This window comes from Echiichthys vipera, assembly GCF_963691815.1.
Source record: "Echiichthys vipera genome assembly, chromosome: 21".
Lineage (NCBI taxonomy): Eukaryota > Metazoa > Chordata > Actinopteri > Perciformes > Trachinidae > Echiichthys > Echiichthys vipera.
Window position 1 is genome coordinate 21987104 of NC_139846.1, and position 144179 is coordinate 22131282.

Below are 144179 nucleotides of genomic sequence, written 5' to 3' on the forward strand. Positions count from 1 at the left end.
TATTTGCCTGGGAATGTATAAAAAACTATATCCCTACAAGAAAAGTAATTTTAAATGTACCGGAGTAGAAAATGACTGCGATGGCCGGGAATCGAACCCGGGTCAACTGCTTGGAAGGCAGCTATGCTCACCACTATACCACCATCGCCACATAAAATGAAAATTTCCTCCGTGTGTAGAATCAACAAGTCATGTCAGGAATGCGTGGAAGGGTAGGGCAAGGGAAAAGTAGAGGATGAATGTAGTTAGGAAGGGGGAGGTAAGACACCAAAACCACCTCCTGCCTTTGAGATTCAGAATCAGATACACTTCATCAGTAGTGTCCGTTACTAGAGAAGCATGCAAATATCTTTTGACTCCTACCGTTCAAAAGTGAGTATTGCTTCCAGGTCACTGTTGTATAAAAACAGTTTCAACAATACACCACAATGTAAAGGACTGTGAAGGACCAACAGGCTAAAGAACTCTTTACTCCCTTTCCCCCCGGGGGCCAGGCCCGTTTGTACTCACACTGCGTGGGTCTTACGCAAATGCTTCTTGCTGCCTATACGTCTTCATGCCGTTACACGTCATCACGCCGTTACACGTCACACGCATTGATTGACGTCATCGCGCTGCGTCCCTTTGTTTACAAATCTTTCCATAGACCTCTGAGTTTTTGTGCGTCTTGTCGACTGTTTTTGAATATTTTCATCGACCAAATCTGCAGTAACCACTCCACCTCCGCATCACACCAACGTGAACCTTTCACCGCCATTGTTTTAAATGTCTAAGCATGGTCCGTCCTCCAGTCTGTGGTCACCGGTGTCCTCTTCTTCACTGTGGTGTGCTGGGGGGCCAGCATATCCAAGAAGAACACCTCCAGACTGGATACACTGATCAGGCAGGCCGGCTCTGTGATCGGCATGAAACTGGACAAGCTGGTGACGTTGGCAGAGAGGAGGACACTGGACAAACTGCTGGAAGTTATGGACAATGTCAGCCACCCCCTCCACACCGTCATCAGCAGCCAGAGGAGGCTGTTCAGTGGAAGGCTGCTCCTGCCCAGGTGTAGGACCAACAGGCTCAAGGACCCCTATGTCCCTCAGGCCATCATCCTCTACAAGTCTTCACTCGGGGGGAGGAGGAAATAAAGAGGACAGAAGGGAAGGAGTGGGAGCCACTCACGTGCATGTTTAAACAGTCTGTAGTCACCAGTGTTCTCTTCTTCACCGTGGTGTGCTGGGGGGGGGGGCAGCATATCCAAGAAGGACACCTCCAGACTGGATAAACTGATCAGTAGGACGCTGGACAAACTTCTGGACATTATGGACAATGACGACGCCCCCCCCCCCTACACACCGTCATCAGCAACCAGTGGAAGGCTGCTCCTGCCCAGGTGTAGGACCAACAGGCTCTACAACTCCTCATTCGGGGGGAGGAGGAGGAAATAAAGAGGACAGAAGGGAAGGAGTGGGAGCCACTCACTGTGCAATTAATAATCTACTCCTACATCTCTTCTTTTCTTTGTGCAATAACTTTATCCACCACTTAAGTGCGATAATTTAATCTTGCTGTTTAATATATAGCCATACATATTTTATCTTATACGTTTCCTCTACATTTAACTTATCTGATTTTCCGTGATCTACGTGATTTTCTGATCTACCTCATATATATTTGACTAAGAGTTTATTGTTTACTGTTTATATACTTTCTGTATCTATTTAGCTAAGAGTTTATTGATTACCCTAAACTGTATTTTTTCATACCTCCCTCGTGTTTTTGTAAGCTCCTGGAAATTAAATTTCCTTGTGGGACTCATCCCAAAGGGATCAATAGAGGGAAGTCTTGGTCTGAGTCTAAGGGCGCACTCACACTGTCCTTCCGCACCGCGACCCAGGCTTTAGGGTACTTGTCCTCCCTCTCCCCCGGCGCCCCAGCCCCATTTGTACTCACACTGCCTGGGCCTTGGCCAATACTTCTTGCTGTCCATACGCCATCACGCCGTAACACGTCACATGCATTGATCGCGTGTGTGTGGCTTTGTTTACAAATCTTTCCACAGACCTCTGAGTTTTTGTGCGTCTTGTCGACTGTTTTTGAATATTTTCATCCGACCAAATCTGCAGTAAACACTCCACCTCCCCATCACACCAACGTGAACCTTTCACCGCCATTGTTGTTGTTGTTAAATGTCCGCGCATGGTCCGTCCTTCTATTTACATGTCCGAACAGGCGCACATAACGCTACTGCCGTAGGGCACGTGCTCCGTGCATGGGCATTACTGCGGCCAGCGGTATGCTCGCTGGCCGCAAAAAGCGCTGGCCGCAGTTATGCTCGGAACGGGTGCACTCACACTGCTTAAAGGTACTAGGCTTTAGCTGAAAAACCGGTTTCGGCCCCGGCCAAAAGGACAGTGTGAGTACGCCTTAAGTCTAATGGAGCACAAGCCTACAATTCACACTTAAACCCGGCCCACATGAGACACAAGGTTGTGATTGTTCCGTAAACTGTCAAGCTGATTAAGTGTATCTAACAGAGAAAGTGTAACGTCATTTCGGTAGATCTGTCTGGTTTCCAGGTTGCAAATGAGAACTTGTGAAGCTCAATATTTTACAGCAATCAGCCCATAAAGAACCGTTGTCGGCAGGATTCGAACCTGCGCGGGGAGACCCCAATGGATTTCTAGTCCATCGCCTTAACCACTCGGCCACGACAACTACATTCCTGTGTGCCAACCTTCAAAATTTTTCGAAGGTTCAAGCCCATGGCAGCCCAGAAGTCAGCGTCAAACTTTCTTGAATGGTTGATCGCAAATTCAATATTCAATATTCATTCATTCATTCATTCATTCATCTTCAACCGCTTATCCCGGGGTCGCGGGGGGTGCTGGAGCCGATCCCAGCTGACATCGGGCGTGAGGCGGGGTACACCCTGGACAGGACGCCAGTCTATCGCAGGGCAGCAAATTCAATATTATATTATAATATTATACTTCAGGACAAACTGAACAGGATGGGAGTGGACCCATACCTGGTGGATCTGGTCAGAGACTACCTCACTGACAGGCCACAGTATGTCAGGCTGAAGGACACCACGTCTGACACTGTGATCAGCAGCACTGGAGCCCCTTAAGGGACAGTACTGGCCCCTCTTCTCTTCACCTCAGACTTCTGCTACAGAGTTGTGTCTCATACAGAAGTACGTCGATGACACAGCCATCGTGGGATGTATCAGGGGTGACAGAGAGGAGGAGTATCGGAGTCTGGTGGGGTACTTTGCTCTCTGGTGCCACACTAAAGACCTACAGCTCAACACCTCCAAGACAAAGGAGCTGGTCATTGATTTTGGGAGGTCCGGACCAAGACCGCGACCAGTCCTGCTAGAGGTTGTACTTCAGAGTCATCCCAAAGGGATCAACAAAGAAAAGTCTAAGTCTAATGGAGCACAAGTTGAAGCCCACATTTCAAACTTAAACCCGGCCCACATGAGACACAAGGTTGTGATTGTTCCGTGAACTGTCAAGCTGTTTGGGGGAGGTGTATCTACCACAGAAAATGTGAAGTCAGTTCGGTAGATCTGTCTGGTTTCAAGGCTACAGCCTAGAACTTGCAAAACTCAATATTTTACAGCAATCAGACCATAAAGAATCGTTGTCGGCAGGATTCGAACCTGCGCGGGGAGACCCCAATGGATTTCTAGTCCATCGCCTTAACCACTCGGCCACGACAACTACATTCACATGCTCCAACCTTGAAATTTTCACGTAAGTTCAAGTCAAGTCAGCATCACACTTTCCTGAATGGTTGATTGCAACTGACAATGTGTTATATACAAACACAAAGCTTATGTACTCTCTTACCATAAAGAATTACTCAAGAGTTGCTTTAAGGAGCAGTACTCAACATTCAGGACATTAATATAGCAGCAGAGTAATACATCTCATAATAATCTTCTTTAGCTGACCTCCAGGCATGCACTCAGGGATATGCTGAGGACGTGTAAAGACGCCTACAGGACGAAGCTGGAGGCCAAACTCCAGCAGAACAATGTGAGGGATGTGTGGACTGGTATGAAGCAGATCACTCGGTGTAAGGTGAGCAGCAGACAATCATCAGGCAGCCTGGAGAGGGCAAACGAGCTGAGCAGATTCACCTCCAGACCCCCACACACACCCTCACTGCCCCCAAATGCTTCCTTCCCTCCCCCCTCAATCCCCTGCTGTGAGCTCTCCTGTGCAGCACCTCTCCTCCTCCTCTTCTGCCTCCACCTTGACCTCCTCCTCCTCCACCTCCTCGTCCTCCACTGAAGACACCAGCTGGCCCGCCTGCATGACTGTGACTGCAGGCCAGGTAGGGAGACAGCTGGAGAGACTCCACCAGCACAAGGCTGCAGGCCCTGACGGTATCAGCCCCAGGATCCTGAAGACATGTGCAAGCCAGCTGTCTCCTGTCCTACAAAACCTCTACAACCTGAGCCTTGGTCAGGAGAGAATACCAGTGCTTTGGAAGACTTCCTGCCTGGTTCCTTTTCCAAAGAAGTCGACACCATCAGACCTCAATGACTATCGACCAGTGGCCATCACATCATATGTCATGAAGGTGCTGGAGAGACTTGTTTTGGTCAACCTGAGGCCGCAGGTGAGAGCCCTGCTAGACCCTCTGCAATTTACTTACCAGCCCCACTTGGGAGTTGATGACGCTGTCATCTACCTGCTGGACGAGCCCATTCGCACCTGGATGGTGGAGGAGGTACTGTTAGAATCACATTCTTTGAGTTCTCTAGTGCTTTTAACACCATTCAGCCACTGCTACTGGGGGAGAAGCTGCGGGTGATGGGAGTAGACGACACAATGATATCCTGGATTACTGACTACCTGACAGGCAGGCCGCAGTTTTTCTGTATGGATGTTCTGTCTGATGTGGTGGTTAGTGATACAGGAGCTCCACAGGGAACTGTACTGTCTCCTTTCCTGTTCACCTTGTGCACCACTGACTTTCAGTACAACACCGGGTCGTGTCACCTGCAAAAGTTTTCGGACGACTCGGCTGTTGTTGGGTGTATAAGTGAGGGACAGGAGGAGGAGTACAGGGCACTGGTAGACGACTTTGTGAAGTGGACTGGACAGAATCATCTGCGGCTGAACATCAGCATGACCCGAGAGATGGTGATAGATTTCAGGAAGAAGGGGAACACGGCTTTCCAACCTCTGTGCATTCTGGGAAAGTCCAGACCAAGGCCGCGACCAGTCCTGCTAGAGGGAGCTGAGGTGGAGGCTGTGGCTGGACAATTAACTGTACTGGACAACAACTGTTCACAAATGTCCTCCTATGACTCCAACGACTGTCGTCAAGACTCAATAGAGCACTAACAAAGTCGAAACCTACTTCCCACCAACGACTGTCACTCTAACGACGATCATTGGCACTTGGAGCACAAAGTGACGTCATCGGCCTTGTGAGAGGTTAAATACCTGGATCTCCACACCAGTTAGTTGGACCAGTCCCGGCCTGGTCAGATGCGTACATGAACTGATGAAGCCTCTTGGATGAGAGGTGAAACGTCTTCCTAGACAAATCCTAGTCCGGTTGCTTTTGACTGAAATTGCTTTGAGGAAACCGATAACCTGGACAAATGAGAACATTGACAGGATTATAAAACTCAAAATTTTACAGCAATCAGACCATAAGGAACCGTTGTCGGCAGGATTCGAACCTGCGCGGGGAGACCCCAATGGATTTCTAGTCCATCGCCTTAACCACTCGGCCACGACAACTACACATATGGCCTTTAACCTTCAAATTTTTCGACGGTTCAAACCCATGGCAGCTCAGAAGTCATTATGTACTCTCTTATCATAAATTACTCAAGAGTTGCTTCAAGATTTTTTGGATACTAATGTATCTAAAAATAGCTTGAGCTTGAATTATAACTGAATTGTGTTCCCTCTAACATACTTATTGGTAACATAACCTGACCACAAGATGGCAGTGATTTACGTTCTTCTAAAAGTCACCTTGAGGTTACCAACCACCACTAATTACAAGCACTCAATATCAACAAGTAAAAGCCCGAAGTTGAATGTGTGGAGAAGTGTAACCGTTACCTTGCAAGGGTGTGAAATGATCTCAAACAAATCCAATGCCTCCTCCAGAAGTCTCCCACATGCTGCCGTTACCTGACCTTCCTTCACACATACACACAAAAGGCAAAGGGGAAAAAAGACGATTGTCAACCAAGTCAGTGACAAACTGTACTTTTGAAATGCTGAATTGTGAGCTTTTTTTTGATAATCACCCATCTCAGGGTTCCTACACGCTTTTCCAAGGTCAATTAGAAAGAATAATTGACTTTACGTTTTAAATAATTGGTAACTATACCTACACGCTGTTTTTATAATGGAGCCACCATGTTTTTTGAGTTGTTTGCATGCCGACTGATACACATGTATATAAGGAGAATACATATAAAACCATAGATCTAACTAGCATGCACAGCTTTATTGCATTAAAATGTCCAAATTAGCCTGCGAGACAGTTCCATGGCCACCTGAGCTTTTTTTTCTGCTATTATCGTTCACATATTTACAGTGAAAAATGACCTGGTTGCTGGTTAGGACCCAATAGAGCATTAACAAAGTCGAGACCTACTTCCCACAAACTACTGTCACTCTAACGACGCTAGTTGCCACTTGGAGCACAAAGGGTTCCACACCAGTTAGTTGGACCAGTACCAGCCTGGTTCTGGTCCAGTCCCAGCCTGGTCAGATGTGTACATGAACTGATGAAGCCTCTTGGATGAGAGGTGAAACATCTTCCTAGACAAGACAAATCCTAGTCCCGTTGCTTTTGACTGAAATTGCTTTGAGGAAACCGATGACCTGGACAAATGAGAACATTGACAGGCTTCTAAAACTCATAATTTTAAGGCAATCAGCCCATAAAGAATCGTTGTCGGCAGGATTCGAACCTGCGCGGGGAGACCCCAATGGATTTCTAGTCCGTCGCCTTAACCACTCGGCCACGACAACTACAATCGGGGCTTTTAACCTTCAAATTTTTCGACATTTCAAACCCATGGCAGCTGAGACGTCAGCACCACACTTTCTTGAATGGTTGCCCGCAACTGACAAGGTGTTATATACACACACAAACCTTATGTACTCCCTGAAAATTGACTTGGTTGCATTAATAGACAAATAAGAGAAGAAGAGGTAATTATGCAAAGGACTCCACAAGCAAATGGCTGTTTAGGGTGATCAACGTGAGAAATAACACTCGCCTTGTGTCTCTGTTTCTCCCTCTCGTAGTATGCACCAAACCCAAAGCTCTCAAGGGGTGGGTAGTTTTCTGCATTCAGTATGAAACACTTGATCTACAAAGTTCTTTCGGCCAACAACGCCAAATATCGGAATGACCCTAACTTCTTGTCATCAACATAAAGCCTGTTGGAGATGCCGGGGATTGAACCCGGGGCCTCATACATGCAAAGCATGCGCTCTACCACTGAGCTACATCCCCATGTGGTGTGTTTTTTTCACTGCAAAAAAAAAAAAAAAAAAGATTGCCTACCACAAAAACAATATAGTAATTCATATAATATACTTCAGGACAAACTGAACAGGTTGGGAGTGGACCCATACCTGGTGGATCTGGTCAGAGACTACCTCACTGACAGGCCACAGTATGTCAGGCTGAAGGACACCACGTCTGACACTGATCAGCAGCACTTGGGCCCCTTAAGGGACAGTACTGGCCCCTCTTCTCTTCACCTCAGACTTCTGCTACAGAGCTGTGTCACATACAAAGGTACGCCGATGACACAGCCATCGTGGGATGTATCAGGGGTGACAGAGAGGAGGAGTATTAGAGCCTACTCACACTGTCCTTTTGGCCGCGGCCAAAACCGGTTTTTCAGCTAAAGCCTAGTACCTTTAAGCAGTGTGAGTGCACCCACTCCGTGCACAACTGCGGCCGTCGGGCCGTCCACGGCCCGCTTGAAATAGGTGGGCTTTAGCGGAGCCGTTTGCACATGTATGAGCACGAGCTAGCACACGTGTACGAGCACGAGCCCTACGGCAGTATCGTTATGTCCGCCTGTTCGGACATGTAAATAGAAGGACGGACCATGCGCGGACATTTAACAACAACAACAATGCCGGTGAAAGGTTCACGTTGGTGTGATGCAGAGGTGGAGTGTTTACTGCAGATTTGGTCGGATGAAAATAGGTCTATGGAAAGATTTGTAAACAAAGCCACACACACGCGATCAATGCGTGTGACGTGTTACGGCGTGATGGCGTATGGACAGCAAGAAGCATTGGCCGGCTCTGGCAGTGTGAGTACAAACGGGGCTGGGGCGCGGGGGGGGAGAGGGAGGGGGGACAAGTACCCTAAAGTCCGGGTCTCTGTCCGGGAGGACAGTGTGAGTACGCTCTTAGAGTCTTAGAAGAAGAAGAAGAAGAAGAATTACTTTATTAATCCCGAAATTGGATTTTTTCACTCTTATTATTATACGTGTTACACACACAGACCCGAAATACACACATGCACAAACAGGGCCTATACATGCAATTAACGGAGAGATGTTAGAGCGAGGGGGCTGCCAGTGACCAGCGCCCCGAGCAGTAGGGAGTTCGGTGCCTTGCTCAACAGCACCTCGGAAGTGCCCAGGAGATGAACTGGCACCTCTCCAGCCACCAGTCCACGCTCCATACATGGTCCACTCTGTTGCCACACTAAAGACCTACAGCTCAACACCTCCAAGACAAAGGAGCTGGTCATTGATTTTGGGAGGTCCGGACCAAGACCGCGACCAGTCCTGCTAGAGGTTGTACTTCAGAGTCATCCCAAAGGGATCAACAAAGAAAAGTCTAAGTCTAATGGAGCACAAGTTGAAGCCCACAATTCAAACTTAAACCCGGCCCACATGAGACACAAGGTTGTGATGGTCCCGTAAACCGTCAAGCTGTTTGGGGGAGGTGTATCTAGATCTGTCTGGTTTCAAGGCTACAGCCTAGAATTTGCAAAACTCAATATTTTACAGCAATCAGACCATAAAGAATCGTTGTCGGCAGGATTCGAACCTGCGCGGGGAGACCCCAATGGATTTCTAGTCCATCGCCTTAACCACTCGGCCACGACAACTGCAATGTCGTGATTTGACCTTCAAATTATTCGAAAGGTCAAACCAATGGTAGCTGAGAAGTCAGCACTACACTTTCTTGAATGGTTGATCGCAACTGACAAGGTGTTATATACAAACACAAACCTTATGTACTCTCTTACCATAAAGAATTACTCAAGAGTTGCTTTTAGGAGCTGTACTCAACATTCAGGACATTAATATAGCAGCAGAGTAATACATCTCATAACAATCTTCTTTAGCTGACCTCCAGGCATGCATTTATTGGATATTAATGTATCTGAAAATAGCTGGAGCTTGAATTATAACTGAATTTTGTCCCTCTAACATACTTATTGGTCACATAACCTGACCACAAGATGGCAGTGACTCCTGTTCTAAAAGCCACCTTGAAGTTACTGTAGCGTCTTTAGCCCTAACTATGATATTTAAGGGATACTCACATCGCTCTAGATTCGGTAGGAGTTGCACCAGGAAGTGACTCACTATGAGGAGTGGGTGTTGGTATTTGTACAGGTGATATTTATTTTATCGGACAGTAGTTCAGACTAGCAAAAGGAAAAAAAACAACATACACAGAAAATGTATAGTTGTAAGTGACTTAATCTGGTTCTGTCTCAGTTTCTTATGAGATCTCATCTTCACACTACAAATATGTATGTTAGTACAGATGCAAAAATGCATTGTATTTCTGTTGTTGGAGTGAATGTTTGGAACGATTTGGCCGTAGATTTAAGACTGCAGAACATTAATTTACTTTAAAACTGTTCTCAAGAGGAACATTATTCAAACATGTGTTGATTGTGTTTGCTGACAGCAGCAATAAATTAATTATTAGACATTTTCTTTTGGACCTGTGTGTAGCTGCTACCTAAGTTTATGTATTTTAAGAGGGTAGGCGTTATAAGCTTTAGCTTCTGCCTATTCCCTTTTTTCAGACCGTATACATTTATTTTTTGTTTGTAATGAAATGTCTTTGTCTGAAATGTCTGAAAATAAAATAAACTGAACTGAACTGAATATAAAATGTATCACCAAAAACTGAGGAAGTAGATTAACAGTCAATAATGAATTATTAAGAATTAAAACCAGTAACTTTAACCATATGTGTAATCAATTATTCCTGAATTATCAAATCAACAGCAGTATTTTTAACATACACATAATTTACGTATTCTACTTAACCTATATTCATCTTATATCATCAGTTATTTACTATTTTAACTCACCTTTTTTAATATTTAACTCTAACACATCAAATTAATTACATTTATATACACAAACGTACAATTTCCTCATGAAAATGATATATACCACACCATGAACGGTGCTGTAACCCTTTGCAGTGGCTAAATAACACAAATGAGCCATTTAAATGGCATTAAATAATGAATAAACTGCATTTTCTTATTGCAAAGTGCAGCGTCACTTAGCTTTAGCTCAGTGGACAGCGATTAGCATGAGCTTAGCATAACAATAGACCAACTGGCATTCCGAGCTAGCGATTAGCATGTAACGGCTGCTATTAGCATTAATTAGCGACCGTTTTTTAAACAATAAACTCCGATATAAGTACAAAAAAAATCACAGAAAACCATTGAAAGGCATCATATGGCATATTGTAAGCATTATAGACCTCTTTAAACCAAGTTAATGTAACAATAAATGCATTTTTTCCGTCTGAGCGGCTAACGAACTGCAGGCTAGCTGTGTGCTAACTCACCGGAGGCTCGTGCATTTACTCTCACAAGGGGGTTATTTTCTCCTCGGCTCACGGCTTATCGGGTTGAACCTGGGTTCGCCTGTGACTTCCGGGCGTTTCTGTCTTTATCCGCGGGTATCTGCAACTCTTTGCTTCGTGTTTACTTGGTTTTTCGTCTTGCTACAGACTCTCTCGGTCCGGTCCGGTCCGGTTCGCTGCTGCTGCTGCTGCTGTCTGTCTCGTGTCTGGGAGAAAATGGCCTCCTCTCTCAGGTGCAGACCTCACGCGATACCTGACCTAAGTTCACGGGTAATAAACTCACCAACAGGTAGACACTGACATCTACTGGAGGTCTACTGGGACTGTCCAAATGACAGATACAGGTTTAGTAACCTGCTGTTTCATGCTGGTTACATTACCATCCACCACTATATTGCCAACTACACTATATTACACTATATTACATTACCAACCACCACTATAGGAGTTGCACCAGGAAGTGACTCACTACAAGGAGTGGGTGTTGGTATTTGAACAGGTGATATTTATTTCTCTGACAGTAGTTCACATACACGCACTCAATAGTAACACGTGAATGGTCACAGTGGGATGTGTGGGGTGTGGAATGATCTCAAACAAATCCAGAGCCAGAAATAAAAAAAATTGCCTACCTCAAAATCGATCTAGTAATTCATATGTACTGTACTGCAGGACAAACTGAACAGGATGGAAGTGGACCCATATCTGGTGGACCTGGTCAGAGACTACCTCACTGACAGGCCACAGTATGTCAGGCTGGAGGACACCACATCCGACACTGTGGCAGAGGCGGACTCAGACTGTTTGAAGGGCAGGGGTGAAAAAATTGCCCAACACTGGCCCCCAGCAGCGTGCAAAAAGCGCTGATGCATCATGTATGATCAAATAGTCCCCATGCTTGATTGCCAGAGAGTAACAACTGTGTCTGTATTCAGGATGTTAAGCCCCCTCTGAGACCTGCATATTGTCTAAAAACTAAAGAACGTAAATGAAGGGAATAGATCGTTTTTAACAATGGAAATTAGTATTTTATTGTACTTTATTGTGTCATCGTTGGCAACCAAGTGCGTTGTCGTTTACTAATCGTGTTTCAAACTTGGCATCTAAGGGCGCACTCACACTGTCCTTCTGCACCGGGCCAAAACTGTTTTTTCAGCTAAAGCCTAGTGCGTTTGACCAGTGTGAGTGCACCCGCTCCGCGCATAACTGCGGTCAGCAGTACAAACAGGCCTGGGGCGCCGGGGGAGAGGGAGGGGGGACAAGTACCCTAAAGCCCGGGGCGCGGTGCGGAAGGACAGTGTGAGTGCACCTAAATGCGCTTTTCCACTACGGGCCATGGTAGGGGCATACTCTTGTTATTCTCATTGCTTCGTTATCCAATGCAGATTTCAGGACCACTCGATGTTACAGTTCGTCATAGCGACACCCTGCCCCCCCCGAGACCGCCACTGCTTGCAAGGGTGTGATGATGATCTCGAACAAATCCAGAGCCATCCTCCAGAAGTCTCCCACATGCTGCCATTACCTGACCTTCCTTCACACATACACACAAAAGGCAAAGGGGAAAAAAGACAATTGTCAACCAAGTCAGTGACAAACTGTACTTTTGAAATGCTGACTTGTGAGCTTTTTTTTGATAATCACCCATCTCAGGGTTCCTACACGCGTTTCCAAGGTCAATTAAAAAGAATATTTGACGTTCCGTTTTAAATAATTGGTAACTATACCTACATGCTGTTTTCATACGGAGCCGGTTTGCATGCCCACTGACACACATGTATATAATGAGATTACATATAGAACCATAGATGTAACTAGCATGCACAGCTTTATTGCATTAAAGTGTCCAAATTAGCCTGTGAGACAGTTTCATGGCCACCTGAGCTTTTTTGTCTGCCATTATCTTTCAAATATTTACAGTGAAAAAGGACTTCATTGCATTAATAGACAAATAAAACGTATCTGTCAAATATATGACATATGATACTGAGTTTAACAACGTGCAGATTGCAGGGTGAGAATAGTGCAGGTTGGGTTTGGAGGGGGTCTTGGTTTTTCCCTCATGTAGTATGCACCAGCTGGGAGGAGGCCTCGGGGAAGACCCAGGACCAGGTGGAGAGATTAGAGCTCCACACTGGCCTGGGAACGCCTCAGGATCCCCCAGTTAGAGCTGGTTAATGTGGCCCGGGAAAGGGAAGTTTGGGCACCCCTGCTAAAGCTGCTGCCCCCGCGACCCGACCCCGGATAAGAGGTTGAAGATGAGTGAGGTAGTATGCACAACAACCGAAAGCTCCTAACGTGGGTAATGTTCTATATGACACTTTGTCTACAAAGTTTTTTCAGCCAATAACTGTAAATAATACTGACTGATCCCAGCTACTTGTCATCAACATAAAGCCAGTTGGAGATGCCGGGGATTGAACCCGGGGCCTCATACATGCAAAGCATGCGCTCTACCACTGAGCTACATCCCCTCTGCCTTTTCATCTGCACCGCAAAAATCTAAAACTCCGCCCACCACAGAAAAAAAGCGATCAACGATATAAACAGTTCATCAGGTGTTAAAGAGCATTATCTTCTGGGTTACCATAGCAACGGATAATATCTTTAAAGGTCAGAGAGCAGACAGAGTTAGCAGCATCAACATCACTCCAAAGCTTCTTAGATATATCACAATAAAGCAATAATAATCACCATACTGTAATCTGGCAAGAATTACACCTTCTAATTTCAATTTATGACACTATAAAAGGGCTGAAAACACCGTAGAAATGATCAGAACCTTTCATCTTGGCGTGCAATCAAGCTGCATTCTGCACACGCTTGTGTTCATACGCAGTAAAGTCCTATCTTAAAACACACTGTTCCATGTGCTCCACCCAGAGTGTTCATATGTAAACAAGCGTGTAACTTGGAGGCTGAGAACTGGTAAAAATCAGTGAGCTTGTTGTGGTGAGAACACACTCTGACTGCCAAACACCTGGACGGCAAGCAGCTGGCTGTGTTTTCACCGGGGGAGCGCTGATGGCCGAGGCCGCCGCAGGAACACTGTTTTTCTGTTGACAAAGGATGATCGTTTTCAGGATCCCTCCACCGTCCACTGAAGCTAGTTCCTCCGTGTTAAACAATCTGTCTCTCTACACAATGTTTCACCTCCAGTTTGTCATCTGAGCACAGATCCAGCTGTCGTTGAACCGCTGTGGTCTTTCCACTGAGGGATTTGACAGAATGTTTCCAGTATCTCAATAAAAGGGGTCAAGGGCCTGGGGAAGAGGCTACTCAACCCCCTGTAACTGACATCATCACGACCCACCCTCCTTTCTACAACATGTGGCCAGAAATCTGTGTTTTTATTTGGTTTTCATCATGGCTAAGCAACGCGACACAGAGTCTGATGCTGTGAAGTGAAGCTCTCGGAGAAGGCGGCTTTTATTTTAATTTGCTGGACACACTGAGCGCAAGAGCAAATGCGGAGTGAGGGCAACATCTGGCACAGATCAAATGAAGAAAAACGGAGGACGGAGTTGTTTCCATCTTCTGGGTTGGAAGTTTGCAAAACAACCCCGCTTGAAATGACATTAGAAAATGATTTGCCCTGAGAGTTTTTGGGAGAGTGGACTGAAAACATTACCTCACTCAGGGAAAGTACACCCAGATGAGCAACATGAAGGCTTGGCCATCTGAGAAACCTTATGTAACGCACTGTGTACCAACAGCAGCTGCCACATTCACAGGAACAGTGCGGGAGCTTCCAAGCCCTGCATAACCAGCTGGAACCTTCCCTTTGTATCTCCACCTGACTGATTATGTAAATGACCAAAGTGCACGCTGTATGTATGGCAATGGAGAGGGAAACCTCTGTCTTTAATTATTCATCTTGGCTAACAGAGGGCCGCAAAGAGGACGAGGCCTTCCAGCCATCCAGCAGGCTTCACGATGAATAATGGATGAACGAGAGGCACCTTAGTGTTTAGGGAGACGGACCGCTCAGGTGTGTCCCATCCAAACTCTAGAGAGTTACTTTTTTCAGAACCAGAGTCTTGACAAGCTCAAATCCGGTTTGTCTTCAGGTGTAGTTTCCATGCATGCATATCTCATCTCATCTCATCTCATCTCATCTTCAGCCTCTTATCCGGGGTCGGGTCGCGGGGGCAGCAGCTCTAGCAGGGGACCCCAAACTTCCCTTTCCCGGGCCACATTAACCAGCTCTAACTGGGGGATCCTGAGGCGTTCCCAGGCCAGTGTGGAGATCTAATCTCTCCACCTGGTCCTGGGTCTTCCCCGAGGCCTCCTCCCAGCTGGACGTGCCTGGAACACCTCCCTAGGGAGGCGCCCAGGGTTCATCCTTACTAGATGATCCTGAACCACCTCAACTGGCTCATTTCAACGCAAAGGAGCAGCGGCTCTACTCCGAGTTCCTCGTGGATGGCTGAACTTCTCACCCTATCTCTAAGGGAGACATATGCATGCATATGTCACTACTTTATGAATTTCCCATAAACAAAAATACTGTTGTTTACCCAACACTTTAATTCAAAGGTTTGTAAATTGGTGCTTCCCTTATTCAACAAGAGCCTAAGTCCTATGGCGACATCCTCCCATGAACTCACCAGAACTTGAGTTTGGAAAAAGTAAAGCTTGTCCCTGTCGGGGCCGCTGGGGTGCTGGAGCCGATCCCAGCTGACATCGGGCGTGAGGCGGGGTCCACCCTGGACAGGACGCCAGTCTATCACAGGACACATAGAGACGAACAGAGACAGACAACCATTCACACCTACGGGTGATTTAGAGTCATCAATGAACCGAACACCTGCACGTCTTTGGACTGTGGGAGGAAACCGGAGAACCCGGAGAAAACCCACGCAGACACGGGGAGAACATGCAAACTCCACACAGAAGGGCCCCAGCCGGGATTCGAACCAGGAACCCTTTCCCAAACACATTATACATGTTAGAAAAATGACGTCGACATTTGAAAATACTTTGTGTCATGTCATACTGAATTGTGAAGTTGAAACATTGAACAGTTTTTCCACGTTTTGGTTTTAGGATTCTTCAGATGGGCCTGAAATCACGTCTCTACTGGCTCCTGGAAACACCAGAACCTGCAGCACCCGCTCCAGCAGCCTGATCATGTTCAATGTTCCTCGACCCAACACTGTGTTTGGTGAAAGTGCTTTTAAATATTTAGCATCTTTATCTTGGAACAAACTCCAGGATCATTTCAAACTGGAATCCCTCGTCAGCACGGATAATTTCAAAAGCAGAATCAAGGACTTTTTTAAATACAACTTGCACATGTTCTGTCTCTGAGCTCCGATCTGCTTCTTTATTTTCAAGGCTGTTTTATTGTGTTGAGTTATCATGTTTAGTTGTGTGTTGTTTTGGTTTTAAATGTGAAACTTGTGTGTTTGTGCTGCTGTCTTGGCGGGGGGGAATATTCCTGGTTAAATAAAGGGGAATAAAAATGAAATGAAAAATGTCCGATGACGCACCGGAGCCACAGAGGGTGAGGGTGCCTCTTTGTCAGTTCTGTCTGCCAGCACACAACAGAAAAAAGGCATAAAAGCTGCTGTGTGGTGGGATGCAAAACCAAGAGGATGAAGAAACCCAGAACTACGGTTTTACAAGCTGCAGAGTCGAAAAACTGAGCCTTTATAGACTTGGACTTCTCTTTATTGATCCCTTTGTGATGACTCCCGCAAAGAAATTGAGTTGCTTACAAAAACACAAGGGAGGTATAAAAAAATACAGTATAGGATGACCAATAAACTCTTAGCTGAATAAATACAGAAAGCAATAAACCGTAAACAATAAACTCTATGAGGTAGATGTAAGAATACAGGTGAAATAAAATTCCAGGAAAATTAAATCAGATGAGTTAAATGTAAAGGAAACGTATAAGATGAAATATGTTTGACTGTATATGACAGAAATGAGCAGTAAGATTAAAAATGAATTTATAAAGTGAAAAATAATCTATCATAACTGCCACAACGAGGCTAATATTTAGCACTTTCATTCATTCATTCATTCATCTTCAACCGCTTGTCCCTGTCGGGGTCGCGGGGGGGCTGGAGTCGATCCCAGCTGACAGCGGGCGTGAGGCGGGGTCCACCCTGGACAGGACGCCAGTGTATCACAGGACACATAGAGACAAACAGAGACAGACAACCATTCACACCTACGGGTGATTTAGAGTCATCAATGAACCGAACACCTGCAGAATTACTGTTCTTTTGCATCATTGCCGTGTTTGCTGATTTACAATAGAAATGTAAATTAAAGAGTCTATGAGCTAAATGCTAACACACAATGGGAATAACTACTGAAGCGCTAATTAAAGCCCTATTAAGCGACGTGTGGTCAAAAATGCTTTAGTGTCACTTACAGAACTATGTTTAGCCTCAAGCTAAGGTGTCGGTTTGTTTTGCTGCAGCTAAATGAAGCATCCATGTTTCAGATCAGAAGGGAGAGCTGAGAGAGGCGATACCTCGGCTGTGATTGGCTGTCCGGTGGACACGCCCCCGCCTCTCAGAGAGCAGAGTACTGCACAGTTTTTTAGGAGTTTGAAACCTTATCTTTTTCACACTTGGCGACATTTCGATAAATTCATATTTGACTGGGTAGTTAATACATTCTCCTGTAGTGTGACAAACTAGATCCTACTTTTGTCATTGCTTTACACAGACTTGATCCATGGAGACCAAAAGTACTGAATAAATAAGACACAATTAAAAAATAAATCTGAAATCTGATCCATTCATCTTCAACCGCTTGTCCCTATCAGGGTCGCGGGGGGGCTGGAGTCGATCCCAGCTGACAGCGGGCGTGAGGCGGGGTACACCCTGGACAGGACGCCAGTCTATCATAGGACACATAGAGACGAACAGAGACAGTGTGAAGTAAGTTGATACAAATCTTCAACTCAGCTCATCCTTGTGAAATTATCAGCTGTGGAGCCATTTTTAAAATCCTGATTTAAGAAAAAAATTCCATATCTTTTTAGTTTTTATCTCACAACGTTTCTAAATTGAATACTGAGGCATTTGTGTGGTGGTTAGCACTGTCGCCTCACAGCAAGAGGGTTCCTAGTTCGATTCCCGGTTAAAGTTGTCCGTAGGTGTGAATGTGATAGACTGGTGTCCTGTCCAGGGTGTACCCTGCCTCATGCCTGATGTCAGCAGGGATTGGCTTGAGCCCCCCCACCACGTCCCCGACAGGGACAAGCGGTTGAAGATGAATGAATGAATCTTTATCTGCCAGTAACAATTACAAAGACAAACCTGACAGAGTCATTTCTTCGGCAATCCCAAAAAGTCCATGTTTGCAGTAATATTATTGTAAAGGAAGCAGGATGAAACACCGTGATATAATACTGAGCAGAGCTAAAATGTATGGAATGAATCCACAATTTAATGTTTTTCTCTGTATATATTTTAACGGGTTACTTATTAAACATTGCGCACTTTGGGACTCCTAATGAGCCCTGCGTCTTTACGCGGATCCATTCAGCATCAGGCTGCTTGATTCTCTGGCTGCTGAGAACGTTATTTAGGTTACACACTACAGCTCAGGGCCCACGCAGAGCTACAATCTGCTACATGGACACTGAATTCTTTCAGACGAACACATTTTTGTTCCTACAGTAAGTACAGTACGCACAGTGGGCTAGTGTTGATGCGTACCACGTGTCTGTGTGGGTTGTATGTGTTGTAAACTGAGCTGTACCGGCCGTGCTGTACCACAAGCAAATTCCACCAGTTGTGGCTGTGTGGTAATTCAACTTGGACTTGACTTGTTTCCACATAACTGGCCAATAAGTGGTCTGACAGTGTGAGCCCTCCTCAGGTCGATCATATGACTTGTTCCTGTCTGCTGCACTTTAGAAACAACTCACGTAAAGCACGCTTGAAGAACCTCCATTATGATCCTTTTTAACTGACTGAAGTTAGGTTAGGATGAGCAGATGTAAACCTGGAGATGAAGAATACCAAGAGTACCGTTTTCTCTTGCTGTATGTGTTCGTCTAAAAGCAACCGGCTGGTGGAGGAGTCGCGGTTGTCTGTGTCTGACCTCAGTAAGTTAAGTCGCAATTAAATACGAGCCAGAGAAACAGACCAGCCGCAAGTTTGTGAGTGATTCCCCAAATCCTGTGTTTTACTTTTGTGTGTTTTGGCTGTCCCATATAACAGTTGTAGCCTTTATTGTGGGGATTAAATGCCAAATTAAAAACAAAGTGCAAAAAAATACACCACTTCACATGTATTTCCTTTTTATTTACGCATTTACTTGTGTCGAAATTCAATGAAACAATTATGTGATTAGTTTTCATTTCTGCACTTTAAATCTTCCATATCTAATGACTGTAACAATGATGTGGTGGTTAGCACTGTCGCCTCACAGCAAGAGGGTTCCTGGTTTGAATCCCGGCTGGGGCCCTTCTGTGTGGAGTTTGCAGGTTGTCCCCGTGTCTGCGTGGGTTTTCTCCGGGTTCTCCGGTTTCCTCCCACAGTCCAAAGACGTGCAGGTGTTCGGTTCATTGATGACTCTAAATCACCCGTAGGTGTGAATGGTTGTCTGTCTCTGTTCGTCTCTATGTGTCCTGTGATAGTCTGGCGTCCTGTCCAGGGTTGACCCCGCCTCACGCCCGATGTCAGCTGGGATCGGCTCCAGCCCCCCAGTGACCCCGGTAGGGACAAGCGGTTAAAGATGGATGGATGTAACAATGATTACAAATGTGGTGTTAAGAGGGGGCAGCAGTTAGACGGCACTACAACTTCGACTGATCATTCTTATATTAACTCATGGACAGTTTCATGTGTCTAATGAGGGAAGTAGCATCTCATGCATACAGTATGTTTAACATTTCTTATACAGAGAGAAAACGTTATTTCTTCATGAAGAAGCAGCTTCGCACATTAGTGAAAAAGGGCAGTTCCTGGACTTACCATACACAGAACGAGGAGAGGATGGATGGAGGGGGAGGGAGCGATGTAGTGCTCCTAAATCTGAATAACCCCCTGACATCAAGGGCGGACAGGGCAGGATGATTACGGTGGTGCGGACCACCCTGGATCCGGCAACTCACCACACAGAAAGTCAGCAACCAGACAGGCCGAGCCACCGCAGTGTTGCTGAAGATCTGACAGTGACAGCAGCTGTGGAGCCAGAGTGGTTTGATTAGCGTGGACCGCTGTCTGTTTGACAAACACACACAGTCACACACACACACACACACACACACAGTCACAAACACACACAAACACACACACACACAGTCACAAACACACACACACACACACACACACAAGACATAAACTAGCGCACACAAACAGACCATAAGAGACACAAACAGTTGCGTGAAATGGATCCATATCCAATATTTACAGACTGAGAAAAGGAAACAGCTGATTATTTACACACGGAGCAAAATTAGTGTTCATCAGGAGTTGTGTTTCAGGCGATCTCATGATTATAACTCTGCGCGTACAGTCGCTATGTCGAGTGCATAGTGCGTTCACACTGACCAAGTATGGCAATGTGCAGTGCCCTGCGAATACCCAGATGGTGCACATCAACACAACAGTCAGAAAGTTGAGGGTGGAACGCTTCACACTTGTCACTGTCAACGGTTGCCATCTTTGCTACATGACCGCCAACGGGTGAAAATGGTGTTGCAATTAAAACAGTGTAAAAGTTGTGTTTTATTCCCTACAGAAGATATTATACTCCTTTATATAGTAAATCGTAGTCAGATAGTGAGAGGAAAGGCTATATTTCTGGTGGCGGACCATAATAGGTGGCTGTAATGCTCCGGTTGTTTGCAGTTCACCATGAAGGAGTGCATAGTGTACACACTGCTGTATTTGTTAGGAGTTTCCTTCGACAGTCATATTCTTACTGTAACCTTAACCCTCCCTACTACTGGCTGTTACTGTATATACAGTCTTTTTTGGTGGGGGACCATAATAGGTGGCTGTAATGCTCCGGTTGTTTGCAGTTCACCATGAAGGAGAAGACACTGAGACGTGCATGATGTGAAACAACCCTATCCAGTCAAAAAGTGTGTGCTATACTGCACAAGAGAGTGCATAGTGTACACACTGCTGTATGTGTTAGGAGTTTCCTTGGACAGTCATAGTCTTACCATAAACTTAACCCTCACTACTACTGCACATGCCCAACCTACATCTTTGTTTAGCAGAGAGAAGGCCTCACTTTTGATTATTTGTGTTATCTCAGGTTTAAGCTTCAGAAGACACACACACACACACTCACACACACAAACACAAACACACACACACACACGAGACATAAACTAGCTCACACAAACAGACCATCAGAGACACAAACAGTTGCGTAAAATGGATCCATTTCCAATATTTACAGACTGAGAAAAGGAAACAGCTGATTATTTACACACTGAGCGGACACGGAGCACACACACACACACACACACACACACACACACACACACACACACACACACACACACACACACACACACACACGCTGTTTTGATCATCGTTCAGCCATCTCTCACTTGTGTTTCCTCCCCTCTCTTCCTGTTCTCATGTAGTTATCCCCTCCATTCTTTCATGTTTTCTCTCGTTGTCTCTCTCTTGCGTGCAAAGCCTTCCAACAACACAGGTCGGACTTGTAAGCAACCAGCAGATTGTGTTCTGTGCTCTCTCTAATCTGCGGAGCCCGCTGAGCTGTTGCATTATTTATGTTTGTCATTATTCCTCCTTTGAGCCCGAGGCACATGCTTTCCCAAATATTCTTCATTTTCCATGTGACTTTGCTTTTGCGAGAGAGGAATAAGAGGCGTGGTGAGATAGATATTGATACACTATGGCGTGCCCGTGGGGTCACAGAGGCCCAAAAGGTTGAGTATGATGCAAAAATGCCGCAGTTAATTTATGCCATTTGCATTAGATCAGACCGAAACTATATCCAGCTGCATCACATTATTCTCAGAAAGCAGCTCACTGTGAACTTTGACAAAATTAATCATTATCATTTTCATCCAGACGTTGCGAACATGCCTGATATTATAGTTTTTAAAAAGTAGGAACTGTTGAAAGGTAACATTAGGGGTACTGTCATAATAACTGCTCAACAGTCTATGATTATCCACGAACTATGACCTTATTGAAAATGACTGTGCGTTGTGTCATGCGCACTGGCCCGTGTCCAAACCCTTTCATAATTTGTTATTTCACAATAACCATCTGCAGATGGGAATGTCTCATTGGTTGGCTTCATCACGGGTCTCGGTAATCTTAGAAAAACAGAGCCCCCCCCCCCCCCAAAAAAGATCTCTCTGACAAACAGTTTTGACTTAATTTAATGGCACACAACGTTTACACCTGTTTCTCATTTCTACTTCCACTAAAGGAGGACTGTCGGACCAAACCATGTCACAAGGTGACGTCACGTTGAGTTGTTCATGACATGATTGGGAAAATTTGAGTATTTCCAAAACCGCAACATGAACAGGATCTAAATGAAACAGTAGGCTTCAAATCAAAGCAGAGTATCATATATATATATATATATGCTATGTGTCCACATCTAAAAACACAAACACACTTATACCACATTATTTTAAACGTCCTACTATAAAACATTCATTCATTCATTCATTCGTTTATCTTCAACTGCTTGTCCCTGTCGGGGTCGCGGGGGGCTGGAGCCGATCCCAGCTGACATCGGGCGTGAGGGTGGGTCCAGCCTGGACAGGACGCCAGTCTATCACAGGACACATAGAGACGAACAGAGACAGACAACCATTCACACCTACGGGTGATTTAGAGTCATCAATGAACCGAACACCTGCACGTCTTTGGACTGTGGGAGGAAACCGGAGAACCCGGAGAAAACCCACACAGACACGGGGACAACATGCAAAGTCCACACAGAAGGGCCCAAGCCGGGATTCGAACCAGGAACCCTCTCGCTGTGAGGGTACTATAAAACATCCCAATTAAAAAGTGCAGTTTGGAGTTAGAACCATATAAATAAAATGGATATAAAGGACTTTCCCATTTGAAATTGGCGTGTATGAATGATCAGTGCCACGGCCATTTTTGTGTGTATCCTTGGCAATCAACAGAATAACTTTTTACTTGCCGTAAGTCGTAAAGGTGAGGCTTTGCAATAACATAAAAACAAGCAGGGGGCGGCCAGTGGCTCAGTGGTTAGAGGAGTCACCCCATGTAAAGAGGCTGAAGGTCCTCAAGGCAGAGGCCGCGGGTTAGACTCTGACCTGCGGCCCTTTGATGCATGTCTCCCCCCCTCTCTCTCACCCCATTTCCTATCCATCCTATATAATAAAGGATTGAAAAACTGCCAAAAAAAACAAAAAACAAGCAGTGGAGTTCTGAGAGCCAGCTGCTAAATGAGTCAAATTTAACAACTTAATGCTTTGCCACACAGGCCTTTCAGCAAAGACGACCGTTCATTTCTATCGCCAGATGGGTGATATCTTTTGTTCTGTTCGTTTTCTGCGATCGGTGTGGTGGGAGTGCATGGCAAAGTTAGCAAGCTAGCTAACAAGCCAGCCGTCTGCTGCTCTGCCGCTGCCTTACTGCTTACAGCATGTGCTTACCTGCTTTCATGCTGCATTGGTTACAGAAAATGAGCCAAACCACAGCTCGGTCTAACGGTTAGCCCACCCGCTGCTATTGAGATGAACTGTCCGCTGACCCACCGGTACTGGGTAGGGAGTATCACGCTGTGCTTGAATGACAAAGTTAACTTCAGTTCAGCTCCATCTCCAGCCAGGGCTGTTTCCAGAGGCCGCGGAAAGCATGCCCCTGTAATTAACCAGGATTTAATATGTAGAGGAAATTTATGGGGTCAGTCTGGAATTACATTGTACCAGGATCACATCCATCCTGGAATAGGTCATCCCACACGAACACACACACACACACACACACACACACACACACACACACACACACACACACACACACACACACACACACACACACACACACACACACACACACACACACACACACACACACACACACACACACACACACACACACACACACACACAGACACACACACACAAACTGTTGGCCTTTCTACTCTGCCTTTTACCCCAGTGAGCATTACAGCATGGGTATTGCCGTTCGAAACAAATACAGTAGATAGATGTATTTTCTTATTGAACATTAGATGAGAGGATCAATACCATATTCATATCTGAGCAGTATAGAGCTGGAGCTAGGAGGCGTTGGTTAAACTTAGCTTAGCATAAAGACTAAAAACGGGTTCTGAAAAACAACAATTTCTGGTTTTACTGAGAATTTTAGGTGTATTTTTTTAAGTTTGGAGTAGACCTGGCCAGCTGGCTGTCTAACTAAGATAGTCTTAGTTACCTCTTGTCACAACACCAGCCAACTATGGTCGTGGCATATTTCCCCACATTTTTGATACCATGAACACATATTTTTCAGCAACCTGTGCAGCAGAGTCCACTCTCACACAATGTACAAATTCAGCCAATAGGAATGACAGTCTTTAAATGATAAACCAAAGTTTGAGAGTTGCTTTTCAGCTTAGGCCTAGTCCACACGAACACGGGTATTTTTGAAACTGAACTTTTATGGCTCCCAGTTAAAGAAAACGTCTAGAGTGCTCCACAAGTCTCCACGGGTACAACTTACTCTTCACCCTCGCACAGTGTGTCGTCAAACAATGTCGACAAGAAATTGTGGTTTTCCTCGGTTTTCCTGTCCACACAAACCGGACTTTTCGATAATAGTTCATCCTTGACTCAAAACGGCATTTTCAGGAGCCCAAAGTGCGGTTACGTGTGGATGAAAGGCCAAACACGCAGTTTCAAAAATACCCGTGTTCGTATGGACGGCCCCTTAATCTCTGTTAAATGAAGTGTCTGACTCACAACCTCCAAGTATAACCCAACCCCCAGTGTTGTCACGGAGATATGACCTAAACATACAGACCATCATGCTGTGACAACGGCCTGTTTAACATGGGGGTCAATGAGAAATTGCTCTTCTGCGTAACCTACTCCTACTGGACACTCAGAGAACTGCAGTTTTGCCACTTCCTTATTGGATCAACCAGGAAGCCGCTGTTGTGGGGGCTTGATTGTATCATGCACGAGCGAGGAGGGGGGATCTTTGGCGTGTGCACGAACTGCGAACTGCGCTGAGTGGACAGGATAATACGGGCGTGGTGGAGTTTTGCAAAACACACAACAAGCTCTAGGTGCACGTAGAGGCGGCGGGATGATTTATGTTGTTCTATCGCAGCATAGTGTCGGTGGATATGATCAAAGAAATGTTGCAGACTTCGACTCTAAGTATGTTTTTTTTGTCATTACGCTGCACCCTTCAGTTCTGAATTCACCTACAGTTAGGTGCCTTAATAAAAAGCAGGGTGGTCCATTTAGAGTGAGCTTACCTCGAACACATGTTTTATGGTTTGAAACACACGAAACTGTCGACCTTCAAAGATCTAACTTTCACGCTATGAATCAAAGTGTGGCAAAGTTCACCTGGCTGAGTGTGTTTGTTCAGGTTCACACTACTCCGCTCACATCCAGCAGCTTCTCTCGGGGGGTGTACAAGCCCCTGGTGAGAGAATGGTATATTATTGCTGTGGGAAACTAAACTCTGGGAGCTCTCCTCCTCTTCTGAATCATACAGAACCCCAGCTGGCCTTCACCACAGCGACGGGGACAAAGTTCAAATCCAGGCGGCGCGCTGTACAATCAAAGCTTTTCCGACGTCCAAAATTATACCCCGTACCAGTACCTTATTTGCTTTGAAAACCATCTCTTTTAGCTATCTTGGGCATCCACTGTAATCAAAACACAAGATATAGATTATAGTGGGTGAGGATTCTCTCGCACTTCAATGGAGCACTGTCGACAAGTCTGCAATTTTCTGCAGGCGTGTTTTTCCTCTCAGGTCATTTCCTGCTCCGAGGCTGATGGAGTCCGTCATTAGGCATGTGGGTGATAAAGAAGATTCTTCTGTTTCGCTCACACGGCCGTTGCGAGCACTCGCTGGCACGCACGGCATGTTTTTCATCAACAGGGACAAAAGACGATGACGCTCAAATCAATACTGATCACGCAAAATGCAATTAAAATAATGGCTGGGAGGGATCTGAAATATCAGCTCTGCGGAAACAAACAAGGTTACAAGGTCCGGTCTGTCCAGAGATCTACACAACAATGGGATGAAAGACGGCTTGTTAGTGTATCCAGAGCTGCCACAGTCCGCTTCTAGATTGACCTCATTACTGGGGCTTCTACTGGTGGGCGACTGTGGCTCAGTAGAAGAGTGGGTCATTCTCTATTCGAGAGATTGGCAGTTCAATGCCCACCTCCCCCAGTCTACATGTCGAAGTGTCCTTGGGCAAGACACTGAACCCCAAATTGCTCCCTGTGCTGCGCATGGGTGTGTAAATGAGGTGTGAATGTTTAGATATGATTAGATGGTATGTAGATGTCCACTGCCATCAGTGTGAATGTCTGTGTGAATGGGTGAATGTGACAAACACTGTGAAAGCGCCTTGAGTAGTCAGAAGACTAGAAAGGCGCTATATAAGCACAAGTCCATTTTTTTTTTCTACTAGTCGCAGAGTTGACAAGGGGCGGAACGGCACAGTTAAATGACCTCAACAGACACGGCAACCCCATGCCAAGAATTCACACTCATTTGGCACGCAGCAATGAGACAGACCCACACGAACCCGAGTCCTCACAAACATCAGCATGTCCGTGAAATAAATCAAAATATTTCTCGGCTGTTGTAACTTTTTTATAAGAGTCTTGGATGTTGTGTAAAAGTTATGACAGACAGACGGTTTTGTGCAATGTCAAATGAGCTGGATATTAAAATGGCGTGCCAAGAGTGAGTGAGAGATGTTGGGGATACTTGATGGAAACTGAAACTGTAACCAAAAAGCGCACTGTGAACTTTTGAAATGTCAACCAAAAAGTCTGGATGTTGACTTGTTTCTTGGAGGACTTCAGTCCACCTTATGTAAGAACTGAATAAAACAGTTTATGTAACTGAAATAATCAAAAGTGAAGTTCTACTAGCTTATAACTGCATCTCTTGTTCTCCGTTCAGCAAAGGGCGCTGACTCAGGTGTCATCGGGTGACCAAAGTCTGGAACGTGGCGTGATAACAAGAGATCTGCTCCGCGCGCAGCTCGGTATTACGTCCATATTGGATGATTCTACACCTGTCATTTACATCCAACGTCAATGTTTGACTTTCATGCAGGAGGCTGGCCATCGACAGTCACCTTTTTGTCAATAACAACCAGTGTTGGGTAATGTTACATTCAAAAGTAACTGCAAAGATTACTGCAGTTAAAAAGTAACTTGTTACATCACAGCGTTACATACTTGTTAGAATACTTTACCTTTTGTCAGGACTCCGGTCTTGTCGGTCCCTTCCCTCTTCCTTTTGTATGAGTTTGTCTCCCTCGAAATGTTTTAAACGTTGGCAATGAAAGGGATCAGGGGTTTTTCAGAATAGGTCAATACCATATCATATCTAGTGACGTGGTTGGTATAGGGGGAGGGAGATGGTAACCCCTGTCTCTTTTCAAATATGGCGCTGGATATAAATGTCCTCCTTGGGGTTTCTCCGGGTGTCACCAGACTTCTGGTCAATGACCTTTGACTCGGATGCTGTGCGTGGTTTTGGTCTGGTGTTCACAGACAGCTGGTGTCTGTTTCTGCTCCCTACAGCTGTCACGTGATATCATACATCACTCCAGGCTTCCTCTCCAGGGAGATCCTGACTTTAGGGTGTACCAGCAGAGATCGTAAGTGCTGACTGTTGAAGGATTTTATAGGATTCTCATTATCAGCTACTCTAATGTTCTGAAGACATGGCGTTCTACCAGCTCATCCACGATGATGCTCCATGGTCCGTGGTGAGTTAACAGTGTACAACTCTGTCTTAAAACAGGGTGGGAGTCTTATCATCCATTTCTTGTAACCAATGAACTGTAGTAGGCCTACTCAGGTGCCATTACCATTCCCTGCCATATATACAGGTCTCAAAGCTCACAAATATACCTTGTTTATCAAATAAAATACGGTTTCCTTGAATGAAAAACAGACAAATATTGATCATTTGTCATTTGTAATGGTTTTTATAAAGTGTCAAATTATTATGGCTTTGATTTATTTCTCAGTGCTCAAGGCGCTTTACAGAGTCCAGGTTCCATTCATTCACACAGACACACATGGAGGTGGTAAACTACGTAGTAGTCACAGCTGCCCTGGGGCAGACTGACGGAAGCGTGGCAGCCAAACAGCGCCTACGGACCCTCCGACCACCTCCTCAACCATACAGCAGTCATACACATTCACACGAGGCAAGGTGGTCGAAGTGTCTTGCCCAAGGACACAACGACCATGACACAAGTAGGGCAGGGTGGGGGTCGAACCGCCAACTCTTCAGACATTGGCCAACTCGCTCTACCAACTGACCACAGTCACCCAAATGGATACAATCACAGCATCACAATTTAAAATTACAAGTCTCTTGGTGGAGCTCAGTTCTTGGACATGATGGATGGACCAGCAAAACTGTAATATAGGCTATTCTCCCCTGCTGGCTGTGGAGAACTTGATATTTTTATACCGGCTGTTGATAAGGCTCTAAGAATAGAAAAATCATTGTTCCCTGCATCCGTTTATAACCCCACATCCCACTGCAGGATGTAGTCAAATGGCAGCCTGTAGGGGCCAGTGGAGGGGCTTTAGACTTTCGATATCATGAAGTATTTACACTAAAATGGAAATCTTCAGTGGAGACATTACCATCCCAGAATGGCTCTATATTATTCTGCTTTGACACAACTGTGCACTTCATTGATGATGGTTTTCAGATGGCTTTCACTCAGCTTGTCTTGGTTTTACGGGATGTTTGGAAACCCTGTGGTTGCCCGAGCTGTTCAATACATGCCAAACCCATGTGTGCAACGTCACAGCCTCAAAGGCCTGCTGGTGCCACATGTGTTTCTCATGCATCCGGGGCCAAATGGAATTGCCATCAAACCGCTCGTGAAGTGCTGCAGAGCCTGGTCCTGTTTAGAGAGCAGAGCAGACTGTATATCAGTGAGACTAAAGGGGCTACAGTCAACAACACTGATCTAATGAAAGGCTTTCCCAGAGTCAGGAAAGTGAAATTAGTATTACTGGTGGCCTTCATGTCACTCCAAGAAAACATTGTGGGATATATGACCAGATATTGACCTTGGAGTCATGCGAGCATATAGTAAAGTGCACATACACGGATGTGATGGATTGAAATATAATACGTCACAGGGGGAAAGGAAAAGTTACTTTATCCTTGTATGACTTGCTGTGATAATATTTAGTCAAGACTTGTAAACCTGCTGGTTCGCTCTGTTAGTCAAGTACACATAGTTTCATTCATAGATAGTTTCAAATCATATGTACAGTATATTCAAAAATCCAATTTTTGCCTCAGCGAGGGAACCAATCACAGAACGGGAAAGGGACGGCGAGACAATGACCACTTCTATGCGACACACCACAGCTTGTACTGTAGCCACTCTACATACGTTGTCTGGTATAATTGATATGATCGGCTATGAGCTACGTACAGACGCAATCGGTAGCGCCCAAAAAACGGCTCTGGGCAAACTTAAACCACGCCTTTAAATACGAGAAAATGAACGGGTGGTTCCCAGACCAACTCTTCTTGAGTTTTGGTCGCGTTAGCCAGGCTGAGTACCTCCACCCGTGGCTTCAGAACTACCTTTTTCACAAGCCAATCAAAGTAGACTGGGTTTTCTCAGGTGGGGGGCTTAAAGAGACAACTGCTACAACAGAGCGTTTCAGAAAGAGAGTAAATACAGGTACATTCAGACACACAGGATGAGAAAAATAATGTGTTTTTAAACAGCATGTCAACAGCATGTTCAAGTAGAAACCCAAGATATTGTACAGTATGAATCTTAAAAATGTGAATATTATGTCTCCTTTAAATACAAACAAACCATTCATCTTATTTCACCTCGAGTTGAGAATCTCCAGTGGAGGAGTGGGTCCTCCATTCGAGATATCGGTGGTTCGATCCCCATTTCCCCTTGTCCACATGTTGAAGTGTCCTTGGGCAAGACACTGAACCTCGAATTGCTCCTCGTGCTGCGCATGGGTGTGTAAATGATTAGTTTAGTTGGTATGTAGGTGTCCACTGCCATCAGTGTGAACGTCTGTGTGAATGCGTGAATGTGACAAACACTGTGAAAGCGCCTTGAGTAGTCAGAAGACTAGAAAGGCGCTATATAAGTACAAGTCCATTCATAAGTACAAGTCCACCATATCTGCTTCTCGTTTCAAATATCACCAATGTCGAAATCCATCGACATAGCCTTTTTTTTTCTCATGCTCCAGTCTTCCTTAATACATCCACTTTAGTATGTTCACAGACAGAACTGTTCGTTTATACGTTAAGTGAGAAATCACCTGTAACAGCAGAAGGTCACTTGGGAGTCTGTGGTCGGCCCGTCTGCCTTCAGTGTGTCTGATTTACAACTATCATATCTTGGTTACTGGCATTTATGGAATGCACTGCTCAACACCGTTAACCGCCTTCCTTGCAGCATCGTGAAAGGTATTTGGTCGCAGCTCAGCAGCAACAAAAGCATTGTCTACGAGATTCCTCTTTTGGAAAGAAAGAGGCCTTCATTTTTTCATGGTTAAACACATGATTGAGATACCGAGATGGGATACATGTGCAACCACAACGCTGCATAACTTAGAACATCATCCCTTTGAAGAAGAGACGGACTGACACGTGTGTGCCTTGGTATCAACCTACAGGTCCAACCAATTAACTCCACCTCTGCGTTTTCCATATGGCTGCTGCTGCTGCGGAGTTTCATGTTGACTTCAGGCTCATCAACTATTCTGACTGCGGTCGGGGATCATTTGTTTGCCATAGGCCTGTTTCCCTTAGCAACATGTCTGGAAACTCGCCACTGCAGAGACTATTCAAAGGAGGCAACAAAGAGCAGGGGCGAGAAGTCAGTCAAACAAAGTCATATGGTTACCTTTCCACCTCAGCAACTCACATCTGATGGAAAACTGCCCTAAACCTTCAAATAACAGATCCTCTCTTTCAGCAGGGTTCGACAGCAAGACAGGGCGATCTATTCACCTCCAAGCATTTTGCATTTTACAAGCCTATTAAGTGCCCGAGTCACAGAGATAGGAGCAGCTCCAACCTTGTTTATAATGGACAGGATATGTGGACTGTTAAGTCGGCCATTAGAGCAGCAGACTGAGAATTGATTGTCCATTTCTCTGAGGCCGACCTCATGAGTCAGTGCAGGAAAAAGCACTTTAAACGTGTCTGTAGGCCTACGCGTGTCTCAGAGAGATGGCAACGGATGAGGAGACCACTACGCTGGAGAAAGCACTTTGAAATATACACCTGCAGTACATGTGGTTGATTTGTTATAAAGAGAGAAGTGAAGGTTCAGCAGAGACAGGCTGCTGACTCAGCATTGGCTGATCACAGGTGAAAACAATGCAGCTGAGCAGAAAGGATTAAAGCTCCTTTAAGGGGAGAAAGAGCTGAGTCAAGGTGGAATATTGAGATCGATGCTAATGGGATCTCCCCTTCAAAATCAAAGCCCGACATCAATCACTTCAGAAAAAAAGACAATCTTGTATGCAGAATGGGAAACATAGGGAGCTGTGTAGACGATTAATACTCACAAAGGACCAACAGTTATTTGCACAACAGATATTTTTCACTGTTTTGTCTGTTCTTTCTTTAAAAGTGTGTGTAGTTCAGCTTGGTCTTAAATGAAGTGCAGTTTTTATTGTTAGAATGGTAAAAGCAAAAGGCTTTACACATTTTCCATCACTGTCTGATATTGATTATGATGTGGCCGAGCAAGCACCACACCTATGTTTTCAGTTTTAATGATTAGATTTTAATAAATATTAAGACTGCAATGAATATTGATCAGTCAGTAGGGTACAATAAGATAAGATAATATAAGATCAGATGAGATGGGATCATCCTCTGGTAGATGTTAAGGGAACAATCGAAAGTAGGCCTGAAAAAGCCTAAAAAGATGAATGAAAAAAGAAAGAAAAGAAAAGTACGGCACTTCTTATCCATTTTTTAATCCTTAAATCCTAAGAAAACATTGTTTAAGTCGTCACTTCGGACACAATGTTCACTGTTCTCTAATCTTTCTCACTGTTTTTCCCCACAAAATAAAGTTTTTTGTTGAACTGCCTCGGTTATTTAAAAAAACACAAACATCAGTGGTATAGCCACAGCTTGTAATGTTCTGTTAGGTTGTATACTGTCTTGACCCGTGGCATCCTGTATGTATCTGCTGTTTGTTTTATGTTGTGTTAAATTGTGTTATGCTTCTTTAATGCCCATGTCTAAGAACAATTCCCACTGCTTTTTGCAGGGGACAACAAAGGTTTTCTGATTTTCTGATATTCTATCAAATTCTGAACAATAAATAAATAAGCCTGTGAATGTTCTCATTCGTCCAGGTCGTCGTTATCCTCAAAGCAGTTTCAGTCAAAAGCAACTGGACTTGGTTATTTGTCTAGGAAGACGTTTCGTGAGAGGTTAAATACCTGGATCTCACACCAGTTAGTTGGACCAGTCCCAGCCTGGTCCTGGTCCTGGTCCAGGTCCTGATCCTGGTCCTGATCCTGATCCGGGTCATGGTCCTGGTCCAGTCCCAGCCTGGTCCTGGTCCTGGTCCTGGTCCTGGTCCAGTCCCAGCCTGGTCAGATGCGTACATGAACTGATGAAGCCTCTTGGATGAGAGGTGAATTGCTTCCTAGACAAATAACCAAGTCCAGTTGCTTTTGACTGAAACTGCTTTGAGGATAATAAATAAATAAAAATACTCCAGAATAACTCGAGCATTTATCATTTGTTCTGTAATTTTGATCTCCAGTGAACGTCAGGGCCATGTGCTAAATCAACAGGCTTTTATTCTGAAACTCCGGTCAGGGACTGGTGGGGTTGTTTCCCGTTAACTTGACGGAAGAAGAAGAAGAAGAAGAAGTTTGGAGCAGGCGGATCTGAGTGGACCACAGTCGGCTGTGCGTGCGTGCGTCCGCGGGACACGAGCAGCGCTTAAGTGTTTGTTTGGCGGCGCCAGCACCCACCACAGAGAAGCTGTCCCCCTCAGGTGAGTGAAGGAGTGAAGGAGTGAAGGAGTGAAGGAGTGAATGTTCATGCGTGGACATATTGTTGTTTTGTCGCGTGGGGAAGGACTTTAACAATGTGTCACTTAGCGGGTCCTCGTCCAAAGGCAGAAACAGAGGAGAGGCGTTTAAAGTCTCTATAACCTGCAACATGTTGGGTTTGAAGCGGCGCGGTGGTGCTTTCACGGACCCGGTGTTGTGCCGTATTCTGCACCCCTGCCGTGAAACGCACCCCCTCGCATTATAGGTGATATTCTGCATCAGAAGGCTGTTGTTTCCACATATAGGAGTAGTTTATACACAGGTAACCACATTGAAAGCACACTTTTGAACCTATGCATTGCAAGAAAAGCTGGTTTTATGTTTAGGAAGTCAAGTCAAATACATTCAACTTGCTCAAAAGACCCATTTCATTCATTTAGTAATTATGGCTGCAGTTTATTTCCACATAACATACAAAAAGGTGTTGTTTTGTGTTCGCTATCATCCAAGTTTGTGACTTTAAAGTCTTTAAAATAGTTTCTTCCTCTCTTGCACATTAAAATAAACATAGCATATTGTAATATAGTGTTTATCTGCGATACTGTACTTTTATTTTATTGTTGTTCATATTTTATGTTATTTTTAATACTTTTGATTGTATGTTACTGCTGCTACAATGACCTCATTTCCCCTCGTGGATCTATCTATCTATCTATCTATCTATCTATCTATCTATCTATCTATCTATCTATCTATCTATCTATCTATCTATCTATCTATCTATCTATCTATCTAGTTTAAAGACTGTAAGTAACCAACGTCCTGACCGTTGTGGGTTACCTGAATACGGCACAACACCTGTTGGGTGTGGAGTTTTTAAAATACTCAGAAAAACAAAGTGTGCAGTGTCTCACGTGAAGGTTGAACTCCTCAGTCCCAGGGTTCACCCAGGTGAGCCCATCCTCCCGACAGGTGGACACCATTCATATTAGGCGACACCTTCCATGTCGGCTCCCGTCCCTCCACCCAGGAAAGAAGCTCAAAGGTGCAGTTATGGGTGTTCAGACGAGACCGATGCCCAGGACCACAACAGACTTTTTTATCAGATGCATATTAAGTTACTCTGTAGCTACATGACATCCAATACTGCAGCAGAGCGGCCAGGGCATCGGTCAATGCGAGCACAGGACGCGGCGCCAGACTGCGTTGAAAAATCCGGTACTTTAAAATTGCCCTGCTTGTCAGCGAAGACGCACAGGAAAATTAATCTAACTTCAGCTCTTACATGATTCGATACACTATTGTCTTTAGTTCGGCATGTGTCCAACACGCCATGCAGAGTTTATTTAAGTGACATTTTGATTTTTTTGAAGTTATCCTCCATGTTTTTTTGATAAAGACCTCAGGGATGGGCTGTCATCTGCACAACAAATGCTAAAAGTGACACAGTTCTCAAGTTTACTTTCTCTTGGAGGGTTATCTGACCGCCGACTTTGCTGTGGGTGGTCGGAGACTCTTTAAATGCAGATGGAAATTGGCTTTTAGCTAGAATCTGGTACAAATCATCTTATTGCACCATGTAACCAATGCATTTTGTACATGTTCCTTTAAACAAATACACTAAAGTCTGAAATCTACTGCTCGTAATGTACAAAATAACTGAAACATGTAGTTTTTTAAATGAAGTTTGGCACTGTTGCCTCACAGCGAGAGGGTTCCTGGTTCCAATCCCGGCTGGGGCCCTTCTGTGTGGAGTTTGCATGTTCTCCCCGTGTCTGCGTGGGTTTTCTCCGGGTTCTCCGGTTTCCTCCCACAGTCCAAAGACGTGCAGGTGTTCGGTTCATTGATGACTCTAAATCACCCGTAGGTGTGAATGGTTGTCTGTCTCTGTTCGTCTCTATGTGCCCTGTGATAGACTGGCGTCCTGTCCAGGGTGGACCCCGCCTCACGCCCGATGTCAGCTGGGATCGGCTCCAGCCCCCCCGCAACCCGATGGGGACAAGCGGTTGAAAATGAATGAATGAATGAATGATGGTAGCAGCCTATGTGCAAACACCCTGCCACACAGTACGGGGTGTTGCATGTCTTTCTCCATCTTTACAGAATACTGCCATGTGGCAAACCCATTGAACTGCAGGTTTGAACAGTAGGTCCGTGCATCAAGCATATGCACAGTAGAATATCTCTGCAGCTGAAACTGAGTAAATGTACGTTTGTTGAATTATATCACACACTCCAGGCAAGCACACACCTGCATGAATACACAGTGTACCGTCCAAGTGTTTTTTCCCTTTCCTTTGCATTTGGCAGGTAGTCTCGTGCTTCTGACCTGCCAAAATAAATAACCTGCGGGGAATAAGGAAGGCTACTTTTTTGTTTTTGCTCCACCCTTGGAAGTGCACAGGGAAGCTAATTAGTTGCCGTCCCACTCCACCAAGACCTTGAAGATGTGAGGTCAGTGAACCCAGAGGGATTGTGACAACACTCAAGCACCTTGGGCCTGATCGTGCTAATGGCTGGAGAGCGGAGTGACTTTAGGTTGATCCTGCCGTTCTGTTCTCCTGAGATTTATGGCTCAAAACTGGTTCCTTATGTCAGCATTTGATGCGTTGTTTTTGGTTTTCCATGGTAGTTCGGTTGTAATATGATCGGGATATTGGTGCATTTCAACAACCTTTGGGCGTTTTCATGAGATTTTCCCTTATTCATGTTCCCACTCCTTGTGTACGGTTGTCTTACTCAAGTTACACCCACAGCCAATCTGAATTTGGCACAGTGAAGGTCAGTGATAGACACTTTATTGAAGGTATTAGGCAGAAACACGGTTCACACAAGAACGCAAGCGTAGCTTTGATACGAACATGTTACGTTCTAGAGAATCGTGACGCAATGCAAGCATGAGCTGCAGTTGGAGCGTTGCCCCGAGGGTCGCTCTAGAACAACAAGAGAAACCCTTCTGTTTGTGTTCACTTGTGCTCAGAGCCACCATGGCTGACCAGTTTGACAAAGCTCTGACGACGCTTTGTCACCTCTTCATTCACACACACATCCAATCGTTTGTTTTTTCTTCTGTCTGTACTGTAAGTGCAGCAGTACACACTCTTCCACAAATTCCACGTTTGATTACTTTGATTAAATAGTTTTTGGGTGGGCTAAATGACCTGGTTTTGGATCGGTGCGTAGACTTGACTAGGCTATTCGACGTTACCAGCGTTTTAGGCAGTAACTGAGGCATTTCGGATACTGGTATTGACATTGGAACAACCGTAGTACTGCATGGACCACGTTTTAGCCCTTAGTCTTAAAAGTAGTTTTTGTAGTTTTGTCCTCTTCTTACACGTGATATGGCTGCCTTTGCCTCAGTTCTAATGAGCACACACACAAACACACACATCCTTTTCCAAGTTAAGCCTGACATTTAGGACCACGTAGCCTGGGCCTGCAACACAAGCAACAACTTTCTAAAACTTTCCTCTATTGATGGGGCAGCATCCTGTAATGTAATGGCGGTGATGATTGTCTATCATTTTGGATGAAGAAATAATTATGGATTAACCCAGAGGAGTGGGATCAAAGTGATCATCAGTCTCCGGCCTGTCAGCTGTTGTAGGTCTGTCTGTGGTGGTTATCTGTGGAGCGATGGCATTAACCTGTGTCTGCACATGATCTCCATGCCAGCAAACTGCCAGCTGGTCTGGCTATGAGATGTCATGTCTTTACTTAAGGTGGCTTATTTGAGTGTGCATGTGATGACATGCATGGTCTGCAGTGTTTGTTGTTTGTGCTGGAGCCAAGATGCTGGTAGCTTTCTATAATGGCTAAATATGTTGCAATATACAACAACAATACGGTTGTTAGCCTGCTAGCATTACCGCGTGTGTGTGTGTGTGTGTGCACTCTGAATCACAGTGTACTGTTCTTCTTGCGAGTGTTTTCAGGGTCCCCACCTTCTGTGTTTCTGGGGGAGAAACTGCCAGCAGAGATCAGTTACATAAGCCTGTTGGGTGTTACATCATTGTTTTCGGGGGGCCCCGGTCCCGAGAGCTGGGCTCGGGCTTCAGATGGGTCCGATGGGTCCTTTGCATCCCACAGACTCCCTCGGAGGAGGAGGAGGGAGGGCGGAGGCCGGGCAGCTATTGGAAGCAGATGCTCGGAGAGTCTCTCCTGCTAGGAGACACGGCTCAGTGGCGGTGATGAAACAAGCTTCCACCTGTAACATAGTTTTTGCACGTATGTTGTACATGTATTCTTTGTCGATCAGTGTTTGCTGATGTTTGTTGGAAGTATGGCTTGGGTGGCCTTGGTTGCCATGACATCAAGGGGAAAACATGCAAAGCAGGAATGATTTATAGTTCTATAATCCTCAAAACAACCCCGCCTCGTGTGTTTAACGCCAGTAAATCAGTCTCAAAACAACACTTTTCAGTTGATTTGTAGTTAAACTCAGTATCGTTGGAAAACAAACCAAAGAAAACCTCCTAAATGTCATATTTTGGCTCTGTAGTACCTCTGTGACCTGGAGCAACACAACCATGCAGATATAAAGCCTGTACGCCTGAAACATCTTTGGATCTGCACCCATATTGTGTTCCAGATCACTAGTTGGTGAAAACATGCTCTTGCTTCACCCTCCGAGTCCCTTCTTTATACATTAAGATCAAATTGCTATTTAAGAGCATCTGTGAGGCACGGCGGTCTCAGTGTGTGCCATGTAAAACCATCAGTCTGGACTTGAATCTAATGCATCTGCTGCGTTATAAGGCTCCCACTTTATCGATTTCACGTCTTTAAATGGTCTTATAAGGACATAAAGCAGTTTTTAAGTGATTTGATCAGCCTCTGTTGGCGGTTAGGAGAAACTGCACCATGATTCACATTCACTAGATGAGTAAATGAACTGGATATGAGGATGAAGTGAGTTTAGAACGCCACATATGAAATCTGTTCATCACTGACTCACTGCTTGCTTCTCTTGATACATATTGTAATAATGTGACATGTGAGAGTGAAAAGTCTTGTTTCACTACTTTAACATCATCCCTGATCATAGTATACAGGATTTTTTATTGTTGGTATATATCAGGGCTGGAATTGACTCATATTTTCATAAGGGTGGTGGAGGGCTGTTGTCTCAATCTGTGCTGTTTTGAGTAAAACACGGCAGCTTTTTATTAATTTAAGAGTATTTAAAGTTTTTGATTTTGCATTTTTTCATTACAGTAAATAAACAATGTAGTGTTTATTATTGAGCAGAGCTTAGGGTTTAAACCTAAGTCTTAATACATTTGACTAATTTTAATAACGTGCTTTAACAGTGTCTTTTTGAAACCGTTTATTGATAAAATCAAAATGTTTTTGTAAAGCACACAAATCAAGGTGCAAAAATCATACCTAATCCCACAATAGCTAGTACACCCAGAAATATTAAAGGGGGATAGATGGCTACTATAGTGTGTGTGTGTGTGTGTGTGTGTGTGTGTGTGTGTGTGTGTGTGTGTGTGTGTGTGTGTGTGTGTGTGTGTGTGTGTGTGTGTGTGTGTGTGTGTGTGTGTGTGTGTGTGTGTGTGTGTGTGTGTGTGTGTGTGTGTGTGTGTGTGTGTGTGTGTGTGTGTGTGTGTGTGTGTGTGTGTGTGTGTGTGTGTGTGTGTGTGTGTGTGTGTGTGTGTGTGTGTGTGTGTGTGTGTGTGTGTGTGTGTGTGTGTGTGTGTGTGTGTGTGTGTGTGTGTGTGTGTGTGTGTGTGTGTGTCAGAGATGCTTTCTTGTCACTACTTTAGTGCAACAGGGCGGCTGGGTTCACAGACCTGTGGCATGTCGTGTGTACGATGGGCACCCCCTGATGTAGGTCACAGAGACAATGCTGCACTGTTGTCACTCCACCAACTGGCATTTTGATATGTGAAAAGCTTTTGTAAATGTTTGCTAGCCGCTTAAACACAAAGTAAATTTTATGTTATCGGACCCTAAAAAGAGACTTAAGTAGAGTACGGTGGCTATGATACGCCGGTGGACTGGTGTGAATTTGGATTCCTCCGCGCTGTATGCTCGTTTCTCCCAGGCAATGCACTATTCAAGGGGGAAGGGAAACTCTATCTCCGCTTTAATATAAAGTTGTACCGCTGCCCGACACACACACGGCGATGACCAAGTCAATCATTTGTTTCCAGGACCAGGTGGCGTTCAGGGGGCCCGGACACCGCAGGGAGAAAGTTGAACTCTACTGTCTCAGTGTTCATCTTGTAAGTACATCAGCTGAGTCCATTTGTTCCCCTCATAAAAACACATTCTTCTCTTTTGAGTTTCTGAATGTTTCATGGGACATAAAGACCCATAACCTGCTGCCAAGAGGACGTGCTGCGCATTACTGAGCAGCGTGGCCCGGTGATCACAGAAACAGCCTCTTCCTGTCCTTGGATCAGCCAGACTCGCGCTGACCTCTACAAGGCCCCTCTCTGTTTTCGCTGGTTCACTTCCACCAGTCAGCAGTAACCATTCGTCAGTGACCTCATGTGTTGCTATGATGAGGCGAATCAACAGCAGACCCTTGCCGTAGAGACGATGCCAAACGTGTTACTCTCCATGGCAACCGCTTCTTGTTTAGTGTGTGTGGTTCGAGATATTCTAGTTTTTGATTTTACATTGGCTGCTTTTTGACTTCTTAGATGACTTTTGCATATGTTTACTTAAAGTTACGGCTCCGTTCTTTTAGTTTTTTGTTTTTTTTAACGGGGGGTTGTATATTTTTTTTTTACGATATAATGAAAGAACCTCAGATCATAAAGGTTTTTTTTAAATCCTTTTATCCACAGATTCCACGTTTAGTGTTTTGCCACAAGTGTCCTGTTCAATCAGTAAAGCATAGTTTGATCCTGCTTAAAAAAAACCGACATAACATTTAATGGACATACTCGTTTGACAGTTCAAAGGTATTTTAGAGACTTGCCAGGTTCCTTCATTCCTTGAACTTGCCATCGCATGCATTTATTAACAAAACCAGCATTGCTGCCATATGCAATACTCTGTTTTAGCGTTAAGATTTTGTGTTGTCTTTAAAGAAACCATCTCACATTTTTGGATATGAGTTGGGTGAGTTTAAGGGGAGGGGATTGACATCGTTATCACATCTGTGCGTTAACTGCAGTGGTGAAAGACGTATTTGAACTCGAGTAAATGTACTTTGTTTCTTTTCCACCACTTGCTAACAAGAGAGCGAGGGCTGAGGGCGCACTCACACTGTCCTTCCGTACCGTGCTTTAGGGTACTTGTCGACTGTTTTTGAATCTTTTCATCGACCAAATCTGCAGTAAACACTCCACCTCCGCATCACACCAACGTGAACCTTTCACCGCCATTGTTTTAAATGTCCGTGCATGGTCCCTCCTTCTTTTTTCTATGTCCGAACAGGCGCACATAAAATGACGTTAGGGCGCCGTAGGCCTCGTGCTCATGCTCGTACACGTGCGCACGCTCATGCTCGTACATGTGCAAACGTGCTTTACAAAAGCCCACCTCTCCCAAACGGTTCATGGCCGGCAAGAGTACCGCTCCTGGGCACGGTACGGTTGCACTCACACTGGTAAAACGAACTAGACTTTAGCCGTGGAACGTGTTTGGGCACGGTACGGATGGACAGTGACCGTGACCTGAGAGGTGGTTGGCTTAGCTTCACAAGGCTAACCTCTCCAAAGTTCGTGTATATACCCACTAGCACCTCCAATGCTCTGCTAATTAATACATTCATCCAAATGTCGAAACGTAAAAACTGCGGTGTTACAGTGATTCTTGTCACTGCAGCTGCAGATCAGTAGTCCAGGCTCCAGTACCACCACAGTCAGGCAAGCTGTTTCCTCCTGCTTCCAGTCTTTATGTCGAGCTAAACTTAATTAACTAATGATTAAGAGTCAAATCTGTGCTTAAGTGAATAGTACAACAACAAAGTATTTCTTTTAGATGGAGTAGCCTCTCAGCATTGCAACCACGCATCAGTGTTTCCCTTTGAGCCCCCTGTCAGTTGTTTCCTGTTCCTTGCCTGAGGGGTTCATAGTAGAGGAGTCTCCTGCCAGAAGACCTCCATATTTATTTCCCTACTTGCTAAAGGTCTGGTAATCTTTAACAACCTGGAGGAACTGTTTTCTTTTGTTGTTGTTGTTGGCCACCATCTGGTCTGCTCCGTCAGTTTCGTCTCTCCCCACCTTGCTCTGAGACGAGCAGAGCTCCGCGCACACACACAAACACAGAACCCCTCCCACCCCGGAGCTGACATTCTTACTTGTCTACATGGATACCTGGGTGGTGTTCATCACATTAGCCTTTTTAAATGTATAGTGCATGATCTCATCCTGCTGCAGTTAGCAGGGCCGATGGGGTTGTTTCAGGTTCGGTGTGGGTAGTAGATTGAGCATCTGTGCAGCTATATCAGCATTTTTTTTCATTTTATCTGCTGCTCCAGAAAAGAAGAGATGATTCTGGCAGTTCACACTGATAATTATTCTCTAATATTAATAATCCAACACCCTCACTGGCAACTGTGCACAAACTTTCCATCCTGTGTGTGTGTGTATTGTGTGTCTTTCTAGATGCTAGAAAGATTAGATCTCTGCAGCTGTTGTGTTGACACAATAGGCAGCGTGTTGCCAAGTGTGTACACACACACACACACACACACACACACACACACACACACACACACACACACACACACACACACACACACACACACACACACACACACACACACACACACACACACACACACACACTGGCCTAATTGTGTCAGTGAGTTGTGAATGCTTTAGCAGAGACCCTGATGGACTTTGATCCATTAACCAACATGTTTATTCCTACTTCACTAACTCTGATATTGTCACACTAGGAAGCCATCAGACTCTGCTCCAGATCTGCCTGTAGTTTAGTGTTTATCCATTAAACAATATTTACATTTGTGGGGAAAAAAAGTTGTAAACGTACGGGGGATTTTACTACTTTTTGAAAGTTGTCAGGATTGTGTGTGTAAAGACCTGTTATGGTAGGGATAACCACACCTTTAGTGTCCAGTGACCTCATGCATCCACCCTCACCCACCCTTTAATCTGAGCAGATCTAATCAGCCAGAGTTATTGAAAGCACACGCTAACCTTTGACATACTGTAGTAGCCATGTACGATTAGGAAGAGGCCTACATCTATTTAAAGGATAATTTCTGTACTTCCCAACCTGGACTATATTTCCCTAATGTTTTTCTGTGTGAAAAAGTGACTAATTGCAACAACAACAAAAAAAAAAAAGTAGTAGTAGTCCAGTATTGAGCATGAGAGCTGCAGCTCGGTTTGCAACAACCAAGCTGTGTACCGACAATATACGCCAACTAAAAGTATTTGTTTTTGCCATTACAGGCAGAATTTTTTTATTATTATTTGGCCTTTTCGTGCCTGTACTAGGATAAGACCGCTGGAGTTTGACAGGAATGGGAGAGAGAGGGGACATGCACCACAGGCTAACAGGCTCGAGTCGAACCATGGGATGAACCATGGTTTATCGTTAAAGTCTAGAATTGCCAGACCTCAACAGTGCTGTGGAGTATGATATGCAAGCTTATCATTCTGGCACAGGGGGGAAAACTAACTTATTTGTATTTCTTCAAACCATTCACCTTGGGGGGTGCTAAGGTAATGGTAGCCTAGCAAAACGAAATGGATGGCGGAGATAGCTTAGGGTGCTTGACATTCCAGTGCTTAGGGTGCTTGACATTCCAGTGAGTAAAACTTTAATTTTTAGTACAATATTCTTGAAAAACTAGGGATTGTTTTACCTTTTAAATAAAGAGGTTCAGATCAGTAATTCCAAACGTTTGATCTGTGACCTCTCAAACTGAAGTTATGTGTCCTTTAGTGTCGAGCAGTTCCATCAAACAGTGACCGCTTTTTCCTTTTTCAGATTGTTTCATCTGAAACAAGTGGAAATAAAGCATCCTCTTGTGTCTACTTGGCTACCCGAGGTTGGGACCACTGGTTTGGATAATCTGCCAAACCGTTGGCATATTTGGCAGTCTGGTGGGGTTTTTTGCCTCTGGACTACTTTTTAGCAATGTTGCCTCAGATCACAGCAAGGGTGTCATTTCAACTGGAATTCCTTTTTCCCCTTTTACAGTTTTGGTTAGATTTAGGCAATAAAATCTCTGTAAATCGTACACTTTGGGTAGCCTTCAGTCATTACCATGTGCCAGTTAGTGAGTAATCTATTATGGTATCGTAACCAATATGAAAGGGTGTCCAAAACTATCAAATTACGACGTGGAATTGTCCTTTTGAAGCTCAACTGCAGAGTAACATCTGTTTTTACAGGTTGCTGCTGTTTGTCCAAACTGTAATTTACTCCTCTGAGCTCCTCGAGACTCTACATCACCAAATCCTCCCACAATCTTTAAATTAGCATCATGTGTTTGCTGTGTGTCTACTGTACATTCTTATAACCTACCAATTGTCAACGGTTACCCATCAATCTAACTCTGAAGTGTTTTTCCTACGTCCCGCCTTGTATGTGTTAGTGGAAGACATAGTTGGGTCCTGAAGGAGTGTGATGCTCCCAGAATGAGATGGACATGACTCACGCTAAAAACAATACTCACAATGACAGCAGGACTGAATCAAATAGAGGTTGCGAATGGGTCGTGGTTTTTGTTCCAGTGAAAACATTTGAGATTCAGTTTGCTAAGTCGCGTGTGATTGACAGCCTGATGGTATTAGTCCTGTGCACGGAAGGGAAACCCCACCCATCTGACACTCCACATGGGTTGAATCATCCGGTAAAAATATCTGTTTTTCACCCATGTCCAATTCCAATAACAGACCCTGATGCAGCTGAGTGTGAGGTCACCGTGGTGGATGTTCTCCGGTGGCTCCAGGTGCTGCTCATCCCCCCCTCATGTCTAACCTGTGAGCACTGATCAGAGATGGGTGATGAGTTATGGAGGAGTCACTGTGAAGTGTCGAAGTCTTACTGGGTGACTGTGTTGAGTGTACAGATGTACATGAACACACCTCTACACCTGGTGCTGCCCATCATTGTCCCTGGTCTGATGCCATGCAGGAGCTCGGGGCCTGCCTTTTATAGGCAAGCATTCGTGCTGAATGCCTGGCATGGTTGTGTTGGTGTGTACACAACCACAGCCACGTAATGCTACCATGTGCAGGAGTACTGGTGCAGCATTTTCTGCTGGCTGCATGGACTCAGGCTACATATGGTCCATAAACAAGACAATATAAATCAAACAAAGAGCTGGAAGAGGAAAGTATTGTATATGAAAGTAGTGTTTTAAATAGTTACTAACCAGTCTTGCATTCACTCACTCTGCTCCTTAATGGCTTACCATGGGCCTGTCTCCACTTGTTAAACATGTAAACAAAGCAGCTTATCGTCTCAAGATGAACAATAATCACTATCCTGAAATTCTCGCTGAGTGTGGCTCTTTGCTCCTACAGCTGGTCAACATGCTCATTTAAAGGCCCAGTGTAGGATTCAGGGCATTCATATCTATTGGCAGAACTTGAACATAATATTAATAAGTTTGTTTTCTTTACAGAGCAGTCACCTTCTTAAATTAAGACTGGTTGTGTTTCTGTTGCCCTCAGAATAAGCCGTTCATATCTACATAGTGGGCTTTCTTCCATGGCGCCATGTTGCAACACCCTGTTCCTTCATTACAGACAAACTGATGGGGCCATTTGGGAATTTCAGTTGGTCCCAATCTGCAGCCTCACTGCTTCAGTACATGTCATCAGAGCTGGTCACTGTTCTCCTATTCCACTTGATGGGAGGCTCTTCACTGACCATGGCTATTGACATATGCACTAATGCATTTCAGACAAAGTGCTCCGATTTATATTGTCTTTTAACTTCCTGCCTATATTGGAACTGAGTGGTATAACTAATTAGATCAGGTCTCCGGACTCGTAGTAGTAACTGGAAGTTAAGAGATAAACCTGGAATTGAACAATGCCAGTATTGTCTTTTAAAGCTTGCAGTAATATAAGACCTTTAGGATGTTCTTAAGGCTGCACTAATCATTTATTTTTGTATACGATGTATCAAATATCTGTGTAATAAAGAATCCCTTGCGATTCATCAACCCTGTCTTCAGCAGTAGCAATCGGCCGGTTCCAGCAAATAAAGCTCTGGTAAATCTACTGTATGCGACCTGCTCGTCACCAAACTGCAGACGGATAATGTTAGCAACCGTGTGCTTTACAAACCGGAGCATCTAGCAACTTGGGAGGCAGATATTTTCCTTAGGAGTTAATGTAAGTGACTTATGTACTGTAAGTGAAAGGAGGATATTGGACTTCCATGTATCATGCTGCCAGGAATCCAACACCAAATGAATCCTTTGTGTGTATAGTTTTTGTCAAAAATGGCAGAAAATGCTGCGTCAGCCCCTCAAATATGGAAGCATCCTGCTATGTCTGTTTTATATCATGTTAAACTGAGTATCTTTGGGTTCTGGACTGACAAAACGACACATTTAAAGACATAATTTTAGACTTGGATTAACATTTTTCACCGTTTTCTGACTTTTTTAAACGATTAATTGCTAAAATAATTGTCAGACTTTTCATTTCTAATCTAACTGGCCCCTCTAGATCCAAATCCATGCTATATCACCTGTCATCTCAGCACTTTGTGTCCGTTTTAGCCGATACATCATCAGTATATGGCTTGCAGGCATTTTTAAATAAATAGTGTTCAGTTGCTTGGAGTCAGCCTTGAAGTCTGATATATAGCACAGCCCCAGTTCAGTCCGTTTAGCCCCTGACCTCGAGGGAAACGATCTCTCAAACTGTCAGACAGAGCGATGCAGCGCCCTTGCTTATCTCCTGCAGGAACTGGAATGATGTTTCGGTCTGCGTTTGTCAGTTACGACCGTTGCTCTTTCAGCCATGTGGGAAAGTTGTTGCCTCCGTCTTTAGGCTGTTGCTTTTTTTGGTTTACTGTCACTCTGTTGGAGTCATCAGGGCTGCTGGAAGGGGGGAAAAGAGGAATTCCTCCCCCTCCTATCTCATTCCAACCCCTCCTCCCACCACTTCATCCTCATTAGGACGGATTCCAACTCCTATTCATCGCTGTCATAATGTCCGTTAGCGCCGTTAGACACACTCCAGGTGTACGTCTCTCTCTCTCTCTCTCTCTCTCTCTCTGTGATAAAACGTTGCTGGGATCTAGGCTGGCTCTAACTGCTCCTGTCACTGCCTTAACAGGCCAACGCCAGTGTCACCGCCAAACCCACCCTGTGGTTTTGTGGGCCGTGGTTACTGGTGAGCCGCCAGTCGCTTCCAGTCTGGTCGTGTAACTCGTAGTCCTTCCTGTCCTCCCCTCTGGCAGTCTCACTCCTTCTCTGTCCTCCTATCCTCTACTACTTCTTTGCCGTGTCTTTCTTCCTTCCTGCTGTTTCTAAAGTTTTCTGACCATGGATCCTGACTTTAACTGGAGGTGATCTGTTCTATAAATAACAATGGGAATCAGAGGAGCTATGAAAGGTACGCTCTTCACTTTCTTCTCCGGCCCATCATCTAGTCTCTCAGCTGTCTGATTGCTGTCTTTGCTCATTAATGTGTTATCTGTGAGAGTAGACGTCTACGTTATGGCTGTGTAGGATGTTAGAGGTGAAATGGGGAGGTGAGATGGGCTGGTAGCTCCTGCCCCTCTGCCCCCGTCACCCATCACCCGTCCCCTGGGGCTGTCATCAGTGGGTGCTGTCAAGATGAGGAGCTCCCTGATACGAAAAGCTTCCCAAAAAATGTTTTTAATGTCTTATCTTTCTCTTCACTCTCTGGATTTCTGATAGTTTATCACATTTTGTATGATTTATGTTACTATTATCCTGCACTCTGTTTTACTCCCCATTTCACCCACTCACCTCTTTATCTGCCCTCTGTGAAGCTCTTATCTGCTCGAGCACCGTCTATTTGTAGCTGCAGAATGACACCGTGAACTCTGCACTAAAAGGAGCCCATGCCCCCCCCACCCCGTCTTGTGTGTGGGCCTGATATACCCTGCATCAAAGGTGGGGAAATAGTGTTTAGTAAGAGGAAGAGGCTTTGATCAAAACCACTGTGGCACATCTGGATGCTTACCTTGCAGTCTGGGAGAAACGGCTTGGTTTGAACCTTCTTTTTTTTTTTTACTTTGTTGGGGTACTAACGGAAATGTTTTTGGTGCCAGTTGCTACTCCACTAAATATGTGATTAACAGAACAAACTCGCCTATTTCACTTTTATAGGGAGGCTTTTAGAATCGGAAGCTACTCAGAAATTGAAGGTTACAGCGGAACATAGTGTTTTTTTTCTGCTGACCTTTTGTAGATAATCGGCCTTTTTTCAATTATTCTATTTCATGAATAAGCAATATAACTAATTAAGACCTTTTATAACTAACTACAATTTTGCTGTTCCTGCATGCTTGAGTGCCAGGTTTGCTTTATAGATAATGCCTTTAACCCTTCATTCTTTAAAAGCATCAGAGTTTCTTTATCCTAAGGCCTACATTCATATGCATATCCTTTTGAACCCATGACTCCACTACTGCTTTGAATCCAGATGTATCTGAAAAAAGTCATTTAGTCAGTGCACAGTTAGTTAGTTCTGACCAAGTCATTTGATTGGACAAGAGGCATGCCATGAGTGCTGAGATACGGTTCAACATCACTGGGTCTTTTCACGAACATGAACCTTATGATCCAAGATGGATACGCCAATGAACCTATCTAAGGTCATAACAAACTCTGGGCCGCAAAGACGAACATATTTCCATAGAATAGGAGATAAATGATGTCAGAAGGGGACAAAGGCAAGGAAAGAAGTCTGGATACTTCATTGCAAACCCCCAGGTGTGCTTATATGACTGCGGTGAGCTGCTGTGAGTTAAAATGCCCAACTTTACAGCTGAAATAAACAGCTTGGTACAAAAGAATTGGGCTCTAAAGGGTAATTTCCCCCTTCATGATAACCCTACGTGGGATGAATTCTATACAGCTCACCTGTTTACGCTGTATAAGTCTTAAAAGTTATGCATAATTCAGGGTTGGCTGCTTTGAGTGACCAGTGATGTGATACTTTATTTAAATAGTATAAACCGTAATGGTAGGTTTGTTTTGAGTGTTTCCCTGTCCAACCTGTTCTTGTGTCCTCTTCCCCCGTCTGTTAATTCTTTTCACATCACTTTTATACAGAATTTTATTGTGTCTCTGTTTAATTGGCGCTGGTGGTTCATGCTCAGTGCTCCGTGTGAATAGCGTCCCATGCCGCTGGAAGGTTTCGGGGCTGAACGCTCTGCTCTGTTCTGGGTTTGGAGCGCTGCGTGTTGTACAGAATACTCCTTTTAAGCAAAGATGCTGAGTGTGAGTTTGCCTGCATGGCTGACCCTCATCAAAGCGAGGCGGTGGAGGAGGGGACGGGGTTTAATAGGACACATATTTCCAGTTTTTCTGCATCCTAGGACATTGTTGTGGTCTATCTGCAACTGTTTATGGAAAAACAGGAGGCGAGTTCTTTTGCCCTCATTTTCTGTGTTGTGCTGACAGCTCAGTGTGGTCGGGGCATGTTAGCAATCAACATTCGGCTCTTGCCTAACAAGGGGCTAAATTGAAATCACATTTGCCCTGGCATTTCACTGTTGGCTTTGGAAGAACTAATGTTTCTCCGCTGCTAATTAGCCCGGGAGTGGCTGAACCCCGTCGCTTTCAGAGCTTGTTGAAAGTACAAAGGCCCTGCTGAAGAACCTCCACAGCTTGGCCCCGTGCCCAGACCTGCTTCTTCAACCGGGCTGAAATGAATCACTTTCAAAGTTTACCTATTCTTCACACAGCCACAAACAAATCGGTAGAGGTGATATCTTGAAGAATGAGGTGGTGTTGGGACTTAAAAAAGCCATCAAAGCAGACCCAAAGCCACTAAGGCTAGAGTGAGTGTTGTGGTTGTGCCTCGTTGTCAACACTAGATGGTGCTCTTTGCTGTGACGCTCAAAGCCACAGTGGAAGTCAGTGTTTGTCCCTGATGATAGTGAGCAAGTGTCACTACTAGTGATTCTGTAGCCCTTATGTTTAATAACTGTCCACAAAAAACAACAATAATAAGAAATCTCTTCCTCGTCCTTTATGTCCCCCTCCCCCCTTTTCCCTCTGACTGTCAAGGTCCCAGTGTCCTCCCTTTGCCCAGTGTGTCCTTTGTTCATAGGCCAGCTGAAACTGAGCCCTGTCCTTATCTTTGGGTCTTTGTGTGTGTTTGATTCCCTTCCTTCCTCTCCATCTGTCCAGTGTTGTCCATCACTGTGCTTTTGAACCTCAATTGTGTGATCAGCACGATGAATGATAGGTTTGTCTGCTCGTTGACCTGACTGTTTAAGTATCTTCGTGTCACTTTTTTATTTAGACTAATGGACTTTGTGTGATGATGAGTCATTTGGTCTGGTGTCCACTGTGAGGAAGGATTACACCATGCATGCCTATCAGACTGAGCCATGCTTTTGTTGTATAACTATAACGTTCTAGTGTCTCTACTGATTTTTGGTGCCCCTTCCTGTTGCTAGACTCTAGTTCCAGGTCTAATTACAGCTAATGGAGTAAAATACCTCATGCCTGATGGGTTACACCTCTTTCCTGATGGAAGTAAACTCAGTGTTTACATTGTGTTACGGAGTCCAGTAAGATGACCTGAGCTTTCTGTATGACTCTGACTCCATACAGGTTGCAAATACCATTTTAAATTTGCACCAGTGACCTTACAGCACATGTTCAGTTTTCCCAGTCGGTTCATGTTTCTCACACTAAGATGACCAAACCAGCAGATCATAGCAAATGTTAGAAGTGACTCACAAAAGGAAATCAGAATCCCTTTCCCAATGATTGTGCTGAACATCAAGTATCAGCTTTTATATAAAGGAATTCCTGTCTGTAATGGGTACACAGCTCATCTGTGTGTGTGGCCACTGGCCAGTTGAGTCCATATTGGAAGGATTATTGGCCTGTGAGCTGATTTGACTCCAGAGACCAGCAGAGGTCTATTTCGGAAAGATGGAGTGCTATGAAAACCTTAATGTGTAGGTCATTACATGGTTTTGCCCGTTGGATTCAATTTGGAACCATTTTGCAGCTTAAGCATGTAAGGGGCACTCTGTCTCACACAGTTTACTCATCATGAGGAGTACTACACAGGTTTCTTAAACAACTCTGGTGATGTCATCAGGGGCGACTGTGGCTCAGTGACAGAGTGGATCGTCCTCCATTCGAGAGATTGGTGGTTCGATCCCCACCTCCCCTGGTCCACATGTCGAAGTGTCCTTTGGCAAGACATAGGTGTGTAACTGTCATGTAACTGTCATGTGAATGGTTAGATTAGATTAGATGGTCTGTAGATGTCCACTGCCATCAGTGTGAATGTCTGTGTGAACGGGTGGATGTGACACAAACACTGTGAAAGAGCCTTGAGTAGTCAGAAGATTATAAAGGCGCTATATAAGTACAAGTCCATTTACCATTTCAGTTACGGCTACGGCTACAAACTAACACTACAAACTGGACGTGAAGGATTTTGAATATCGTTGGCGTTGACTAGGCAGAGGAAGTCTATCTAAATATGCCTATTGAGTTGCATTATGGGAAATGTAGGACACAGCTCCCTGCAGCGAGGCTCATAACAAGAACTCAAAGTCAGGACCTCTGCATTAATTTGGGTCATTCTTTAAATCTGTAGAAGTGCAGTTACAATTCCTCCGTAGAGTACGGGGGAATTGTCAGTTATTATATTTTTAATTGATGCACCGATGATCACATCAGCATTTCTCTAATTAAGGTTTTGTGACCACATCAGTTGAATTAGGACAAATAAAAAAATGACCCATGGTTCCTTGAACATAAATGCCAGAACATTCAGGAGAATTTAGACGGTGGGTTCAATGACTTAACTTCTCTATGCTTCTAGCATTTTCCAGTGGCTTTTTGTGGATGTAGTTCCATTATTCATAGCTTTTAAATGTAACAGGATTTTAAGGTAATCTTCCTTCATCTCGACTGCCAATTTCCCTCAGTTTGATCGGCCTCATGACGCCACTTGTCACTTTTGTCATATGATTGACGTGCCCGGAGCTGATGGAGTGGGAAAGCACCGTTCTAAATTTATCACCCACCCACCCCTCGGGTTCATGCCTGCTGTGGATCCAGCCACAACACATGCGCCCCTAAAGGAGGGTTGTAGATAGAAAGTGGGTGGGGGGTGCTGGGTGTTAGCTGGCAGGGCCTGTGGACCGGTCTATCTTTATGTCCCAGTAGTCCTGTCCCACAAGCCTCCAGAGCTCTGACCTTCTCAGGGACCGTGGAAGTAGATTCTGAACAAACCAGGAAAGACTTTCGGCTAACTTCTTCTTACTGTAACCACCTGAAATGGCTCTCCTCTAAGACTCAATGGCTCTCTGAGAAGATACTCTACATTAAGAAGGTACACTTTGTTGTGATGACTGTCTACAGGATTCGTTGTTTGTCAGTTGTTGAATGACTTTGGTGGTAAAACGCTAAAGTTTACTTGTTTTTATTCATCAGTTCAATTAAATGTTTGGTGGTTTTAGGATTGATGCAAATACAGGAAGATTCTAATGTTTAAGAGAAATGCTTTCACCTTTTTTTGTTTAAATGTTTGTTTCGATTATGGTAATGATTTAATTATTCTGATACGTTTAATCATTTCTAATGGGACTTTCACAACCATGCTGGATTCTGCATTTTGACCAAGAATCAACTTCCAGCAAACCTTGTGTCAGGAGTTCATTACATGTTCAGAAACTCACCGTAAAATGTGGAACTTGTTCCAATCTCTCCACCTTAAGTCATTCCCTGGACATCTGTATCTCCATTAACGTATTTATCTGAGTTGATGAAGCGAATGGTCTAAGTGAGATTTTGATTTTGGTGCTACTGAGCTCCTCTGTGGGACTCATTCAGCGGTGAGTGACTGCCAGGGACGACTACAGTTGTTCATTGTGCTGCACCTGCTCTCACTCTGTCAGGACACCGACAGAAATAGAGCGCTGCCTAACAGGGCAACACACACCACAACATTTTACACAAGTTTTTCCATTGATACAAGCCCTGTCTTTAATCATTACTCATGTGTCATGTGAGCGTTTTAGCACTTTACTCAACACCCAACAATCAAAATCCATCCAATCAAGCTACTGTAGCGCCTCCACTTAATGTGTGAAAATCTTTGTTTTGTTGTAAAAGATTGTGAGGAAACCAATGCGGTGTGTAATTCTGACGTCTATAGCTCAAGCTGTGTGCGTATACTCCCGTATGCATCATTAAATCATGGTCCCTGAGGGTTAGCTTTATTTTTATCATCTGCTCCAAATACACATGAGCCCTAGTTCAGTGACTTAATTGGCTGACGTCTGATCTGATTTCCAGCGTGGGAGGAGGCGAGGCAGAATGGTGATGTTGTGTCTACCGTTACACATTGTCAGTGGTTGTCACTGTCACTTTTCTCAGTTGTTGGTCATGGTGTCAGACTGCCGGCGGGTGATGGCTGTGATTTAACTGGCTCAGATCCAGAGCAACTGATCTCTGACTGGGGTTGAGAGGAAGTGCACTGTGTTCATGTGTCAGGATATTGATATATCTGTGTTGTGTCTAGGTCCAGGTAATCATTTGGAGAGCCACTAGTCAGAATGTTTCATTTTTCCTTTTGGGGAGTTAAGCTCAGGTCTCTGATAGCTTATTCACCTGTCGAGATGGAGTTTGTTCCTGTCTGTTTTCCAGGAGCTGCTCTATCAAAAGACACGTTACTAAGAGATGGACCTACAACAGTGTGTTTGTTATCTGTGAAGGCGGCAGAGACAACCGCTGAGCCCGTATGTGGATTAATCTCTTACTGACAGAAGCACCACGACTGAACATGTCTCATACTGCTGTGCAAAGCCTTATTTTAGCTTGGACGTCCCCTTGTCAACAGCTAGGGTGGACAAGTTAAATAGGGCTTAGACTGACCTAAGGGTTTTTTGTTTAGTGTTTTGTTTCCATAGCTGGACATGCCATGCACAGTTCTGATCTGTAGTTGTTCACATCCTGTTGATTTAATTTAAAGTAATCCTTTTCCATAGATGTTTGTCTGTATGCATGGTTCAAGATATGCAGGGGAAGTGATTATTTTCTTGTTTTAATTTATGCAAAAATATAGTGAAGCTCCAGCCAACCCAGAATGTAATATGTTAAATTTACAGTGATACTGTATTAAACAGAAAATATTGAGTGTAACCAGCAAATGATTGACAGTAACAGAAACGAGTGTAATGGCTTTCCTGTCTAACTGGGTCCATGTCCATCAGTGTGACCAGTCTAAAGCGTCCCCTGTCTACAGACCCACATGGACCCTCTCCAGGCTTTATGTAGCACCAAAGTCTCGCTGAAGGCTTAGTCCTCGTGGTCTCACGTGGTGGGTCTTAAAGGAAAAGGTGTCATGGAGATGTAAATATGCACTTATTTTAAACCCACCAGCCGCCGTTTGAAATCTAATTAGTGGTGATTTATGATGAGACGCTAATAGCATGTAGGACTTTGAGCCGGGGTTTTTGCCCTTGGCGTTGACCTCAGGCTTGAGCTCTGACACGAGCTGCTGTGGCTGAGATGCATTACAGACTTGATTGTTACAGTTTAACACCCAAAAAAGATCAAGAAAGACAAAAGTGACACAAGTGCGCAACATGCGTTTTGCAAGCATTTCACACTAAAAGGAGACTGCACATTTTTGTACTTTGATTTGTGTTTTTTGACCCAGAATCTCTCCTGGTATTTGTCATATGTCATTTTGTTTGTATACCAATACTAAAATCATAAGCCTCCTCAAAGCCACAGTGGAGTGATATGTTTTCACTGTGACTTTGGACTTAGAATAGTCTCTGTTTAGCATGCAGTGTGGCTGGCCAGCTGGATCGGTTTTAGTAGATGAAAAGTAGCTGGAAGAAAATGGACAGAGAGCGAGAGAGAACAAACTAACTCTGGCGACGCTGTGGGACCAGACTGCCAGCTGTGTGTTGACAATCTGTCAACAAGTCCTTGTCGATGGACTCCTGAGCAATCCATAAAACCTTGGATAGGATGAAACTGTGGAAAGGTGTTATCCCCATGGTTGGGATTGTTCAGTGTAAAAGATGTCCAGGGAACTTTAGAGAATTTGAGGAGAAAAAAGGGGCCGTAAATGATTGTCACATTATTTTAAGTCGTCCTTAGTTACTGTTGCTACGCCTGTCACTCTCCATTCTTCCTCACCTCACAAAGGGTCTTAAATATGCACTTGGTGTGGCCACATACATGGTGTTCTAGACGCAGGCTAAAGCTACATGTCCAACCCAAAAAGTGAGCATCCTCACCAGTTCATCATCCGTGTATCAGGAAACACGCGGTCACATACATTACAAAATGTTTCATAAGAATGCCATTCCTCTCAAAGGTAACCCCTCTGTTTGGCTGCTTAGCGTACATACCTTTGACGTGAGAAGCTAAAAAACTTTTCGCTTGTGTAGTAAGGACAGCCGCGCTAACATTAGCCTCAACTCTGATAGCATCCAGAGCCGGTTTCCACACAGTGGGAACTTTCTCAAAGTGCATGTGCTAGTCGTGGACTGTGCTTTTTTTTTTTTTTTTAAAGAAACCTGGTAACCCCCAAGCCAATGCGGTTAATTAATTCCCTGGTGGCTTTGGAAATAATGCTTGTCTGCTTCTGTAGGGAGTAAGTAAGTTAGCCGGACATGCTAACAATTTTAGCTCTTGTCCCTTGTTTTTGGGCACACCTGAAAAGCTTGTTGTGTCTACTGATACCCAAACACCAAGCAGGGGCTTACAGCAATAAGTGTGGCTTGCTGCAGTAGCTACATTTCTTCTGCAGCCGGGAAGATGTGTGAAATAAATTGTTTGTAACATAGGTCAACATGTCACAGGACTCGACTTGACTATTGGCAAGAGAATACTCACAGCCAATAAGTAAACAAACCATTCCCAACATTTAGTTTGGGAGCACTTTGCTGCAGAATCGTACGGCCGCCAAAGCTTTCCATAGACTTTGCAAGGCAGGTCAACACACTCCCCGCTTCTCGGTGGGCTTTTGCTGTGTGACGGTTGCTAAGCTGTTCAGGGGAGATTAGCAAAAGGTCAGTTTGTATGTAATATTCCAATATCTCTGGCTCTGATGTTCTTACCTGGATAAGCACCTATACCGTTGAGAACATGTTTATTTAAACTTAGGAGACCTGCACAACTCATAGTTCACCGAGTTCCCAGCTCTTACTCGGGAAATGGTGTATCTTGCCAGGCACCAATCACTGAAGCTACATTTGGTTCCGTTCACCAATGGCAGCCTCCGCTCTGCTGGCTCACATCACGCTGTGTCGACTTTGGAGGGAAATGAGAGACACAAGCTTTCCACCACTGTCTCTACATCCCGAGTGTTCCCGTCCTCCAGGATGACAGTTTTTGGGAAGGTGTCTGCAGCGTTCAGGGACGGAAAGAAATTCTCTGGCAAATGGGATCAGCGAAGAGTTCTGGTGCTGTGGCTCTGTCTCCTGACCAGATGTGCTTTCTGTATCACACTGAAGCACGCACATGTGTGTTTATCTAACAGCTGAAGACTTTGTATGAATGCACTGATCCGGGTATCTTTCCCCAGGGCTCCATTTGAGTCAGGCAGTGTAAACGTGTGTTTTAGGATCTCAGGTGCATCATGTTCCTCAAGGGTCTTATCATCATTGAGGAACAGATGGTGCCATATCGATTTATATTAATCCTGATTACAATGATGACTGTGGGAAGTGTGCAGACTGCTCACTATTATTATTGAGTTTCCTACTTACTCAGGAAGTCGTTAAAAAATCTGTGTGAAAGTGTTTTTGGTCTGCTCTTGTTGTTTGGTGCATTTCTTTTATTTCCATGGATATTTGGCCAGAGGTTGACAACGTGACTTCAAATGTTCTTACCACAGTAAACTTAGAGAGTTTTACAGCAGAAAGATAAATGGTATTACCAAATGTCAAGTTTTGGTGTCAGAACTCGGGAGTCACAAAGCAAGACTTCCTGGAGTTTGAAAGGCTTTGTAGGAAAGTCATGATGGCATTGAACATCAGATTGGTGATGCATAACAGTTTGTGTGGGTGGGACTTGGTGTAGAATCTCATTTGTAAAGACATTAATCCTTCCATTGGTCTAACTGAGGTATAGCTGTTGATGCCCCCGGGGCCAAATTTAAGCTCTGTGATTGGCCTCAAGGCACACATCACTGAACCTCTTGGAGCACTCCACTTGGAGTCACTGAGTCCCCTACTTAAGACATCTTATCTGTTTTATTTTGGGACCGTCACGCTGGGGTGTTTGTGTGTTTCTGGGTGTTAATACACTGTACAATTGCCAGAGAAGGTCAGCGTTGTCTGGGTGTATCTATTTGCAGTGAGACTGTAACGTTTCAAAGACTTAAGGCAGTTATGAAAGGAGGTTTGAAGCTCTGGTCCAGGATTGTCTCTTGAAGTTTAAGGCCTGTCATACCTGACCTGAGAGGCCCTTCCACAGTCACGGGGCCACTGATGGTACATATTCACAATGACATTTAAGCTAGCTATCCATCTGTTAACACTTTCCATGTACAGCAGTACAGACTGGTTGGCAGATTGTTCTGATAAACAGTTACATTTTTAATCAGGTTGCAAGGTTGTCACATGTTAGTGGTATTGCCTGCTGAGGTGTACATTATCCAGAATTAATGGACGAGGAGGGAGCGGAACCTGTCTCAGATGTACCCCATTAATTCCTGATTATGGACACCCCAAAGTGCATTAACATGCTTCTACCATAGTCACCTGCTGAAGAAAATGATTTTAAGACCATTCATTTGCACTCACCGGCCACTTCATTAGGTGCACCCCTGTGCTTAATAAAGTGTCAGTGTGGTCTACTGCTGCTGTTCCCTATCTGCTAGAAAGTAGGTGGTGTGTGTTCTCAGATGCTCTCCTGCATTCCTCTGTTGTAACCAGTGGATATTTCAGTCGCTGCCTTTCTATCAGCTCCAACCAGTCTGGCCGTTCTCCTCTGACCTCTGGCATTACGAGGCATTTGCGCCCACAGAATGAATTTGTTGTAATAGATTACTTAGTTGATTTTAAAATTACTATTTATATATTTTGTTTTTATTGGTTGCATAATGGAATTGTTGACAACTAAAACTATGTAAACTAACTGTAAAAACAAGTTTGACACCTGTAGTTCTGTTCAGTCGGTCCCCAGGGGCCACAGAAACAAAGATTGCCCTTTAAGCCGTGGTCCATTTCGTGTTCACTTCTTCAGAATGAACCAATTGTGGTAAACATGGAGGCATATGGACTGGCATGGACTCATTCATTAGACAGGGCACAAGGAACTACCAAAGTATATGGAGTACTGCAACTATCCTCAACACTTCAACTGAATTAACAGTCAGCTGGATTGGTTTTAGACGAATGCGTACCGATATGCATGTGTTACTGCGGTTACCAAAAGATCACATTCTTAACCCTTTCCTTGAACACATATCTTGTGTAAATGTAACTGTGTTAAAGATATAATCTGTTTTTGAACCGGATCAGAACCCTTCTCATCAAACTGTAGTTGCCGTTGGTGGTTGGGTTCGGATGAGTGTTCACTAAATGCCTAAATGAAACTGACCTAAACGGGCAAACACACTAGACTTCGAGACTTAATATTGTCTAAAGCTAAATACATTTCATAAAGAATCTAAATAAACGTTCATTCACTGAGTGGATTCGATACCGGATTCAGATTCCGTGTTCAGATGTGATATCGAACCACCTACGCTGACATGTTGCAAAGACCCTTTTATTCCTGAACGTATCATTTTTATTGTTTGCAGGTCAAAGGGCACGTAGAAGAATCTGTTTGGTAGTGCGGAAATCCCATCAAAAGGCATCCAATAACAATTCAAATGGAGTTTTAGCCTCAGTTTTCTTCCCTCTAACTCCCTTTTATGTGTGCATACAGTATGAATATCTTTACCTTTCATTCTCTAACCCCCCCCGTCTGAATTTATGACCATGCTGCAGAGGCTCAGGCTCTGTTATGTGTCTGCAGAGACGGCATGGCTGTGCGCGTTGGATCCCTTCGCCACTCTCTCGCCAGACGAGAAGGATATCTTTCCTCGGGGACGCCATAAATCTGTACTTTTATTTCTACGGTTTCAATGAAAGAGCCCAGAGCAGGAGACTAGCCCTGCTAATGCTTATTCCTCTTCCTCGTTCTCACTCTTCTCTCTCTCTTGTCTAATAGATTTTTTTCCGAGTGTGAAGGTGATGCGGCCGTTAAGCACTTATCTTCAAGCAGACCTGTCGGGATGCCTCTGCACGTTAGAGGTCATTCTAAGTGCAAACATGGACTGTCTGCAAGTGTTTATCTAAAAATGACCCACAGACTGGCTGCACATGTGAGCTTGTCCAGGCTGAAATAGCATCCACTCTGAACGTGTAGCGGACTGAACATCTGGGAGGATGATTAGTGGAGAGGTGTGGCTCAGTTATTATGACATAAACATAACCTTCCCCGCTCTTGGTGCTGTTTAATGTCAGGAATTCGAAGCACCTTAAAATATATCGGCCTGTAATGACGTTGTTATTGTACAGTAATGAACATGTTAACAAATGAACATCTCGACCCACATGACCGCTTACATACAAACTGACACTTCAACTATTTGCAGTGAACATATTCAAACTGTCTTCTGAAAATGAATTTTAATTGTGGTGGTCAGCACTGTCGCCTCACAGCAAAAGGGTTCCTGGTTCAAATCCCAGCTGGGACCCTTCTGTGTGGAGTTCGAATGTTCTCCCCGTGTCTGCGTGGGTTTTCTCCGGGTTCTCCGGTTTCCTCCCACAGTCCAAAGACGTGCAGGTGTTCGGTTCATTGATGACTCTAAATCACCCGTAGGTGTGAATGGTGGTCTGTCTGTTTGTCTCTATGTGCCCTGTGATAGACTGGCGTCCTGTCCAGGGTGGACCCCTATCCTATGCTGAATGCTTGTATGTTTTGGCATGAAACCGTCCCCACTACAGCCTTTGCACATCAGCTTGTCAGCTTTAACTATACTCTAGTGTACTTCCTCTAATGGTCTTCAAAACCTACGGTTGTCAGCGCAGTTTCTTGGAATGATCCCTTTAAATGACAGTAGGGTTTCTGGGACATATCTGTTTCACCGCTTTGTCAAACTGTGCAGTGTGACCGCAGGGATGCCTTCAGTTTTCATTCTTACTGACCTTTGATCCAGTTTCTGGTCTCTGTGCCGTCTGTCCTGGAACTGTTTCAGGCTGGTTTATGGTCACATCTACAGAAGCAAACCCGTTACCAAAAAGGTTTCTAAACAAAGTACTCGGGCACTTATAGGAAGGTTTGTCTCTGTTAAATACAGATTGGATTTAAATGATTAAAAATGAGATTTAAAGCTTTTCTTCATAGCCAAATTCTACCAAATTAGATGCAAACTTGCACCATTTAAGTTTAATTACATAATCAATATCAGAGCTAACTCTCAGCTGGTTTTTAAAGTGCTGCTTCCTGTTTCCTTTGGCTGCGATGTGAAGCAAAAGTATTTCCCCTTAATGCAGCACCAAACGTGCTCACAATCATCATACTTGCAGCAGCATACTTATTATATCTTTTTTGCTTCCGTACGTGCCTCATTGTTTATATGCATGCTTGTTCTCTCTGGCCTATATTACTGTCTGAATAAATCCTACAATCCAGCACAAAGATTAGAGAACAAGAGCGGTGGTGTGTCATCGCAGCGACCTGTAAGATCTTGCCCACCCTTGGCAGTAAAGACCCACCATTGCTAATAACAGGGTAGAGAGCGTCAGGTGGTTTTGTAGGTCTGATGTCATCGCTGTACCAGACGAGTCAAACAAACATTACACACAAGTCAGACAGCCAGATGGCAGTAGGTGTTGAGGCGATGATGACAACTTGGACAGGGAGATTTGTTTTGTGATTAACATTTTATTAGCACCATCAGTAATCGTGTTTTATCCCATTTAAAGGTGCGCACAGAGTGTTTTGGCATTATTAAATGGTTACCGCCGTCATTTTGTATTATAGCTTGTGAACTAGAATAGATGTCAGATGCTCGGCAACTCTGCTTCCTTTTGAAAAAACAAAACACAAAATGGTAGTTGCTTTAATGCAGATGATTAAATAAGCTTATAAGATTATGTATGTGGGAAGTAATAAACAGACTTACCATACCGTCTACTTAAAGGAAACCTCTTCTTTGTTACAAGTCCAACATCAGGACGCCGCCCGAAGCCATTTGAGCATCCAACAAGCACCGAGGATCCCTTGAGCCTTGAAGAGTGTTACATCTGAAAGCAGCTGAAATCAGTTTAACTGTAGTCACTGAAGCGCGTTAAGCATAGAAATAGAATGATAATAGAACGGACATGCAAGTCAACATAGTAGGATTTTTAGAGCAACAGACCTTTTTTATGTATACAGTTGCCGTTGCAAAGAACTGTGACTGTTCTAGCAGGCAAACGTCTGTATAACTTATTTGCAGCAAGTCAAAGAGTCGGTGGGTTAAAGTTCTGCAACAAACGAGCATTGAAGTGGTACGAAACACGGAGAGGCGTCTTTGGTGCATTATGTCCGTTGCCTTGCTGATAGAAAGGGCGTTGGTGAATGCTGGATTTCATATTTCTACTGGTAAGTCATCAAGAAAACAGAGTTCTCAAATCAGTGAGTGGTTCAAGCTTTATGGCCCCACTGATGTGTGTTGTCACCATAACAACAACCACCACCACTATATCCTCTTGAACTAGTCAAATGACCACGTCAGCTCAATGTCCGTTTTACACTCATTCCATTTCTATGGGTTCAAGTTTAAGCTCTGTAAGAAGTTGAGTTGTCACTTGAGATCCATGAAGTATGTGCACTTTCAAGCAAACGGACAATTCAACTGCCTGAAATGTCAGTTTGTATGAAAGTTGTGCTAAGAGTTAAATAGTTGAAAGCACTTAAACGTGTTCGATCTAAAAGCAACTGAAATTTCAGTTTGATAACACACATGACTGCATAAAATATGGATTTAACCTCTGTGACTTCACCTATAGGCTTCTGAAGAGCCAAAATGACGCTCAAAGTGGTCGCCTCCCAGTGGCTCCGTTTGTCATTATCTCGGCAGTGCCTGACATCACCTTATTTCCGGCCAATCCAGAAATGGGAGTAGTGGATGGCGCTGAGGCGGGCTGAATGAAGCCTCCTTTGGCGGTGCCCGCTCCATAACTTTAAGCCGTGATGTAATTTAAATAAAACCCCATCCCCTGCACAGTTGTTGTACCAGGCTGTAAACGTGTTTATTTCTGTGAAGTTGGGCATTTTAACATGGCGGTCTATGGCAATTGACTCTCTTTCGGAGCCAGTCTCAAGTGGCTGTTCGAGGAGCTGCAGTTTTTGTCGCTGGAGGTCGTCACTTGTTTGAAATTTTAGTCTTGAAAGCAGTTGAATTGTTGTTTGAAGAGTAAGTGATCATTGTTGAGTGCTACTGGAGCTGTAAACAATGATTGACATTCATTTTAGTGGGGAAAAGTTTTGTTTGATGCTGGCTTTAGCTCACCAGTTTCCATTAAACTACCCCATTTGCATTCACCACCGCAGGACTCCAAGTTCAAAAGACCATCAATGGATGCTTTTTACTTTAATTCACTGCTTTATGAATCATCTGCTGTCACTGTGGCAGTAAGTTTGATGCATTACAGCGGCCTTACCCCTGAAGGCTGGTGCTGAAAATAACAGTTTAAGTATTATGTGCAGGTAGCGCTCTCCCCAGCCACTTACCCCAGAGTGAATTGGCAGATTTGGCGTGTGTGTGTGCTGAGCCAGATGAGCTCATCTTGGAGAAGGATCCAAACCTCCCTACGCTAAAGTTTACACACCAGAGTCAGTCAGTCAGGCTGCATCTTGACACACCTGCGTAGCCTTTGATGGTGAGGCTTGACAGATTGATGTGATTTGACAAATGTTACGATGTGATAACCCTGGTCTGCGATGCTGTTTTTCAAATGGTCCAACAGCCTGGTTAAGATTTACAAGCCGTTTGGAAGAAATGCACCGAGATGTGTGCGTTCTCAAAACCTCAGCATGGGAAAAGCATTCTCAGGATTCCTCTGATTGCTGTTCTCGCCGTTGTGCAGCCAAATGTTTGAAAAAACTGCTGTTCGCAACTTTCGTCCACTGGATCTGCTTTATGTTGATGTGCGCATGGTTGGCGGTGACAGCTTCTGCTCTGTATGCTGCAGAAAGATAAGATACCGCTTAGTGTTTTCCCCAACAGTGTCTGAAAAGCAGCGTTGGGGCTCTGCGCCAACTTCCCCGCAATGCCCTCTCAGTACAATGACAAGCACGTCATCGTCACACTGATGTATAGGTGAGGTGTGTGTATGTGTGGAAGTGCTTTTGTCCTCTTCTTGGCATCCACTTACAGCAAAACCATACTAGGAAACGAGTTCGTACACACCATGACTCACGGGGAACATCAGTTTGTGTGCTCTGAGACACGAACACTTTCTGATGTGTGTTTTTCACATATTTGATTTATCGGGCTGTCGATAAATCAAATCATTTGTCTTCCCCATGTGCCTCTTTTCAGCTGTTCTAGAAAGAACCGCATGCATAATGATAGCATTACCCACATGTGGACGCAGCAGAACTCACATTCTCTCTCATTACCGTTTACACGCTCCCTCGGCCTTCCTCTTCCTCACTTTGTTTCATTATTGCTCTCGTTCTCTGTCCCTCCCACCTCCTCTCTCTCTCTCTCTCTCTCTCTCTGCATGCTGTTCCTTTTTATTTTGTCCCTGCTGAGAGATGACTGGAATTTCTCATCTGGCTGAGAGGGTCATTTTAACTTTCTCCTCTTCCCCAGCTCACTTTATTTCCACTCCCATCCACCCTGCCTGCGCGCTCTCTCTTCTCTCCCCTCCTTTTCTGACGCTATGCACCGGTTTCTTTGGCATCCCGCTCGTGTGTGCGAGCCAAGGGAAGGCAGCTCTCTCCTGGGACACTCCTAACTATCTCCGTCACACACACACACTCTTTTCCCTCTCTGTGCCTGTGAGGCTCATTCTGAAGCATGTAGGACACTTTGCTCCAATCTGTAGTAGGGATGGGGCCTAATTTGCTTGTCTTTGCTAATGAGCTTAGCCCATGCTGAGCAGCTTTTAGCCTTGCAGGTTGTTTGAGTGGGCACCGGTTAGCCCTTAGTGGTTAGTTAGAGGAACCAGAGCGGGAGTGGATCTCAGAAGGGGCAGAGCTGCAGCTTCACCACTCCTCTGTTTGCCTACCAGGACCACCTCTACTTGCACCGGCACTGCGGCTGGGACGTCTCTCTCTACTCTCTCCCCTCCCTCCTTCCTCTGCCTTTCTAACGCTACCTGACTCCCCTCCGTCTCCCTCTCTGTCTGTCCCGGAGCACTGACAAGCTGCTTTTGTAGCTGCATCACCTCTTAGGCATCTGCCTCTCTTTCCACCTTGTCTTTCCATCTCTTTCACTTCTTTTCTGTCTTACCCTCTCGCCTGACTTTGTTGCCAAAATGTATCGGAACCCGTGGATCTCAAATTACCTGACTCATGTCAAGTTTTGCAGCCAAGGTAAGAGCAGCGGCTTGGGGCTCTGCAGCGCAGCGCAGGGCAGAGCTGAGATTTGTAGCTCAGGCTTGGAGCTCGGGGACAGGTTACTCTGGTTCTGTAGCTGGGAATCTGAGCTCTCAAAGTTGGCATGCAACAAACTGCAGACTCCCTTCCTCTCTGCTCACTGTCCTGCTTTCTAGCCAGCTGTCCTTGCACTGCAGCTGTAGCCTCCAAGGACACTACGTAGCAGAGATAAGGGATTCTAACAGTGCAGGAGGCTGTTCTTGGGAACAAGCTATTTCTAGGCTCCACAGCTACTTTTGGGATGCATGTAAAGATGTATTCTTAGGCCTTTTACCAAATGTATTGAATTACTGAAAATATGACCTTTTATTAAACTGAATTTACTCTCATCATTATTATAAAATAAATTCAGAAATGGTCTGAATTCCAAATAACTTAACCTCAAATCTAACTAAAAACGTAGCTGTCAATCTGCCGAAAGCCTAAGGTCCAAGTCACACCAGTATTAAAAGCAATTTTACATTTCTGGCATTTTTACACATTGTTTTGTAATCTTAAAATGGTCCTAAATAAGCGTCTGTCACACTAAAACGTAAAAGAAATCCACCAGGTGTTGAAACTGAAAAATATTAAATTCTCATATCTGTCTGACCAATCATTTTATTTGGTCCGAATAAAATAATTTGCCGAGCTTCCTGCCTGTCATCCATCGCTCTTTCACTTACGCTGCTCATACTGCGTTCCAGTGCCATAGGATGTCCGAAGTTTCAGACCTCCAACTAGGCAACGTGCACTGGAATGAATCAAAGTGGAACCTCCTACTAGCGAATTCGGGGGAGATCGACCTACCCCAGTGCATTCCAGTGCACTTTGCCTAGTTGGAGGTCCAAAACTTCGGCAGCATTTCTCTCTCACGGCACGTGTCGGGGGAGGAGGGAGCGTCAGAGGTCAGGCATGGGGAAGAGGGTGGAACTTTGTAAGGAAGTGCTGTGAGACATGTAAGCAAGGTGAGAATTGCTTTAAAATGGTAACATTTTGCTAACCTGACTCTCGCCAGATGAATTTCATTCGGCCTCGCTTCTCTCATCCATCTGGGATGGCTCGATTGGGAAGCCCATACCAACTAGTGTAACACACTGAGTATTGAGTACTGAGTAGTCAGTACATCACTAAGCTTATAGAACCACATATTTCGGGAACTTGCGCGAATGGATTTGGCTGTGCCATTGTTGGTTGTGACAGGGCATTAATACAGGAGACCTGTCATACTGCCATCACAACAAACGAGTCAGCATGAGACAGGAAATGTATCCGGGTGAGAAGGCGTAAATCTTGCGCCAGGCCGTACCCATATCCGCAGCAGGTGTCCAAGGTGAACAGCCTCTGGCATATTAGATCAAGGTAGTTATATATAAAAAAGACAGGGATGCATCAGTATGATGCATCCCTGTCTTTACCAGTATGGTACTTAGTATGGTACCAGTATGGTACTAATATCAGATATCGGGCAGATACAGACTGAAATACCTTGAATCTGTTACAATGGGGCCGATCTATTTAAATGTAATCCTTTATTATTTTAACAATACATAAAAAGCTGTAAATTCTTGTGAAAAATGATGTCATTTTTTTTTCACATTTTGTTTTAAAAAGTTAGGAAAGCAAAGTCTAAGTCAAACCTTATGTTGCCTTATGGCCGGGCCAGACTTTGTAGGGGCAGTATGTGTGCATCACTGAACCTGCTGCTTTCTTTCTTTTTTTTTGCAAGCTCGGCTGCGTTTCTGCTGAGTCTCTGCTGCGGAACTTGTAGAGATTTTTTTATAAACAACCCCCACTGTTCACAACAAAAAGAGACGGTGGAATAGTCAAAGTGTATATATGAATAATTAAAAAATCTTTAAAATAAAAAAATATATAGAAAGAATCGTATCATTTTCTTTCTTAAAAACGAATATAAATGAAAAGTGTGGACACAAGTGAAGTGCAAACTGCAGCTGTTTTAGCAACGCAGCCATACGGCACAGCTCATACGGCACAGCTCATGCAGGTAGTCTGACCAGGACTTCAACATAGTGAAGCATGCGGCTCATTAACTAAATACTGGTGTTTGATCGGTACTCTGTATCGGCCCAAAGATACCCAAAGCCCAGGTATCGGTATCAGCACTGAAAAGGTGATATCTGTGCATCCCTAAAAGATATGTATATTACATTGTATCATTCCGGTAAATTTAGAGATCATATCATCCATTCTTACTCTCCATGTCTGCTTCTCAGAGTGCTTCTCATTCCCACCCTTCTCCGCAATAATTTCTGAGTGAGAACTGAGTGTTGATATCTGGCCGTGCTCAACCGTCTGGGAATCCACAACAGGTGGCCCACTTTTACACGAGCAGAGAGATTGGCTTTTGGGGGGGAAGGAGGATGTGTATTTAAGTTAGTTTCAGGTTTTATATATGTCAGTGTAGCTTTCCTTGGCTCTGTTCCTCCCCCAGAGTTGAATCTGAGACCGAGCTGCTCCTACAGTATTGTTATTAGTCTTAAAGACATTATTGGCTTATTGTCACATCCTTTTGTTAAACCTACTGTTTGTAGTCACAGCAGATTACCTAATTTCTGATTCTCCATCTGTTTTTATAATGCTCTTCTTGTTAAGCCTCTCTCCGTGAGGCTTTAGTTACAACTCGAGTCTTCCAGCAGGCAGGGTGAAGGCAGAGTAGGTGGGCAACTGCTGGGGGGGACCTTAAGATTTAAACATGCACGCACACGCATGCCCATGTAGTGTGATGTAATGCAAACAGTTAGAGTGACACGTTTCCTTTTGGGCTCGTCTGTAATCCCAGGAATCGAAGTTAATCCTATATCTCAATTTGGACATATGCTCAGCCCCTGATGCCTCTTTGGTTACAACACCGGGTGTTTCTGTGTGTTCAGACGTGGCGTTAGCGCTGTTGTTTGGTTGTCATCCACTCCAGTCTTCTTGTGAATGGGCCCTCATTTATTTGTAACATGCTTCGACTGTGAGATTTGTCCTGAGCCTCGGGTTGAAGTGAGATGTGTCAGAGCAGAGCATTCCCAGAGATGATTTAGTTCCTTTGTGTACACCGTTGTACAGTCCTCGTGCTTTCACACCTTTGATACCTTCACATAAAAGGCTTCCCCTCACTTCAGAGCCTGAATCGCACTCCACTGAATCATGAAATCATTTTATCCCGATGTTTTATCAGTGTCAAGCCGCTTTCGCAGCCTCATCAACACACACGGGGCACGGTGCTGAGGAATTCCTGGCGCATTCCCTCCCGGCTATAGCAGCAACAGGGTTTCTGTAGATTACAGCCAGCATCAAAGGCTCTGCCACATCTGTGATCATTGTGGAGGTTTTTACGCCGGTGTCTGGAATGACGAATGTATTGAGGCGTTCAGAGGGGGTCGCCCCGATGGCCCACATGCCACTACATATACAGTACAGTACACTGTATGAGGTGTTAAAGGAATACGAGGTGTTAAAGGAAGACAGGTCTGGGCTGTGGAGAACTCTATACGTTAGACCTGACAATAGCCTCAGACAGCTGCCCCAGAGGTACAAATATTTTCATTTTAACTCTAGCAGCTCATTAACCTTTACTGTGGCATCTGGTTTTGTTTCACGCTCGTACTTAAAGGGAAATTCTGGTATTTGTCAATTTAGGTGTTATTGTTAAATTTTTGACCTTTATGATGATCGGTCATGATAACTTTTTGCTCGCCACCTGCATTGTAGAGATCTGGGAAACACATGCTCTGGCAAAAACAATCTCAGTTGGGAGAAAGCGTGTGAGCCTCCTTAAGGTTTCCAAAGAAATCACTTCAAACACTTGTCTTTGAGTCAGACCAGAAGTAAACACAAAAACAAATCCCTTGTAGCTTCACACTGCACAGCAAATGTTGCAGAGTTTATCTACAACTGGAGTCTTCATCTTTCATATTGTGCGTACTTCATCTTTTTATCATTGCAACTTGGAAAACAAGAACCATCTCATTGAACTTGCTACTACTCTACGAGCATGCACACGTGCTAAATGAATAGGGAACCACAGCATCACAGTGACAAACAAACCCGTGTACACATGAATGCAGCAGGTTGATCAGCTGGTGGAGCCACTTATCTATGCACTAACTTCACCTAGAGGAGCAATGGGGAGATTGTCCCTTTTTGAGGTCTGCATTAAAAATCAGTGAGGGCGGGTAAAATATCATGATTCAAAATATTTATATATATCTTTTTGTTCTTGAATCAGACTCACGCAACATGCAGAATCAGCCCGACTGTTTCCAGTGACGTCATCTAGGATGCCAGTATAGGATGGGAAAATCCCCAAAAAATCAGTTCCTTATAATTTCAGATCTAGCTTAATAACCTTGTTTAAGTGCCATCTTCAGTATCAGAAATAACCAAATTGATTGTTGCCTGTACATCCATGGTTACAGAACATGTATAGCTATAATGACGCCATTAAATAGCCCAATTTATTCTGAAAATAGAGCTTATGAGGCTCACTCAAAACAAGTTTCAGTTCTGTAGTTGCAGATGCTGTATGTGTGGGTGTGGGTGGGACATTGGCTATATTTCTTCAATCGTTAGAGAGACAAATTTCAGAGTTTTAACATCCTCATGCACATGGGTATGTAGTTATTTGAGATTGCTGCTGCACAGTAAATATGTTATTGTCTCTGTTAGAAAAGGATTTGTGTGCTCGGGGTTTATCTTACCGTTGTTTTATACTTCTGTAAATATCCACTAGGATGTTGACAACCTAATGTTCAGGTCGTTGCCAAAAGAAAATGCAAACGGCTCCGATAACCAGGACTACCATTCGAGGCTTGCGAGGAATGAGTCGTGTTTTCACCAGCCGTATCCCCCCCCAGCTGAAACAATACACGACCATCCCCAAACACACGCAGGCACACCACCCTCTCCAAATAAGCAAAACATCATTTGAGAAGCAAGAAGGCTTAAGTAGGAGGGATTTAAAGCATCAACCCAAACATCCTTTATAAGGACTAACAGATCTGGAATGAGGGGGGGTTAGGGGTGGGCAGCCTCGGGGGAGAGGTTAGGGGTTTGGGTGGGGGAGTCGGGGCGTCAGGCGGCCCTGAGGTGAACTTGGATGGGATGGAAGTGGGACCACATGTTTGTCCTGAAATTGCACAGCGCTGGCCACTCTTGGGTGCGAGGGCAGCCAAAACCACACGTTTGAGGTTTGGAGTCAACAACTGAAGCAGACATTCCTGAAAGGGATGTTCCGCAGAACTCTCATTCCACACAACGCTGTTTATGATGCCTAATATCCACTTAGGCCCTTTTTCTTGGTAATGAGGCTGTTTCTCTCTGTACGCAGGTGTTTACGTTGCATTTGCTCTTGTTTACCGACTTTGGCCATTTTCCTTGGAGACACCAGACTTTATTAGGTTCGATGGTTAACTCGTGTATGCCTAATTATCTCATAGCTTCAAAATTGGACAGTATGGTTTCTGTCCCTCCATACTTTCCTCCATCTGTATTCATGTCGGGTATAAAAGTGCTGCCCGGCGACTTTGACGTGCTCGGCCCCTCCTGGCATCGTCCCAGCTGCACTGCAACCTTGATGTGCTATTGGACTTTACAGTGTCTGTTTCAGTGACACGCACACACACAGTGACTATGACCTCATGCATAACACATAGACTGATACTTAGGATGGAGACGGCGTTCTCTGGCTGTTAGTGCAGTGATGATTCGTTGCTGTTTAGTAGGTCTGGGTGCTGGAGAGGTTCGAGCCATTTAACTGCACAGATCGCTTATTATTTGATGTGATTCAGTCAGGCAGGCAGATTGTTGTTTTCCACATGGTTTGTTATCTCTGTGGAAGTCCACTTAATTAATGTGGGTCCGTGCCAAGGAACTGCAGACAGGGCTCACTGCTTCACCTTGCAATGTGTGTCTGTTCATTAAAAACTAAAAGTGAAGGTTCTGCTGAGCACTGTGATGTGACTAAATGTTACACTCTTCGGTCCACAGGACTCGGGAGTGAGACCCCCATTAAACTCAGCAACCCCAGATTGCTACAGAAGAGAGCTTTGAGGTAAGACATGTTTAAAAGAACTTGGTGTGTTAACTAGTTTCTTCAGGTTCCCATTGTTGTGTAAAATGACTTTGTTAAAGTCCCGGCGCTGTATTACGGAAACTTCCCATCTTACCTTGGCTTAAGATAGGAAGAGTCTAGGATACTGAATTTTTCACAGTTTGGTAAAACAGTAGTGAATCTAACAGCTAACTTCTCTTATATCATCCTATTTTATCTCAGGTTAGAAAATACTAAATACTCAATCCAACATGGGTTATACACTTCTATGTCTGTTGCCAACGAGCCTGGAAACCAGACGAATATGTCAAAGTCATCCTCACGTTCCAATACCCATGCTACCATACTATTAGCATGCTAGAAAAAGATCTAGTTTGTCCCAATACATAGTTTGTCAAATTCAGTATGCCAACAATACCAGGATGTCCTACTACACTTGTTCACATTTTGCAGTATGCAAGGCAGCATGCCTTTCTGGCTATTCTACCCACAATCCTTTGCACAACATATAAGCGCAAGAAGAGGGTCAAAGTTCAAGGTGCAATGTAATGAAAAAGTAGTATGTCCAAATTTTATGCATACTGCATGCAGCAGTATGTACTTTGTAAGTATGCGGTTTTGAACCCCAGACCAGGAGATCCCAGGTATTTTTGTTCCTTTACATTATGACATGGGAAGAAAATGGAAGACAATGTATCGTTTCAGAATAACGTCATTTTGTTTATTACTTCTCCAATAGACACAGGTAGACGAAAAAAACACTTAGCCTACTGTATGAACACACACACACACACACACAAACATCCTTTCACCTTTGCCCCTACACCTTAGCCCTACACTTTGGTATTGCACGCTCACATGCGTGGTTGGGAGTGTCTCTATTCCCTCTGGCAGCGAGGGGTAGGGCTAGATGGCCCTCCAAACGGAGATTTTCCAGACCCACACTTCAAACAGAGTGATATGAGATATTATTCATTATAACAAAGAGTTCAAAGAAACTAATGACACACATGTTTTAGTTGGCATGGTGTGAAGATCAGCAAACTTTTTTCAGGCTATACTACATACCATATTCTGGTCCACCAGCACTCCAAGGCATTGAAGAAGTTTTCGTTTTTCTTCACTTCGCTGCAGACAAGCGTAGAAGGAGGCCGATAGCCCATGCAATTGATAACAGCTGAGGACAGCATGTTCAATCTCCGGCAAAAACACATTACGCCTGCTTACATAAAGCCGTACATAATGTTTCGCATTTAAAGGGGTGTCCCATTTCGTAGGGGTAAATTTTCATCCCATACCCCTTGTAATTCGTGTTGTTTCAAGGGGCAAGGGGTACAGATGAGATTTAGAATTAGTGTCGTCCTTTGAAACAAAAAGCTAGGTATCGGATAAAGCCTGGGATCTTCATTAGTGCTGCAGCATTAGTAGGATTGCTCATCATCATGTTGTTGGCCGGGCGTCAAATACACCACCAGATCTACACCTTAGCCTCCATTCAGAGGGTTTGCTTTACAGCAGCGAGGAAGTGGGGCACTGTGACACCAAGTTGGTGCCAAACTGTGCGTGGGTGTGGCTGTGACTTGGAAAAACATTATGCGTGTAAGAATTAGATGTCGGGAGTCATTAAAACACGCTGTTATGCTAGAAAGTGATCCATGATGTTTGTGTTTATCAGTGTTTTCACAACTCTGCGGCCCCTGGAACGGACAAAGCCACAAAGTCATGTTTTCTTGACTATTTCCTCACATCACTTATCCACTGTGAGCTCTTCTCAGGCTGTATTGCAACTTTGTGGTTTTGAATCAAATCCATAAATGATTTCAGTATGTTTCTGACAGAGAGCTTTTCTGTGTATCTGTGGGGGTAAAGCCTTCTCATTTCTAGATAAATATTGGGGATTTGAGGCTTGATGAAATGTACAGGTTGAAATCCAAATGCATTGTTTGCGGATTCGTTTCTCGTTTCTGTAGCTTCATCCATAATCCATTGGCTGAGGGACTAGATTCTTGAACATCATTCAAACCAATCCTGCTTACAACAACACTTTTTAATGACTTGGATGACCGTTTGATGAAATTCACATTTATACAGCTTACAACTGCTTAAACCGTCTGTCTATAAACAAATCCCCCTCCTTTCCCCCTCCCTGCTTCAATAACAGTTGGTATTTTTCCTGCACCCCTCAGCTTCCAGAAAGAATTCTGCTTCGATGAAAAAGACGACCCAGCAAAAAGCACCAAGGATATAGATGTTAGTCTCTTAGCCAATCTCCCAAAAGGTGAGTAAGGGCTTTGTAAATGACTTTTTTTTTCTGCCTGCTTGCAAGTGGCCCTGACGATCTCAACTTTCCCAGGGTATTTGTAAAGTCACTGTTGTGCAACAGCAGTGTCTCTGCCAGGTGGATTCATGTCAACATTTGTCTCAAACCAGTTTTGCTACAAGCACAGTGCTCACATAGTGTACAGTATCAAACACTGCACTATTTCTGAAACCGGCTCCATTCACTGCAATAAAGAGATTTGGTTTTCTAGATGTTCGTGGGTCTGTTGACACACTGAAGGGTGAATGTGATAGTTTGATGAGCTGCCAAAGGCCACTTTCGATTGGCTTTCTACAAGTGACTTGGGCAGTTGGGAAGGGTCTGTGGCTGTGAAGTTGTAAATTCGACCAATTGCTTTGGATCAGTTGGAAAAATAAAACTGGTTACGTTTTTCTGGGCAGTAAGCCAAGGTGAACAAATGTTCCTTAGGCACAGCAGTCAGCAGTGAAACTTATTTAGTTTGAAACCAGGAAGACTTCAGGCAATAAAGTCCAATGCTGGTTCCCTTTTGGCAACACACCGTATTGGCAATACTAGACACTAGACCAGGGGTTCCCCAGCCTTTTTAAAGCTCAATACCCAAAGGAGAAATCAATTGTGTCTCCGGGACCCAGACTTTCAAAAATACATCAAAACTTCACACAGTCAAGGGTGAGGTAATCACTGAAGTCACCCTCAATGTCACCTCAGAGAGAGAGCGTTAGGTCAATGTGTGTGAGAAGAGAGAGGTTAACGACACATCTGAACACAGCAGCACATCAGAGTCCTTCCTCCTTCTATTTTAATTAGGAACATGAATTCACATTTAGCATTGTTATGCATTTTGCTCTGACTGGCAACACCTTTTGGATCCCGACCATAACTTTGGGAAAGACTGCACTAGACACTTCTAGGATTCTTCTCAAACCTCTTATCTCTCCTCACCTCCTCGCCCTTTTTTTTTTAGCATCAAAGACAAATGCACAAATCATTCAGATAATATCAGCAGGCTTCTCATTTTAAGCCGGGGCTGTCATATACTTGCACTGGTTGAAATGACAAACACTGCTGGATTAGCCGTAGTTTATTATCTGTGACCACTAGCCATAATGAAACTTTTCACTGTTGTACAGTTTAGGGGAAACAGACAGCTCTTCAGGAGAAAGAAAGGTTTTTATCTTTCACTCTCAATCAATCCACAGGGCCTGTGAATGTCCATAATGTCTTCAGGAACAGATTGGTTAAAATGGCCCTCCCAAGACAGACATCTTCCTTTTATTTAACCATAATAGTATGTTCTTTTATTCTCTATAGTCTCTGAATTGAGGAAACGATTTGAAGGCATTACCACAAGCACAAGTGACTGGGAAATGAACAGGTGAGATGGTGATAAGTGTATAAAAAGGCCTCAAACGTTTCTGATATTAATGTCGTAGAGGATAATGACATGCCTGAAGCTGACTACTACTTCTTCCTTCCTGTCCATGTGTGTAGAAAAGAGCGTATTGCTCGGCGGATGGAGGGCATAGAGGGTGAGGTGCATCCGTCTCTGCTGCCCAGCTTGGTGGCCAACCGGCTTCTGGAGGAGGACACGCCGCGATACACCAGGGCCTCTGATCCCTGTGAGCCCTGTGGTGGTGAGACAAGTACACTACCTAGACATTTTTTAAAAAGTCTTTATTTGTATTTCTATGGGGATAACTGACTCGTGTTCTCTCTGTCTCTCAGTTACAGTCCAGCGGTATGGCATGGAGGGATTCGAAAGCCCTGAAATGCAGCCGACTGCTCCAGAGCGACAGTCAAGAGCTCGATGCAGACCTGACCCCCAGTCCTCCATCCACACGGAGCCTGTCCACACTTCAGCCCCAACCACCGGCGCCCCTGAGATCGAGTCCAAGGCTGAACGCATCGCCCGCTACAAGGCGGAGCGGCGCCGGCAGCTGGCTGAGCGCTACGGCATCTCTTTAGATCAGGAGCCGGACTTGGAGCCACCCCCCCGCTACAGCCGCACCCGGAAGGAGTCAGAAGGCTCGGAGAGGCGAGTCAGAGGGGAGTCAGTGGCGGAGGAAGGGAGGGACATCACCCTGAGTTCTTACACCGGCACCTCCGCCACAAGCCCAAGGGCGGGACGCGCGGCACCGCAGCACGGCCACCCTGACCCGGGTCACGAGATGGGTCGAACCAGGGTGGACTCGTTCTCGGAGAGGGAGAGGCTGATGAACCTGGAGAATCAACGCAGAGCTGCTCCCCCCGAGCCTCCGTCCTCTTCCTCATACATGGATGTGACATCATTGTCCTCGGCCGCCAGGGCGCCCGCCAAGGACTATTCCGTCACAGGGATGCCACCCAGTTCACCCAAGCTGAGCAGGCACACTTCCCTCTCCTCACCTAAACAGGGAGTGTCTCCAGGGGATCTATTCATCGAGCAACAGGCCCACAACATCCTCAGCAGACAAGGGTGAGTGATTACTGTTGCCTTCATCTTTCTTTATCCCCATTGAGTAGATATGAAGTCTGCCTCTGATATGGCTCATCTTCTCTGCTCTGTTCGATATCTCATTAGCAGACCGTCCCCCCCTCTAGGGTCCACAACCCAGCTCCTCTTCAAATCCATATACACAGGGTTGGAGCATTGTCAGGCAGAACACTGCTGTATCATTCTCTTTAATAGATGGACTCGCTGTGACAGCGTTATCCATCAGACTGATTCACCCCCCCCCCCCCCTCCGTCTCTGTCCCTCATGTGTCCAGATTGTTCTGTTGGCAGGGCTGTGGTTTCATACTGTACCAGGTCAGGCAACCTGAGCTTGTTCTGGGACAATCTTTTGAGAACCACTGAGACCCACGGCTTGGCTTGCAAAATGCACGGCAGATTGGGTTGTCTTTCTATTCCAGAGATTTCAGGTGGATCTGTTAAAACAAATTGCTTTAAATTCCCAAAGGAACCTTTACTGGCCAAGCAAGGAGCTATTTCCAAGGCCGTTAGGATGAAGCAAACCTCTGGCTCTGTAGCTGATCCCACATCCTTAAAGAGAGTTGCTCCTCTTTGAGAAGTTCACCAATGCTGATCAGAGCACTAGGTGCTAATTCAATCACATATTTAAAGCTGTGGTTCAACTTCAACACACTGTACCCATACTTGTAGTTGTGCTTGAACCAAGGTTGGACTGCCAGACGGGCAAAGTGGGAAACTACCCCCAGACCCTCAGCGTCATTACTTCAAATGTATTAAGAGTAAAACACGATTTGAAAGCCCTACAGTGGCTCTTGATTCATTTTTTTTTATCTTGTAGAGTGGCTTTGTTTCAAAATCTAGTTTTAATAGCTGTTTTATTGTATAGTTTTATGGGTATTACGTGTTAAACCAAGTTACAGCAAACCAGGGACAGCTAAGAGGAGCCCGGGTCAGTTTTTAGGTTCTGGGCAACATACGTTTGAGGAATATATCAGGGGGTTGTATGAGGTACTTATTGATAGTCAGTGTTACCTGTCTCCCTTTAAATATAGTCTATACTTTACTGATCTTGATGTTTTAATAAACTGGATTTATCCTTGAGTTGGTTCAGCCATTAATAAGCAGTTCCAGTGCTCAGTAAATTAGAGAACACTGTAAAAAGAGGCACTCATCACTTAATCATCTGATATTTAAGAGCTAAAGAGAAAGTTTTAGTGGTTTAATCTAAATCAGATCGATTCATTGCTGCTACAGAGGGGAAGTGCTGAGGAATGTTTCGGCTCCACTAGTGATAGTATAGATAGTATCAGCACACGCTCTTCCTCATATGTGATGTAACAGCCAGCCCAGCCCAGGTCTTGACAAGGTTTGACCCTGTAGTTTGTGTTGCTAATGAACAGATGAAGATGATTCTACACCTGACTAGTCTGTCACTTCCTATCCCATGTTCCTGCCAGCATCGCTCCCTCTCGCTGCTCCTAAATCCCTCTCTCAGGTTTCAAAACTTGGCTAGCGTGTGTGGTTGTGTGTCTGCAGTGCAGGGAGGGTGTTGTGTTACTGGGCAGCACAGGCTGACTTCACGGTCAGAACTCTGACCCACAGCTGGGCTTGATCAAGACCAGGGAGGCCTGATGGGAAGGAAGCGAATAGGAGTGTCCCTTTTACATCTTCTCTGGGAATCTGTGGGTCAAAATTCTCTGACAAGGCTGACATGAATGGAATCAAGTAGTTTTTAGGAAAAACAGCTCTGTAGTAGGAGATTTTCTTGGTTAAATATAGCATTGGTTAACCATTTGGCTACCTGGATGCCCTGTCCCGCAGGAATTATGTTGATTCAGATCCACTCTGGTGTTAGGCTGCATCCACACCAAATTAGGCGTTGTAGTGATTAGAAGCATGCCAGTGTCACATACATGGCCCATTTGTCTCCAGTAAGATCCTCACTTCATTGTGTTTAGTCTAATTGCAGGTTAGTTACGTGCCTGGCCACCACCCTTTCTCCAAAACTTGATTCTGTTTCACCTTTTCGCCAATGCGGCTCTAATTGGCATCCTCCACGATCGCCACTGCCGCAACCTAAATGCACCATCCATGGGAGGACCGGCGTTTTCGCTGCAACAACTGATTGTTGTTGTAATGGAGCCCTAGTCGAGTGGCGGCACAAAATGGTGGCTGAAGCCAGTAGCTAGGGTTCATTTCCTGGGCGGTAGAGGTCTGCTTCTGCTCCGTCACTGTCTTTCATTCACCGTTGTATGAAAAGTTAAGCACAGAAATGTGTACAACATGTTATAGACCTGTTCATGAGAAGTAATTTCAAATAGGAATAATACTACCCACTATCTTCTCTTAATTTATTTTGGGGTTTGTTCTTATAGTATATCTTAACCAATATCGAAGCATTTATATCAATATCCAATCGAATCAAAGTTGAATTGAATTGTGAGGTTCTTGGCAATACCCAGGCCTAATGGTAACTACCTCTGGAAGCAGATGGTGGTAGAGATACATTACTTTTTCACAGATCGTCTCTCATTATGTCAAGATATAGTGACAGTTTAAGCAAATATGAAAATATGTATTTTTCAGAGAAAGTTTCCAACTTCAGCTTCAATAAAGGTCCTAATATCACTAAAAGGCAACATTTGTTTATGTAATGCTCTTTCCCTCCTGGATTTTAGGGGCATTCTCCTAGATTTTCTTGAACAGGCCTGGACTTAATGAAACTGATTAGGCCATTTGTCTTCATGCAGCATCAAGGGGTCAGCATGACTCATCTGCCATTTGGCTTTGGTAGAGTGAAATGGTATTCCTCTGAATTTCTGCTTCAGTAGATAAGACCTCAGTTAGACAGGTCTCCTTTACTTGATACAGTGATGCACTGATAGCAGGGTTTTTTTCGACATAGTCTGTGGCCAAGTCAGAACCAACATAAGCAAAGTATGTCCTTGTGTTTATTGTTCATATTTTATTGCGTGTGAGATGCCTCGCCCAAAACCACAATTACAATGAAATGTCTCGCCAGGGAGTTGAACTCGTATTCTTAGCAGGATGTGCTGGTGTCCAAGCCCATTCTCACTCTGGTCAAGCTCGATGTGAAGTCATTGGTGTGTGTGATGTTTGTGTGAACTCCAAGAAAAAAGGCTGAATGTTGAATCTAGACTTTTACCCACCCACTCATTCACTTGTTTCTCACCGGGTTTCCATCGGAACAGTGCAAGGGCGAAACTGAGCACAGATTGGTTCCTCCAGACTGATGCTGAGGGCGACACCCATTCCCTCATCAACTGGCCCTCGAGGTACACCCAGGCTGGTTGTCTCACCCCAATATCACCTGCCATATTCCCATTCAGTTGGACTTACCAAAACCCATAAACCCCTATGAGCAGTGCTTCTTAAACTGTGTGTCTGAACAGAACCCAGCACTGTTCCCTACAAGACTATACCCTGTCTTTTCGCATTTTATAGTTAAACCCATAGACTCTACAAAATATATGGACGTAGTTTCCGTGACGTCACCTGTAGTTTTCTAAAGAGTCAACATGAAGCTCAAAGCGGGTGGCACCAAACTCCCAGCTAATCCAAAAATGGGCAAATAGGCAGAGCGTAGATGGAGCTGAGGCCTGTGGCAACGCCCACCTGTCACTCAAGGCGGCCAGCCCTTAATTATGCATAACTCTAATCCTTAATATAATTTGAACACGTGAGTTATATAAAAACCACCCCCTGTACAGTTAAATGAACAGAGAATTCAGCTTCAGAGACCAAAACAGATTTTTTTTTTTGTATCAGGCTGTAAACTTGCTTATTCTGCTGTAAAGTTGTACATTTTAACATGGGGAGCCAGCCTCCAGTGGCCACTCAGGGAACTGCAGTTTTTGGCACTTCCACATTGGCTTCATTTTTAGCTCTGGGGGTTAAAGCTCATTCGCTCAGTGTGGGTCCTGGGGTGATTAGAAGACACATATGTTTAAGAACCTCTGCTTTGAGCTCTGAGAGTCAGCTGACATCCAATCATGATAATCCTTCTTGCCACAACTTCCTGTTCCCTTTGCTTCTGACAATAACTTCATCTCCCATGCACATGTTGCTGTGTTCAGTTTAATCTCCATGTGAAAACAAACGTTTGAAGGAACATAATGATATTTAACATAGTGGTGGGTAGTGGTGTTGCTGTATTGCTTCATGTCCTGGAGGAATACTGACGTTCAGTGACTAATAGCCCTAATGTGAAACAAGAGAAATAATCCTCTCTTCATGACCGATGGACACACAAAGAATCGTCTGAGTAACATTTGATTGCTGCAATTGTCTGCTCCTTTTATCGGACCAAGTGCAGTAGTTGTCTTTATGAGTTTGAGAGACATATGCTGTGTGTGCTCATGTAGTAATGTTAACCAGTTCTTTGTTTCCCTAAAGAATCAGAGTTAGGGAGAGGCTTGCCAAGGAAGATGGCCGTCAGAGGAGCCCAGAGCTGGGACATGTTACAGAAGCCCCGGTGTACCGCAGACCGTTGCAACACCAGACACAGAACTCTACACGCTACCACACAGACCCCCAGCAGGCTTACTCTCATCCCCACCATCACCCCCAGGCTCAGCTGACCCGATCGGGGCCGCCAGGAGGACAAGAAGTTGGGGGTTACCCCAGTTACCTGTCCATGGCTTCTGGTCCCACATCCAGAGCTGGGCAGCAGCAACAACAGCCCCAGGAGGAAGAGACTGAGGATTCAGAAGGCGTGAAGACAGAGGGCCTTCTGAAGAGCAGGAAAGCAGTGTTGCCCTCTGAGATCCGACGCAGGGAGAGGAGTACTGAGGACCCACGGAGAGGTAGGGGGGAAGAGGAACTAGGGATGTCCAGAGCGCTCAGTCTGGCCAGGGAGGCTGAGGCAGAGGATCCTGCAAGAGGACACAGAAGCAGAGCCAGGTTGGAGGACACAGAGCACTCCTCCCGACCTCAGGCATCAGAGAGCAGGACCAGAGAGCGGGAAAATGCCATATATATCCAAAAAGGGATGGCTGCCACCCACATCCAGCCCAGAGCGGCACATGCACGTCCAGGAGGCTCCACCACCAGCCCAGTCCTGAGCCGCTCTCTGTCAGATGCTGGCGATCCACGAGGGCGCAGTCGGAGGAACCTGCAGCACCAGGCCCACGACCCCCGAGAGGTCAGGGAGGGCGAACCGGAGAGTCACCAGGACAGCCGTGTGTCTGTGGCCCAGCTCAGGCATTCCTACATGGAGAGCACCACCCCTCCAACCAGGCGCAGGAATGAGCTGTAGGTGGAAAAGTAGAAACGCTGCACCGCTGCTACTCACTGGCTGGCTTCTTAAGAACTCACACTGATGCTTGTTACTCATCATCGGCTGGCTACTGAGTAACTAACAAGCAACTAAGGCTGGAGTGTAGTCAACATCAAAGCCTAGAGTTTCTAATCTGTAGAGATATTAATGCCTTAATCGTCTAACACTAAGCCTCCTATGATGTATGCTTTTTGTTCTTTATTGGCTCTGTGACTTGTTTGGTTACTATCTGGGGTCAATGAACATGTGCATGCTTTAACTGCTAATGAGTCTGCATGGTCTTGCTCACATAATTGATTTAAGAACCAGGGGTGTGACTGAATCTTCAAATCTACACCTCTGCTTTTAAAAATCTCCATTTTCGCTCCCAGTCCCTCTCAATCCCTCCCTCACCATGCTGTATTTTCTCTTTCCTTATGGTACTGTTGCTCCCTCTCCTTGGGTGACCCCTCCAGTGAGGTTGAGGGGGACAGGGCACTTGCAGGCTCCGGGGCCCCGTGGAGAGGGGAGAGGGACAGGGGGCGCAGGCCCCGGCAGTATATCGATCCCGGGGAGAGTAGAAAGACCTCAGAGAGGTTTAGGACGCAGCCCATCACTTCTGCTGAGCGCCAGGAGACTGATAGGTACTGCTCTGGACTCAAGAATGCATGGCTGAGAGTGAAGAATGCTGGAAATTAGTTGTTTTTTTTTATATTTAATGTTAATTCCAATCAGGTTCTGGTGCATTATACTAACTTATCATCATGCATATGCTGTTTAGTGTACAATAAATCATTCTGTAGTATGGAGTTAGTCCATAATCACATTAATACCACCATCATTGGTTAACACAGGCAAATGGGCATGACACAAAGACATGTGCACACTCACTTTCTCCTTGATTTTACCCCTCTAACAACATTAGCAAACAGGGAAGCTTAAAGGCCAAAGGTCCCTCTGATTGGACCTTGGCAGTGGTCCTCACATGTGACCATACCAAGGGAGCATGAATTGGCTTTTGTTGGTACAGTAATCACTCCCTGAGACCATGGAACCAAACAGACTTCTGTAATTCCATCTAATTCTCCAGCTTAGTCTGCTTTACAAGCCCTTGTTTCCCTTTTTTTCATTTCTTCTCCTAACACTGGCTGTCACATTTCCAGCATACCAGAGAGGAACGCTTTAGCTTCTCTGTGACTAGCTTCTCTCTCCAGTCTCAAACCACTCACCACCATTTCATATCACAGAGTCATGCGATGTTGCGTGGATGCTACTAGCGTTTTCTGATTGTCTTTTTTCTTTGTGTGCTTTTGAAGGTCCTGTGTGAGTTCAGAACTTGCTTCCACTGAAGGTAAGTTTCCTTCTTTCTCCCATAACTCGTGTTTACAAAGATTTGAAGGCTTTTAGAGCAGAACAGTAACAGTGAGTAAATATCTAATGCACAATATCTTGTCATGAATGGCAGGAATGCATGTATATCTGTTGATGAACAAAGTTGTTGGCAGTCAGGATTTACTATAGCCTCTGTACCCAAGCGCTGGTTTGTGAGCTAATTGATTAAGCTAGGCTAGCTTTAGTGGAATTATCAGCACGGCTGTAGTGTGTGTTTGACCAATGAGATTAGTGAACAGGACCTCCAGTTGCATAATGTTTAATGGCACATTTAAAGCAGCGGTGATGCAGTGTTGTATGAATCAAATGGGGACTATCTTTAGTTTCAGGGCGTCTTTTTGACTTATGAGGCAATTTTACCAAAAGTAAATTTCACTCTATATTTAGGTTTTTTTAAAGGCTTAGTCATCTAAAACTGACTGGAGGTCTCATTACTCTGTTTACACCACAGGTCTCTGAGTTAACTGACTTTCAGCTGTGTCTTGTCTTTGCATGGGCTAAGTTAATGAGATCATGGTGATGTAAAAAGCATCTAATTAAGTGTCACTTGCGATGCTCTCCGCTTCGTCTCTGAATCATACTTGCAGGGTTTGTGTGGGGACCGAGATTGTCAGAATTCACTGGCCTTTACATGCAAAATGTCACTCAAAAAGACACATACAGACAACGAAGAAATGCAAAATGACCACAAAGAAACATAACATAGCTACAAAAAGATGCAAAGTAACAAAATTACCATAAAGAGACAAATCTGATTGATTTCAATAATACATTTAAGGTTAAAGAGACACAAAACAACCAAAAAGGAGGTTAAAAGCAGCACAAAGTCTGTGTTTTGCTCCTATGTAGAAAAAAATGATGAGGCTTTTGGTATGTCTGTGCCCATCGTCTCATAATCTGGCCGTGCTGTTGTGTGCCTCTGTGTTCAATACTTAGCTTTGCTACACAACATCTACGGCATGTATACAGTTACCAATGCAAACTTCATGATTATCTGGAGCTTCACAGTTGACACGCACTCGGCCACAAATGAATAAAATGTGACATTCCAGTCAAAGCTTCAAGAATAGACACGAGGGTGGAGGCCAAATTACTCACTTACTCTCCCAACATTTTGAGTTTATAGAGTTGTTACTGGTGCTCACAGTAGCAGAACAGCACAGCAGCTCCACTGAGGGTAGAAACCGCTCATCTGCTTCTTATGAGCACACACTCAGCCGGGACCCTTTTTGTACTGAGGAGAATTAGAGGGAGCAGAGCGTCAGTCAAAGGGAATAGTTGTTTGGTGATGTCAGGTCACATGGAGAGAGAGTATGTTTGTGTATGTGTGTGTGTGTGCGTGCAGCCATGAGAGTACGTTTGTGTGTGTGTGTGATTGTGTGTGTGTGTGTGTGTGTGTGTGTGTGTGTGTGTGTGTGTGTGTGTGTGTGTGTGTGTGTGTGTGTGTGTGTGTGTGTGTGTGTGTGTGTGTGTGTGTGTGTGTGTGTGTGTGTGTGTGTGTGTGTGTGTGTGTGTGTGTGTGTGTGTGTGTGTGTGTGTGTGTGTGTGTGTGTGTGTGTGTGTGTGTGTGTGTGTGTGTGTGTGTGTGTGTGTGTGTGTGTGTGTGTGTGTGTGTGTGTGTGTGTGTGTGTGTGTGTGTGTGTGTGTGTGTGTGTGTGTGTGTGTGTGTGTGACACCTGTCTCGCTCTGCATATTCTCCTCAATGACAGCAGTCAAAGGGTTTTGTAGTCCATCTTTGCTCCCAGCTATTAATCCAGATGTTGCTGTGAAGTGATGAAGGTTAACATTATGACTTGAAGTACATTACAAGTACAAATGTGTTACTTGGAAAAGAAAAATGTCTTTTTTTGGTGTCAAATATTCTTAAAAAGCACTAAGCCGGTGTCATTTCAATGGCTCTGGGCTCACTTTCTCTTAAGTTACCAGTTAATAGTACCGCAAGCTAGCTAGCATGGGTAACAACCAAATGCTGAACAAGACATTGTTAGCTGAAAATGTTACAATTAACTTTTTTCAACACAGTGAAAGGGTCAAAGGTCTACGATGAAAACACCCCGAATCAAGATGACAGCTACTTCAATGCACACAGTGTCAAGGATACACGTTGCTAAGCTATACTGTTGCTACCACAGTGACCTGTCGATCACAAAGTCCTAAAGCTTGCCCTGCTTTATCACCTATTTGACTCTAAATAGGACAATCATTTACATGAAGTACATCACGCTGTACTGGAGAAGACTTGAAACGAGGGATGGAGACAATCAACCCTTTAGAGAAATGTTTACTGAGTTAATACATCAAGTGAGAAGTAGGCTCATTATACTTTTTTGGGAGCAAGTGGAGTCTGTAAGTGTTCACTAAGTCCCGCAAAGTTACTACTTTAAGTTACTACTTTCCGTCCTCGCAGTTTATACATGGTGGTAAATTAACCACTTAAATCCTGACCAATTTCTCATGCAATGGGTCCTTTGTTCCAGGATTCCTATGTTTAGCTGATGACTGTCAATTCTATCTGTACGCTCTTGATGTCTACATACATAAAATATCCAAAGTTTGTAACATCATTATGCCCTCTGTCTTCCTCTCTGCAGGTGATGAAGAGAAGCTCGATGAACGGGCCAAGCTGAGCGTAGCAGCCAAGCGCTCTCTCTTCAGGGTGAGCTTCTATTGCCTATTTGTCCTCTCATTTACAGATTACACTCTGGTTCCAGCTGCCAAGCGCGGAGACATGTGCTTCCAATCATGGACACAAACATTGACACATTTTCATTTTCGGTCCTCCGTTTCTCGCTGTGGGGATTTGGAGATTGAATCTCTTAGAAATGCTCATGATTTTAGTTTCAGCACAGGCATTCCACTAAAACAAGAGTTTTATTGGAGCACGTTTTAATCCACAGCTGTGAAGCTGAGGTCGAACATGCGCTGTAGTCTCAGTTGCTCCAGTTCAAGTCAGTAGATACTTGCATTTCCAAACAGCTTTTTTAATAGATATGATCATAATGTACTCGGTGTGTCTTGAAAGTAACTCTTACCTTTCTGTCATGAACAATTCTGCTTCCCTCAAAAGTCCCACCGTCTTCCCCCTTCCCTGACCGCGGACGCTCCCTCCTCTTCGAGATCGACCTTCCCCGAATTCGTTAGTAGGAGGTTCCACTTTGACAGGCATTCCAGTGCACTTTGCCTAGTTGGAGGTCCGAAACTTCGGACTTCCTATGGCACTGGAATGCAACGCAGCATGAGCAGCGCAAGTGAAATGGGGTGACGGGTGACAGGCAGGAAGCTCAGTTAATAATTTTATTCAGGCCAAATAAAATGATTGGACAGACTTGTTTATCGGAGAATTTAATATTTTTGAGTTTCAACACCATGTGGACTTCTTTTACACTTAAGTGTTATTAGGAGCATTTTAAGATTACATAAGAAAAGTGTAAAAATGCCAGAAAGGTAAGAATTGCTTTAATAGCATAATGCTTATTTGATGAACAGCAGGAGCCAGTTCATTCATCCAACCCACCGTCACTTTAAATACAAATATTTGTGTGTGAAGCCCATGTTTCAATTGAGTGAACGATGCTCTCAGGTTACTAGTTTAGGTAAAGTGTAATATTTCATTGAGAATGATTTTCCATGTGTACATTTCTGTGCAGGAGTTGGAGAAGAGCATTGATGGTGGAGCGCCTAAACCACGCTCCAGGAACGCAGCGGTGGACAGGAGACTAAGACGGACACAGGATCGATCCAGAACTCAGCCAGTCACCACCGAGGAAGTTGTCATCGCTGCCACGTGAGTCTTAACTTTTAGGATTTAAAGTGACTTTGTTAAACGCTGCATCAAAGTTATTCCATCTTTGGAAATGTGCTTTTTTTAAGGCAGATGAGAAGATCAAATATGGAGCCATAAGCTTAGTTTAGTATAAAGACTGGCAGTCACCCTCACAGCACGTAACTCCCTGTTAAAAGCACAACTTCCTCTCTTATTGTTTACAAATTAAACAAAAAAGATGCAGTGTGTGCCTTAATGTGCTTACAGATATTTATAGATGTATTTTTGAACTTAAGAGAGAGCCAGGCTAGGCTAGCTGTTTCCCCTTGCTCTCAGTCTTTTCAGGCTAAAATTAGCTAGCTTCATATGTTCACACTCAGACATCAGTGGTATCATCTACACTATCATATACACTGCATTTGACACACACGCACACTCTCACACATCACTCTCACACACACACTTACAAATGCATACACTACGAAGGGACCACAATGGAAATAAGCCCTTGGGCTTTTTTGTGTTATCCTTTTGTCCTGATGCACTTTTGTATTCCTACCCTTGTGCATATGACAATAAAGAATTTCAATCAATCTTCTCATCCAACTCTCAGTAAAAAAAGCAAATGATGGTTTGGCAAACTATTTATTTAAATGAAGCGCATCTTTAGTAAGTAGTTCAAAAATGAATTAACCTTCATGTTATCTAGCCTCATTTTCAGAGATCTAAGATTTCTTCCTCCACCCTAATTCAACAGAGGTGAACGGGATTTCGTTTGTGGTGCTCACAGTAGTGAAAAACAACTCAAATGTAGACTATTCAACAGAAACATTTCTTTAAGGTTATCACCTGCTCATTGCTCTGGATTATCCTCACTTGGAAATTCTGGAGCATAACACCGTGTCCTAACGGCACGCAGACGTCAGACTGTCGCATGCTGTTAGGACACGGTGTAAGATTTATGTCTTTACAGTATCGTCTGGCTACACTGGTATTATTCTGGGATAGGGTAACATAAGCTTCGGCTTTCTTGTATTTCTTTAAACCAATCACAACTGTCTTGGGTGGAGCCCAGTGGATGGTGTCCTTGCAAAACAGATAGCAAAGACATTTTCTGCTCTGGACGTGATTCAAAGTTCTGAGATGAGATTTTGAATGAATCCTCCGTCCATCTTTCTGAACACCTCTCCTGTAGCTTGAATTAATCTGTTTTCTCAATAACGTGGAAATCATCAGGTTCATTCCCTTTGTCACCTGTGTGTTATCTGCTCTCCCTCCCTCTCTCTCTCTCTGTTTGACTTTGTCCCTGTCCTTCACTACTGTAGCGTCCCCACTCACGTGCCAAACACGGTGACTGTTCACTCTGCTGTAGCACGCGTCTCTAGCCCCACATTAGTTTGCAGCACTGTCCCGCCATACAGGTACATGGCACGGATATGAATGTGCACGCAGACCTACAGTGTGTGACTAACACGATCCATCTTTAGTGAATGCTGCTCATACTCTACGGCACAGTGCTCTGTTCGGAGTGGTATACGCACTAGTGGGTTTCACCCAAGTTCTCAGTGTAAAGTCCTGCACAATGTTTTTGAGTTATGGTGCCCCCCTGTGTGATTGGAGGAAACTACATGATTTATCTATTAAATGACTAAAAAAACTTAATATCATAGTTTTGTTTGTCGTGGGCATGACTCACTCTGTACGTGTAACAGTTATTTTACTGGATGTCATGAGATGCACACAGCTCCACAGCGCTGCTTGTCACGTAGCATGCCACTAGCTGGGTTGCATGAGCTCCTTCCATTCTTACCAGAAGTCTCCCTTTCTCCTACCTCTTTGTCTCTCGGGTGTCACCCCGCCCTCAGCCTGCAGGCGTCCTCGCAGCAGAGCGCCACTGCCCGGGAGAAGGCGCGGGAGGCCCGGCAGGTGCAGGAAACCCAGGAGGTCCAGCGCTCTAAGCCGGTGGCCACAGTGGAGGGGAAACGGCAGAGCCAGAGTCCGGGTCAGAGTCAGGACGAGCCTGACCTGTGCACCCTCAGCCTGGCAGAAAAGATGGCGTTGTTCAACAGACTGGCTCAGCCTCCCATCAGGGTGACCCGCACCAGAGGGGACACACGCCAGCGCAGGTCCAACGCCCGCTACCAGACACAACCCATCACACTGGGAGATATGGAGCAGGTAGGCGAGCAGCAGTTCACCCTGCAGGGGGTCTTCACTGTTATTATGGCCAAGGACCCCTTAGCTGGATGAGAGAGACGAAGCAGAGACCTCCTACGACATATATTGTGTTGAATTGAGTTGCATATTAAATTTGGCCTAACAGCTAGCAGGGGTGTCAAAGTGATCCAGTAAAGGGCCGTGTGGCTGCAGGTTTTCATTCCAACCAAGCAAAAACACACCTGGTCCAACAAGTCAACTGTGTGAAGACAGTTCAGGTGATTGAGTAAGTCGAGTCAGGTGTGTTCTTGCTTGGTTGGACTGAAAACCTGCAGCCACAGCGAACCTTTACTGGATCGGTTTGACACATGTGAGCTAGGGTGAGCAAAAGCCTATACACAGCTTTTACTTTGCACTCTTATTACTTAACTTATTACCATATCTTATGCTATAAAGTGTCATTTTTATGCTGTACACACTTGAAAATATTGTTTTAAAGGAATAGCTTTGGTTTGTATAATCCGTACCTAGTGCAAAAAATGTAACGACAACTGTTTTATGGATTTATGGTAAGTGCTGGATCTACTGTATATGTTGTTCTGCAGTTATCATTTTTGCAACTGCAGCCAAAGAGAAATCATTTTTTTAAAAACTGTAGTTGTGTATGCATAACTATTTATTTACATTTATATATACCGTGTATATATACACACACACACATACACACCCTATTTACCAAAGTGTCGATAATTTGCAGGAAATCCTGATCCAAACATGTTCACATGAATTTTATTTGCATAACGTCTAATTTGCACAAGGAAATCCCTTTAATGGAAAACAAGGCTGACACCTAAAAAAACAACAGGATGGACAAACGTGCACTTTTAGACATGAGTAATATTCACATTACAATATGGATAAAATCACTTGAACATGAATTAAAAGAAAGTGCATAAGAAATTATATTAAAACAATAAGTGTAATAGAGTGAAAGATGTGAGGCAGGTGTAGTTTATCAACCAAGCATTGTAGCGTGTGCGTTTCTGCTCCAGGAGCCTTCAGACATAGACTTCAGGGATGAACAGGAGCTCTGTGACAGCCCAGTAGAGCACCTACAAGTAAGGTTCCCCTGACCACTCACCACGCATTTGCCTGATGCATTGCTGGGGCACTCTTCTCAGAAATGACCACGCATTTCTGTGAACACGTGCTGTATGGCATCCCGTATCCATGTCCTGTGATTTCATTGTGAATGTACGCCGCGCTGCCCGGGCTTCTGAGTAAGCTCTGACTCAGTTCTCATCATCCCGCTGTGTCGATGAGGTGGCTGTGATGTGTGAATGGATGATGCCGCGGCCACATTTCCGCAAGGCTGAGGTGCCTGAAAGATGCCCCTGCGGTGGAGGAGAGAACAAAAGCACTGTGACTGAAAGCAGTTGTTTTTCATCAGCTTCTGAAGGGAGGGGAAGCGACATTGTAGCAACAGATTAAGAATTTAAAGGACTACGCTTTGCATTTGACTGTGGTTTCCATGGATGTTTACTGCTGCTTGTCATTTATTACCCAGCAAAAATGTCAGGTCAGTTTGTAACTTCACTTGTGAATTTGAAAAGTGTCTGTTGGCTACGGCTGGATGCATTGTGCGTGCGTGGGGAGGGGGTGGTTTCTGGCATGGCTTTGTGATGTGGGTTGCAATTGACCAGGCTGCCCTTTGATGGTCAGGAAGTGCAGTGAGTCAGGCAGGCAGTGATCAGTCAGCGGGATTCTCTCAATTTGTGTGTTTGCAGTCTGCCTGACCTGTTTCTCAGCCTGTGTGGAAAAAACTGAATCCCTTTTTTTGCCTGTATCTCTTTCCACCTCCCTGTTACACAGCTTCAAAACGGTACAGGCTCTCGGTTCGGACTCCCCACTTCATCCTCCTCTGCTCTAAGAGAAGGCACCGTCTCCACTGACCATGCCGGAGACATCCACATAACCAGACCAGCAGCCCGGGTCGAGCCCCTCCCTCCCACCTCTGACAGGTCTCTGCCCCCTCACCACCCCGATGTCCCCTCCTGGAGGTCCCACGACCCCATGGAGCATCAGATGTACCAAATCTTTCCCCAGGGTGAAGAGGGAGTCGACCTGGGAGGAGGGAAGAGGAAGCTGCCCTCTCCTGAGGGAGTGGTCAGGCAGAGCGCACTGCCCCAGCCCCAGACTGGAAGAGAGAGGAGGGAGGAGGAGGAGGAGGAGGAGCAGTGGCTGACCAGAGGGTGGGGAGACAGAGCCGTGCAGAGCTCAGAGAGCCACATGCTCCAGGAGAGGCAGGAGGCGTATCTAAGGGAGGAAGCTCTCTACCCAGACAGTCAGAAGAGCAGGGCCATCAGTGGAGGTAAGAACAGCAGAGAGGGAGCTCAGAGGAGCTGCTCCCTTTATATTAGAGAACCACTTCTCTATTACTATTTTTTTAAGATCCCTTCACCCCAGTTTTCTCTCTTGTTTCCTTGTTTCACTGTATATGAACTTTGAATTTCTCTTTGATAATTTAATACATTAGACTATTTGAAAGCTATATTCCGCTTTATCACAGTTATAATATCACGGCTTTGCAACATATTTTAACCCTTTGACAAGAAAACAACACTGGACACATTGTATTTCCTGTGTACACCTGTTGTGGTAAATAAGGGACTGTTGGATGTTAGTTTTCTTTAACTGATTTGATGCTGGATACCTGAAGGTGGTGTGGTTAACATTAATTTTCTCATTCCTACAGTCAGCTCTTTAAATATACCACTAAGTTTTAGACTGTGCTGCATTTTAGCAACACTCAATCTAACACAGTGACCACGATACACACAATACCTGCTAATTATTAGCATGTTAGCATTGTCGTAGTATTGTCATGTTAGGATTTAGATATCAGAATTTACATGTTTTTTATAAAAGCATGTGGTTGTGGAAAATCAATGACAGTGATGTTGGATAAGAGAGGGAATTGATCTGATTTTATTTATAACAGTCGCAGTATTGATTCTGCTTATCCGCCATTTTATCAGATCCCTTATTGATTCTCTGCGGACTGAACTGTACTTTTTGTTCCTCTTCACCATGACTCTTTCTTGTTGCAAGCTTTCAGCGGCACAGACACATGAGTTGTTGTTTTTGTGCAGTGAACTGGTAGAGAAACATATAAATATATTCTAGATCTGCTCCAATTTGTTACCGGTTCTCATCTGGAGGCGGTTCTTGATTCCCATCCCTGTACGGCACTGAAGAGTGAAGTGCGCTTTAAATATTTAAAGAGCAAACTGTGAGACTTAACATCGGTGTCAACAACCGTTTCTCATTCAACCACATTTCCTGCGTCTGTGACAATCATGCATTCAGATTGCGGTTTCCCAGGCTTCCTTTATGTCTGAGCAGCAGTTACTCAGAGCCTGACACTTTGAACGCCTCTGCATCAGTGGACAACTTGAACACAGAAATCATTCAGATGATTGTGGCAGAGCGATAAAGCAGCTTCAGTGTCTCTGCAAAACGGCGTGGGTTATTTGATTACAGCTGTGGCAGCGAAGTTTAAAGCTGTGAAAAGCGTGCGCGCTGCTTCTCACGCATGGATGAGAGCCTCTTGGTAAGCGTGAAAGTTGCTCCCACGCTGCTCTGTGCTGCTGAGTTCGCACTGCGAGAGCCATGACTTTTCTTTTCTACAAAATCCTGTCGTCACGGGACGTTTTGGAATACTGAGTTATTTAGAAAGGTGTGTCCTAGACGGGGAGTCAGTGGATCGATCTGCCGAATGTCTTTGCAATCCTGTTTACAAAGCAGGACAATGATTTCACTCCCTCCTTTGTGTGTGTGCTTGTCTGTATGTGCTCACAGAGCCGCCAGAGTCCACTGTGCTAACATCCAGAGCAGCATCCGGTTCGCCCAGCAGCGTGTCTCAGCCTCCGGTGGCAGACGCACACACAGACGACCTGGGTCAGCTCGAGGAGGGAGAGGAGCTGAGCGGCATGATGATGGCCAGACACATGTCCATCAGAGAGAGGTGAGCCTGGTGGGGTGGGCAGCCGTGACTGTGCGGTTTCCTTCCACTTGTGCCTCCCAGAATCGTATTTTTAGTCCTGTTAAACCTTCCGATATATCCATCCATTGTGTGTGAGTGCCATTAACATCAGCCTGACCTAAAATGCACTCCTTTTGAATCATGTTGGTCAGTAAATAAAGCCACCAAATCTCCGACTAAAGGAAGAGAAAAATCTCTTCCAATATCTGCTTGAAATGTGAGCTCCATGGAGACGGCAACTGAGACCATTAGGATGAGACCGAGCGAGTCAGTGGGTTGTTAGAGGTTATTTTCAGCTGCTGCTGTGATGCTGGGCTCCCCACATTAAAGAGTAGAGCATCAACAACAACAGTGTGCTGGATGTGGAAGGGATGGAACATTTTGTATGGTACGTAAGTGAATGCATGAATCCAATGAGATAAATGGATGTCATTACAGTAAGAGTTTTGCAGGCAGCCCTGTTTGCCCGCACAAGAAGAAGAATAATAACTTTATTTATCCCGCAACAAGGAAATTCAATTTTTTCACTCTATTATTTTTAATCATGTTACACACACAGGCCTGAAATACACACACATGCACAGACAGGACCTATATACATGCAATTAAGGAGAGATGTTAGAGCGAGGGGGCTGCCAGTGACCAGCGCCCCGGCAGTTCTGAGTTCGGTGCCTTGCTCAACAGCACCTCGGCAGTGCCCAGGAGATGAACTGGCACCTCTCCAGCCACCAGTCCACACAGGGACTCGAACCGGTTCCCAGCCAAGTCACCTATGGACTGAGCTACTGCCGCACAAGCTGCTAATTTCACACAACAATGATGGAGCATTTTTTTAACAGCACAGATCAGGCTTTTATTCTCAGGTCGAGTTTTGTGTTACACAGGAGCGAGTTGATTGGTGTTACTCTGTTGTTCATCTCTCAATACTTTCTGAATTCTGAGGCCATCGGTTCCTACTAAAGGTGTAATACTTTAAAAACAGGTCACAAACTTATACTTTTTAAAATATTCTGTCAATTCCTCAAACAGATGGGCGTTGCTCAAACAGGAGGAAATAGTGCATTTTACTGTACGTTAACATTTTGTGCGTGTGTAATGGAGTGTGTGTGTGTGTGTGTGTGTGAGGCTCGTTGGTGGGCTTTAGTTTATGGAAAATAAGATATATCAGGCTTTGATGCACAAACAGCATAACACTGGGCTTTGTTGACAATAATGAAAATATAAATCATTGTCAGACTTGTCTCTTAAAGAAATGTAGTCATTGTTCCATTAAATTCAATGATAACCGTTCACCATATTCAAGTGTTGTGGGAGAAAGCTAGACTTCTGCACCTCCTCTTGACTCTTCAGGCTCTTCAGGCTCTAGCCCACGAAGGGAGTCTTTGTCCAATCACAGGTCATTTCAGAGAGAGGGCATTCCTATTGGTTGTTTTAGAAATGCAGTCGTGTGTGTTCCTTCAGATAGAGAAAGCCTGATCGAATGGCAGAAAATCCTCAACAAGAGTCTGAAATAGTAATAAACAGATAAAAAAACAATCAACTCATTTAAACACATATGGGGCGGGCGGTCGTACAGTGGTTAGAGCGGTCGCCCCGTGTAAAGAGGCTGAAGGTCCTTGAGGCAGTGACTGCGGGTTCGACTCCGACCTGCGGCCCTTTGCTGCATGTCTTCTCTCTCTCTCTCCCCTCATTCCCTGTCTGTCTTAGCTAATAAAAGGATAGAAAACTGTCGAAAAAAAACATGTCAATATCAGTGAAGCGTTCCAGAGATGGAGAGAGAATGTTGCTAACAGTTTAGCCTTCTGCTAACCGTAGCCAAAGCCTCACAGACGTGGCGAATTCAAGTTCATGTTTATCTGTTTGTCATGTGTCCTCTCAAAGAGTTTTACAGGCCCACTAGTTTGCAAACAGGACGATGGTTCTCAGAATTGTCACTTTATAACGGCATCAGGATCAGGTACTGTATGAAGGGCCTGCATACGCCTGTGATCCTAGCACGAGGGTCTGAGGGCAGAGAGGGGGAGAACTGAAGAAGGAAGTTTTGTATATTAATAAAAAAACAGTTCTGCTGAAAACCGCCTACTGCAGCTTGAAGCACTCAACATGCTTTCATGCTGATCACTGCGGTGGACTTTAAATGTACCTTTCCATCATGTCACCGTGACTTAGCTCAGTATCGGATTCCCTGACAAATGAAATGATTACATAAGTCAAGTTATGTCACATTGTGTTAACAGGCATCGTCTGCTGGTTCAACATAACACACCAGGCAGCAAGCACGCTCTAGATTGATTGATGACATAATAGACGTCCATGTAAAGCTGTCAAAGGGTGTGTGTTGCGAGTTGTACACATGTCACTCACTCTTTCACCGTGTCACGAGTCAGTCTCTCACTTTCAAGGGATTTTAGCGGAGGCAGTATCCCAGATACAGCTGGCAACATCCATCCAGTGCTACTTTCATGCTGTTTTTTTGCCGTTGTTGTGGATCCCCCCGGGGCCGAGCAGGATGTTGCCTCACTGGGTCACAGAGGGGTGGTTGTTAGAGGGGCAGAGGGCACTGCCAACACCCTGACCCCTCCATTATGGGTCTTGCCTGCTCCCTACTCAGAGATGAAAGCTCAACAATTGAACATCTGTTCCTTTTACACTATACTTCAGTTTGTGATCTCTAGACTCTTCCATGTGCTTTATACGTAATCCCAGTTTTCCACAACTCCTTGAATAAACTATATGTCCACATTTAAAGATTTAGAGTTTGTATTTGTCGTAAAACCCTCTTCCCTCGCTGTTTGGCCCACACGTCCTTTAGCACAAATAGATCGCAGCACCTTTTGCCTTAACTCTTTGTTTAAACCAGCTCCAGTTCCTCTGACATCTCCAAGTGCTCTTTATGTCTAATTGTACTTAAACTGTCGCCAGTCTGTTTATCCAGAACGTAACAGTGTTTGTAGCTGTGGCTGCTAAATGGCGTGCTGTCTGCCTCTGCTTAGTGTCTCCTTTGCAAACAGTCCCAAAGAGGACACGTGGTAGCGTCAGTTTCCTGTTGTGACCGGTTCAGTTAAAAGTTGAGTGGAAGTGCTGACCTTGCAGTAATCTTGTGTGCAATGGGGTGTCTGTCTTCATTGAATACGATGGTGTATCGGCCCTACACTTAGCATCTGTGTGTGATGATGGCGTGGACTGATCACTTCTCATTGGCTAAATATTTGTAAAAGTCAAATTTTTAAGGGGATATTGCTGATTTAAATCCAGCTCTGTGTCATGGCAGTGCATGTAAATGACCGATGTTTGCCTTGACTCCACGGCTGAGCTCAGAGCACTGGAAAACGCCTTGTTTGGTCTCTTCATTACCGGGTTTTAGCCGACCTCTGCTCACTGGGGGTTTTGGCCACAGAGGGAAACCAAACACTACTCATCTGCACACACTGGCATGACCCAAAGCAGGTTTAAAATGGGGAAAGTATCCCTTTAATACAAACTGATCATAAAGGAATATAATGACATTTTGAGAAATGTGCTCACGTGCTATTTGCTGAGTTAGACGAGTCTCTTACTTCTCTGACCTCCTTCATATTATGTTTTTAAATCCTTTTTATTTTGAGTCATGGGAATGCATCTCAAACCCTCTTGCTCAAGCACATTTAATATCCAGGCTGTACTTATCCCCTAGTATGAACTTCATTGTAACGTTCTTCGCTCCTCAGAGTGGCCTTGTTGAAGAAGAGCGGCGAGGACGACTGGAGGAACAGGATCAATAAGAAGCAGGATGTGGTGCAGGTCGCCGTGGGCGAAGAGCACGCTCAGCTCTGGGAGGCGGAGCAGAGCTTCAAGAAGAAGGTAACCAGCTGACCTGCACACTCACTGCTGACTGAACCTGAGACAGTCTGTGTCTGTTACTCTGTCTCATGTCTGTTACTGTTCGTCTCATGTCTGTTACATGATGTTTTATCATGCAGTCTGGCTGTACGCTCCATTCATGTCATGTTCAGATGGTACAGTGTCTTGTTTGAACTACTACTACTGTATCTACTTATCAGCATATAAAGTGTGGTTCAGATGCCAAATCTTGGCACCTCCAAACACATGATCACTTCCAGGGAACGGTTTTTAACAGTCAATCTGGCGCGCTGTGCCCGTGAGGCTTGAATGCAACACTAATACAGTGGCAGTGACGTGACACTGAGGGCGCACTCACACTGTCCTTCCGTACCGGGCCAAAACAGGTTTTACGGGTAAAGTCTAGTTCGTTTGACCAGTGTGCAACCGTACCGCGCCTAGGAGCGACCAGCTGGCCGCCCACGGCCCGTTTGAGAGAGGTGGGCTTTTGTAAAGCACCTTTGCACATGTACGAGCACAAGCGTGCGCACCTGTACGAGCACAAGCACGTTAGGCTGTTAGGACATAGAAAAAAAAAAAGATGGACCATGCGCGGACATTTAAAACAATGGCGGTGAAAGGTTCACGTTGGTGTGATGCGGAGGTGGAGTGTTTACTGCAGATTTGGTCGATGAAAATATTCAAAAACAGTCGACAAGACGCACAAAAACTCAGAGGTCTGTGGAAAGATTTGTAAACAAAGCGACGCATCGTGATGACGTCATCAATGCGTGTGACGTGTTGCGGCGTGATGACGTATAGGCAGCAAGAAGCATTGGCCGAGGCCCAGGTAGTGTGAGTACAAACGGGCCTGGAGGGGGGACGAGTACCCTAAAGCATGGGGCACGGGACGGGCGGACAGTGTGAGTGCGCCCTGAGGCTTCAGTCATTTCATTTGATTTGTCACATAACAACAAGCATTTTGTGTATCAGAGTTTAGCAGATTTTTGACCTTCTGCTGACCTGGAGTCGTAGGAATGTCAGAAAGATGACGGCCATTAAAATTAGTTTTTGCATTGAAAGCCACATTGGTACAATTTGGACACTTCTAAACAGAGGGGTTGTGTGTTGTCCGTGTCTGTGTCTTCTGCTCTCTTTGTCTCTTTCCTCTGTTCTGTCTCAAACACAGCTGTTGCACGTCTTTGCTCTCGGACTGTATCAAGAGTGAATCTGCTTTTATCTCAGTCTTGGCGGTAGAACAGATCCTGCTGCATCTGGATCAGTCGCACATTATTTTACGGTGCATGGATGAGGAAGTTTACGGCTGCCAGCATTCAAATGAAATCATCAAATTACAAATACACTAGCACTTCTCCGTTGTGCATTCATGATGCATGACAATAAACTCCTACTGTATTATAATTAAAATTAATTTCAATTCATGTTTGGAAATTATAATTATGGCCTTACAATTAAAACGTAGTTGAAATAAGAATTTTTTTTGATTACTCTGTAGCGTAAAGATGCTGCAGTAATAATGGAAATTAATGTGAAATGGATTTTTCAAACTGGTACACAGCTTTGCATCCCGAGGACGTAATTCCAATGAAAAAGTCAAGTTTGCAATTTTATTTTTACGTTACTGCTGCATATTGTCTGTTTCATTGTCGTTTTAACGTAAGTGTTACGTTTAGGAGCACTCAGAAAAAACAAACTTTGCCATTAGAGTTCCCTATTATTTCTAATAGTTTCATCATAGTTCTGTAGTTTCCATCTCATCTCATCTCATCTTCATCCGCTGATACGGGGTTGGGTTGCGGGGCAGCAGCTTTAGCAGGGGACCCCAAACTTCCCTTTCCCGGGCCACATGAACCAGCTCTAACTGGGGGATCCTGAGGCGTTCCCAGGCCAGCGTGGAGATCTAATCTCTCCACCTGGTCCTGGGTCTTCCCTGAGGCCTCCTCCCAGCTGGACGTGCCTGGAACACCTCCCTAGGGAGGCGCCCAGGGTTCATCCTTACCAGATGATCCTGAACCACCTCAACTGGCTCCTTTCAACGCAAAGGAGCAGCGGCTCTACTCCGAGTTCCTCACGGATGCTGAACTTCTCCCCCTCTCTCTAAGGGAGACTCCAGCCCCCCTCCTGAGAAAACCCATTTCACACGCTTGTACCCGCGACCTGGTTCTTTCGGTCATGACCCCAGATTAAAATGAAAATCCGACTTTAAATTTTACTCCTCATACATTCTTTGAACCAAAATGGAAAATGAGATTCGATTCAATCCGATGATTTCATTTGAAAGTGTGCATCCATTAGTTTGACTTGTTCATCTCTAGAGTATCTTGTATATGTGTTACAGGTGATGTGATTAGAGATGGTCAAGGTATGTTTTACTGTGTGTGCACTTTTCAAACAGTCTGAGTAACAGTGAAGGGTTGGTGACCGTAATGAGCACCTGTCCAGTGTAATGTAGCCTCTGTACATCCTCTTCAATCTTTCTTTGCACTGAACTGCATGTTTCCATGTAACCTCTCATTCTCCTGTTTGCCTTTGTCTCTTTTTGCATGCCCTTCTACCTTTTAAAAAAAAATAAACCTCATTTCATCCTCTGCATGTTGACTGTGTGTCTCTGTGTTGGGATCCTCTGTTTGTTTTCAAAGGGAGGGTCAGGGAGGGTCGGGACGGTACATGGACCTCTCTGTTTAGACACATTCAAACCGCTGCCCTCCACATCGGCTGCTGTTTTTGTTTCCAGATGCTTATCAGGGTTTGTTCAGCTCGGCCCGGCAGCTCTGCAGCTCTACGCGCACATATCGTGTTCTGATTTGAGGGTTTTTAGTTCATCTAAGGCAGGGGTGTCAAACTGATCCAGTAAAGGGCCGTGTGGCTGCAGGTTTTCATTCCAACCAATCAAAAACACACCTGACTCGACTTCCTCAATTACCTGAACGGCCTTCACACAGTTGATTTGTTGGACCAGGTGTGTTTTTGATTGGTTGGAATAAAAACCTGCAGCCACAGCGACCCTTTACTGGATCACTTTGACACCCCTGATCTAAGATCAGGAAAAGTTGTGCTTTTAAAGCTCTGATGGCTGCTGCGAGTGAGCTGAAATGCTGTTTTGAACTGGCTTTTCTGAATGTTTTCTACAGAAAGCATGATGCTTTAATCAGATCAGGACAAAAAAGTATCATTTTTAATCATGTTCGACTGATGGATGAGTAGAAATCAATGGAAAAGGACACTTGATGTTGTTTTCATCCTCCCAGTTATCAGAGCAATATACAAATCATTCAATGTCCTACTTTAGATTCAAGATCAGGCAGATACAAAACTCAACCGCAGAGCAAGTAAAACTTCCATCGCTCTAATCAAGGACAAGGTCTTTGATGGAAGTAAGTATTTAGATAGATGGATAACTTTATTTATCCCCAAGGGGAAATGAGGTCATCATAGCAGCGGTACAAAACAATCAGAAATACAAAAGATAAAATAAAATATGAACTACAATAAAAGTACAGTAGCGCAGATAAACACTATTACAGTATAGTATGTGGATTTTAATGTGCAAGAGAGAGAAAGGTGCATTTCAGTGATGGGTCACTTTGAGTAGTGTGAGTTTATTCCCTGAGCGTTGCTGTGCAGCGTTGTGCGGTCTGATGGCAGCAGGTAGGACTGATTTCCTGTGCCGTTCCATTTATCTAGATAAACAGACTTAAAATGAAAGAAACTGTTCAGAAAGTCTTATTTTAGGAAGTGCGCTCTGTGGTTTGGCCTTGATATGATCTTTGGGACATCAGAGCCTTCAGCAAACATGTCCCTTCTCTCCTGCGGCTGCGTGTTTGTAGGACGATGAAGCACCGATGATGCTCGATGAGTTTGCTGTGTCCGACCAGCTGTGGGTAAGGCCAGTGTGCAAGGCCCGAATAACACACACACACACGCACACACACACACACACACACACACACACACACACACACACACACACACACACACACACACGGTGGTATTTATCAAGTGTATTTTAACTGGATTGGATCTAAATGTTTCATCCTTAACTGGATTTCCTGGCTGCTAACACGCCCTCTTGATAAATACATCCTGTAACACACAGTACGCTATCAGTGTGTGTGTGTGTGTGTGTGTGTGTGTGTGTGTGTGTGTGTGTGTGTGTGTGTGTGTGTGTGTGTGTGTGTGTGTGTGTGTGTATTAGCGGTACTCTGTGTGGGTGTTTCCATTTACAATCATGGTGAAGGTGTTGTGCTTCTTTAATTCACCTCTGCACGTTGGGTTTCAGAGTAAAGACTGTGTCATGGATGTCTCGTAGTCTCTCACACTGTGGATGTGTTTCTGTGTCTGTGTTTAAAGTGCATTTGTCTCCAATCATCATAACTGAGACATGCACTGTTCTGATGCGATGTGTTTTTAGAGGCTGGAGTTCATGTCCTCTAATATTTCTGTGATTAACATGAAGAAAAAATAAATGAATTGCCACAGTTACGACACAGTAACAATTAGGGTTGGGTACTGAATCAGGACAAAACATTTTTTTCCCGTTATTTCCTGAATCTGCCGCTTCACAATAAAAGCTTTGATATAACAAAATATCAGGGCACTTATTGTGAAGAATTTATAGGAAATTAATGTTTATTTGCATTAAACCAGTCCTTCATAGTCGTAAGACAAGGGATAGCTGCTGCCATACCTTGGATCAATAATAATAATAATAATAATAATAGGTCAATAATAATAATAGGTTAATAACATAATAATAATAATAATGGGTTATAACAAAAAGTATAAGGAGAAGACTCTAACACCATTAAATAAATAAAAAGCTTTATTAGGTGGATGATGACCAGCAGTATTATAGCTCTCCCTGACAAATTCTTTAGTTTTGTTGATATTAAATATGTTAAGATTTGACATATAGGCAAAAAAAGATATACATTAAAGCTGCAATTATAGTTTTATATGAACAATAGATCAAATGACTGTGTTTGGTGACAGGGTTCACTCGTAGTGACACAGATTATTATAAAGTACCTCTGCAGATCTACCTCTGTAACAACAGACGGAGTTAGCAACATGCTGGTGATGACAGTGGAGCATTTAGCAGCTAAAGAACCACGTCGTACAGTTTTCCCTCAGGGGTTGGAGGAGACAAAATACAGCTTTGCTTACAGCTCGTTGCGCCATTGGCCAAAATGAATTTGACTTATTAAATTATTGTGGTTTAGCAGAAGGATTTTTGTATTCTCCACCCAAATGACACATCTGTAAAAAGGCTTTAAATCAACATTCATTCATTGTCAACCGCTTGTCTCTGTCGGGGTCGCGGGGGGCTGGAGCCAATCCCAGCTGACATCAGGCATGAGGCGGGGTCCAGCCTGGACAGGACGCCAGTCTATCACAGGACACATAGAGACGAACAGAGACAGACAACCATTCACACCTACGGGTGATTTAGAGTCATCAATGAACCGAACACGAGGACTATAATTAAACCATAATGAAGGGCAATGAAGTTTAGATTTAGTATATATGATGATAATAATAATAATATAACAGTGAAATGAATTAAGTTGGATTATTAAGGGTTAAGTATTACACTGCCAAACATTCCCTTATGTCACTATGAGACCCTACGGGCTGATTCAACAGCAGTTTTCTCAATCGTCCCAGCATCAACCATGATTAATAACCTGATCTCCATGTTTAAAATCATTAGTATCCCTTTAATAATTTAGTGAGTATTAGTATAATTTAGTATTAGTAATCCTATATCCTCTTTCCATGACTGTCTCTGTAGGAGCCAGCCTTTGCCTCTACCTTCTCTCCTCCCCCTGAGCCTCCTTTCCATACTCCTTCCCCTGATGACTCAGCCAGTCAGGTAGGAAGTGGCACTAACGCGCTGCATGCATTTCTCACACTCTGCTCGCCTCCCCACCTCCTTCACTAATTCACACAAACCCCATTGTTTTCACATGTATTGTAACGTCCGACCGGACGTCAGAAGAATGGCGAGGAGTTGGTCTCACCCTTCTTTATTAACAGAACGCAACAGCCAGCCGTAACTACGCCAAAGGAAAACAACCGCGTTGAGCTTGTCTTACAGCGCTCTCTCCATCTCACGCAGTCACACACTCACGTCCTACACTCACCCCGCCCCCCTGCTTACTCATACATACCTGTCTATCTTAAACACGTTCACTGACAGTCAGAAATCACAGAACGCATTATAACAGTAACACCGCTGCAGGGTCGCTACAGTATCTTCCCTACGGGGAGTTTCCAACGTGCCCTTCAGCCATACCCGCGTGGTATTTGACACTGCATTCTTGCACATTACAAACTAAGCATGCCACTAACAATTGTTTACGGATTCATTCTGTTATTTTCTCAATGAATAGATCAGTTGTTGGTCCCTAAAATGTCAGAAAATGGTGAAAAATGTTGATCGGTGTTTCCCAAAGCCCAAGATCTCATCTCATCTCATCTTCACCCGCTTATCTGGGGTTGGGTCACGGGGGCAGCAGCTTTAGCAGGGGACCCCAAACTTCCCTTTCACGGGCCACATTAACCAGCTCTAACTGGGGGATCCTGAGGCGTTCCCAGACCAGTGTGGAGATCTAATCTCTCCACCTGGTCCTGGGTCTTCCCCGAGGCCTCCTCCCAGCTGGACGTGCCTGGAACACCTCCCTAGGGAGGCGCCCAGGGTTCATCCTTACCAGATGATCCTGAACCACCTCAACTGGCTCCTTTCAACGCAAAGGAGCAGCGGCTCTACTCCGAGTTCCTCACGGATGCTGAACTTCTCCCCCTCTCTCTAAGGGAGACTCCAGCCCCCCTCCTGAGAAAACCCATTTCGGCTGCTTGTACCCGCGACCTCGTTCTTTCGGTCATAAAAAAAAAAGCCCACGATGACGTCATCAAATGTCTTGTTTTGTCCACAACTCAAAGATATTCAGTTTACTGTCACAGAATAGGGCCGAAACCAGAAAATATTCACATTTAGGAAGCTGAAATCGTATTTTTTCCTTCTTAAAAATAAACTCAAACAGATGAATCCATTATCAAAATAGTTAGCAACTAATAAATTAGCCGTTGCAGCTTCTATAACAAACTCTTTAACCCCCACTCTGAGTGTTTCTGCTCCCTCAGCTGCAACCGTACTGGTTCAGTAGTGCTCTGCAGTCCTTCACAGCCCCCCCGCTCATGCTTTATGCCACTAAATACCCCGGCCCCTAAGCTTTGTCACTTTGCCTGTGCAGTCAGCATGGCGGCCCCTGTAGTGTAGTGTCTGACACTTGTGCAGAGCTTGGACATTTTCTGCCATTTTTCCATCCTTATCTCTAAATCCTCATCCTTTCTTACCTTCCTCTTCATCCCCCCCTTGGTTGTGAAGACCACCGCATCTCCCAGACCCATGCAAGTGGATGAGAGACACCCCTGGAGACGGAAGGTGACCCTGTCAATACTGTGTACAGAGCTCTCTCGCTAATCCCCCAGCTCCCCCTCCCCAGCGTCAGCCTTTGCACACACGCAGTCGAATCGAAATGTGCCCCAAATGAGTGATTTAATAGTTGGTCACTAAAGGTCACTGTCTGCTATTGTTCTTTGTCTTCACTTTAACAAACATTTATTTTATTCATGACACTAAAACATTTCTAAAACGGATTGTTTTCAGTGTGAGGGAGGGGTTAATGTGCTTCCTGTGGATTATTACCCCCTGTGGTGTCGCTTACTTTGTCTGTTTGTGAATTTGGCTGTTTAAGGACAATTACACATTTAAAGGTCCCATATTATGCACAGTTTCAGGTTCAAACTTGTATTTTGGGTTTTTTACTCAAACATATTTAAATGTTTAAATGTTGCAAACACATTTTTTACCCCTTGTCTCAATATCCCTGCATTCACCCTCTGTAGGAGACACTTTTAGCGCCTGTCTCTTTAAGACCCCCTCCTGCTCTGATTGGTCAGTGTCTTCTGCGCTCTCTGCGGCGTCATTGCAGCCAGGGAATGACTGTGACAGCACTGTGGCGCCACTTTCTACCTTTCAAATATAATTGTGACATGACAAACATACAGAAATCCTGACTTGGGACCTTTAAACACTTTATAACACACTTTTTTGTGCTCCTGTCTCCAAAGATTCCAGGAAAATTCTAACAAAATCGTTGTTGATACAACATAACTACATTACTTACTCGCAAAATTTTTCCTGGACTGCGTCGAACATCACAAACTGCTGATATATGACAGCGCGGCACCCTGAGGAGGATCATTCCTTTAACTTTCAGTCCATCAGGAGTAACTTCTCTCTCCTCCCGTCTCTCTGCACTTAGAGAATAGCCGAGGCTGAGATGGAGTGCCAGGGGATCGAGGCTCACATGTCCATCCAGGAGCGCAAACAGCTGATGGTAGCCCAAGAGGAGGCCTGGAAGACGAAAGGCTACGGCGCCGCCAACGACTCCACCCAGTTCACTGTGGCTGCACGCATGGTGAAGAAAGGTCAGAGGGAAACTGAACACACACGGTTTCTCTACAATCCTCCATCTCTCAGGAGCATTTGCGCACGATTGATTGCAGTCAGTCATTTCAGCACAGAGGGTTAAGACTGTAGTTCAGTCTCAGCTCTCTCAATCAGCAGCTGGGGGGGGGGTGCCTCTCCTCTCCTCTCCTCTTCCCTCCATCAGGCCCAGACACACCAGGTCAGAGAGGCTGCTGAGAGGATTCTGCTCAGCCATAAAATACTTTTATGGTTGGAGTTTTCCTTATAAGCTTCAGGCTCAGTCAGAGGGGGCAGTGAGATGAACAGGTGCTTTTTTCTTTTTGGGAGAATCAGTGTGTTTTATTAGAGCAGCGGTGTCAAACTCCAGTTCACAGTGGGCCAAATTTAAAAACCGGGACAAAGATGTGGGGCAAACTTAATATCTACAAAAAAAGAGTGCAAATGTGCAGGTTTCCCTTCTCTCTAGATGTGTAACGTTGAACCTTTTCAGTGCAGGTCCTTGTTCTTATGTTTTATTCTTTGGTTACAGCCACGGTGGCTCTGCAGACGACACAAACAGCTCTTTACCTTCAGACACAGATCATCTGCCTCCCACCGCTGCTGAAAGCTCCTGTCCTCCATCTTTCTTTTACCCATTTTTGGGGAGAGGTGGATTAAGTTTGTCTGCAGAGACTGGTAGCATGATTGCGGTGTATGTTCTTTATACTCGCGGGCCAGCTCTCACAGAACCTTGATATGATCTTTGGGGCCAAATATAATTACACCGTGGGCCAGATTTGACCCACCGGCCTGAGTTTGATGAGAGATTATGGAGAATGGCATAGCAAAGATTAGCATCAGAAATGTTTGCCTCATCTTAGACAGTGCCTCTGCAGCTGTGGCTGCCTTTTTTGGGCCCCCCTCGGCCCTTGACTTATAAATGCTGGCGTCTGTGCTCACTCCTTTGTGTTAACTTTAGTTCACTAAATTAAGTTGCTTTTAAATGAATCCCTTGTGTGGACTCCATAATTGCCACATTCCCTAAGCCAGTTCGACAGAAGCTAGTATTGTTCCACTAGCACTAGTTCCAGTGATTGCAACATAAGGGGATCTTTACGGCTTACTGCATCATTCCTCATTAGTGTAGCATATGACACTCTTTTAAACACCCACACCTGTTGATTTCTATGTAAGCCCACAAAGTGACATACACTCCTCACCAGCCTATTGACCCAATGTTTTGGAAACATCACAATCTTTGTCTTAACCTTTGAAATGAAAGTGGAAAATGAAACAACGTACGGTTTCTGTCAGATGCATGTCATACAAGATATAGAGCACAGTAACTACGCCATGCTTTTGGGTCACTGGATGCTCATACCTGTCTTTGTTCATTCAAAAGGGTTGGCCTCACCCTCTGCCCTCCAGTCTCACGTGTCCTCCAAACCCAAGAACAGCAGCCCTGCCATCTCCAAACCACAGGAAGGTCAGTTCCACTTTTCATACTCCTTGTCTGCTTTCTACCACAGTCGTATCTACCGGATGCCCGTTATTGTCTCACTCATCATCACGTGGAGCAGTTCTGTTCATCCAGCTGGGTTAATAGGCTCCAGATGGATATAGACTTAATGACGTGACTTTGTTACCTCCTCAACAAATCCTAGTTACACTCAGTTAACTGAATCGTTGGCTTGGTGCACTGATGCTAAATGTATTTTGTGAATTGATTCTGGGTCACATCTCATTTGAACCCAGTGTAACTGATTGTCTTTGCTTCTCTTTCTTAAGACTTGGAGGAGATGTCTGATATCGAAGGTGTTTCCCCTATTTTTTTTCCTCTAATGTTGCGCTGTAATGTTCATCATCATCATTAAAACCACAAATCTCATCAACAATATTGTGGCCGATGTTGCTGTGAGACTTCTATTAGGTTATTGAAGCCTAATAGAATATGAACCATGGGATAATGTTACCATCAGTATGCATGAGTCTGAACTGCAGAACACCTGAAGTTCGTATTCAGTGGCTGTTTCCAGTTAAAATGCTTGTGACTGATGTAAATCTGTTCAGATAATTTCATTGTGACTGTATGCACCTCTCCATGCTCAGACATTGTTCAATGCCAGCATCAATAGCGTCAAGTGTGACTCTGAACAGCGGAACCTCAGACTTCCTGCCTGTTCAGAGATCTGTGCTAAAATCAGTCACACAGAAAACGTATGGCTCTAACAGGTGTGTGTATTTGTGTGTGTGTGTGTGTGTGTGCTGTTTGTGCAGAGATCAAGGCCATACCAGATTTGAACCTGGAGTCGGACATGAAGCTGGATAAACTGGAGTCATTCCTTGGCAAGATCAACAGTAAAGGTCAGTCTTTGTTCGGCACGCTGTCTATTAGTTCATCAGGCCTCCGCGTGGCACCGCGCTCACTGTGTGTGTGAGTGTAGAATAAGGCCTTTCACATTAACACCATGAGAAAATGTTCCCACATTTGAACCATAGCATCAATTATGGATTAATGCACATAATAAAATCTAAAGCTGATGTATTTCAGATGTTTAATTGACCAAATGAATGAAATGCATTATAATAATATGATTTATCTAGTTCACTAAAATTAATTTGAGATGAGAGAATCTTAGTGTTGCTTTTTTCCAGGCAGATATTAAATGTATTTATTATTTTCTACTTTAAGCCAAAAGCTTTGTCCAGTTTCCCAGTTTGTAAATCCTTGATTCCTCTCCTCGACTCCTCTCCTCGACTCCTCTCCTCATGGCTCAGTCCCACCCATGAGAGATGCAAACTCAGCGGGGGAGCAAGAGACACGGAGAGAGAAGTCGCAGAAACAGACGTGTGACAAATGAGACGCCCTTGTCCCACAGCCGTCATGTCAAAGCTGCGTCAGCTAGATGTTGTTTTATTATACAGCTGTATATTTTATGATCTCTGTTAGAGGAGCATAACAATATATAATTCAAATCACAACGTGGCATGAAATGACAAGAATGTACGAATGTCATAGACACACACACACACACACACACACACACACACACACACACACACACACACACACACACACACACTATAGGCCTTTATATTATCGTGTTATGCCCGGTGATGCTTACAAGCTTTGACAAATCGTCTGTACTGTAGTTGTAACTTCAGACTCTGGTTCTTGTGTGACACTGCCTCGTCTCGTCCTTCCTCAGTGTCTGGTCTGCCAGAAGCAACCATCACAGTCACACAGAAGAAGATAAAGGAAGTGATGGCGCTCGAGGATGAAACTTTCTCCAAGTTTTACCGCCAAGTGGAGGAGTTCCCTGCCACCTCCAGCAAGGTGGAGATAGACGACGACTTTGACGCCATCTTCGGTCCTCAGGTGCCAAAGTAAGTTCTCGCTGCCAGATGTTTTTTTTCCCCTGACATCATTGTGAGACTCTGCTCTTTAATGTTGATCACGCCCCTTTGCCTCTGACCTCTCCCCCAGGCTGACCTCGGAGATGGTGCAGCACAAGCGAGCGGTGCGTCCTGCGCGTAACGTCCAGTCATCTAGGAACCCTCTGAAGATGCTGGCCGCCAGGGAGGACATCAGACAAGAGTACACGGAGCAGAGGCTCAACATCGGCCTGCTGGAGAGCAAGAGGATGAAGGCCGAGAAGAGTGAGTGAGGATAGATGAGGAACTGGGAAATGCACGAGACCAAAACACGTGTGACGGGCTCTCATGTCAAAATTACTTTATTCATAAACGTTTTTTATTCAGTACTGAATGTGCACAATAACACTCATGATGTTGAGAGTTTTATCGTCTTGATGTTGCAGTGACACTGAACACTGAACACTGAACGTTGTCAAGAGACATTGGACCAAATTCTTTCGATTGATAATGTACTAGTGTGTGTCCATTCTCGTCCTGTCACAAGGGCTTTTCACATTTTAGATAAAGTGCAGGACTTTGTCTGCCATCCTTTTTGCAGGTTCGTGTCAGGCTGTGCTGTGTTGTGAAAAGTGTCTGGACATGTGAAAGCTTTCATAGATGCTTCCCTGTAAAAATGCAATAACTAGGGCTGAGTATTGTTTAAAACAGGATGCTACCAGTACTACATACAGATACCAATAGAGTACTTCATTTGACACTTTCCATCATTTTGGTGCCAACTGGGTCGTAGCTGCTGCGGTAGTGGACCAATCGTACATTGTATTTAATTGACAAATGCTCAAAACCATTCAGTTGTAGCTCTGACTACAACAATGATCGAATGCTGTCTGATGGAGAAGTTTTGATACTACAGTAAGGCAAGGCAACTTTATTTGTAACGCACTTTTCATACACAGGGCAGACTCAAAGTGCTTCACAGCACAACACGTCATGAGTTAAAATGCATTACAGGGAGACAAAGAGAATAAAAACATAGACAATAATCAAAACAGTGCAGATGTTAAAAGTGCAAAGATTTAGCAGAAAGCTAAGGTGAACGTAAAAGTTTTAAAAGTGGTCAGAGTGGGTGAAAGTCTCACATCTTCAGGACGTTTATTCCAGCTGTTTGTTGCACAATGACTGAAAGATGCTTTCCCTTGATTTGAGTTTACTCTGCGAACCACAGAGGATCTTAGTGATCTAGAAGGCTTATGTAGTGGGAGCATATCAGTGATATACCTCGGCCCTAGACCATGTAGTGATTTATATGTGAGCAGGAGGATTTTGAAACAGTACCTGGAACCTAAATTTTACCATGAACTTGTAACGGGTTAAATAAGTGTGTTAAAAGTATCAAGTACCCGTACCCAGCCCTATCAATGACTACCTGTTTGTAAAACCCGTTCACTTGTAATCATTGTAATCCCTGTTTCTCTCGTCTTTTTAATAATATTGGCAGAAAGGTGCGTTCACCTTATGACATCCAGTGTTTGAAACGCTGTACTGCAAAATAAGAGGGAGCAGAACCTACATCTCAATTTCAGCTTCACTTATGAAGTCTATAAATTGTCTCTCCGCGCTGTGACTGAACCCTCTCAGGCTATTTCAGGAGTCATACTGACCTACATCTGGGATTGCAGGGTGCTTCCTGTCATTGTACAGAGCACTCCTCAAAAGCTGGACGTGCTCTGTAACTTGTTTTCAGAGTGACGTTAGATAACCCATAAAGTCAATGTCATGTTGCTCCCATAACTTCCTTTCAGCCCCTCTGACGGCAATAAAACACTTGCGGTCTCTGAAGTGTTCTATATTTGTCGCAGTCATATAGACACCAGGCCCGTCTGACATGTTGTAGGTCATAAAGGAGCTAAATGTAACGGTTGAATGTTGTGCGTGATGTCTCTGTCTCACGTCCCCTCTCTGTGCTCTGCCGTGTTCGTTACAGTGAATAAGAACTCTGGTTTCTCTGATGTGGCTCTGGCCGGTCTCGCCAGCAAGGAGAACTTCAGTAACGTCAACCTGCGCAGCGTCAACATCTCTGAGCAGATGTCCAACAACAGTGCCGTGCCTTACAAGAAGCTCATGCTCCTACAGGTCAAAGGTCAGTTGAGCGCGTTGGCCCCTCCTACCAATCACAGCCTGATACACCTACACTTTCAACACAGTCGTTTGTTTTCATCCCAGTTTTAGTTTACTGCAGCATAATTACACTGAAAAACATTTTGTGGAGAGTCCAGTAAGTGCTGTTGTAATGGGCACTCACCTCACTCAAATCCTCTATGGTTGAAATATCAACAATTACTATCCACTCAAGAGGATGTTCAACGTTCCACACGTGCGCAGTAGATCTCGATGCCATTACTTGTAGCATAGCAGCAATAGATTGGTGCTACACGGAAGTCTGCACAGCGCCTACACCCTCTGAAGGCGACATTCACGTCACATGGACCCTAGCCGACTCTGGCACACTCATGGATGTAGAAAGGAGAGTCTAAAACCATACTAGCAGTCCTGTGAGACTGTACATACGCTGCATTCACACCAAATCAGGCATTGCGGCGAAAACACCAGTCCTCCAATTCATTTGAATGTGGCTAGTGCGTTTAGGCTACGGCGGCATGGACCACAGGGGACATAGAGGAATAACCACACAACCCATGCTAGCTCCATGGAGAACCCTTTGGAGACATGAATGGGCCATTTAAGTGACACTCCCACACCGCTGCACAACACTGCGCTAAACACGTAACACCTGATTTGGTGGGAATTAAGTTTTAGGCAGAGCAGGGCTTTGAGCTAAATGCTAACATGCTCAATGATGATGCTAACATGCTGACATTTAGCAGGTATGTTTACCATGTTCAATTAATCTTATCAGCATGTTACCACGCCAAAAAAACAGCTAAGCCTGATGGGAACGTTCTTAGTAATGAAGAGATTTGATCATAAACCGGAGTATTGGAAGACTTTTAAATTTGACGTGATCATTTTGCTTTTGATAAAGTGACATTTAGGGGATTTCCATTAATAGAGCCACACGACTAGCTTGGCTAATACGGATAAAAGTACTGTTCAGAATTTAGCTTTCAACATTTGCTACACTTCAAAATGATGTGAAGTGAGTATTTATTTAAAGACAAGGAGTCTATATACATACATACATACATACATGCATGCATGCATGCATGCTTGACATCCAAAAGTATGTATGTATGCCTGTATGTATGCATGCATGCATACATACAGGCATGCATGCATACATACTTTTGGATGTTAAGCCCCAGTTGGGAACCACAGGTGTACAACAGGAGCATCTTCTTGGTCTTTTAAATGAGTCTTTGTTCTGTGAGGTCCAGAGCCAGTGAGGCAGTTACATACAGTTGTTTAAGAGGAGATGGAAAAACAAATAGCTACTGTTTCACACAGCGATTTGGAGGATGCTGCTTCAAGAGTGTCCTTTCCAGAGGATATCTAAAATGGGAGACTAGAGTTGGTCTATTTCGGTGTCTTTGCACCTCCTCCACACGTCTGTTGGTGACAGCTGTGGCTCTAAATCATTCTCCCCAGGTCACCTCACACTATCGTGGACTGATCCTCTCCTCGAAACCCCGCTGTCTGTAATCCAGAGCAAATCCACCACACAAGGGGTACCACTCCGTTAGGAGGTTAGCTGCCCCAACCTGAAAGTGTTAAGAGTGCTGCTTTAGAATAGCTTCTGCTTGGATCACACAAGAGTTTGTAATTAGACACACTTATGATGCAGTGTAGAGTGCAAACTGCCCATCCTACACGAATAAGTTGGGTAGGTCTTTAATACGAAGGCGTAGATGTACATACATGAACAGGGCCGAACGATGGCTGGCACATCGTTGCCCGAACACCTCCAGCGTGACATCAGGCATCCTGACAGTGATAATGGGAATTGTCACTGATAAGCCACCTGTCTGTGTGTTGCTTCTTCCTGCCTGTGCGTCACCAGGCCGACGGCACGTGCAGACCAGGCTGGTGGAGCCCAGAGCGTCCTCCCTGAACAGCGGCGATTGTTTCCTACTCATCACGCCACACAACTGCTTCATTTGGATGGGAGAGTTCGCCAATGTCATCGAGAAGAACAAGGTGAGCCTGGCAAAAAAAAAAGAAAAAAGAAAGAAGCTAGTTTGGGTAGACTTGAGTTTCAGTCCGCAGAGGTGGAGTAAGGCTGCTGTTAGTGGGGCAGACTTCACGTGCAGGAAGTAAACACAGCAGTGGTAGGAAGCATCGGTGGCACAGCACAGGAAAAAGTGTGTGTGGACAGAAAGGAAATGTGTTTGTGTGTGTGTGGGGGGGGAGTTGTTGCCGGAAACAGACACTAAACAAGGCTATTGTTCAAAGCCTAGACTGGTCTGATGACCTGCGATTGCCTCACCAGAGCACTGACCTCAATTGGACAGAAATGAAAGCTCTGAGCCACGGCCCTCATTATTTCTGAGGGGATGTTTGAGTTTACTGTAGGTCCTTAAAGTCTGCAGACTCTTCTCCCTGAGTAATGAACTTGAACTTTCCCCTCTGACTGATTGGGCTCACAGTAGGAAGCAGGGACCCCTGTGTTTGTCTTTATAGCTCATCAGTATAATGTACGTTTCCCTCTGTTATCTTTTCAGACTTCAGAGTTGGCAAACTTCATCCAGAGAAAACGAGATTTAGGTTGCCGGGCCAACTACGTCCAGGTCATCGAGGAGGGCGCCAGCACTCACAGTCATGCCGCCAAGGACTTCTGGAAGCTTCTGGGAGGGCAGTCGAGTTATCAGTGTAAGGATTCGTATCCGGCATCAACCACCGCTGGAAGAAATGCAATGCAATGCAAGCTGACGGCCTTGTCTTTCTTCCTGCAGCTGCAGGAACACCGGATGAGGACGAGCTGTACGAGGGAGCCATTGTGGAGACGAACTGCATTTACCGCCTGATGGACGACAAACTGGTCCCAGATGATGATTTTTGGGCCAAGGTGCCCCGTTGCTCCCTGCTGAACTCCAAGGAGGTCGGACAACTTGAATGAAGTCTGAATGAATCTTGATTGTGATCAAATGTGAATCAGCCTGAGATTTTAAAGCCACCGTGTGTAGGATTTAAATATTCTACTTTGGCGCCATCTAGTGGTTATATAAAATAAATGACACCGTGGGAGACTCCAAAGCCTGCTGCTACTGTTGGATTTAAACATTTTTAAAAAAGGTCTCCGTCTGTGTTTCTGTGCAGGTTTTGGTGTTTGACTTTGGCAGCGAGATGTACATCTGGCATGGAAAGGAAGTGACTCTAGCGCAGAGGAAGGTGGCGTTCCAGCTCGCCAAGCACCTGTGGAACGGCACCTTCGACTACACAAACTGTGACATCAACCCGCTCGACCCGGGAGAGTGCAACCCACTCATACCCAAGTATGGAGACATCTACTACATCCTTTTAGAAAAATGTTTGTGTGTGTGTGTGCACTTGTGTGTGTGTGTGAGAGTTCACGAAAAGGCAACACACTCCACGCCAAACCTAGCCTTTCATGCACTGGTCAGAAAACAACCGTAAATACACAATTAGGTGATTATTTTACTTCACTTTGACTCTTTGTGTCTGTAGGGTACAAATATATACATGTATGTTATTGTAGGATATATATACACACGTATATTGTTACGTTAAATGGTGGTTTACAAAAATACATTAATTTTCACATATTTTCAATTGCTTTGTTCTAAAAATGAGTTTTTCTCAGAAACCTCTTCAGTGGCACCGACACACACCAGACGTTTCACTTTCATTCCTGTCTTTATTCTGAAGGTTTCACATTATTCATAATCTGATTGATGCAACATGTATTTTTGATGGCTGTTGCCAGTGTTTTCTGATATCAAATATCCTCTGTCAAAGCCTTTGACGCTAATATTTCAACGAATTGGAAAAAGCCAGGTTCAAAGTCCTTGTTTCAATGTTCACATTTCTGTTCTGGAAATGTATGTGAATGAGCGCAAATTTAATGAGACACTGCTTATTTTGAATATTTAAATGTGACATTTAAGAAAACTCAATAATACAAATGACCTTAATGTGAGTAATCACCTGGAGAAGACTAAATATCTAATATTTATTTTTATTATAGTCACCTGTAGTGTCTTGCCGCAAAGGAATACTTTACCCATTTTAATCCAGGTCTGTGTCATGGCACTGTGGGCACTGTGTTCAGATAGCCGGTGTTTAGGCGGTCCCCAGTACTGAGGGTCAATGTCATCACGGATTGAAGTACTGGTATTGTGTCACTGACGGACTGTATCCTCTTCACCTGCAGGAAAGGGCAGGGCCGACCCGACTGGGCGGTGTTCGGCCGACTGACTCAGCACAATGAAACCACCCTGTTCAAAGAGAAGTTCCTGGACTGGAGCGACTCCAAGAAAACACAGAGTCCCACGAAAAACAACGACCACATCGCTGATCAGAAGGTATCAAAAAGTACTTTAGTATCGTAAAAGTGTTCCTATAATCAACGTGGCATCAATGAGGATATTGAACGGTATCAAATGCACGCTCTGTCCCCTTATTCCTGTCATCTTAACCTTCACCCTAGGAGCAGTCCGCCTCCGATCAGCCTCATGCGTATGACGCCTCCCTAATGCTGCCCCTCCATCAGGCGCCCGTCTGCACCAAACTGGACGGGTTTAATGTGGGGCGGGGCTACGGCCTGGTGGAGGCAGAGGACTGGCGGAGCTACGAGATTAGCACGCTGGCGGTGGAGGTGTGGCACATCCTGGAGTTCGACTACAGCCGCCTGCCGCACCAGAGCATCGGGCAGTTTCACGAGGGCGACACATATGTGATGAAGTGGAAGTACATGGTCAGCACTGCAGGTTGGTATCGTCCATTCTCACATGCACCGTCACTTGTACACACACAAACACACACACAACCATCTTGAATTTCATCAATACATCTTAATTGAAGTGTTTTATCCTCTACTACTGCGCTGCCACTCTGTGTGAGAACAGATAAGATAAGATAGTGCTTGATTGTCTCACAAGTAAGACATTTACATTGTGACAGTGACACAATTCAGTTTCCCCGACATGCAAAACAAGTCGGGTAGTTTCATCCAATTCGTATCTGTATCAAATAAGAAATTAAGGCTTCATCTGGAGAGTTACCTTGACTTTAGTTCAGTTTTAATAAACCATAACAAAAGTTTATTCTCATACTGTATGTGGTATTAAGGGCTGCAGTACTCTAACAGTCTCTCTTCCCATCAGTCGGGAGGAGACAGAACCCGGAGCAGCAGAAGATGGCGGGGGCCGGGAAAGAGAAGTGCTGCTACTTCTTCTGGCAGGGCCGCAACTCTACCGTCAGCGAGAAGGGAACGTCAGCACTGATGACGGTGGAGCTGGACGAGGAGCGGGGAGCCCAGGTACATGAAAGAGAGAGAGTGTGTGTGTGTGTGTGTGACTAAGAAAGGCCACGCGACTCCCTGTCTATTTTGTGTCTGATTAGATCTTGGAGGTCAAAGGTCACTCTGTCACTAGGATGAAAATTTGTGTGAAGCATCCACGTTTTACCAGAAAATACACTTAATATCTTTTGTTATATTCCATCAAAATCTTTATTACGTATATTATGTATGTCTAGACGGTTTGGATGTAAACTATATCTTGACTGGTGGGCACAGGCACAGGAACTCAACCACAAGGCGGTAATTGCAGTCGTACATCGCGTAAGCTTCACTCCTCTCCTGTGTCATCTCATCTTCCTCCAGGTTCAGGTCCAGCAGGGCAAGGAGCCTCCATGTTTCCTGCAGTGCTTCAGAGGAGGGATGGTCGTCCATTCAGGGAAGAGAGAAGAGGAGGAGGAAAACTCACAGAGTAAGCGCTCATTACTGCCGTCACAGTGATCGGTCATCAAGACTCTTCCATCCTTCTCTCTACAGGCTTAATAGACAAATGGTCTGTTTTAGAGGTCCCTATTGTCTGAATGATACTTCATCTCTGACAGTTCTTAATGAAGTCGTATTCATCACAATAGCTTACAGCAATGATCAGTGGCAGTTGTATATGTTAATTCATCATCTGCAAATAACGAGGGACGTACACAGGCTGTGTCGGGGTTTAGAGGGTCGGACTGTAAGAATAGAAACCTTCCTGAGGGACAAACACTCCCACTGAAACAGTCAAGAGCTCCTTATTTAACCACACCTCAAATAACTGAGCTTTTGTTCTTTAGGCTAAAAGTTCCACTTCATCAAAGAAGATTTCTTCCTTAACATCATCGGCCAACTGCCCCAAAATGCAACTCTTGTATCCTCATGTGTATGTCGCCCTGCCCCTGTTCCCCCACCAGGTGACTGGCGTCTCTACTGTGTGCGGGGCGAGGTGGATGTGGAGGGCCACCTGCTGGAGGTGGCCTGTCACTGCAGCAGCCTGCGTTCCAGGGTCTCAATGGTGCTGCTGAGCGTCAGCAAGGCCCTCATCTACCTGTGGCACGGCTGCAAGTCTCAGGCGCACACGCGGGAGGTGGCACGCACCGCCGCCAACAAAATCAAAGAACAGTGAGTGCGAACGGGATTAATCGTCTGTATTGTATCAGTCGAAGTGACACTAGAGGTCAAACTCGAACTAAGCAGTCCCTGAAACCTCTATCAAAGTTCATCTTCATCTTGCAAATGTCTTAAGATAAACAATATCTGGTTATCATTCAGTAATAAACCTTCGTCTCTGTGTAGTTGTCCTCTGGAGACAGGCCTCCACAGCAGCAGCAAGGTGAACATCTGGGAGTGTGACGAGGGCGCGGAGACCTCTGGATTCTGGGAACCCCTCGGGAGGAGGGACAGGAAAGCGTACGACTGCATGCTGCAAGGTGGGGGGACCAAAGTGGATGATGCGCAAAGACTTTCAACAGGTTTGTCTTTACGGTAAACAGCTGCAGATGGTGTAATTAATTGGTTTTGTCGACCTCTGCCCCTCAGACCCAGGGAGGTTTAACTTCTCACCGCGTCTGTACCAGCTGAGCAGCAGCTCAGGGGAGTTTGCAGCCGTGGAGTTTCTGTATCCCGCCAGAAACCCCAAGGAGGTCAACTCTATGCCTTTCCTGCAGGAGGATCTCTATGCAGCTTCCCAGCCAGGTACACACATCTGTCTCACTCTACAGTAAAATATATATGTTTATTTATAGGATGCTTTTTTATATTTAAAGATACATAGATAATTACTTTATTCATCCCCGAAGGGAAATTATTTTGTCGCAGCAATCTGGTACGACTGAATATGATACGATAGAATAAAAATAAGATAAAATAAGAATATCTGGGTATAAGAAATAAGTAGAAACACAGAACAGAACATGGGCACTTGGACATAAGCACGAGATAAAGCAAGATAAACGAATAGTAAGGTGCAGTGGCAGGATGATGCTAAAATAAAATACTAAGAAGAAGAAGAAGAATTACTTTATTGATCCCGCAACGGGGAACTTTAATTTTTTCACTCTATTATTAATCATGTTACACACACAAGCCCGAAATACACACATGCACAGACAGGACCTATACATGCAATTAATGGAGAGATGTCAAAGCGAGGGGGCTGCCAGTGACCGGCGCCCCGAGCAGTTGGGGGTTTGGTGCCTTGCTCAACAGCACCTCAGCAGTGCCCAGGAGATGAACTGGCACCTCTCCAGCCACCAGTCCACTCTCCCTACGGTTCCCAGCCAAGTCACCCATGGACTGAGCTACTGCCGCCCCTAATGTATATGTACATGCAATAAATGATAAAATATATGATATGTATGGGAAATGTAGCATGGGTAAAATATACATACTGATACTAAAAGTACTATACTATGATAAAGATGATTTACTTATTATTTTGCCCTGATTTAATGTGTCAAACCATCTGTTGGTGACCCTCTTTTTATCACTATACACACTATAATGCAGTGAGTGTAATGAGTGTGTGTGCTTCTATCTATTGTTTCTTATCTTGTAAACTCTTAATCGTAAAAACTCCTAATCATAAACTAGCTGCCTGAAAAACACCGCCTTATGAAACTGCCCTCTTTAGTCTGAACGTCCTCGTCTTGTTTTCTTCCTCCGATGCTCAGCACTGTTCATGGTCGACAACCACCACGAGGTGTATCTGTGGCAGGGCTGGTGGCCTCAGGACAGCGAGAGCACCGGCTCGGCCCGGATCCGCTGGGACTCGGACAGGAAGTGTGCCATGGAGACCGTGCTGCAGTACTGTCGAGGTATTCCACTTGGTTTTACCGTCATTACACAAATACAGCAGCTGTTTCTTTCACTACCAGTTGATGTTGGGTTGAGAACATCCTCAGACAACAGCACTAGCCACACTGATGAACGTGCTTCTTTAAAACCGCGCGTGTGTCATTGTGTCGTTTCCACAGAGAAGAATGAGAAGAAGCCTCCCAAAGCGTATCTGATCCACGCTGGTCTGGAGCCGCTCACCTTCACCAACATGTTCCCCAGCTGGGAGCACAGAGAGGACATCGCTGAGATCACTGAGAGGGTGTGTGGATCATATCATATTACGCGACTACTCCCAGCTTCATTATCAGATATGCTCCAGCACCAGCCATTAGTGTGTATACCGTACTGCAGCAAATGCACTTATTGTAGAGACAAGAGAGTGAACGCAGGTCAGTCCAGGTGTAAGCCATTATCCCTCATCGATTTCCTAACTCAATTTGTTTTCCACTCTCCGACTCTGGGTGCTTTTTGCTTTTAAAAAATATATATATATATGTTGTTTGTGTTTGTGTGTTAGGAGGCTGAGGTGTGTAACCAGATCATCCTGGTGGAGGACGTGTTGGCCAGGCTGTGTAAGACCACGTACCCCCTGGCAGATCTTCTGGCCCGGCCGCTGCCTGAGGGCGTTGACCCTCTGCGCCTGGAGGTCTACCTGTCCGAGGAGGACTTTGAGGTAAGAATCTGCATTTTACAGTCGGTTTCTAGTGTTACTTTAAAGTAATAATGTCAAAGATTCTCATTTAAATAAATGTCTGGTAGCGACACCGTCTCTGGATGAGGTAACGCAGTGTTGAGTGCTTATGGCCCACTGATGAAAGCCTGAGCATTTTCAGTATTATGACCTGGGTGTTTGCGGTGACCTTCAGTTACCTATGCAGTTTCCATCACCTAGCAGTGGCGTGCCCCACGTGCGGACGGACCAACAGAGCATTTCTCACCTGACACCTGCAGCGTCTGTGTGTTTTAACTTGAGTTTGCTTTGGTTTTATGATCCGCAAATGTACCGTTTTGCTTCACCGCTCTCGTCAACCTCATTCAGGGACACAGCAGGGGGCTGAGGAAGAACTCTGATAAACTCACTGTACACGATGTGCTCAGTGCTAAATGACTGCCAGAAAAAGTTAGCGACCAGCTGGTTAACATAGTGGAGCATCAGCAGCTAAGAGTCAGATCTCTCTCTCAGGAGTCAGTGGAGAACAAGAAAGAGATAAGAGTGAATATTGTTCATTAGATGGACACAGACACAACTCCAAATGAATGCTACTGTAAATGCACTGTTTGCTAACACATTAGCCATGTAAACGTGATCTATAAATAGTACTTTTAAGATATTAATGATGATTCAAAGAACAGTATGAAATCCTCTTAATGCCAATAGATCCTCATGAAAATCAACAGAGGAATAAGATGTACCAGGCTTCAGTCATGTTATGTTGGTAACATGACAGTTGTTTGTAGATATGATACAGCCTACTTAAGATGTGTCCCCACCGCTCATGATTTACTTTGTTTCATTCCCTTTGTGCAATTCATTGTGGGACTAGTCCATACATGAACAGTACACTCAAAAAAACATATGAGGAGCTCTTTTCCAAAACGCTATAAATCCATTTTAATAGTTTTCAGGAAAGTTACATTTTTTACCCAGACCCACACATTTGGTTAATATTCATTCATCTTGTCAAAATGTTTTTTATGGCTCAGTCTGAACGTGTTGAACGGACTACACAAAAAACTCTCCCGCTTCAGAGCGCCGCCATGTTGGATCGCATAGATCACTCACTGAATTCTGATTGGTCGAGAGGACGTATCGCATTTAGTCTAAAAATAGGTTTGGCGCTGGTCGCGGTTTGGAAAGGAACTGCATCTTGAGTCCATTTTAAACAGGGAAATATAGAGATTTGGCAGAAACACTGATGAAGCAGTGAAAAGGTTCTGTATACAGCAAAGTGGCTCAAACTCATTTCTTTTAAATTTGGCTTTTATCTCGTTTTGGAAAAGAGCTCTTCATATGTTCATTATTGCTTTTTTGTTTATTTTGTATCAGATTTATATAAACAGGAGAATATCAGACAGGCCTTATGCTGTGACTTGAACTACATTCAACTTGTATTAAGTTTCCTCAAATGTGATTCTTTTATAGGAATATTATAAATGTTTTCTCCCTCCTCACTTCTCTCATCATTCAGCCTTTTCACATTTCCCTTTTAATTTTTTTCTCAATCTTGTCCTCCATCACGTTCTACCATCTTCTCTCCATCATGTTCTGCCATCTTCTCTCCCTCTTCTTGTCTTCTTCATCCATCCCACCCTCCAGGGTGTAGGGGCTTACGGGAAGGTGAGTGTCCTGACTTGAGCATGGATGACCTGGACTCGTGCTCGTGTCGCACTGCATCCTGACTCCATACTCGACTCAACCATAATCCCCTTTCTATCCAACTCATCCCCCTTTTATTTCCTCTCTGATAAACCTCTAACTCGTTTGTTTAGCATGCCGTTCACTCACAACTATGAGCTGGTGCGGACACGGTACTCAATCCTGGAGTTCTTTGACCGTATTTTACTGGAGATGTGAACTGAAGAGTGATGGCTGTGTTCTTAATCTCACTGCGTGTGTCCTCATTCCTCACCATGCAAGTTGCAGAAAGTGTTTGGGTTTGAGATTCTGAACGGCCTGTGTGGTGAACTACGGTGTGACTGCTTCATGCTGACTGTGTGCGTGGCTGCTCCCACAGAGAGGCCTGCAGATGACCAGAGAGGAGTACAGAGCGTTGCCCGGCTGGAAGCAGGTGAACGTGAAGAAAGCAAAAGGACTTTTCTGAACGGGTTGAGACGGGGGGAGCTGACCCGGAGACACAAGGATGTTGTTTTGTCCCTTCTTACGTCCGGACACAGCTGAAGCTCAGGAGGAGCTAACCCTGTAACTGAGGGTTGAGGACGGACGGACGGACGAAGGGAGTAACGAAGGTATGGAAAAGGTGATCAGTGAACGAGAGGAGTGCCAGCCTATGCCGCACAGTTCCTTCCATTTCTGTGTCGGTACTCCGGCAGTGTAGATAAACCCGTCCAAAGGCAGGGCGCGCAGGTCCGAGGACTTTATTGAATTTAATATAAATGTTTGTACATATGTACCATACGCAGAAAGCCCAGTGCCCTTACGTCTTCAGCCATGCAGCCACGTGTTAGCTAGCGGGAGCAGGTCTGCCAGCCTGTTCAGCACCCTCCACACCGGACTCCCTGCTATTCTTCTCTGTATGTTTGTGCATTCAGAATAATTTATATTTATCAAATTCATAAAGGACTTTTTTTTTTTTAAAGCTTCCTGAATCTTCACTGAGCTTAAAAACTGATTGAATAAACTGCAGACTGAATGTCGAGGCTTGTGTCATATGTTGATACTGGATCGTACTGTTCACCGTTTGCCCTTTACACGTGAATGACGCAGGTTTCTGAACGCGTCCAGTGTCATTAGTGTGTGACGCAGAAGACAGGATACAGGCTTGATGTACCGCGAAGATAGCGATGATGAAATGCATCTGATTCTGAACCCCTGCGCTGTATAGTGCCTTGCTTTTGTGTACAGTTTCTATACAGATCCTAGTCTGCATTTTCAAGACTTTTTGTGATATAAAGAAATATTAGAGAAATAAACTCTGAACGTTGGAAAGTCACAAACCTTCTCTTGCCTTTTTGTTTTCTCCATAGTGCAACTCCACTCTCTTATACAGTGATAGCATGAAGTGCTGTATGCCACCACTATATGAACTCTATAGTCCCGTAGAGGGCAGTGTAACACTAGTTTCTGTGGACTCTCTGCAGACAGGACTGCCACAGACTCCCATGATGAGTTGAATTCATGGTGAGTCACACTGGAGTCTTGTGAGATGACTCTGTCACTATCAGTTACTCTGAACACACTGTGCTTGCGTCAGCATTCTGTAGTCCACGGCTTCCCGACATGGGGGTCCCTACCCCCCACGAGGGGTCACCAAAACTCCAAGGGGGGGTCACGAGGCCTTCTTGATTTTAAATGTTGTTAGACAAATTTACAATACAGTATATGCACGCACGCACACACACATACATACATACATACACGCGAACATACACGCACATACACGCACGCACGCACACACACATATACATACATTCATACATACATGCATACATACACATAAACACACACACACACGCATACATACATGCATACATACACACACGCATACACACACATACATACATACATACATACACACGCACGCATACACACACGCATACACACACACACACACATATACACACACACACACATAAACGCACACACACACACATAGTTGGCGTTTATCTGAAGAAAATCAAATTAAATGATTTTGAAGTTTGGATTGTTTTCAATATCTAAACTTCTAAAGAACAATGGCAGAAGTGTCAGAGAGACAAAACACTGAATTTCTAAAAAGCCTATTCATTTGTGTGACTGTTAAATAAAATAAATACATCATACAGGATCATTCTTACAATTACACAAGAAGTATCGGCTTAAAATCCATCCTACTCACTTATTTTACATAAACGTCCTGCAGTTTTTGGGGTTACTGTACAGCTGTGTCGTTCTTCTATACTGTTATTACATGTGAATATAACCTGAAATACCCACCAAGCACAACGTTTACTTGCTTTGCTGCAATCAATGGTCTCCTTCCTTTTGGATTGACTTTGGTATTCGACTTTTATGGACTTTACTACGAGAGGAGCTGGTACCTGGGCCATTAGGTAAGTCTTTAAAACAAAAAGAAAAACACTCTGGGTTCACTAACTATGTTGTTAATGTGTAAGGACTCTTCTCATGCTGCTGCAGAGGTTTGCTGTTATCATGAGCACCATAAGTGGTTAAAAAAAGCTTTTTTAGTGCATTTTACTTGCTGCCCCGAGCTAAAAACTGTTATTCTTTATTTGGCTGTTAGAAGAAGAATTCCTTTATTTGTCCCGCAATGGGGAAATTTACACACACAGGACCTATATACATGCAATTATGTATGTAATGTAATGTTAGAGTGAGGGGGCTGCCAGCGACCGGCGCCCTGAGCAGTTGGGGGCTCGGTGCCTTGCTCAACAGCACCAGGAGATGAACTGGCACCTCTCCAGCCACCAGTCCACTCTCCATTCATGGTCCACACAGGGACTCGAACCAGTCACCCTCCGGTTCCCAGCCAAGTCACCTATGGACTGAAACATCAAATAACCCTTAGAGACAATTCTTTTATTTGCCTAAAAAGATCTTGGGATGATGTTTCACCGGCATTTCACTTTAAGGCTACAGGTCTGACTAACCACAGGTGTCGTCAAACCTCCCTGCTGTAGACCCGTTTCTTGTTTGTGATACTATTGAATATTGACTAAGACGAGACGTAGCTGAGACTAGCGATGGGATCTAAATCTGATGATTAAAACTGCAGTACAGGAAACAGAAAAATATTTGTCCTGCACCTTTTTCAAGCCTTCTTTGATTTCTGATGTATTCGGGGAACTCTACCTCTATGATTCCCTCAGTATATAAAGCATTCATGTCTCATTCAGTGAAACAGAAAAGAAAAGTCACAGTAAAAACGATTAGACAGCCATCGCTCCTCTCCTGATTCCTCCTCTCTCGTCTCTCCTCTCCTCTCTCCTGATTCCTCCTCTCTCGTCTCTCCTCTCCTCTCTCCTGATTCCTCCTCTCTCGTCTCTCCTCTCCTGATTCCTCCTCTCTCGTCTCTCCTCTCGTCTCTCCTGATTCCTCCTCTCTCGTCTCTCCTCTCGTCTCTCCTCTCCTGATTCCTCCTCTCTCGTCTCTCCTCTCCTGATTCCTCCTCTCGTCTCTCCTCTCCTGATTCCTCCTCTCTCGTCTCTCCTCTCTCCTCTCCTGATTCCTCCTCTCTCGTCTCTCCTCTCCCCTCTCCTGATTCCTCCTCTCTCGTCTCTCCTCTCCTCTCCCGATTCCTCCTCTCTCGTCTCTCCTCTCCTGATTCCTCCTCTCTCGTCTCTCCTCTCCTCTCCCGATTCCTCCTCTCTCGTCTCTCCTCTCCTGATTCCTCCTCTCTCGTCTCTCCTCTCCTCTCCTGATTCCTCCTCTCTCGTCTCTCCTCTCCTCTCCTGATTCCTCCTCTCTCGTCTCTCCTCTCCTCTCTCCTGATTCCTCCTCTCTTGTCTTTCCTATCCTCTCTCCTGATTCCTCCTCTCTCGTCTCTCCTCTCCTCTCTCCTGATTCCTCCTCTCTCGTCTCTCCTCTCCTCTCTCCTGATTCCTCCTCTCTCGTCTCTCCTCTCCTGATTCCTCCTCTCTCGTCTCTCCTCTCCTCTCTCCTGATTCCTCCTCTCTCGTCTTTTGAATGGCTGCTTCAGGCTGGCTCCAAGAGTGAGTCAACCCCCATCGACCTATGTTAAAATGTACATTACAGCAGGTGTGAATGTTCATGCCCTGGTACAAATGACTAATTTCCTTGTTCGTGACAATTGTATGAGGTGGTATTTATATTCCTTACCTGTTTGAATGATATTCAGGTTTAAAGTTGTGCGTAATTAAAGTCTGGCTGCTTTGAGTGACAGGTGGGTGATGTCACAAGAGGCTGAAGGTTTCAATCAGCTCGCCTCAGCTCCGTCCACGCTCCACGGGCGCTCTTAGCACATTCTTGGATTAGCCAGGAGTTAGGCAACATCGGGCGCTGCCAAGGGGGTGATGGACGGAGCCCCCAGCCTTCTCTCATTCATTTTGGCTCTTCAGACACCTACGGGTGACGTCATGGAGACTACATCCATATTTTATGCGGTCTATGGGGCAGATATATCCATACAAGTAAGGTCCGTGCATTAATGCTGGTGATCGCACTGAGAAAGTCCCCGTGTTTTCCCGTCACTCTCTTATTAACACCTCCCTCAGTGGCTCCGTTCGCTGCTCCACCAGTGTTTGATATGCAGGAACAACCCATTTGGGCCGCGTGCCTCACACATGGCAGCTTTATGGATTTTGTTAAAAGCTCAATTACCTGCAGTATGTGAAGTCACAGGTGAAAGCTACAATCGGCCTTCCAACCTGTCAAAGCTCGCAGCCTCATTTTCCAGGCCGCCCTCCAACTCTGCACACACGCTGAAAGCTCTCACATGTTCTCAATATCAGCGGTTGGCCTGCGCCGAGGAACAAGAGCAATTAGAGGGGAATTTCATGCAATCACAGTAGAACAATATACACAGAAGGTTTCTGTTCATCCAACTGTTGCTCGAGTGTTGCTCAATATTTGAACAGCCTCACTGACAAGCCTGCCCCGAAACAGCAACACGAGGAAGAAGAAGAAGAAGAAGAAGCCGCTGCCTTCCAGAAAGGTTGGCAAGGCGCCGCGTGCTTCTCGCTGTGTTTCATCTGCTCGCCCTCTCTTGCATGCTAAGTTGTTGGATGCTGAGCCTGTGCTGGATTATTCTGTTGCACATGCCTCCTCCTGAACTCCTCTGGCCTGCGAGGAGTTTGATGTGCGACACGGAGCGTATCCGCCCACCCGCTCCTCCGAACCCACTCAGTGCAACATGCTCCAACACCACCCCACCCCCCACCACCACCACCACCCTAACCAACCCGCTCCATCCCTCCTCTTTGTCTCCAGGAAGACAGTAGGATGTACAGTGCGTTGCTGCGCACACACACACACTGCCAGGTGTGTGTAGTATCTCTGAGCCTGTTTTGACTCTGAGCCCAGTTTTTGTGCTGAGCTCCATCCAGCTTTCCTTTTGATGCGATCCCTTTGCAGGATGCAGAAAAACATGAATGCAAAACACCAACACCTGCATACCTGTGCAGAACCGTACGTGGATACACACACAGAGAATCTGTCAGTTAAATGTAAAGCAGAATAGAATCAGGATTACAAAGAGAACAGATGTTTTGCCATCATTGTTGGGAAGTAAGCAAGTGCATTTACTCAAGGGCTAAAGCAGGGCTGGGCAATTCTGGTCCTAGAGAGCCAATTCAATTTTATTTATAGTGTCGAACCATAACATAAAGTTATCTCAGGACACTTTACAGAGTAGGTAAAGACCACACTCTATGACTTATTTATGATTTACAGACCCAACAATTCCTCCGTAGAGTACGGTGGCAACGAAAACCTTCACTATAACAAACAGGAACGTCAGACAGACCCAGCTCTGTGGAGGACGCACATCTGTCTGCACCGGAGAGAGGAAGAGAAGGAGAGAGAGAGAGAAAAGACGGACAGATGGACAGAGAGAGACAAAGACAGACAAAGACAGACAGATGGACAGAGAGAGACAAGGACAGACACACTTCCAGAGATGCAAGCAACCAAAGAATAACAGTAACTATAATAATATCTATAGTAATGTGAATATGACTCATATGTTATGGCAGTTAATACAGCAGAACAGTAGAAACAAGCACAGCTAAGGTGACAGATTATGACAATGATGATAATTATGGTGGAAAACATGATCAATGATGAGTAGCGTCAACAGCAGCTACGATACAGCGAGACACACCACTGATGGTGTTTTTATGGCTACAAATTTTATAGTTTATTAAACTAGTGATAGTATATATGAGTAACAGTGATAACAGCAGCAGGAAGAGTCATGCAGGACCACGGCAGCAGGCACCACCACCATCAGCAGAGACCTACACACAGGACCAGGGCAGCAGGCACCACCACCACCATCAGCAGAGACCTGCGAGACGACAAAGCACAAACGACAACGGGGAGGAAGTTGAATTAGTAACAAGCATTGATGAGACATGAATGATACAGACAGAGAGGAGAGAAGCTCAGAGGATCAGGAAAAGTATAAGCCACTGTCCTGCATGTTTTAGGTTTGTCCCTACCCTAACACACCTGGGTCTAACAATGATCACACTGTGACGAGCATCAGCTGCTTGATAACGAGCACATCATTAGACTCAGGTGTGTTGGAGCAGAGAGAAACCTAAAACATGCAGGACAGTGGCTCCAGGAGCAGAGAGAAACCTAAAACATGCAGGACAGTGGCTCCAGGAGCAGAGAGGAACCTAAAACATGCAGGACAGTGGCTCCAGGAGCAGAGAGAAACCTAAAACATGCAGGACAGTGGCTCCAGGAGCAGAGAGAAACCTAAAACATGCAGGACAGTGGCTCCAGGACCGGAATTGCCCACCCCTGGGCTAAAGGGTCAGTTCACCCAAATATCAACAGTTGTAGTTTGTTGCTCGCGGCATTGAAAAGTACATTTTAAAAGAAATCTAAAACGTTCTTTAATTTATTCTGGATATCCAGTGGAACACACTGTCAAGAGTTTTAAAGGGACTTTTTATTTCCATCTTCCTGTGAGATTTTATTACTGGCTTCAAATGATTTCAGAATCCCCTTGTAAACTTTTATGTGTTGCGTAGAGAACAGTAAAACACTCCTGCATATAATGTCAGCGCTTACGGGCACATTTAGTACAAATCGATAGAACAGACTTCCTCTAGTTCCTTTAACTATTCTATCAATGTGACATCTATTCTTAAGGCAAATGTATTTCTGTGTTAAAGTACAATTCTCTGTGCTTCACATGACAATGCACGGACGTGGACAGCGTTGTTGGAGATCTCAGGTTATTAAGTGGCTTGTCCCAGGTCTGGATCTTATTCTACGTACAGTCAAAGGTCTGACTGGATTGTAGTAGGCGAGGGAGTCCGCTTATCTGGGGCTGGGTCTAAGCTGGGTATTTCAGATGTCCCTCTCCCTGACGACGCCTCCTGGGGGGACCCTAAGGCGTCGATGAGGTGTCTCCAGCATGTTCTGGCTCTACCCTGGGGCCTCCTCCCAGCTGGATGTCCCTGAAGGCCTCTAACAGGAAGCGCCCAGGATCACAAACTTGTTTCAACGTGAAGCAGCAGCAGCTCCCTCAGATGTCTGCGCTCCTCACCCTGAATCTGAGGCTGAGCCCAGTCACCATTCAGTGCTTGAATGGTGGTGAGGTGGTTAGCACTGTCTCCTCACAGTGAGAGGGTTGCTGGTTCGACTCCCGGCTGGGGCCCTTCTGCGTGGAGTTTGCATGTTGTCCCCGTGTCTGCGTGGGTTTTCTCCGGGTTCTCCGGTTTCCTCCCACAGTCCAAAGACGTGCAGGTGTTGGGTTCATTGATGACTCTAAATCACCCGTAGGTGTGAATGGTTGTCTGTCTCTGTTCGTCTCTATGTGTCCTGTGATAGACTGGCGTCCTGTCCAGGGTGTACCCCGCCTCACGCTTGATGTCAGCTGGGATCGGCTCCAGCCCCCCACGACCCCGATAGGGACAAGCGGTTGAAGATGAATGAATGAATATTATATTAGAAACCTTCATTGTTTGCTTTCTAGCATTCTTCTTCTTCACTGCCTTTGTTTGCGTATTACTTTATTTACTTTACAGGGAACCTTTAAAAGAGTACTCCAGAGATTTAGTATAGACCCTCCCCAGTTAAGGGGCTTGATCTAGGCCAGTTGGTGTAGTGGTTAGAAGTGTCACCTCACAGCAAGAGGGTTCGAACCTGGCGGCCTTCTGTGTGGGGTTGCATGTCCTCTCTGCACTGTGGGAGGAGGCCCACGCTGACACAAAGACATGCAGGTGTTGGGATCACTGGTGATTCTGAATCGGTGCGACTGGTTGTCAGCCCTGTGACATCCTGTCCAGGGTGTACCCCGCCTCTCGCCCAATGTCAGCTAGGATCAGCTCCAGCCCCCCCACTGACTCCCGTGAATCACCCAATATCGTGGCTATTTTCACCCTTTCTGTCCGTCTTTCAAACTCCTGCCTCCAGGTTGTAACACAGGCTTTCTGCTTTATGTTTGTAGTCACTCAAGCTGAGAGAGCTGAGGTCAGATCATTGAATTAAAGAAAGAAAGCATTCCTTTAATAGTCCCGCAAGGAGGGATTTCATTATTTCAGCCTGTTGTGTGAATTTCGGGCCTCTGTGTGTTTGACACATGTAGAGATGTCAGAGCGATGGGGCTGCCATGATGAAGCCCGAGCAGCTGGGGGTTCGACGCCTTGCTCAAGGGCACCTCGAATCAAATCAACCTTTATTTATACGGCGCTTTTCATACAGAAAAGTATCACAAAGTGCCGAGTTACAGAGACGTACAGAAAAAGAGAAACATCGAATAAAATCAGGAGAAGAAAGTTATAAGGACCCTCCCACCCCCACAGTCATGCACAGAGACACACACACATATATATACGTTCATTCACACATTCACACACACACAGCCACGCTGACACACACACACACACACCTACACAAACACTAGCTGTCACTACAGAGACATGGCTGGGCAGCGAGACCTGAGGTACAGAGGAGGCTAGAGGAAGCTACCTTTGGGGGGCAACCACACCAGGAGAGATCCCAGTCCAAGGTCACAGGGAGCACCGCCACAGAGATCACCCCAACCCGGGCAGACAGGAGCCTCCGCACCAAGGTGCCCAGTCCATTTCCATACTCAGACCGTACGGGGACTTGGAAGCTGAAGGGGCGCCAGTCAAGACCTCATGAACTGAGCTACTGCCGCCCCCAAGATTTGACTTAATAGAGCCTTTAAAGACATTATACAACTGTTCTCACGGGCCCACTCCAAAATACATCCTAATATTACAAAAATAATTCTACTCTGGAGATTTTAGCATCAAAAATACATGCTCATGTTATAAAATATAACATATCCTGCCTTAAAGTATGTAAAGCAGTTCAAATGTGTTCTACTTTGACCTGATGCAACGTGGAAATCCTGCCAGCACGAGTCATTAATGATGCAACAATACACATAATAGGCTATGATATCATCCTGCCCCGTGAGCACTAACCCTCTGCTTCACTCTAGTGTGTTTGTGTTGTACGACGAGTTTGTAAAATAAATGGAAGTCGGACAAAAGCATCACCCCCCTGATGAGCTGGAGTCTCCACTCGGAGTGATCCTGCACCTGTGAAGCAGCGCCGGGGAAAGGTGAAACAGTAATGTTTGTGATTAATTATTAGATTATGCAAAGGGTAATTAAAATATCAGTCAATATTTACCGGGCCATATGCCACGGGCGCTCGCAGCCATGCCTCGCCTGTGAATTTTAATACCCCAACCAGGGGGTGAAAGGCGCCCTTTGGCAGGTATCTCCCTAATGCTCTTAACCATCTGTCGCCGCTCAGCCCACTTCCACGCTAACATAATGTTTTGTTTATGATAACGGTGTTAATTCAACACAGGCTTGGTGCAAAGTGGCACAGTTGAGCTTTAGCACCGTTTATTCCACAATATTTGCATTTGGCGGCGTGCCCGCCCAGCAGCACTCCTCCCCTGTCCTCCTCTCCTCCATCCACACGAGATGACAAGCAGCGAACAATGACGGTCCAAATAAGGCTTAGCACATATTCTTCTGCATGCTGCGTTTCCTTTTTGTTCGCCGTTTCTATTTATGTGTGGATTATCAGTTGCTCTCGGCATCACAATGGAGCTCCGGGTTCCTCTCCTCTCCTGATTCCTACTCCTCTCGTCTCTCCTCTCCTCTCCTGATTCCTCCTCTCGTCTCTCCTTTCCTCTCCTGATTCCTCCTCTCTCGTCTCTCCTCTCCTGATTCCTCCTCTCGTCTCTCCTTTCCTCTTCTGATTCCTCCTCCTCTTGTCTCTCCTCTCCTGATTCCTCCTCTTGTCTCATCTCTCCTCTCCTGATTCCTCCTCTCTCGTCTCTCCTCTCCGATCCTGATCCTCCTCTCTCGTCTATCCTTTCTTCTCCTGATTCCTCCTCTCTTGTCTCATCTCTCCTCTCCTAATTCCTCCTCTTGTCTCTCCTCTCCTCTTCTGATTCCTCCTCTTGTCTCTCCTCTCCTCTCCTGATCCTCCTCTTGTCTCTCCTCCTCTCTCCTCTCCTGATTCCTCCTCTCTTGTCTATCCTTTCTTCTCCTGATTCCTCCTCTCTTGTCTCTCCTCCTCTCTCACTCCTGATTCCTCCTCTCTCCTCTCCTCTGATCTCTCCTCTCCTCCCCTGATTCCTCTGCTCTGCTCTCCTCTCCTGATTCCTCTCCTCTCCTCTCTCTTCTCTTCTCCTCTCCCCTGCTCTCCTCTCCCTCTTTGGGTTGGAAAAACGCTCTAAGCCCAGCACTTCCTGTCCAAAGTCTAAGAAAGCCACTTCAAAGACTTGGGCCTGAACTGATTTATGGGAAATGAATTTCAGAAAGAAGACTTTTCTTCTCTTTTCTGGTGCCCTGGGCTCTTAGTGGTAAGCTTTGCTTGTTAACCCAGATTTAGATCTCTACCCTGATGGAGCCCATAAAAGTGGTGTGGATTTATATAATGTGGAGCGCAGCCACGCGCCTCAGGTCCCCTCGCTCACCGTGTCTCTCCTCTGTCTCCCGTCCAAGTCAGACCTGGATGGAGGCTCTGCACCACCTGGGGCACATCAGCTCTAGCGGACCACACACTACAGCATGAACTTTACAGAAGTTAACGTTTTATTTCTCAGGTTTGTGACGGAATTAACCTCTGGACGGAAAATAATAAAAGAGTAAAAGTGAGCCGTGGGCCGGGCTGCGACTAAGGAACATTTTCTGACCAAATAATCTTAAAACTTATCCTCTTTTTCCAGAGCTGTTAAGTACGTCTCCCACCATGACGACCGTGTCTCTGGTCTCGCCAGCTTCTGCTAAATATACAGATTATTTTTGCACAAACCCTGTTGCTCCTGTGTTTAAACACCTTTCCATTTCCAAAACTCCACCAGTGATGTACTGAAAGCTCTAACAAACATTGCAGGTGTCATAGTGATGGCCGTTATTAGAAGAAGAAGAAGAATTACTTTATTTATCCCGCACGGGGAAATTGAATTTATTCACTCTTATTATTAATCATGTTACACACACAGGCCTGAAATACACACATGCACAAACAGGACCTATACATGCAATTAAGGAGAGATGTCAGAGCGAGGGGGCTGCCAGTGACCAGCGCCCCGAGCGGTTGGGGGTTTCGGTGCCTTGCTCAACAGCACCTCGGCAGTGCCCAGGAGATGAACTGGCACCTCTCCAGCCACCAGTCCACGCTCCATTCATGGTCCACACAGGGACTAGAACCAGCGACCCTACGGTTCCCAGCCAAGTCACCTATGGACTGAGCTACTGCCGCCCCCATTAAAGACATGCTTAGGAAACAGGCTGCTGACTGACTCACTGCAGAAGAGAGACAAGCTGCTTCATTTTACAGGTGTGTCATTTGCTTCCTTCCTTACTTCCTGCCAGGACTTTTCTGAGGAAGAACTTTGTACATTTGTACGAATCATGGGGGACGTTCTTTGAAAGAACAGGTTCATTTAAACTCATGTTCATGGTTCGTTTCTAATTTGTTCTTCTTATGATTTGTATGATCTGTTTCAGACCAATATTTCATGTTCAGTTGACCTTAAGACTCTCCATATGAATTATAGATTTAGATATTTAAAGCCAAATTATTAGGAAATTAGACCTTTTAAGATAGCGTTACCAAAAAACCTCAATAACCGAGGGTACGAAGAGGCTGTGCTGATGAAGACGGCAACATTTTTCAATGTCAAAAATGAAAATCTTACTATAAATGTAGATAAACGTACAGATTACTTACTTAAAGGTCCCAGTTCATGCTCATTTTCACATTCAGACTTGTATTTTGGGTTTTTACTAAAGCATGTTTGCCTGTTTTAATGTTTTTATGTTCAAGAACACATTATTTCTCTGCTACTGTCTGTCTGAACATGCCTGCGTCCCCCTTCTGTCTGAAACACTCAGTCTTAGCCCCTGTCTCTTTAAGACCCCCCCTTAAAAAATCCCGGTTTGCTCTGATTGGCTTGCGAGAAAAATCTGGACTTTGCAAATGAAGTTCTGAAGCCGCGGGTGGAGATGCTCAGATGGCGGCGGTATGTTCTGAGCAGGTAGGGTCGCCAACCATCCTTTGAAAAACGTAATCGTTCCGTATTCAGGAACAAAAGCACACATCACGTTTGAGTCAGGTAGTTAAAACAATTGTGTGAGAGTGCAAGAAGATATTGCCGATTGTGTGGCATGTTTGTGTGATCGCTGTTTGACTTTCAAAGCTTAGTGATAAGTGATTACTGCACTTTACAAGCAGCTGTAAAGAATTTAGTATTCTCATCAACAGGTTCTTACGATAGCCTAGGAAAAGTTATGCACTATAATCCGTATGATATCTTATGAAGTATGACGATGGTTATGTTAATGAAACAAAAGGGGGGAAGGATTAGGAATCAAGGATCCATCCACCACCGCAGCCCTCCTCCCTACGCGGATTTTAGCGCTCTTACGTATTCTGCGTCACCGTATTTCCTTCATTGTGTGGATCGCACACAAAATAAATACCTGGAATATACATAAATTACAGTGCATTGCTTCTCGTAGTTATACCCAGCCTCGTCTCACCAAAAGGCGTGTGAATGACACGCTATTTCTCTTAAGCCATCTCGCGTATAATTACAACGCATGTCATGATTTTTGCGTGTCATTTCACGCCATGTAGTCTCAATTGACTTGTATAGTGCAGAGATGGCGTTGTCATTTCACGCACAAATGTCATTGAGGGAAAACCCACATGTTCGTATTTCTCCGCTACTTTCCGGAGAAACACGAAGTGGTGGAGCTTTCTGTCAGAGGGTTGTTTTTAAATCAATATGTCATGTGAAGGATGGCTGAAATAACGGGCGTGAAATGCCCTAACCCCTAACCCCTAACCCTACCCTAACCCTAACCCCTAACCCTGACCCTGACCCTAACCCCTAACCCCTAACCCTGACCCTAACCCTAACCCCTAACCCTACCCTAACCCTAACCCCTAACCCTGACCCTGACCCCTAACCCCTAACCCCTAACCCTGACCCTAACCCTAACCCCTAACCCTACCCTAACCCTAACCCCTAACCCAGACCCTAACCCTAACCCTAACCCTGGAGAACTACGGGCGTTAAATGACACGCGAAAAGCTTAATATGCGTAGACATGCACGCGAAAAGTCATGCAAGTCATGAAAAGTGGCGTGCTATTTATACGCCCTCCCATGAGACCACGTTGTTATACCGTATGTATGAATAGTGGATGAGGACAGCCTGGTGTCGTAGTAGCCTGGATGTTGGCATTTATCCTTCTTCTGTGCTTCCAGTGTGAGCGTGCATCCTGTAAACATGAACGTGTGTATTGCCTGTGACGTGTGGATGAAGGTTGAGTGCAGAAGTCTGGGTCACATCTTCCAGCATGAAGAAGGGCAACTGCTGTACTTGAACAGGCTGCCAATCACGGAATCAGTCAAAAGCATCTTAGCCTTTTAAAGGAGCTCCCCTACTATGCACTTCACCATTAGGTGTGAATCTGTGTGTCTGTGTGTGTGTGTGTGTGTGCGTTCAAGTGTGCAACACACCTCTAAATCGAAGCCTTTGGACCGGAGTCAAGAGACTGCCCTCCCACCGCCACCTGGCATCATTAGAGGCTCTGATCCTCTAATCAACACCAACAAACACTCTCCCCTCCCTCCTCCTGCTCCTCCATCCATCCTCCCCTCCACCTCTCCATCCTGGGGCCCAGCCACGGGCCTGGCAGCCTGCTGTGGAGAGCGGACTAGTGGATGGGTTTTTTTGGGGGGGGGGGGTGGGGGAGGATGCTGCTAACCAGGTGGGTGATGATGAGAGCCGACCCAGCAGACAGCATGCTGGGTGGTGGTGGTGGTGGAGGGATTTAGAGATGATTTAGAGAATTGCAATGGCGTTCCACTCGCATGCCTGATACTTGTGGTGGTTTTTTCCGCTCATCAAGCTCAATGAAGAAGTTCATCTGTCTTAGCCCATCCAGCCAGAGGTGGATTTTTGGATTTGTAACGCAGGAAGAGGTTGCTTGTGTCATCGAGAAACCATGCGCTGGTCAGAACCTAGATGAGCTTAACATGAAAGGGTTTTTTTTTTGGTGTGTGTGCAGGGAAAAGGAGGAGGGTCAGGTGTATAATTTGAGACGCGCAGGGATCCAAACAAAAAGCCGTAACCAAGCGGAGAGAGTGAGTCAGCCTCGGCACTCGCTGTTGTGCTCTCCAAAACCCCAAAGCCGGGGAAACAAAAACACCGGGCGTCTCTCTGTAGCTCGGCTCCAAATGGTGTGTTATCCTGCTCCAACGGCTCGGCCTCGCTGTGAAGACGGATGAGGAGACAACAGGAAAACTCTGGGCCCCCTAACAGCACATTTCCATCACTGTTATGACACAGTTCACCCTCAGGTGGCAAACGGGCTCATTTAATGCCCCCTCCCTGACCCACGCGCACACATCAACACACCCGCACGCTAACGGGAGGGAAGGCTGCAGTGAGCAAGCAGCTGGCTGCTGTCTGAAGCATAATTAGTGGTTAATAAAAGAGGCTAATAAGGACTTACCTTCAATAGTCAAACGCTAAATGGAATTAGTCAGAGTGGAGAAGAGGATCGGACGGAGAGAATGTATGACCTACACCTGTCCTCCGGAGCTGCTTTGACAGGTAAACTTTTTCTGTTAAGGGATTGGAAATAAGCAGAGAACGTACAACTGACTTCTGCGGAGTACCACGCTGTCTGTTCACAGTTGCTCTATAATGCTGCATATGTTATGCTGCTGCAAGAGGAAAGCTAGGACAATCATTAAAGATCCAAACCACCCAGACAACAGCATTTTCCCCCTGTTGAGATCTGGCAGAGGGTACGGGCAGAGGCGGATCAATGCACAGGCTGGCCCAGGCTGCAGCCCAGGGGCCCCAGGTGTGCAGGGGCCCCAGGTGTGCAGGGGCCCAGCACTGGCCGGACTATTTTCTTTTTCTTTTAATTTACCTTTAGAAATCGCTGATTGGATAGATATGGGACACATTTACCTAATTAGCTGCCATCATGTGGCCGGGTTCAGAAGGTCAGTTTTGTTGTCAAATGGTCACTTATTGTTACTATGGTTACTACACAGTACATCTGCAAAATGCTATAAAAGTGCAAATGAAAGAACAACGGGACCAAGATCTACGGAAGAAAACTCATAAATGAACAGGATTTTTAAGGTCTTTTAAGGTTGTTTTTTTCTGATAAAGCATGATTAATAATGTGGGGGCCCAAACAAACAGGAGCCTAGGGGCCCCACAACACCTTAATCAGCCACTGGGTACGGGATACACCAGACCAGCACTGAGAGGCTCAGGGGGAGCTTCTCCCTTCAGGCCACTAGGATCCTAAATGAGGACACTGCAGACTACACATTAATTAATTCCCATTCTTTCATCTATCTATCTATCTCTCTATCTCTCCCTATCTCTCTCTATCTCTCTATCTCTCCCTATCTCTCTCTATCTCTCTATCTCTCCCTCTCTCTCTATCTCTATCTCTATCTCTCTATCTCTCTCTATCTCTCCCTCTCTCTCTATCTCTCTATCTCTCCCTCTCTATCTCTATCTCTATCTCTCTATCTCTATCCCTCTATCTCTCTCTATCTCTCCCTCTCTCTCTATCTCTCCCTCTCTATCTCTATCCCTCTATCTCTCTCTATCTCTCCCTCTCTCTCTATCTCTCCCTCTCTATCTCTATCCCTCTATCTCTCTCTATCTCTCCCTATCTCTCCCTCTCTCTCTATCTCTCTCTATCTCTCTCCATCTCTCTATCTCTCCCTCTCTCTCTATCTCTATCTCTATCTCTCTATCTCTCTCCATCTCTCTATCTCTCCCTCTCTCTCTATCTCTATCTCTATCTCTCTATCTCTCCCTCTCTCTCTATCTCTCTCTATCTCTCTCTATCTCTCTATCTCTCCCTATCTCTCTCTATCTCTCTCTATCTCTCCCTCTCTCTATCTCTCTATCTCTATCTCTCTATCTCTCTCCATCTCTCCCTCTCTCTCTATCTCTATCTCTATCTCTCTATCTCTCTCTATCTCTCTCTATCTCTCCCTATCTCTCTCTATCTCTATATCTCTCTCTATCTCTCTATCTCTCTATCTCTCTCTATCTCTCTATCTCTCCCTATCTCTCTCTATCTCTCTATCTCTCTATCTCTCTCTATCTCTCTCTATCTCTCTATCTCTCTATCTCTCCCTATCTCTCTATCTCTCTCTATCTCTTTATCTCTCCCTCTCTCTCTATCTCTCCCTCTCTCTCTATCTCTCCCTATCTCTCTCTATCTCTCTATCTCTCTATCTCTCTCTATCTCTCTCTATCTCTCCCTCTCTCTCTATCTCTATCTCTATCTCTCTATCTCTCTATCTCTCTCTATCTCTCTATCTCTCTCTATCTCTCTATCTCTCTCTATCTCTCTCTATCTCTCTCTATCTCTCTCTATCTCTCTCTATCTCTCTCTATCTCTCTCTATCTCTCTATCTCTCTCTCTATCTCTCTATCTCTCTATCTCTCTCTATCTATCTCTATCTCTGTCTATCTATCTATCTATCTATCTATCTATCTATCTATCTATCTATCTATCTATCTGTCTGTCTGTCTGTCTGTCTGTCTGTGAGAACGGTACATTGAAATGTTTATGATTCCATGTTTTGATTAGAGTAACACTCATGCACTACTTTGTGTTCCCGTAATGACTGTCTATAAACACTACATCCACGTTATTGACTGTTCCGTATCGAATGACCTCTCGTCTGCACCCACTGCACTTCTCTGAAACATATACTAACTCAAATCTGATCCTGTCCCCTCCTCTCTGTCCTCGGCGACCTCCTCTCAGCCACACCTCATCCATTCTGTGCTCAGCTCCGTGCACCACCTGGCCTGCTGCTGTGTTCACTGTGGCCTTCTCGCAGCCTGATCACTGCTGTGATTTATCATCAGCGGAGCCAGAACCCATAAATATATATTTAAAAACCTGTAAACTCTAAACTACCAGCCGTAAAAGTGATTAAAGCACTTATTTTGGTTAAGTCCGCCCTCCCCCCCCACAACTGGCTTTGATTTGTCAGTGTAAACCAGATGCAGGTGATGCAGTAAATAGAAACCAGGGCAGGTCAGAATGTGATGAGCTCTGCGACGAACCTGATCCCCACTCAGGTCTTGGCCAGGAGCTGTGGACACGGGCTTAAGGCTATAGATTCCCCGGGGGCCTGCACTGTGCTGTATTCCACCTCAACTCGATGCTACAGCTCACAGTTGTTTTATTACCACCTAGTAAGCACTAATTCAGCCAGGGACGCAAAATGATGCAAGCCAAAGCAATCCGCTGAGTGTGGGTAGCTTTCAGCGCATTTCCATTTACCAGATAGCTGTGATCCTGCGCCGTCAGCTTTAAAAGGCTTATCAGCCGGGAAGGCAAAGGAGCAGCGTCGGGCTTGTGACACGGAAATTTAAGATGTAACACTCATGGCTCATTTTAATTTCTAAAAGTTCTCTGTGGGAGCGGTTCATTTGCTTTTAGCGATCCTCCCAAAATGTGGGATGAGTTGAGATTCCTTTTTTACCCTTTCAGATCAAAATAGATACAATAGAGCTACTTTTGGTTTTTAACATTTAAAGCTGCACTAATCCACGTTTTACATGAGCAATGGATCAAGTGATGAATGTAAAAGGTGTGGCTACAAGGAGTGAATTACCACCTACCCCTCAGAACGTTTCAGCGTATACAATTCAATTCATTCATTCATTCATTCATTCATTCATCTTCAGCCGCTTATCCCGGGGTCGGGGTCGCGGGGGGTGCTGGAGCCGATCCCAGCTGACATTGGGCGTGAGGCGGGGTCCACCCCGGACAGGACGCCAGTCTATCACAGGACACATAGAGACGAACAGAGACAGACAAACATTCACACCTACGGGCAATTTAGAGTCCAATTCAATTCAGTTTTATTTATAGTGCCAAATCATAACAAAGGTTATCTCAGGACACTTTACAGAGTAGGTAAAGACCACACTCTATGACTTATTTATGATTTACATAGACCCAACAATTCCCCCGTAGAGTACGGTGGCGTTGAAAACCTTCACTATAACAGACAGGAACGTCAGACAGACCCAGCTCTGTGGAGGACGCACATCTGTTTGAGAGAACGAGAGAAGAGACGGACAAATGGACAGAGAGGCACGTCCACAGATCCAAGCAACCACAAAAGTAACAGTACCTATAATAATAGCTATAGCAATTTAAATACGTTTTACATGTTATAGCAGTGAAAACAGCAGAACAGCAAGAAACAAGCACAGCCAAGGTGACAGAACATGACAATGACAATAACAATTATGGTGGTAAAGATGAAGTTGAGTTAGTAACATGCATTGATGAGACATGAACGATACAGACCGAGAGGAGAGACGCTCAGAGTGTCAGGAACAGGATTACCCCCCCCAGCAGACTGGGCCTATAGCAGCAGAATTAAGCCTTAAGGACATGAATTTGAGCTCATTGTTTTTGCTTCTCTATGTTTTCCGGACCACAACTTGACTGCGTTGGTTCTCTCACTGACCTCCTCCCAACAGCTGTTTTCAGGAGGGAGGTTCTGATGAACCCACTGTCCGTGACCTGCCCAGCACCCAACAGCAGGGGGGCATCATTGAGGACGGGTTGGTGAACACACAGTGCAACTGGAGCGCACAGAAGGAAAGGAATGTGAGTGTCGGCTTTACATTCGTCAGGCGGACGACGTCTCTTGGTATAAGTGGTGCACGGGTGTAGAAGATTTATTGAAAGTAGTTCAGTCTGTTGTCTCTGCACTCTACTTCTTTTTAAAGACCTCTTGCCTAAATGTTTTTCTGCTACAGACCCGACCCCTTTTCCACGTCGAGTGTGCGCGCTGAACGGAGCTCTGGCAGATATTTTACGGGGTCTTGCGGTTCCTGACTCTGGATCCCAGCAGGGCTCCTGTGTCAGGCGGCGGCTCCAGCCTCAAGTGTTATAATAACATATATAAAGGGTTATATGTCACCGGCCAAGATGGCGACTGTGTTTCCATGACTGTAACTGTGTTTTGATTCACATTATAAAAGCTTTAAAGAAACAGTGATGAAATTTCCTTAAATGCGCAGAAATCTTCTTACACTCTCTTGCAGCGGTTGTTGCCTTTTACGAAATAGGTTTGATGCAATAAGAAGATGTTACACACACACAGGCCTGAAATACACACACGCACAAACAGGACCTAGATACATGCATTCAATGGAGAGATGTCAGCGCCCCGAGCAGTTGGGGGGGTTTGGTGACTGGCTCAACAGCACCTCAGGCAACTGGCACCTCTCCAGCCACTAGTCCACTCTCCATTCATGGACCACACAGGGACTCAAACCGGCGACCCTCCCGTTCCCAGCCGAGTCACCTATGGACTGAGCTACTGCTGCCCAAAGCTGATCAGCTGTTTTCCTTTCAGTTGTTCTCATAACGTGTCTTCATCTCCAGACTGCATTAACCATGGCCAATGCTAGCTGACACGAAAGAACTATTACAATGTGTCCAGTTTAAACTAATTATTTTTCTCTTGTAGATGAGTTACACACAGCCATGCGTAACCTATGGCGCCAACTTCTGACCAAACTGCACTGTATCCTCGTTTATTCGCCCTAAACCACTTAATGGAAACGTGCCTTTTTACGAATTTTGAATTTTTTTTGGGACATTTCAAAAGTTTGCCTCAAATTCGCTTGACAGTTGGATGGAAACACAGCTTGTGTTACACACCACTGATGGATTAGACTTGCATTCGATGGGCGGGGGGTGCTAATGTCGAGTTCTGCAAGACGGTCAAGTCGGTGCAGACAGATGTGCGTCCTCCACAGAGCTGGGTCTGTCTGACGTTCCTGCCTGTTATAGTTGCCACGTACTCTACGGGGGAATTGTTGGGTCTATGTTTATCATAAATAAGTCATAGAGTGTGGTCTTTACCTACTCTGTAAAGTGTCCTGAGGTCACTTTTGTTAGGATTTGACACTATAAATAAAACTGAATTGATGACTCTAAATCACCCGTAGGTGTGAATGGTTGTCTGTCTCTGTTTGTCTCTATGTGTCCTGTGATAGACTGGCGTCCTGTCCAGGGTGTACCCCGCCTCACGCCCGATGTCAGCTGGGATCGGCTCCAGCCCCCCCGCGACCCCGACCCCGGGATAAGCGGTTGAAGATGAATGAATGGATGAATTGAATTGAATCCCTTTTATAAGGCGATATGTCAGTGTGCCTCCGATTGGCAAAATCACTAAAGGCAGCTTTAAAATCATATGGCATCATCAACAACGCCACAGATTATATCATTTAGGACAGAAATACATAAGAAGGAAGACACACTCACTGCTTTCACAGTCGTCTGCTGAAGAGCAAAACTTCTCAAGATAAGGGGTGACATCACAACTAGTTTGGAAACCAATCACGATCCATTATACAACTTATTTAAAACACACACACACACACCAGAACCATATCACACAAATTCTAATTCAAAGCAGAGTATTTTTACATGTCTTTAAATATGTCTGGAGGGGATCTTTAGTATGTGCTGCTCACCTTCTAAAGGGAAGGTGTCACTCACAGGAACCACGAGTCGGGCCAGAATTAAAAAAAGACCCTATGTGAAAGGAAACCACAATAGTTTGTGTGCTTTCTTACACATTTTCCTAATTCATGCATGTGTTTTTATAACAGATGTGTGATTACATGTTCGCCATGAGAGAGATCTAATCATACCTCATGCACTGTAAATACTACGCTGTCATGTTATGATGGGAATAAGTCACGGAGATGCATTTCCACAAACACGTCAGTCAGTGGAAACACTGTTTAATGAAAAGTGACAGGGAGGACTCCTCAGGCGATGGAGCCAATCGCGTATCCAAATTAACATAAGCATCATTCCAGTTGTCAAGCCTCTTCTCCACTTTATTGGTATTTTTAAGTCGGGATAAACCTGAGGAATGGAACAACCATTAAAACAAACAATGATCCTGCTTTCTCTGGCAGAGGGCTGCCGTTCGGGGGGAAAGAGAAGAGAAAAAACTGGGGAACGAAAACAACCGTGTCTGCTTTTCTGGCAGGGGCCTGAGATGCGGTGGTATGGAGCTGAGAGCCGTGATCGTGCCAGCACATCCACATGTCATCTCCGTTTAGACACACCTTGGAGAATGTGACCTCTTTCCGAGCCTGGCCTGGCAAGGGGTCCACGGTGGAGGGAGGAAAAGCCCCGGATTGAGGCTAACATGCGCCAGGAAGCTGCCTCCCACTGTGAGCGTGCATGCATATGTGGTCTCATGACTCACTCCATGGATGGTGCGTGCAGGTTTGCAGATTAATGACGTGGGCTCTGGAACATCAACCGCTCACTGGCTCCGTTGCTTTATTGTGAACTATTGGTGGGCCTTGTCGCGCTGTCGCCGCTAAAACGCCCCCCCTTCTGCCAACTTACACTTATGTTTCGCCGATTGTGACGCTTGTTCGGGAGCAGAGGTGGCGTGAGTGAACACACCCTGCTGATGGTAAAAGTCCTGAGGGGAAACCATGTCAGAAATTACCCGTCACAATAGTGGATTTGAGATGGCAGCTTAGCAGCGAGGGGGCACACGCCGTGTCCCGAGGTCGTGGCGCACAGTGGTGAGAATGAGGTGTAGAAGAGACAGGCAGGCAGAAAGTCATTCACCTGTGTATGAGAGGGATAAGCAAACCGCCAGCCACACAAAGTACAGACACAGCAGTATCCTACTCCCTGCTCGCCATTTGGCCTCCGGCAGCGAGGGATAACTGAATTACAGTAGCAGCAAAAAGCTAATCTCACTTCCTCTGTGGGGGTCGCGTGTGTGTGCACTTGTCCGCCTGTGAGTGTGTTCGTTTGTGAGGCCGTGTGCATTCGTTCAGGCTCAGCGTGGATTTTGGAAAGCATGTTATCCTGACAGCGAGAGTGTATGTTTACTAGACGGAGAGGAAGGCTCCCATCCAACTGTCCTGCAGGGTCCGGAAGCTGAGGAGGAATACAGGTGAGGAGCATACAATTGTCTGTGTGTGTGTGTGTATGTGTGTGTGTGGGACAGTGAGAGAACGTGCATGTCGCCTGTTTACACATTCTGTGCATACGTCCACCCGTTAAAGCACACCAACTGCTGTCAGTCAACTTGACGAGCTGTCAGCCAACATAAGGCTGAGTCAAGAAGTGTTCGTAAAGCCTCCATAGATTTCCCAGAAACAGATGGAAAACAACCCGCGTGCAAAAAAGGAGCAAGAAAAACAAGAACATTTGTGAAAAACATTGTGATTTCAGTTGCATTTGCATGTTTAGTCTCGTTCTCTGTGTGTCTGTCATTGATCTGACTTTCAAACAAAACGCTGGCCGTGCCCACAACAGAATGTCACCGTACATCACTGCTAAGTCCATAAACCTTACAACTGAGTAAATACAGTACACAACAAATGGGGTCCTTGGAGTTCATTTATACAGCACTTTTACCCAAAGAGCATTACAATGTTAGCCTCTCAATCACCCATTCACATGCACACTCACACAACTCGCACAGCAAATGGAAGCAAGCTACCATGCAAGGTGCTGGCCAACCCCTGGGAGCAATTTGGGGTCCAGTGTCTTGTTTAAGGCCTCTGCAATCAGTGAACCACCTGCAGAGTTTGGGTGAGGTCCTGCTTGCCTGGTTGGTACAACAAACCCTTCACCCTCAGTGCACTCTCACGCCACAAACAAATCCCAAACCTTTTGTTTATTTAGCTGACCCAGACTGGAACATAGCCGGTCCATCCAGTTCTGATCACTCATCACACACAAATCATACTCATGATCTGCTCAGCAGGTCTACCGTCTACAGCTACGCCAGCTGCTCCGTGAGGCTGTATTTATTAAGCTAAATATGCTAATGTTCACCGTTTAAGTCTAGCATGCGATCACTGCTAAAGTTAGCCAGTTAGCACGAAATACAAAGTAGCCCTCAACTGAGGCTAATCAGTTATTTAAGTATCACAAACCAAAATAACCAGAGTAAGTGTTCAATGTTTTATAGAAAAACCAGGAAGTAGACCGATCCTTCAGCCCATATATTGTAAGTTGTAGGTGGGTCACAGTCAGACCGTGTGAGTGGACTGGAGCATGAGGACTTTAGATGGAGAGCAGAGCAGATTTTTTTTAAATTTGGAGCATGGACGGTCTCTCCCACTCCAATTTGACTCGGGTACCACTCACACCTTGAATTTGAAGCATGCCCGAGCTCATCCCTGTGACTTTGCAGCGTGGAAGCACATGGGGACAGATAGAGGCCGCTTCCTCTACCTCCCCTGATAAATACAACGCAGATTTTTTGTTTTTGGGGGGCGAGTGGTGAGCGAAGTTCTCACCGTGCTATTCCGTTCACATGCTCTGGTCACAGTCCAGTTCCAATTGTTATATGTGGTGTGATAGCATATGTATGCTAACATCATCCAAGTGAAAACGGTAAAACAGCTGTGTTGTGCTTGTCTCCATGTAGTCCAGCGGATCCTCAATAAACAGGAAGTAAAGTGTAGTGCCACGCAATAACTATTCCCCATAATATTACTGTAAGACCTTCCTTTATCCATGCTGATGTGGTCCAGCTGTAGTCCAGCCCAGGGCTGCCCAACCCTGCTCCTGGAGGGCCACTGTCCTGCATGTTTTAGGTCTTTCTCTGCTCCAACACACCTGAATCTAATGATGTGCTCGTTATCAAGCAGCTGAAGCTCGTCACAGGTTTGAAAATCTTTAGACTCAAGTGTGTTAGAGCAGGAGAAACCTAAAACATGCAGGACAGTGGCCCTCCAGGAGCAGGGGTTGGGCACCCCTGGTCTAAACGAACAGTGTTCATAATCAGACCCTTGTGGTCCCTCTGGTGTCACATCGGGGCCAGTCTTTTGAGATAGGGGATAAAAACGCTCTGGCTTGTTTGTATTTCTTTAAACCAACCACTATCGCCTTGGGTGGAGCTGTGCCTGCGACCA

At 45.0% G+C, this 144179-nt stretch overlaps 1 protein-coding gene across 16 annotated transcripts; it reads left to right on the forward strand.

Annotated features, from left to right (window-relative positions):
- Positions 1 to 39289: 39289 nt before the first annotated feature.
- svila (supervillin a) lies at positions 39290 to 120950 on the forward strand. Of its 16 annotated transcripts, none has more exons than XM_083936154.1 (42): positions 39290 to 39335; positions 69833 to 69896; positions 72083 to 72174; positions 73510 to 73573; positions 73690 to 73832; positions 73924 to 74653; positions 79067 to 79924; positions 80405 to 80572; positions 81245 to 81279; positions 83912 to 83976; positions 84968 to 85104; positions 86409 to 86504; positions 86949 to 87261; positions 88293 to 88358; positions 89113 to 89611; positions 91102 to 91267; positions 94993 to 95125; positions 98953 to 99006; positions 100920 to 101000; positions 102516 to 102572; positions 103456 to 103621; positions 105004 to 105087; positions 105879 to 105965; positions 106811 to 106988; positions 107089 to 107261; positions 108964 to 109119; positions 110998 to 111134; positions 111659 to 111806; positions 111890 to 112035; positions 112254 to 112429; positions 113329 to 113479; positions 113605 to 113884; positions 114281 to 114435; positions 114781 to 114886; positions 115362 to 115569; positions 115744 to 115877; positions 115987 to 116142; positions 117120 to 117263; positions 117423 to 117544; positions 117803 to 117958; positions 119603 to 119623; positions 120021 to 120950. In XM_083936154.1, exons 4-42 carry the CDS (start codon positions 73566 to 73568, stop codon positions 120105 to 120107), a joined length of 6780 nt encoding a protein of 2259 aa, XP_083792280.1. In that variant the 5' UTR covers positions 39290 to 39335; positions 69833 to 69896; positions 72083 to 72174; positions 73510 to 73565; the 3' UTR covers positions 120108 to 120950. The 16 variants fall into 16 exon arrangements, with proteins under 16 accessions (XP_083792280.1, XP_083792278.1, XP_083792279.1 ...); XM_083936152.1 differs by lacking the exon at positions 39290 to 39335 and adding an exon at positions 51453 to 51575; XM_083936153.1 differs by lacking the exon at positions 39290 to 39335 and adding an exon at positions 63257 to 63277.
- The last annotated feature ends 23229 nt before the right edge of the window (positions 120951 to 144179 follow it).

Coding starts and splice junctions, on each gene's coding strand:
- svila (XM_083936149.1), top strand. CDS start 63,736: ATGTATCGGAACCCGTGGATCTCAAATTACCTGACTCATGTCAAGTTT. Junction 101,001..102,515: donor CTGATGACTCAGCCAGTCAG/GTAGGAAGTGGC, acceptor TTGGTTGTGAAG/ACCACCGCATCTCCCAGACC. Junction 105,966..106,810: donor TGGCAAGATCAACAGTAAAG/GTCAGTCTTTGT, acceptor GTCCTTCCTCAG/TGTCTGGTCTGCCAGAAGCA.